This window comes from Lepidochelys olivacea, assembly GCF_965140295.1.
Source record: "Lepidochelys olivacea isolate rLepOli2 genome assembly, chromosome: 26".
Taxonomy (NCBI): Eukaryota; Metazoa; Chordata; order Testudines; family Cheloniidae; genus Lepidochelys; species Lepidochelys olivacea.
Genome location: NC_140436.1, coordinates 6,042,858 through 6,148,769, shown reverse-complemented (window position 1 = coordinate 6,148,769; position 105,912 = coordinate 6,042,858). Strand labels below are relative to the sequence as shown.

Sequence of the window (105,912 nt, the reverse complement as noted above, 5' to 3'; positions counted from 1 at the left end):
AGACTGACCAAGGAAGTATTATCTTCTCAGTTTTACAGATTAGGAGCAGAGAGATTACGTGATTTCTCTAAGGTCACACAGGAAGTCTGTGTTAGGGCAGGGAACTGAAGCCAGATCGTCTGAATCACATCCAATTGCAAGACAGTCCTTGACCCTAAACCTTGCTTGCTTCCATTTTTTTCAGGTGTGGTTTCTAAAACAAGGGGATTCTAATTTTAACACCAATTAACTTTCCTAACTGATGCTTCCAGCTCAGAATACTCTCTCTCCATTCAAGGCACAAGTGAGATCCAGCTCTTGTTATTTAAAAAAAATTGAAAAACCAATTAAACGCTCTCACGATATTTTAAACTCTCTCTGAGTTGTTTGTGGGGAGTGAAATGTCTAGGGATATTTATCTCTCTTAATTTCTCTCTTGCATTAGGCTGCGCCGCATGCCAGGTTCCCGCGATGTTTCCTTCCCCTGTATGTTAAGAACAGTTTTTCTGATTTCTGTCATGCAGGGAAAATTGCGATAGATTTGAAAAGCAGCGCATATTCCCAAGAGAAGAGCTGATACAGATGATTTGTACTTATGAGAAGAGATGTGGTGGTGGGTTTGTTTGTTCCCCCCTTTACTCAATGAATTCTTCCATTTTGTGTAATTTCTCAGAATAAGAAGTTCTACAAGAAATAGGTTTTCCTTGTTAATGACAGTTAAGTGTACACAGTTAAACACAGGCTATCAGATCTAAAAGCTCTGCCAAAACCTGGCGGCAGTCACTACCCTCTCTCCTTGCTGGGGGTTTGTTTGTCTGACATCTGAAAGGAGTCACAGTTGAAACACAGTCTTGTAATTAATGCACTGGACTAGGATTCGGGAGGGCTCCGTTCAGTTCCCAGCTCATGGTCACAGACTCTCTGTGTGACCTTGGACCAGTCACTTAATCTCACTGGCTGAGATTTTCAAAGCTGCCTAAGGGGATTTGAACAGGCCTGTTCACATTAATTTTAATGGGAACTGGCCATCCAGATCCCTTTGAAAACCTCAGCTTCTCCCTCTGTAAAATGGGGATAATAATACCTCTCCTCCACTCTTTGTCTTCTCTGTATGGTCAGGAGCTCTTTGAGGCAGGAGCTGTCATGTGCTTTGCATTTAAACAGTCCCTAGCACAATGGGGCTTTGATCTCAGGTGGGCCTCTGGGCACTATTGAAATTCAAATAATAAGTTGTTGCTGTGAATAAACGTGAGGGTTTGGGCTGCAGAACTTCCAGTTCCAAGTAGCACAAGTGAGTGCTTCTGGGGCCGCATGGCCCTGTGTTGACTCAGCAGTTCATGCACCTGATCTCCCTGCTCCAGCAGTGCAAGGGCGTTTACAGCCTGACCTAAATTTCCCCTGTGGCAACAACAAGAGACAGGGCTCAGGGCCAGATCCTGATCTTCCACTCCAGCAGAGGGATCGGCTGTATCCAAGCCTCCTATTTCTGTCTTGCTACGTGGAAGAGGAAATATCCCACCAATTTACCCTGATCCCAGCAGTGAGGGGCGTTGTCCTTCTCTGGGATCTTACCTTTTTTATCCTTCTGAATTAAAGCACTCAGTCTGCATTGGACTGAGTCACTGGGAGCAGAGGGAGCTCAGCACCTGGCAGGATTGGACCCTGACGAATTGGCCATAGCAGAGGGCCAGTCACGGGATGGAACAAAATCAATAATCCCAGGTCAGATTCAAATGTGGCATGAGACCAGAGTTGCAGCCGTTTACACCGGGTCTGAATTTATCCCGGTGTGCAGTTGTGCTTGTTCTGCAGCTCAAGACCCAGTTCTGCAATCCAGCATCCAGGTTGGTAGGGGGCATTTCTGGGTGTTTCTTGTTTTGCCTCTCCACCGCCTTGGTGCCAGTTTGAAGAGCTGCTATTCTCAGCTCACTGCCACTGCACGAAAAATTAAACTCCATCTGCTCCTCCCGAAAGAATGAGGAAAGAAACAGACTCCTCCACATGCTAAACTGCACTAGTTGCCATGTAGGGCTTTGCTACGGAAACTCAGGTGAGTTGCATACGGTAAATGGACTACAAATCCCCAAGGCCAGCTGGTTGTGCCAGGCGGTCTCCAGCTGACCAGTTTGGAAGAGCAGAGCCAATTTAGACACCCTCACACCTGGGCATGGCACATCCAGGTCACGTTAGCAGAGGGAAGTTTTTTTGGTAGATGACTTCATGGACACAAATTCCATAATAAGGATAACACTGGTGCATGGAAACTTCAAGCACGCTTAGGAGATGCTCTGCTATTTCAGGCTCATTTCTAGCAGCAAGAGGAGAGATTCCTGCCCTCTCCAGCCTGTTTTCCTGCCAGTGGTATAATCAGAGCCCACGGATAATTGAGGCCTTTTTTGGCTTTCCCTTAAAACATGCTGTCTCGTTTTGTTGTGTCTGTGCAAGCAAAACAACTGACGTAGGCAACTTCCAGCCAAAGCAGGAGGAAAGGTGATGTGGGTGCACTCTCCCTGCTGGGGTGATGGTCTCTGCAGAGACTGTCCTGGGTTGAGCTTCTGCCATGCTGTATGGAAGGACCCCTCCCCTCTCCAGCCCTCCCCATGTCTCATGATGGGACATAGAAGAGGTTCTCCTAAACACCAGTAACAAGACTAGAAGTGCAGATGTGTCCCAGATAAGATTTCCAATCTTAGAATCATAGAAGATCAGGGTTGGAAGAGACCTCAGGAGGTCATCTAATCCAACCCCCTGCTCAAAGCAGGACCAACCCCAACTAAATCATCCCAGACAGGGCTTTGTCAAGCTAGGCCCTAAAAACCTCTAAGGATAGAGATTCCACCACCTCCCTAGGTAACCCGTTCCAGTGTTTCACCACTTCCTAGTGAAATAGTTTTTCCTAATATCCAACCTAGATCTCCCACAGTGAAATTTGAGACCACTGCTCCTTGTTCTGTCATCTGCCACCACTGAGAACAGCTGAGCTCCATCCTCTTTGGAACCCCCACTTCAGGTAGTTGAAGGCTGCTATCAAATCCTCCCTCGCTCTTCTCTTCTGCAGACTAAATAAGCCTAGTTCCCTCAGCCTCTCCTCATAAGTCATGTGCCCCTGATCAGCGCTGGTCCTCTTCCCGGCAGCCCTGTTGAAATAACTTGGAGCTTATAATTCTGGAGAAAAGTCGTGGGGACACTGATCCCACGAACCCCACCTCTGGAGTGTCTAGATTCACAGGTTGTGTCTGTTCCTTCCATAAGGTGGCCCCTGAGTTGTACCTACCAATGGACAACGTGTCTAGTCACCTTCTGGCACTGGGGGGACTGCACATATCATGAGATTTGCTTCCTCCTGAGGAGGAAGAAGGGCTCAAGCTCTGGAGAGAAAGACAATCACAGGATGAAGGCGGTATTTGGGTTCACCAGGATGTTAGCAGGGAGGCTGGAAGGAGGCAGCCGGCTCTCAGCAAGGCTGCCAAGCCAATGAAGTTCCATGTTCTGAAGGGCTCATGGGGCAATTTGTCTCCATAATAAATTGGATTTTCTCCATTATGCCGTGGGAACGGAATCAGCAACTTACTCACCAGTGGGACCCACCTGGAAGCACAACTCCCATGGTCACCCCCCAGTCCCACCTCTTACACAGCAGGTGCTGGAGCCTTTGTCATCTGCATCCTGATGTTTGGGTACTCCCAGGTTTGCAACATTCAGCTGGTGCCCGTTAAAAGACTTGATATTCTCCCGGAGCCCTTTTTAATTGGTTTCAATGAGCTCGGTAATTAGTTTAATTATCTTCTGTTATTGTGCGGTGCCTTGAGATGCCAGTCAAGTCTGTGAGTGCAACGTGTCAGATGTGGGGGTATTACAAAACCCCTGGGAGGAACCCAAATACCTACCATCCCATGCCAGGAGCACCAAGAGCAGGAGCCCTTTTGCATGGCGCAAGATTTGCAAAGGGCGTCTACCTCCAAGACCTGCTCAGCGTGGCTCCGACCAGTTTGGCCCTTCTGGCTCAACAGGCAGACATGTCTCCTGCGAACCAGGAGAGTGTAGTGACAATTTCAGCTGAGGAACTATGCAGATGGCACATGTAACCTATGCAGCTGGCAGATGAGGTACCATAGAAGGCACTCTGACAATGTATTTAAATTCGGCTCCAGCATTACTCCCCCTGCTGGCAAACACAGCCCCAAGCCTGTTCGGTGCTGGAGATCACCGCTTATATTCTTCTGTTAAGACAAACTGGTGGGTCTCTAGTATTAGCCAGCTCCTAAGTGCCAAGTCATCAACGTGTTTTGTAGAGGCTACTGCTGACGTATGGGGAGTTGGATGGCTCCAGAAAGGAATAAGGGAATACAGAGCTCTACGTTGCTAGTTCACCTTCAACCTAGGCCGATGCTGCTCAATCATAGAATCATAGAGTATCAGGGTTGGAAGGGACCTCAGGAGGTCATCTAGTCCAACCCCCTGCTCAAAGCAGGACCGATCCTCAACTAAATCATCCCAGCCAGGGCTTTGTCAAGCCTGACGTTAAAAACTTCTAAGGAAGGAGATTCCACCACCTCCCTAGGTAGCCCATTCCAGTGCTTCACCACCCTCCTAGTGAAAAAGTTTTTCCTAATATCCAACCTAAACCTCTCCCACTGCAACTTGAGACCATTACTCCTCGTTCTGTCATCTGCCACCACTGAGAACAGTCTAGATCCATCCTCTATGGAATCCCCTTTCAGGTAGTTGAAAGCGGCTATCAAATCCCCCCTCATTCTTCTCTTCCGCAGACTAAACAATCCCAGTTCCCTCAGCCTCTCCTCATAAGTCATGTGTTCCTAATCATTTTTGTTGCCCTCCGCTGGACTCTTTCCAATTCTTTCACATCCTTCTTGTAGTGTGGGGCCCCAAACTGGACACGGTACTCCAGATGAGGCCTCACCAATGTCGAATAGAGGGGAACGATCCTGTCCCTCAATCTGCTGGCAATGCCCCTACTTGTACATCCCAAAATACCCTTGGCCTTCTTGGCAACAAGGGCACACTGTTGACTCATAGCCAGCTTCTCGTCCACTGTAACCCCTAGGTCCTTTTCTGCAGAACTGCTGCCTAGCCATTCGGTCCCTAGTCTGTAGCGGTGCATGGGATTCTTCCATCCTAAGTGCAGGACTCTGCACTTGTTCTTGTTGAACCTCATCAGATTTCTTTTGGCCCAATCCTCTAATTTGTCTAGGTCCCTCTGTATCCTATCCCTACCCTCCAGCGTATCTACCTCTCCTCCCAGTTTAGTGTCAAAGCTGTTACCATCTGACTGCTGTTTGGCGGCCTCTCCGAAATGAGTGCAGTGGGTCTCAAGTTTAGAGAGGAAATATGGTTTTGTGATTAAGGCACTGGACTGGGACTAAGGAAATCTACATTCAGTTCCTGTCTCTGCCACTGACTGTATGGCCTTGGGTTTGATGCTTAGTCTCTCTCAGTTTCCCATCTGTAAAGTGGGGATAATAATACTCCCCACCCAGAGTGTGCGCTTCAGGGCATGGACTCTCTCACACATGGGCGTACAACACCTGGCATGATGGGGTCCATAGGTGCGACCATAATACACACAATAATCACGGTAGTCTAGTTCCAGGAGGAAGGCGTCACCAAAATCACCCCTGCAACTAGTGCGAGTTGGCTCCTTCTGTTGGCTGTTTCCACAAAGATGGAATGGATGGTGGAGATTGAACACCCCGTCTCCCTTTCAAGGTGGGGCCTCCTGGGGCAGGGGTGGGGCATGCCCAAGGAGCAGCGAGCTAAGCGAGGCACCCCTGTTTTGCCCATCACCAGACAGTTGCCAATCCAGAATCCTTCTCCCGCCCTTGCTTTATACAGAGAGATGAATAGGTGCCAAACTATGGACCAGATCCTCAGCTGGTGCATATGGGCGTAGCTCTGTCAAAGCCCCCGAACTGTGTCGATTTATACCAGCTGAGGATCTGACCCCCATGTGTCCAAAGACTCACCCCAAACCTTTAAAAAGCCTTTGGTGGTTTCCTCTCTCTGGTGGGGGGGGGGGAGAAAAATAATGCAGAGTAATTTTCCCTGAAGATGTTCATGCACGTTCTCTCTCTCTCTCTCTCTCTCTTCTTCATCATGCTTGGAATCCTGCTAATAAGTCAGAAAGGAGGAGGAGGGGGAGAAAGAAAGAAGCTCTGCTGAGCTTTAAGCCTGGTATCTCCACACACAAAAATCCTGTGACTAATGCTCCCAGTTGGCAAAAAGGCAGTGTAATCAAAACATATATATATATATATATTTTTTAGTCCTTAAAGTTAGTCATTCTGCAAGCAGGAATCCAAACAGGCAGACATGAAATGGAAGCCACAGTGCCCGAGAGCCTCTTTTGCAATAGGCAAAGCACTTAGCTAGGAACGCTTTGGCATTGTCCTGGACGCTTGTGGCTTTTAAATGGGGAAAGGAGCAGCATCCGGGGAGTGGCTGGCTCAGGGGGAGTGATGGAGGGAGGCTGTGCAACATGCAGCATTTCACTGCCAGGTTCCTTGACCCAGGTCACTCGTCACTAAAAGTTCTAATGGAACATTGGCAGCTCCCGTGAAAATTTGGTAGGGTCCAAGTCGAGTTCCAAGAAGGCAGATATGCCGCCACTGAGCGGTCCCTCTGTTGGCAGCCTCACCAGAGAGACCATGGACTGTATGGGCTGCAGATAATGAATTCTCCCCTGATCCTGTAGGTCCAGCATGAGCAACAAGGGTGCAAGCTACGCTGCCCGTGTGCCGTTTCTGGAGAGGCCTCCTCTGGAGTGGAATTCAGTCTTCATTGCCCATTCAATCCAAGAGCTGTCTCTGTTCTGCACTCGGGGTCTGTGGGTGAGGTGAAAAGCCTAGAAACTCACCCCCTCATGTTGCCACCCAGCCTTCCCCGCCCCCCAGCTTCTCTCATCACCTTCTGAAATGCCAGGGCCTTCTGTGACCTCTGTTGAGCTCACTTTTGGAGATGCCCTTTTATCTGCTCCTAAAGCAAAGGCATCTCGGTCCTCCACCACCCACAACTCCAAGTATCTCCTAGCCATAGGACATGGAAAGATTCCCCCAGGCAAAGGTGTAGTTGGTAAGAATGACCATAGTCATCACTCTGGAGCACCACCATTTTACCCTGGGACTGTTAGTAGTAAGGGTCCATCCCTCCTCAAAGGTTCTCGTTATACTGATCCAAAAGGTTACCTGTGCTGCCAGTCCCTCTCGCCACCTAAAAAAACACAGGAGCCTTTGTTCTCCAGCCCTGTCCCACCCTGAGGATACAGACAGGAGTCTGCATGGTCCTGACGTGATGTTCTAATTCCCCATGTGCTTGGCAGACAAGTGACTGACTCAAAGCCTTTTCCTCGCATCCTACTGGCACAGCAGGGCACCTGCCTGCACTTGACAATCGCCCTGTTCATGTCTGGAACTGAGCAGAGGCTGCGGCTGCTGCCACCTTGACTGGCACTCTGGTCAGTGGCCTCTCCCTCCCTGTGCCCCTTTCAAAATAGGGATCTGGGGCCACGCTGCAGGGAAGTTTAAACCCTGTGCCTCAAACTGGAGCGAGACGGGACTCCCAGGAGAAGCGTGCAATTGGCCTGGATGATGAAATTGGGTGGGGGAGAGGTAAGCATCTAGGACTGCAGAGAGGAGTATGTCTGGCAGCCAGGTGCAGCAGCAGCAGCAATCGGGGCGGGGAGCTTGTATACAAGTCCTGGGGTGTGAAGCTGAGCGTGTTGTAATCCAGTGCACACCTGTCTTCCCCTTATTTAAAGTGCGTGACAACCTTCTGCAGTGGTGGCTCCAAATGTCGCACTAGTTCTTTGGAAGGCTGCAGCATTTGTGCCCATTACAGTAGCACGCCCCATTCTTATAAGGATGTACGAGGCAGGGACTTTGTATTTTTTCATATCCATAAAGTGTCATGCATACCTTTGGGGCTGCACGTGTAACAGGGCAAAGGGGCAGGATGCGGATACAACACCTGCCTGGGAGGCAGGAAAATAGGGTCTGTTCTCTGCCCTGTTAACTGACTAGCAGAGGGACAACAATCCAGTGGTTAGGGTATTTACCCAGGAAACTCAAATTCAGTTCCCTGCTTTGGCATGGACTTCCTGTGTGACCTTGGCCAAGTCACTAAGGGCCAGATATTCAAAGGTATTTAGGTGCCTAAAGATGCCGATAGGTGTCTTGTGGGATTTTCAAAAGAGCCTAAGAAGATTAGGTACCTAACTCCCCCTCGGCGCTTGTCTACATCTTTAGGCACATAAATACCCTTGAAAACCCTGGCTCTTTATCTCTCAGTTCCACATCTGTACAATGGGGATAACAGCACTTCCCTACTTCATGGAGGTGGTGAGAGGATAAATGCATTAAGGATCATGAGGTACTCAGGTACTACAGCAGTGGAGGCCAGATAAGGACCTAATGAGAGAGGGCAGGACATATAACCTTACCGGGTACGTCTACAGTAGAATAAAAGACTCGCAGTATGGCACGGCTGACCCAGGTCAGTTGACTCAGGCTCACGGGGCTCAGGCTACAGAGATAAAAATTACCGTGTAGACGTTGGGGCTTTGGTTCTGGGACTCCCGCACAGGAATCACTTTAAGTCACTTTGATTAAAATTTTCCAAATAATCTGTTATATATGGGTGCCTCCTTTTTTTGATGCCTGATGTGAGCCACTTGGAACCTGATTTTCAGAGGACCTGAAAACTTGCAGCTCCCACGGACTTCAGCTGGAGCTGTGGTAGCTCAGCGCCTCTGAAAATCATGCCTGATGGCATAGGTCCTGAAAAATATTTAGATGCCTAATTTCCATTGATATCAATGAGCATTAAGTGCCTAAATATATCTGAGGATTTGGGCCTAGATAATTCTGATCAGCCACTCAAAAGGCATCCAAAATCAGAGGGCACAATTTGGCACATCTAAACAGTTTGGTCTAACTCTTCTTGCTTCAGTTTCTGTATCTGTAAAATGGGGCCATTTACCCCTGGAAGCTTGTGAGGGGTAATTTTTAAAGGTTTGTAAATGCTTTGAAGATTATAAGTGCTAAGCCATATGGTTCCCTATTCAGTTCCCATGTGCTTCATCAATTTCATTGATTATTGAGTGCAGCTGGACCTTTCCTGACATTGCAAAACTCATAACACAGTTGTTCCCTCAAGGGCTTTTTAAAATAGTATGCAATTTATTTTCCTTCTTAGTCACTGGCCTCCATCTTACGTTACATTTAATGTACCTTGTTCGTATCAGTTCCTTGCCATGGTCCTGTCTCTCAAGTTTGTTTTTCTTGTGGATCCTGGCATTATTACTTGTTAACATTTTTTGTGTGTTGTACCAGCTTTCCGGCAGTCTGGAATAAATACACCAAGACTCAGAATTAAAGGGAAGAACTGGAAGCCTTACTCAATCCATCTAACCTGGCTGGATGCCTACATTGAAATGACTAAACTAGAGTTGCTAACCTGTCCCAACGTGTACTGGGCCTTATGTAAATGCTGGGATGGCTTCCTCAGGGGCTGTGTCGAATAATAAATAAATCATGCTTTAAATGAGAAGCTAGCTTCAAAGTTGTCCACGGAGAGACAAGTCATTCCGTCCACTGGAGCAATACCTCTTTAGCCCACTGCCATAGTCATACGTAACTGCTGCAACGCAGCCCCCAGTAGCACATCCACTGTGCAGCAAAAGAGCCCGATTTTTGGACAAAGGCCAGTTGGGCAAATTCTGCCTCCCAGGAAGAGCGCTGTGGGATGCGCACGCGGCACATAGGGCCTGGGCCAGGAAGCCGTCCACTTTGTGAAAGCCAGTCAGCCACATGGGTGTCAATTTATCTGCCGCGGAAGGCTTCCCGGGCTAAGCTGCAGCCATTGCTGGGAGCGGAGTTTGAAGTTCTAGGGCAGGAGTAGGCAACCGACGGCACGGCGGCGCACAAGCTGATTCTCAGTGGCACTCACCGGTCCCGGGGGGCTCTGCATTTTAATTTAATTTTAAATGGAGCTTCTTGGACATTTCAAAACCCTTATTTACTTTGCCTACAACAGTAGTTGAGTTATATATTACAGACTGATAGAAAGCAACCTTCTAAAAACGTTAAAATGTGTGACTGGCACGGGAAACCTTAAACTAAGCGTGAATACATGAGGACTCGGCGCCCGCTTCTGCAAGGTTGCCGACCCCTGTCCCCGGGGGCTGTTCCCCAAAGCCAGGCCCTGGAGCGGCTCGGGGGAGGGCTGCTGGGGGGTCACTGCAATGGGCGGCTCTGGAGCGCCCCAGGGAGCCGGGGGATGGCAGGGCAGAGCAGCGCAGGGCGGCCGCAGGCCAAGCCTTTGCCTTGTACACCGGGCGCAGCCCCTCCCCAGCGCAGCCCAGCGATGTCATGGCGCTGGACGGTGACATCACGGCTCCACGTGGTGACATCACAATGCTGCACTGTGACATCACGACACAGCCTCCGACGCTGCGGCTCGGCCTGCCCGGGACGCAGCGTGAGAACTTCCAGGTGTCTCCGCCCCCCAGGCCGTGCGTGACGTCACGCCGTCGAGCGTGCCGACTGCCTCGCTTCCGGAGGGGGCGGGGCCAAAGGACAAGCGCTTCCGGGAGAAAGCCGGGGCCGGAGGGGACCATGAGCTGGTGAGTGCAGCCCCGGGAGACGCTGGGGGCTGGTCCCGCTCCCGGCCCGTCTCCTCCGCGCTGGGTCTCTGCGGCCCCCCGGACCCGCCCGGGGCGCCCCGTCCCTCCCCCCGCCCGGTGCTCCGGGCCCTTCCCCTCCCCCCCTTCTCTCCCCCCCCCCCGGTGCTCCGGGCCCTTCCCTCCCCCCCTTCTCCCCCCCCCCGGTGCTCCGGGCCCTTCCCTCCCCCCCTTCTCCCCCCCCCCCCGGTGCTCCGGGCCCTTCCCTCCCCCCCTTCTCCCCCCCCCCCCCCGGTGCTCCGGGCCCTTCCCTCCCCCCCTTCTCCCCCCCCCCCGGTGCTCCGGGCCCTTCCCTCCCCCCCTTCTCCTCCCCCTCCGGTGCTCCGGGCCCTTCCCTCCCCCCCTTCTCCTCCCCCTCCGGTGCTCCGGGCCCTTCCCTCCCCCCTTCTCCTCCCCCTCCGGTGCTCCGGGCCCTTCCCTCCCCCCCTTCTCCTCCCCCCCCGGTGCTCCGGGCCCTTCCCTCCCCCCCTTCTCCTCCCCCCCCGGTGCTCCGGGCCCTTCCCTCCCCCCCTTCTCCTCCCCCTCCGGTGCTCCGGGCCCTTCCCTTCTCCCCTTCTCCCCCCCCCCCGGTGCTCCGGGCCCTTCCCTCCCCCCCTTCTCTCCCCCCCCCCGGTGCTCCGGGCCCTTCCCTCCCCCCCTTCTCTCCCCCCCCCCCGGTGCTCCGGGCCCTTCCCTCCCCCCCTTCTCTCCCCCCCCCCCCGGTGCTCCGGGCCCTTCCCTCCCCCCCTTCTCTCCCCCCCCCCCGGTGCTCCGGGCCCTTCCCTCCCCCCCTTCTCCCCCCCCCCCCCGGTGCTCCGGGCCCTTCCCTCCCCCCCTTCTCCCCCCCCCCCCCGGTGCTCCGGGCCCTTCCCTCCCCCCCTTCTCCCCCCCCCCCCCGGTGCTCCGGGCCCTTCCCTCCCCCCCTTCTCCCCCCCCCCCCCGGTGCTCCGGGCCCTTCCCTCCCCCCCTTCTCCCCCCCCCCCCCCCGGTGCTCCGGGCCCTTCCCTCCCCCCCTTCTCCCCCCCCCCCCCCGGTGCTCCGGGCCCTTCCCTCCCCCCCTTCTCCCCCCCCCCCCGGTGCTCCGGGCCCTTCCCTCCCCCCCTTCTCCCCCCCCCCCCGGTGCTCCGGGCCCTTCCCTCCCCCCCTTCTCCCCCCCCCCGGTGCTCCGGGCCCTTCCCTCCCCCCCTTCTCCCCCCCCCCCCGGTGCTCCGGGCCCTTCCCTCCCCCCCTTCTCCCCCCCCCCCCGGTGCTCCGGGCCCTTCCCTCCCCCCCTTCTCCCCCCCCCCCGGTGCTCCGGGCCCTTCCCTCCCCCCCTTCTCCCCCCCCCCCCCGGTGCTCCGGGCCCTTCCCTCCCCCCCTTCTCCCACCCCCCCCCCCCGGTGCTCCGGGCCCTTCCCTTCTCCCACCCCCCCCCCCCGGTGCTCCGGGCCCTTCCCTTCTCCCACCCCCCCCCCCCCGGTGCTCCGGGCCCTTCCCTTCTCCCACCCCCCCCCCCCGGTGCTCCGGGCCCTTCCCTTCTCCCACCCCCCCCCCCCCGGTGCTCCGGGCCCTTCCCTTCTCCCACCCCCCCCCCCCCGGTGCTCCGGGCCCTTCCCTTCTCCCACCCCCCCCCCCCGGTGCTCCGGGCCCTTCCCTTCTCCCACCCCCCCCCCCCCGGTGCTCCGGGCCCTTCCCTTCTCCCACCCCCCCCCCCCCGGTGCTCCGGGCCCTTCCCTTCTCCCACCCCCCCCCCCCGGTGCTCCGGGCCCTTCCCTTCTCCCACCCCCCCCCCCCCGGTGCTCCGGGCCCTTCCCTTCTCCCACCCCCCCCCCCCCCGGTGCTCCGGGCCCTTCCCTTCTCCCACCCCCCCCCCCCCCGGTGCTCCGGGCCCTTCCCTTCTCCCACCCCCCCCCCCCCCCGGTGCTCCGGGCCCTTCCCTTCTCCCACCCCCCCCCCCCGGTGCTCCGGGCCCTTCCCTTCTCCCACCCCCCCCCCCCCCGGTGCTCCGGGCCCTTCCCTTCTCCCACCCCCCCCCCCCCCCCCGGTGCTCCGGGCCCTTCCCTTCTCCCACCCCCCCCCCCCCCGGTGCTCCGGGCCCTTCCCTTCTCCCACCCCCCCCCCCCGGTGCTCCGGGCCCTTCCCTTCTCCCACCCCCCCCCCCCGGTGCTCCGGGCCCTTCCCTTCTCCCCTTGCATCCGCTACTGACCTGCTGTCCGCGCCCCACTCGTGTCTACCCCCCCACAGCTCCCGCACCCGTCTCCCTTGTAGTAAAGTGCTGTGATGTCAAGTTTGTTACCGTCGGGGGGCCGGGAAGCTGCCTCGCCTACCGTCCTGTGTGACCCAGTGTATGTGGGGTGGTTGTTTACTTCTCGCCACCTGTGTTTGTTACTCCCTTTGGAGAGTGAAAGTGGCCTGGTTATTTTCACTTTCTTTTAGTCCCTTTCACTCTCAGCGCTCCCCCACCCCCCGCCCAGCACCAGGCTGCTGCAGACAGGGCAAGGGTCTGAGAATCCAACAGCCTGAGTTCCTAGTTCGGCTGCTCTCCGCTCTGGTGTGAGAGTTGCTTCCCTTCTGCACATTAATTCCCCCTGATAGAAAACGGGACTGATACTTGGCTCCCCCTTTAAAAAGTTAGTCTTTAAGGTGCCACAAGTCCTCCTTTTCTTTTTGCGGATACAGCCTAACACGGCTGCTACTCTGCAACTTGGCTCCCCTTGGTGAAGCAGCTCTTGGTCTGTGGAAGAGAAACAAGTTTTAGGGGCTTAATGGTCTGATCCAACACATCTTGAAGTCCATGGAAAGGCACCTATAGACTTCAAAGGGTTTTGGGTCTGGTCCCAAATTCTTATTTATATACTGTACTTGCATAACAATGTCTGTAATGTAAACACAGCAGAGGAAGGCTTACATCAAAACAAAACTTTTTTGCTAGTTTTTTAAATGCCCGAAACAGTCTATTAATAGGTTTTATGAAACCTGCTTTGGGTTTAGAACTATCTGAAGTCACTTTAACTTGTATCTTGCCTCTCAAGTGGATTTCAATATGTTTGTGTTACAGACATTATTTGCACCTCATAATGTCAATATCAAAATAGTAACAATACAGTCTGGGGGATAGGGTTTTGTATGTACTCTGCGTGTGATCTAGCAATGCTGTCCAGTTTCCTCGTGGGAAGGCTTCCTGCCTTTGTAACAGGCCTGGCAGCATACCTCATCTTAGCTTGGGAATGTTAAGCATTGTTATTTATGAATGTTTGTGCGTTAAAGTAAATGTGTTAGATACTTCATCGAACAATTTGGAAGATACGGTCTCTGACCTAAAGAATATGTACTTACTAACAGGTTTCAGAGTAACAGCCGTGTTAGTCTGTATTCGCAAAAAGAAAAGGAGTACTTGTGGCACCTTAGAGACTAACCAATTTATTTGAGCATGAGCTTTCGTGAGCTACAGCTCACTTCATCGGATGCATACCGTGGAAACTGTATGTATGTGGAAACTGCAGTTTCCACGGTATGCATCCGATGAAGTGAGCTGTAGCACACGAAAGCTCATGCTCAAATAAATTGGTTAGTCTCTAAGGTGCCACAAGTACTCCTTTTCTTTTTGTACTTACTAAGAAGCTCCAAGAAGGATCAGGCCATTATTGTGCTATACAGATGCATGCATAGTTATCTTTCCAGCCCCAAAGAGCTTATTATCTAAGGCCCCGTCACTGACTTCAGAGGCTCTACTAATGTGTAAAGTTAACCATGTGTAAATGTTTGTGGGTTTGGGGCCTAATGTTAGATAGACTCATAAATATTAAGGTCAGAAGGAACCATTATGATCATCTAGTCTGACCTCCTGCACAATGCAGGCCACAGAATCTCACCCACCCACTCCTGCAATAAACCTCTCACCTATGTCTGTGCTATTGAAGTCCTCAAATCGTGGTTTAAAGACTTCAAGGTGCAGAGAATCCTCCAGCAAGTGACCCATGCCCCATGCTGCAGAGGACAGAGAAAAAACCCCAGGGCCTCTTCCAATCTGCCCTGGAGGAAAATTCCTTCCCGACCCCAAATATGGCGATCAGCTGAATCCTGAGCATGTGGGCAACATTTACCAACCAGATACCCAGGAAAGAAGTCTCTGTAGTAACTCAGATCCCATCCCATCACAGGCCATGGGCCTATTTACCATGAATAGTTAAAGATCAATTAATGCCATAGATGGGACAGTAGCAAACAGAAGGGAGGGATGGATTGAGTAAGGACCAGAGTTCAGCAATGTGCATATATGCTTAGGGCATCCTGCCCAAAAATGAGATTGGTTTTCGCAAAAGTAGGATAGTACTCACTTAACGTCTTATTATTTACCCAGACACACACCCTTCCCTTCCTTCTGGTTCCCCCCCTCTTAATCATCTCTCCCTTCTCTCTGACTGCATCCTCCTCCTTACCTACCCTCCTTGCCTATTGCAAATATGATTATAAAATAAATGTACTCTTTTGCTTTATCTGTGCTTCTGTTATTAATGAAAATGGATCTGTGATCAGATACTTGAAACACTAATGCAGCCCTTCACACTCATGGTTTCAAATGACTGTACGCTTTATTTGCAATAAATTAAAATAACTGATTATTCTCTTTAAGATTATTGGTATTTATCTATCTGAGGCATTTCAAATGTTTGTTGTAATGTTCAAAATCATTTGATGGAGACATTTAAACCAAGCCTTGTCATGTACGCGCATCATCAGTATACATGCATACCTGCTTTAATTACTCAGCTATCCAGAATGATTTTCTAAATATAAGTTACTTGTCCGGCTACAAAACTCGATTTCCTGCTTTGTAACAGATCAATGTGCAGCATTTCTGCTTAGATTCTTCTGACCTCCATTTCCCCGCATAAAGTTTTGCTTAGAAACCCTTGTTGGGTTTTGTAATTATTCTTGTTCACTGATTCCTGCTCAAATGGTCTCAGTTTACAAGTCAAATATTTGATTTTTTTTTTCCTAGCTGCTAGCACCGCAAATTCAAGTTGTGAGTTGAAAAATCCAGCAGTGTTCTCTCTGCCTCCTACTGTCACCATAAGTACTAAAGATTCTAGGATCAGAAGTTTGCTGACAACTTTTGTTGTAAGAGACTCCAGCTCACTCTGCTGTGTTTATATTGGCTCTTCGAGGACCACAGGAGAAACTTTTCTGTATCCATAAAGTCAGCAGATCTGCCTTGAAGACAAATGGCATGGATAGATTAACAGAATCATCTTCTTGATTATACTGCCCTATAGATGGCTAGCAGGCTATGTAAGGAATACGTACTTTATAGTCCAGGTAGCCTAATCAGTGTATTTTTAGTCCTGACTCATGCATCACTTTATTGTGATAAATTATACATAGAAATACCTATTGCTGCACTTAATTTTAAAATAATCAATTCATTTCACCCTGTATCAATCTTACTACTCAAATTGCACAACACAGAATCACTCCACCTGCGCTTTCAGTGACACCGCTGCATCGTCTGTGTTCTATGCTATAAATGGCTGCATCCTAAAAGCAAACATTTATAAATCTGCCTAAAGTTAAGGGGACTGTGTCACATTAAAAGTCATATTACTTAAAATGTCCTTAACTTTGATTGTTAAAAATGGAAGGAGAGTAAAAGCCTCCTGTGGTTTTTTTTTTATCCATTTATGCACTTCTTCTTTTTTAGTTCTGTTCAGCCTGGGCAATAATAGATAGTTTCACTTGGAGATTCTCATGCATTCACACAATGATGGGTTGCTTGGTTTGTAAATATTGTTGAAGGGCCTTTAACTCCAAACAAAAAACTTTAAAAAAATTCCTCTGTGTGTGTTTGTCAGATTTGCTAAAAACTCTGTACAAGACTCCTAAAACATTATGGGACAGATCACATCCACAGTTCTTGTCGTGTGTGCTGGTCATTTAATTAAAAATATTTTCACTGCCCTAAGCAATTTTTCAATCGTGTTAGTCACGCAGAGCCAAAATAGTTAGAGGTAGATGTATGCTGATGTAAGAAGAAAGAGAGAATTTAGCTTGATTCTGAGATCCCAGATTGAGTTTGCAGGGCTGGCAGATAGACAAATAATCTTTAGTCTTTGTCTGTAAACGCGCTTTTAAATGTGGCCGTGGTCAGAAAAATAACTGAAAATAGCACCTGGCTCAGCAGATTTACTCTCTGTATACTGAGAATCAGTTTTTGCTACATTTTACACCTGTTAGCACTGCAGAGCTAATAAAACCAGATGGCTGAGATATCGTAAATATCGTTATTAATGAAATACAGTACAGGGCTTTAAATGCTGCCAAATTACAGCTTTGTAACTCCTTTGAAGACAATACGATACCACAGGTGTAACTGAAGGGAAAATTTGGCATACAGAATCTATCAGTGGTGAGAAATGAGCCAGAAAGAACTCAGCTTGACCCTCAGATCTCTGGTGAGTCTGTAGAGCTGACGGTTAGGAACGAAACATTCAAACTGAGCCAGTCCAGTCTGATCAGAAATAACTGACAGTAAACAGAGAATTTTATCATGTCATTGTTATGCTTTTCAGAGCATAACTGCATGTTAACCTCCTATCTACACTAAGGATTTGCCTTCACTACAAAGTTAACATGAGTTATAACCAGGGAGCCTAGAAATCCATTTGCCATGGAAAAATGCAGAAGTTGTGTTCTTAGAGAGAATCTTTAGTTTTTACATTTTGTGAGAAAATAAAACCATATACAGTAGAACCCTGACTGTCCAATCTAATTAGGAATGGGACCAGCTTGGATAATCAAAAATTCAGATAATCAGGGAAATGGGCAGGGCAGGGCTTGGGATGTCAGCCCCAGGCAACGGTGCTCGGGCTGTCAGCTTAAAAATTGTAAATATATCAATAAAACATTGTGTCAACTGATACCTATATATATTGTGGCTAGAGAAACTAAAGGTCAGCGTTTCCTTTAAATAGCGAAAAAAGTGGATTTTTATGGGTTTTTTAATCAGAGGATTTGGGTTTTTTTATCACAGAAAACTAGGATCCCTGGTTATAACTCAGGTCACGTCCCCACACAAAAACAGTTAGGTGCACTTACACTTCAGCATAAACCCAAGGTTCAGACTTAGGCTCAAGCCTAACCTCCTTCCATCTATACCCAAATCATTCTAACCCAGGGTCCCAGGACCCCACAAGGGTGAAGGGTTCAAGCCTGAGTCAAACTGGGAGTCCGGGACCCAGGGTTCAAGCCCTATTACTTTGCAGTGTAGATGCAGCCCCACTGGACCCAGGCTCTGGGAGTTGGCCAAAAGTCTCCCACGTTCCCACAGGCTGGCTTTCTTGGACCTTTGGACAGTCAAGTTTAGTGGACAGTCAGATTTTCCCAAACTGCACAACAAAAAGCTAGAGCAGCCACATGGCGGGAGGGCACTGGGAAAGCTGGGATATGATTGATTGCACTCAGGTCTGCGAAATGCAGTGTAGATGCTTGAACCCCAGTTTTGGGACCAGGTTAGAAAATTCCTAATGGAGGATTGACAATCAGTGTAGGTGCTCAAACCCAGGGTCTGCTGACTCACATTCCACTAGCTCTGGGCTTACATTGCAGTGTGGACGTACCCCTAGACTGAGCATGATGGTGCTTTTCACTTGAGTCCACTGGCCTGTCAGGTGGTACAAGCTAAAGTTCAGATTAGCACAAGTCATCAGCTATTAACGCGGCCACTCGTGTAGTGTGGACTCAGGCTAGAGCCACTCGAGTGTCGCTGGTCCTTTCCCACAGCCCCATTCCTTTGCCCAGAAAGGACAGATGAGTTCTCCTGTAATTCCCTGAGAAGGAATGCCTGGAGCAGTTCAGTTTACTGCAGTTTGGAACCATGGGATATGCCCCCAGAAATCCTAGCACAACACACAAGTGAGAGCAGCGTCAGTGTGGACACAGCAGCATGAGGATTATTGTGTGGTGTGGCCGTTCTCACCCAAACTAGGGTAACTCAACAGAAGTCACCTGCGCTAATACTGCAGTGAAGACAGACACTCAGGATGGAGCCATCCGGGAAAGCCATGGTAGAGCATAGCTTAAACATGGTTCCCGCTGAGCCATGTGATTGGGAGATGAATTTTTCATCTTTTGCTGGGATAGGAATGAGGGGTCATTGTCAAGGGTGGGGTTACTCAACTGAAATCTGTGATTCCCCTTTCTTCCTCCACAACAGATCAGCGTCAGTCTTTGCGCGTGTTGTGGCCCCATTTCCACATGAATGTGAGAGACCTGAACTCTGAGGAGGTTAGTCTGTGTATAACGCAGACAATCGCTCTCAGTTCGGTTGTCAATGGCTGGCAGGCCATGCCAACTGTAATAGTCGCTAATTCATGCAGATATGGCCAATGTGAAGTCGTGCTGCCGCTTATTGAATGAATTGTGTCATTCACTTAGGTCTGGAATTCAGTACGTCTTCGGAGGGGAAAGGGTCTTACTGACGTGCAGCCTCTGATGTAGGAAGATTCCTGAGGTCACACTTGGACCATTTAGGCTGCGGTGATTGTGAACGAGCCAGGCAGTAGCAAATTCTTCTGTAGAACAACATGCATATCAGAGGGGATCTATTGTCTAGGGGATTGTGCCCTGCTTCCCAAATGTCAGGGTAAAAAATGTCTAACATTTATATCACTTCGCTTGCTGGGAGTTCTGCATAAAGAGAGGATGAGCCTTGTTCCAAACATGCAAGACTGAGAGTTTTCTTTGTTTAGCCGATATATCACTATTTGTTTAGTTTGAGCGTGCTGCCTCTCTCCAACAATGGCCTTCATCAGATGCATGTCCGCAGCGTGGAATGTACTGTTTCGAAGGTTAGCGGGAGGTTTACCCGAGTGATTAGGGAAAGGGACTGAGTCATGGTGCTACAAAGTTTTATTTCTGGCTCTATCACTGTCTCAGTGTGTGGCTTTGAGGAAGGTCGCCTAGTCTTTCTTCCTCAGTTTCCCCATCTGTAAAATGGAGATAATAGTTGCCTTGCATAGGTATTGTGAGGCTTAATTAATGTTTATAAAGCACACTGGAATCCTTGGGATCAAATGCGGAAATTGAGACCCAGAGAGGATGTGACTTGCCAGAGACCTCATAACTAATCTGTGACAGAAGCAGGAATCAAACCCAGATCTCCTGACTTCCACACCTGGTTATGACTAGATGATGTTTTCTCTACCATGTTTTAGGGCCAACTTTAATTAGAGCAGAATTAGGCTTGTTTGGGGAGCGATATTTTATGTAGGTAGTTTTGAAACTTGATCCTTCTGTGACCCACATTGGCATCATTAAGATTTTGTGTCTTGCTTGGATTATATTCTCCTACATGAGCTGCCCCAGAGACTGCGTTGAGAAGTTGTAGCTTGGTTTTTGGTGCCCTTTGGAGTGAGTATTTGTGGTGTAGCAGGTATTTAGTGGCTCTGTCGCCGCAGCATTGATAGGCAGTTAAGCACTTTTTCTGCAGATTTACAGGTGAGGAATGGAAGACAGCAAGTTGCTGTGTGTGGCTAGGTGGCAACACACTTTGAGACCAGGAGGTCTCCACTCAAGTTCCAAACCAGGATCTGGATTTCCTCTCCTGTGCTGATATTTCAGGGCCATACTCAGGTGGGGGCTGTATGGCTAGAGGTATTGGCCCTCAGATGACATATTAAAGTGAGCTCTATTCCTGTGGCTGTCACGGGTGAAATTTAAAGATCCCAGGTCACTTTGGGGGAAAGAGTAGAAAATACAGAACTGATCTTCTGACCTCCATTCTCTAAAAGCAAACGTGAATGACTTGGGCTATACTGGGACCATTACTGGGGGCCAGTGGTTTCTGTTTTTTTCTCTTCAGTTACAATGCAAGCATCTATTTATAATCTAAAGGGTACTTGTAGTTATGGAAGAAAATACTTAAAACCTTGGTCTGTTGTATCTCAAAAGCAGGTTTTCAAGCTACATTTCACCTCCTCCAGTAGTTTTCTAGTTCCAGCGTACTAACTAGACTAAACACCTAGCATTAATTTAAAGTTAGGAGTTGAACTGTAGAGTCCTGTGACATTTAACTCCCCAAACCCTTACCAGGTTTTGATCTAACAAGACTTCCATGTTAATCCATTTTCCAAATGATTTCGGTGTGTAAAGGCTGATGATTAGCTCATGTAGCGCAATAAATCACAGTTGTGTAGATCACTGAACCCTGTCTACTCCAGAGGTCCTGGGAGGAAGTATACTTGGGAACAGGTGGGAAATGACAGGCATGTTCAGGTTCCAGCATAAACATTTATTATTTATTAACATTATTAATATTACAGCCACGCCCCAAGTCCTGATCAGTATCACGACCCTATCTTCCTAGGTGCTGTGCAAACACATGCAAAGAGACAGTTCCTGCCCCAAAGAGCTTTATTTCTAGCTTCTTACAGTCTAGGGATACTTCAGTTACAGTTAAGAAGGTACTTTTTAGACTAAGTCTCCATTTTCAATGGGTTATAACTGCTAACTTGCCTACCTTCCCCACAAAATACCTTGTATGCTGACATTTTTTAAACTTGGTCTCAACCCGCAATTCTTCTTTGTCACCTTTTTGGAGTGAACTTAGTTCTATAGGGAACCTAGTGCAGGCCTGACAGCTCTGGAGAATGCAGTCTTCTGTCTCTGCAAGAGAAGCGCTGTTACCTCTGCACTAGAAGGCCCATTTCTAGGGATGAGAGGGGAGCTGATTCTCCGTGTCCCATGCACTGAGGGCTTTTCTGCCAAATGCCACTTTTCATGATGGAATTTAAACAGAATTTTCTTATAATGATAGCAGGCTAGCACCTGTTTGATCATTGAGTTCTAGAGAAAAGCAAACAAGGGTATTTTCTAAAGCCCAGATCATGGTCTCATTGGTGTATATGGCAGAGCTCCCAGTGAAACCAGCATTTGACCCTTAGTATCTGATAAAATTTGATCAAAAAAAGCTCTTGGATACCAAAGTGGTGAGCAAGGTACAAATAGCTACATAGATAATTACTTCCTACATATACCTAGATACTTGATTTTATAGCACAGATGGTCACATGCACTACAGAAGTACTCATGTTTAAACACCATAGTGAAATGTAGTTACCTGTGTTATAATGTAGCCCCTGATCCTGCAAATTAGTCTGTGTGAGTTGAACCCCTGAGCCATTGGAATCCATGGTGGTCCACACAGGCTCAGGGGTCCCCTCCACGTGCACCAGCTTGCAGGATCAGAGCCATAATTTTTTCTTACCTGTGTGTACAGAAAAAACTATGTGAGCACCCTCTTTTAACTCTAACATGGTTATCACATGATTTGGTGGTGGTGGTGGTCCATACGGGTGACTAAAAAACAATCTTATAACAGAGTTAAGCCACAACCATCTTTCACAACCACGCTTAAAATGGTTATTTTTGTAGCATAGTCAGGGCCTAAAACAGCCTTGCAAAATTCTGTTCGCCCACGCACCTGGCGTGAGTAATTCTCTTTTGATGGGTGAGTAAAATATCATTAGCTTTTTCATTATCATCTTGGAGCGGGTGGGAGAGTAACTTCTGACATTATTATTGCATTTGTTGAGCACTAACACTGGCCTTGGCTCTGCAGAAGACACAAGGGATAAAGACAGTCCATGCCCCAAAGAGCTTACAGTCTGTGGGCTTACTTCTTACTGAACTCAGTGGAAGCAGGTTTGGAACAAAAAGGACTAAATACTTAAGGATTATAGTTTGAGGCAACATAAATTGCGTGGTTACATTATGAGTTTTTTCTTTGTTATAGGGGCTCACAGTGAGACCAGTTTTGTTGGTTTGTGCCCTGTAGCTTTGTCGGGGCGGAGTGAAACCCAGGGTTAAGTCTGTATATTTTTCAGTTGATTTCAGAGGTGTCCAATACTCTAAGCCAAATTCTGTGCTGCTGCATGCCCCAGGCAATCCCACTGACCTCCCAATGGAGCTTCATGGGCAGAAGTCAACACAGAATTTGGCGCAGTATCTCTCTTAACATAAGCTGTTTGTGATCCATTTGAATAATTTTTTCCTTTCGCATTAGTGTTCTGTTTGGAGTGGTTGCTATGAGTTCTTATAAAGAAGGGGGAGTGGGGTGGGACGGTGCATGCGGTTTCCATGGACACCGTGTAGTACAGCAAGACATCCAGAGTGATGTGATATATTAATTCCAACTGTGTCTTGTGTTCATGCATCTCTCACCTGTGAGGGCTGGGGCTGGAATTCCCCCCTGCTCCTTGGACACTTGCTGGTGCATTGTATACGGTCATAGGGGTTTTTTTTAAGGCTGTGACAGTCTCGGACTCCTGATTCAGCTATCTGAGACGTGGATGTTCGGTAGTTGTATAGGTTTTTCACTAAGGCATTGTACAGCACCAAGCACACTGTCAGCATGCAGTGAATAATTTCTCTTATGCCCTGATCCTATGAGGTGTTGCCCACTTCTTGCAAGGACACATCTATATTAGCAGAATTGTTACCCATATTTCATCAGCTGCCTAAGGTTGCTAGTGTAGAAGGGGCTTGGGCATTTTTACTATTATGTCAGGAAAAGGTGCACAGAACAGCACTGAATCATACTGTGCGAGAAGCACCTACCCCCCGTCTTCACTAGTGCGTCCACTGTTGCTACAAACATTGTAGCTGCCCCACTGCTGCTAATGCAGACAAGGTCCCAGATGGTGTGTGGTGGGAGTGGGAATCGAGGGTTTTCAGCACTTTGCTGAGAAAGTTCCCGTCACCTAATTAAGGTGAACTTAACGCAGCGTTGGGTTTTTTGATGAAAAATCAAATTTTTCCTTGGAAAGCGGATGCTTTTCATGAAAAATGTTGTTGAGTTGGAAACCCAATTTTTGGTTGAAAACCAGTTTCAACAGAAATTTTTCAGTGAGCCCTAGTCTGACCCCTTCTAGTTATTTGAGAGCCCGTGGCACTTTCTGCAGGAGTCTGAGTGTAAACCCTGAGGTCCTGACCATGTACATTGTGGGTAAATACATTGTGCCCCCTCCAACTTCCCCTCCACTTTCAGTTGCATACAGCTTTTTCCTTACTTCCTGTCCTAAACCATCATTGGAGATTGCTGTGCAATGTTGAACAGCAGCTGTTCATATCCCCAGAAGCAGCTGCATTTCAGTGGTGGCTGAAAATATTCATGTGTTTTCCCTATCTACCTGGGAGAGGTCTTAGGAAGCCTGATTAGTGTTTTGCGGTCCTCAAGTGGAGGGTGTTACCATGTGTTTTGTTGCAGTCTATGCTTATTTCCATTTAAATTCCTGAGATTGATAGCCCTCCTCCATTTTTTCTGGTCTTTGTCTGATGAGGGAGCAAGAGTGTCCAAGATTTGTCAGGAAACTGAGCGTTTTGCTGCGGGGTGGGGAACGTTATTATACAGGAGAATATATAAAACCACAACTGCAGCCCTAGATTAGAAATCACATGGTCTGATCCAGTCGGACGATCCCCTCTGCATCTTACTTTCAGAGGGGACTACAGAAAATCTGTAAATCTTGCAAATCTCATTGGGCTGTATTCCCCATTGCCTGGTGGGTTTATCAGCAACTCTCCCGTGCATGCGGAGGAGAATTAGAGCACGTCTACATGTACAGCGCTGCAGTGACGCAGCTGCGTCAGTGCACATCTGGTGAAGACGCTCTATTCCAACAGGAGAGCGCTCTCCTGTCAGCATAACAACACCACCTCTGCGAGTGGCAGAAGCTATGTTAGTGGGAGAAGCTGTCCCGCCGACATAGCACTGTCCACACCGGTGCTTATGCCAGTGTAATTTATAAAAAGAAAAGGAGTACTTGTGGCACCTTAGAGACTAACCAATTTATTAGAGCATAAGCTTTCACTCAGAGGGGTGATTTATTCACATCCCTGAGCAACGTGAGTTCTACCGACATAGACTGTAGAGTAGACACAGCCTTAGACCCTTTGGTGTGTGACTTTGAGCTTGTACATGGAGAAGTATACTACATTGCTGGGGAAATTTCAGAGAAAATTAGCCACACCTTCCCCTCCCAGGGGTTCCTCAACTTCCCTGATGGGATGCTTTCAGGATTCTCTCCACCCACCTACACTTTTTTCTTACTTTAAGCACCCAGCCCCTCTCTTCAGTACTTCACTCCCCTCCATTGAGGAAGACTAGGTGGAGCCTCCCTTCTGAAATCGGTGTTCCCAAACGAGCCAGATTGGCTCCGCTGAACGACTCACAATGTCCCGATGGGGGCTGCGTGCGCTGCCTTTGCCGCAGTCCCCCGCCAGCCAAGAGAATGAGGCCTGGAATCTTCATGGCATTACCGTTACTGTGGCTTGCTGAGTTAAATGGCTGTATCTGACCAGAGAGCTCTTCAGAGTGGGAAAGCTCCGACTGACTCAGCGTGCCCACACTGTTTATGAACATGATTTCAAGGGATTTCACACCCCAAACACAACCCCAGCTTTCTCTCGCTCAGCAGAAATAATAGAACCGAAACACACGCAAGTCCAGGTTTCTCCTCTAGGCTGTGTGGAAACGTGCTCAGGTTTTCAGGGTAGCATTTGCGGCTCTGGCACACCAGGAGGAGGCTCTGTAACACATAGTAAAAGATGTGGAGCCGTATGTCAACCTGATCTATTTCTGATATGCTCATCGCTGTGGTATCCAGGCGGACTAATAATACCTGGAGTTCTTCATCTTACAGCGCACTCTGACAGCTGCTAATTTGTGCATCCCCCCTGTATCAGGTAATAATATTATCCCCATTTCACAGACGGGAAAACTGAGACACACAGTAGTGAAATGATTGGCCCAAGGCATCACAGCAATAGAATGTCCGAACTGGGATTAGAACCCGGGAGGAGTTATTGGTTCTCGGGCTTGTGCTCAGATTGTTGGAGCACATCTCTTTCTGCTGCCAGCAGCTTCTTGCAACTGCATTTCAAAGCTGCGGGTGTGTCAATTTATTTTAAAATCTCAGCTAAGATCAGTGGTTCTGATCGTCTTACTACTTCATTGCTTTATTCTTTCTGTTCTTCTTTCTTGTGTTGCTTTTTTACTGAGCCATATTAAAGCAGGAAAATTGTCTCAAAATATAAAATAGCATTTTAAAAAAAATAGTTATATGAACAGGGTTTTTTAAAAAGGTTTTACTGAGACAGACATAATTACCAACTGGCATCATGGTGCTGATAGAGATATTTGCTGTTTCAAAGTGTATTTGTAGCTTTGTTGAACATCCTGTTGACTTTCTTTTGCTGTGAAAGAAAATAGTCTTCGTTTCTTCCTTGTACGCCGAACTTTTTGGATGTGAAAACCTTTTCCTTCCCAACTGAGATGGAGTTGAAATATCTTGTAGCTCACATCCCGCACTGCCCTTCATTGCATAAATGTAATGAGTAGTTTAAAGAAAAGTGAGCCATCTGAAACAGGATGGGCTGATCCCATTATCCATTAATTGACCTGAGCTTCTTGTTTTATCCTAGTTCGGCTCGAGAAGAAACGCAAGTGCTAAAGCAGACTATGTCAGCTCAGGTTAAAGGTAGGAGGAAGGAGAGAGACAATTTAAGCTCAACCAGGCTACTCAGGTGCTGTAGAAGACCTGAAATACTCCCTTGGTCTGAGGCCGGATTCCTCCATCCCCTTCCGTCTTGCAATTAGTTGTTACATAAACTACCAGTTGCCTGCACCCTCAGCTGCTGGTCTTGGTTGACTTAGAACACTAGGATCCAGGCCTTCTAGTATGACTTGTTATTTCATCTGGTCAGTTTCCAGTGTCCCTGTTTTACTAGAGTTTATTTAGTTGTGTCATGCTCTTTAATGAAGACTGACAGTTGGGTTTGTCCCCGTGCCCCACACATTTTCCAGAGCGGCTGCCTTTTCTTCGGAAGCCCCCATACTTCATGAGAGTGCAAAGCTGTATTGGGTAAAGAAGTCTGATTAAGTAAATGGTGAAAAGTCATGTTTTAGTAATACAAGGCAAGCAAGACAATGTCTGTTATTGGACCAACTTCTGTTGGTGGAAGGTGCAAGCTTTCGAGCTCCGCTGAGCTCTCCTTCAGCTTTGGGGAAAGGAGCTCGAAATCTTGTACCTTCCACCTCCAGAAGTTGGTCCAATAAAAGATATTACCTAACTAGGGTTGCCAGCCCTCCAGGAATTAAAGATTCATCTTTAATTAAAGATAATGTCATGTGATGAATCTCCAGGAATTCATCCAACCAAAGTTGGCAACTCTGTACCTAAGCCACTTTGTCTCTCTCGTATCCTGGGATCAGCATAGCTCCAAAACCGCTGCAACCAAATGTTTAGAGACTCACACAACTCCAAAGCTATCTTCACTGATGCTCCTTGCGTTTTGCAGCCAGCCACTCTGTCTGTTGCAGATTAATTTTCTGGAGGCATCTCTGTTTGAATGGTCCTCTCTGGCTGGTGGTGGTTCAGAGCCTTTGTAAGGGGCCTGTATTTAAATTCTGTGTTTGTTTCTTTGTTAACTAAGATTAATCATTAGCAACATAGAAACAATTATCCCTAATCGTGCACAGTGTTAACTGTTCTTTGGCTGGGACTGTAAAGTTTCTGGGGCAGGGACCATGTCCCTCTCTCTCTCTTCTGTAATGCACCGTGCGATTCATGGTGCAACATGAATAGTAAATAATGCATTAAAATGGGGTGCCATTGGTGGAATTTCCCCCACCTCCTCTTATCGATACAACACCACTCACCATAATATCTCTATTTAAATGCCACATCTCTACTCATGGCCTTTAAGTGCTTAGGGCAGGGGACTGGGAATAAGGATTCCTGAGTTCTGTTCCTGTCTGCCATTGATTCACTTTGTGACCTTTGGTAAATCACTTCATTTCTCTGTGCATCAGTGTCCTCCATCTGTAAAACAGAGATAAAGATTCAGCTTGTAAGCACTCAGAGATTCTCTGTTATAACGTCATGTAGAAGGGCAAAGTCTTTAAAGGTGCATGTTTGCTAGCTGATTACTTCAGCATAGTGTCAGTGATGCATGGGACCTCAGGGTGCCACTCTAGTAGCTGCATGTTGTATATTTCACAGGAGATCAAATGATTACGCTTTTTGACTTATACATGCTTCTTTCACTTACTGCCAGCAATCTCCATCTTCCAGTGTTACGTTTCTATAGGAACTCCCAGCAGTGCCTGCTGCAAGATATTATCAGCCAGTCTCAGGCTGGGCACAGCAGGTCCAAATTCAGCCACGGTGCTGCATCTGTTTACACCAGAAGCTGTATTTGGTCCTAGTTTTCCTCTTCTCCATGCCACTGCTCCCCCTCAGTTCTCCAGTTTTGTTCCTGGCCTCTACCTGAGGGCAGTTACTGATGCAGATTTCTAATGATCCCATCAGAATACCTTTTACACTGTCACAGATTCACAGATGACTAGCTCTAATGAAAGATAGCACCTGGTTATACTGACTCCAATAGTATGACCAGTGCCCAGAGGGTAATAAGGGAGTTGCCCCATTTTTATTGACTTTTTACCCGTGTCGAAAAAAGAAAAATCTTTAATTTCCTATTCCTTCCTGTAAGGCACCACAAGTAGTTATTGACAGTTTAATTATATGCTAGACAATTGTTTGTTTATAGAAGAAGTGTGATTCATGGTTGCTGTGACTGCCAGTGGAACTGGAAGGGGTTAATAGCCTAAAATTACATCAGCCATGCTGGAGAACAATAAACAGGAAGTACTCCAGAAATTAAATTTAAACATTTGTGACTAATGTTGACTTTTACTCCTTGGTCAGTTCAGGAGGTATGGATTGCAGTCTAGGTTATTACTGGTTACTAATTATACCATTGGTTTGACTATGGTTGGCCGAAATGAAGCAAAGGGGGAATTGGGTCATTGGATGATCTTGTTTTTGCTGTCATTCCCATATTAAGTGTTGTCTCATATGGTATGGTGTTTGTGGAGTGGTGCCTGCAGAGAGAAGTCTCTAACTGGTAGTTTAATCTTAAAAGTTAGTTGTTGTATATAAGAGATTTTACAAAACCGATAGGATAATAAAAATGTTTTCAGGGTTAAAAATAATCACTGGAAATCAATGTAGTTGTTTGAATTAAAACTTTCCTCAACAACCTTTGCAACCCTGCATGGGAACCTGTAAGTGAAACTGATTAGACACCGTAGTGAAACTGACTAACCATTTTCACTCTGCAATACTGACAAAAATGAACCGGTTAAGAGACTCAATAATATAAACTAAATTAGATTTTTAAAATCAATTTTAGTAAAAAATGTGAGAAATGTGCTGCTATTTGCACAGGACCATTAGGGGACTTCTGCACCTTCTGTTTTGCATCTGGTACAGAACATTGTTTGAGACAAGATACCATACTAGATGAACCATTGGTCTGTTCTAGTTTGGAAATTCCTGGATAAGGCTATTCCTATTTTTAAAAGACATAACGGAATTTTCCCCTTAGCTACATCAGCAGAATATGCTGTAAACTGGGTTTAGTATAAACTGGGAGCGTTATGGACCATGAATTTTAACCAGACAACATAAATTAGTCTAATACATTGAAAGCAATGGCTGAATTATTGTGTTTTTATTACTTTGGTTATCAAGGGGGGAAAGAAACTTAATTATTTTCATTGCTTTATGATTATGACTACAACAATCTGACCAAGCCAAAAATGGATACGTAGTGAGCACTCTCACCTTCCAACTAGCTTATGTGAGGGGGGCGGGGGGGAATAGCTCATCCAGCTTGTACTCACAACCATATTAAGGTTTTTACGAATGAAGGCTGTTCAGCTGGCAGGTGAGCCATCCCTGCAGCTGTGGTAAGAAAAATCCTTTGAAGCAGGTCAAAACTCCAGACTCTTGGGTGGTGGTTTTTGAGGGTCGTTCTCCCCCTGCCCCATTTAAGGTTCTCTTTGTAAATATTTGTAGTGTTTGATTCCTTCCTTCCCACCCCCACCTCCCCTTTCAGATTTTTTTTGAAATTTTGCACAACCTTCAGACCCTTGTTCTGCCAAGGAGTGCCTTGGACATCTAGAGCCCTTAGTTGTATTAATAGGACACTGGAGGAAAAAGGGGGATTTCGCTGCTGGAGACCCAGCTGGCACTGCTGTTTGGGAAGATCACAGATGCCGGAGCTGAAGCCGACTCCAAAGGGAGATATACTTTATCTTGAATGTTGTACCAGGATCTGGGATGTTATTCCACTGAAGCTTGCATCCAAAAATCCTTCTCTACGAAAGAGCTTGGGGAACATGTTTTTTGACATTGTCGCATGTGAGGCCAGCTATTCTTGTTCGCTTACATATTCCTTATCTCTCCCTCCTTCCTTTTCCAGGATTCCGTTCAAGATTGGGCAGCCCAAGAAACAGATTGTACCCAAGACAGTGAGTAAACCAATTCCCCCTTTTTAGATCCAGTCTGTGATCATGTGGCTGATGAGTCAAGCCAGCACTTTGACTCGTCCCATTTTTGTGTGTGTATGTGCGAGGGGAATGTGAGTGAGCAGAACCTGTTGCTGTGTTTGACCATCACATCCTTGTGCTGTGGGTGAGGGGGAGTCCCAGCTACATGCAGTATTTTGGTCTCAGGATCTGTTTGTTAAGGGAGGGGGCTCTTTCGTTCTGGCACGGTTTTCCTAGGAGATGACTGAACATGCTTCCTTCCTTCCTTCTTTCAGCAATGGCTTGTTTGTTCATCCTTTCTGAGCAGATGGAGGAGGGGGAGTGGTTCAGATCGCTGAATATAACTGTTTCCAAAGGAAAGCTTATCAGAGGAGGCTGAGATGCTTAGTACTCAGGCATGAATTAATTTGTACTGCACAGCATTTGCTTTAAAAGAAAATTTAAAAAGCATTTTGTATTCTGATGAATTTGAAAGTCCTTTCCCAAGTGCTGTTTCTTGCAGCTGGCTGTGGTATTTTCCCTGCCTAAGCAGATGGTCCTTGTCCTGTGAAAGCTGTAGTGCTCACAGTAGCAATCCCTGAATTAACCTGCGTACCTGCTTTAAAAGAAGCGTCCTGATCGCTAGTGTGACAGAGACATTGGCTTTATAATTATAACTGCATTGGTGAACTAATCCCCTGTACAGACTAACATTCCTGATCCTTCCTCTGTGGGACACCCACCACTGCTAATTCCTTCGGTTGCGTGGGTTACTTGTATTAAGGTGCCAAAGATACTTTTTGTGGCATGAAGTTTCCCCTTGAGACGGAGGGTTTACTCTGCCACTTCCCAATATTGATGAACTGTAATCTTTTATTTAAAGGATGGTGTCGTTCTGTGGTGCTGCAGAACGGCAGCTTTCTGCTTCAAACTGGCAGTGCAAAATTTAAGCAAGGGACCTTCTTAAAGAACGGCAATGTTGAAACCCTAATCAGGGCTTTTGACTCCTTTTCACTCTTCTGTGGTCTTCCCAAGTTCTAGTGATCCAGACATCATGTGTTGAATGCTGCTCTCTGCAAAGAAATACAACCCCCAGCCTCAGGCAAATCCACTGGATCCCTGTTTATTTCAAGATCCAGTTCAAAATTACCCTTTTTTTGGTTTGTAAATCCCTCGTTGACTTTCTCTATCGGATCGCAGAGATGCTGACTCCCTCACTTCCTTACTTGCTCCATCCACCTATCTAGCACTGGTTTCTTCTCTGCTGGCGCAAGGGCCTTCTTCTCTGCGTCTCCTAATGGCTTGAACAGTGTTTTTGGACATTTCCTCCCCATCTGATTTTTGTGTCTCATATGAGTACATATTTTCTTTGTCTGCACCTGTTAATTTCCCTTTCCCTGTGCCATAACGTATTGTTTAACTATGTAAAGTGTTTCAGGATGCAGTTTGCCTGAAAGTCCTTATACGACATAAACCTGTATCACTGCCCATAGTGCCACACACCAAGGTCTCCACCGTCACCTCTGAAGCTAGCCCTCCTAATGGTAGAGCAGGAGCTCGGATTGAATGAGAGTTAATATTTGAACCTTCCAGATCTCTCTCTGCTCTCAGTTTGCAGTGGATTCTGCCCTAACACTCTTCCCTCCTGGTATGCCTTGTGCCTGGCATTTTGGATGGTGGCAGTATGGGGATGTCTGTTAGCTCCCTGGGTCTTGTCTTTCAATGTGGAGATACAGTATATCATAGGCAAATACAAGAGATCACTCTCCAGTTCCTTCCTGAGCTTTTGTAGCCATTTTCCTCTTGCCTATCCAGTTACAGGGATTTCTCCAGCACATCCACAAATAGAGATAAACTGGCAGTTATGGGCTGTAATTTCTGAAATAAAAACCTTTTGTCAAGTTCAGCGTGTCCAAGGGGCAAAGTTTCATCCAGGACTGTTACTGGTTCCAAGCCTTTTCCCCTTCCCCCTGCTCTTCATCTGTCCCTCCGCTTCCCAAATTCAGCAGAAGTGCTGAGAGTTTAAATGTTGATGACATGGTAACCTGGAGAGAGTTGGAAATTTTTACCTGGCCTCCACTATGCCATCTTGTTAATTGTAACAATACTCTTGGGACAGATGTGTGCCAAACAGGAAGCATGGAGCAATGTAACTGCACAGGGTAAGTGTAGAGTACAGTCCTTCAAAGAACAAGTCCTTAGAACAAACGACAGGAAACTACCAATCTCCCTTGAGAACCTGACCTTCAGATTTATACTCCTCTTAGTTTCAGGGTATGGAAGTGATGCTTTGTAGCTCATCTAGTTAGCTTAGACCTCCGAGTTTACCTCCCCCTTGCAGGCTGAGACATTCCATCTGTGCGGGCTTTTGTGAACAGCAGTACAATCTGCTTTAGCTCTCCATTTTATTCCAGATGTTGGCCTCTGGAGGCTGCTGCAGGAAGTGGGAAGGTGTGGCATCTCCAGGGCTCCATCCAGAGCTCATCAGAAGGGAAGCGGTTATGGAGAGGCTCTCCCACTCACAAGATTGTACCACAAAAAAAAAAAAAAAAGAAAGAAAGAAAGTCAGTTGTCAGAATTTAGCAGTTGGCTCCCACCAGAGCATGCTAGTTGCAACATGGGGAGAGAGACAGAGTCATTCTGACATGGCAGGCTTCGCTCACCAAAGCTTTTGTGATTACAAGGCTCTAGTACGAGCAGAAGCACTGGAAACTGGGCTGCAGTAGGAATTAGTCACGACTCCTTGTGCCCACTCGCTGTTGATCCTTTGAAGAAGGGCAAAGTGTCAGCCACAGTTTAGCTCTTCAGGTAGAAGGAAACCCCTGTAGGAAATACCAGCTGGTGAACTGAAGTGATCTCCTGCCCCCTCAGGCATGGCACTACTTTGTTTCCACCTAAACCTGGGCAAATCCAATTCCAGACGGAATAATCTCCCCCCCCCCCGCCCCCTTCCCCTGAAAAGAGCATCTGGCACTGAGCTCGTACAGAGGCGAGGAGATTGGGTGGGAGGATCTAATATACAGAGAGGACCTGCTGTCAGGGGAACGATAGAGGACATAATAACGCAGCCCAATTAAACTAATGCCCAGCGATAGGACTTAAACCTGTTAGAATTATATCTGTGTGCAGAATGTTTATTGTTTAAATCCACTACGCAGTGGAAGCCTCTTATTGTGGAGACAGTCCCCTCCACCCCCAGGACAACTTCACTCTAAGCACAAGGTTACACTGTTCAAGCTGCAGTGCGGCCCCAGCTAACGGAAGTTCGTCTGTGTCACCCTGGGGTTGTACCAGACTCTTCAGTGGGGACTGGGTCATCTGAGTTGGAAGGTGGCTGAAAAGAATGGCTGCTTGTGCCTCTCCACAGTGAGCACAGCCTCCCATCACTGCCAGGCAAAGCAAGGGAAGCCAGTCAGCTCATTTTCTCTCTTGGAAGAGGGGGATCCAGAGCATAGCCTCCCCCAGTAACCTTGGGTGAGTTGGTCAGGGGTTCCCCCGCCCTCAGTCTGCTCAGTTTTGGGGTGTATCCTTCCCCCACTGCGGTGCTGGTTGACCTTAAGGGAGTTGGATGGGCAGGATTGAGTGTGTGTGTTCCAGAGCTCACAAACCTGGGTTGCAGACTTCGGAGTCTGTTCGACCCTGCTCCCTTGTTTAGCCAAAGATTTTGGTGTCCCCTGAGACCTTTGGGATAACTGAGCTTCATTATAACAAGAATTCCATCACAGCAAGTTTGCCATATTTAGTTTCCACTGTGCACGACTAACCTTTTAAATCTCTAATACGGGAGTAACAGCATTGGTGGGATGAAATTAATGGGCCTGGTGAATTAGGTGACTGCGTCTATTACACTCTCCCTTCCACCCCCTCTCATTAAAGCTGCGGTGGGGTGAATCCCCTCCCTCTATTCTGAAGCTGCATGTGATGCTCTTTGGGGAATGGCATATGAGCAGCATTGATTTTGTGCACTGCTTATCCACCCATAGCCTTACTTAGAAGATGGGTAGGTATGGCTTGCTGGTTTGCGAAGTCCACAGAATCCTAGTCATGGGTGTACAGGCTCGTATTCCAGCTTCACTTCATTTCAGGATTATTTTGGCTCAAGGTACTCGACTGTCAGACACAAAGGGGTTATTGTGTCTTGTGCTAATTGTTCTGCTGCACCCAATTTATGCACACAACTTGCATTGTCTAGGTGGGATCTTTGTTGTATTTGATGGGATGGCACATACCCAGCAGAAGTTTGTGGTTATAATAACATTTTTGGCTTAACTACACAGGTTTTTCTCTTCCCTCTTGTTGCCAAATCCCATTAAGGGAGTCTGAGTCCAATGGAATGACGCCATGTGGAAATCAAATAGCACCCTTCCTCCAAGAGAGTAAGAAGGCTCTACACAGTACTGCCTTCCCATCCTCTTGTGGTGCTCATCGGTCTTGCATCATTTCCTCTCTACCACATTGCTGATTACGACCCCCCCTTTGAGTTACAAAGATTCTATCGTGGCTGGAAAGCCCAAAGTTTGACCCCTTCTTGGATCTGTTACAAACTCAATGTAATTCACTGGGGAGTTTTAAAGAGCACTTCAGTTAAAAGTCCTAGGTCTGCACTCGGGAGCAATCTTACAATAACTAACCAATGTTCATGGAGCAAAAAGCATTTCATTAAGGAAAACAGATTTTGGTTTCAAGCTTTTGGTTTCCAGAAGTGAGTGAGGTGGATTGGAGGGAGGAATTATTTGACTGTGGAAACTTACCTAGCTGGTTTCATTTCTTCAGAGTACCTCTAGTACTTGTTATTTTTAATTTGTTAACTCTATGAGTAGCTTTTTGCTTTACATGTCAGATGCCTATGGCCACTAAGTTTCCAGGCTGGTGAAATCTAAGTGAGAGCTGAAACGAGGGTGACCAGATACCAAGTGTGAAAAATCAGGACCCGGGGTGGGGGGGTAATAGGTCCCTATATAAGAAAAAGCCCCGAATATTGGGACTGTTCCTATACAATCGGGACATTTGGTCACCCGAGCCAAAACTGCTGGGTTCTATGCATAACGTGCTTGGTGTTCCGTTCCCTTGCAGCCCACTGCATTTGTCTCTTTCAGCCACCTGTTGTATCTTTACATAACCCCGGATTGTGAGCATTCTGGGGCAGGGGACTTATTTGTGTCGCATGATGGTCCATGAGCCTCGATTGGAGTCTCTGGGTGCTACTGTAATAGAAATAATAATTAATAGTAGCTAGCAGAGGCACATGGGTGTGCAGAATGCAGTGACTGGTAGCCAACTGTTACTGTGGGGGTGAAGCAAGAATAAGGCTTGGGCAGCTGTCTCTATAAATGTCACTGGGGATGTGAGTAGGGAGGGGTGTTTGATGTGCTGCCTTGTGAAGAAGAGGATTCAGTCCCTGATATGCAGAGCGCACACAAGACGACTAGGCAGGGAACCCAAGAAAGATAGGACAGGATGAGAGTTTGAGGGACACGTGTACTCCACATAGAAAAGTAACTTCTGTGTGAGAGTTGTGGCCTCCCTCATATCAAATAGACTGAGAGATACCTTTGTTTCACCCCGAGGCACTGCAGGTAGAGGGGAGAATTGAAGGGGTAAATCAGCAAATGTCAGGAACTGCTCTGCATCTTTACATTCCATTTCATCCCGAGCCACCCCACCCCTTGCAACTAAGCCTAGGAAGAACTGATCGCTGACCAAATGAAAGGGAAATTCTTCTGAATAGTATATCCGCAATGGGATGGAGCTTCATGCTGAGAACAGGGGGAATAATACCATCAGCCGTCAAAGGATTCAAGCCTGAGTCATGCCGGCCCCCTTTGGTTTGCAACCAGGACAGTTCACATAAACATATAAATAGAATGCAATAGTCTGGGGTTATTTTTACAGCCGGAACAACCATAGAAACATAGGGTGATTTTACTATGTGCTGGTTACCTGACCTGAAGCCACCAGCTGTCGTGGATTTTTGCAGAGCTGTGAACCAGGCATTGGCTATGCAAGCTGCCCCCTCATTGATCCACCCTGTCCTGGAGGGACCAATTTTAGCAGTGAGAAAGGGAGATCAGTCTCTGTGGAGCTTTTCGGTCTACAGAGACAGCCAGCGTGGGTGCCGGCAGTAGTGGTCTCTGTTGGTCTGGACACGTGTCCCCTTGGAATTTGACTGAAGCTCACCAAACTCGCTATCCACCAAACAGCCATCAGATTGCAGTGAGTCTGTCACTACTGACTTTGGGTGGATTTGAACCTGCAAACTAAGAAGATATTTAAGAAAGAGGGATTGCAAAAACTGAGGGTGACATTTACACCTGTAGGTCTCCACTTTAAAACGTTGGCCTTAGAGCAATTGGAATTGAAAACCAAGGGGGAATTTTATTAAATGTTGTTGTTTCTTTAGCTATATTTTGCTGCTGTGAGTCTCAGTCTCGAATGCCTGGAGCAGCATGGAGTGCATTTTAAAAAAAAATACTCTGGTTCATTCTAGTCTTGGCTGAGCGCAACACTTCACTGCTTGTTTAATAGCGTGGCAGCTTAACCACAAAAAAGAACCCAGTTTTGATCCCATGACAACAAAAGTACATGTTTACTCTTGGCTGGTCAGTTGAAATCCATGTGCTTTATTTGGTTGATAAGATGTGGAACGAATGTGGAAAGTATGTGTTAAAACAGTCCACCTGGAATGAGAGCACCGTGGAGTATCGTATCTCATCAGAGGTTTTCTGTCAGGCAGCAGGTTGGAATAGGAAGTAATTGATGTCATATTCGGAGAATACGTCTCTGCTTGGGTGATTTTTTTTTTTTTTTTACTTGTATACTCTTTGGGGCAGTTACTCTGTCTTCATCTCTTTGGAAAGTGCCCAGCACACTGAGAATATTACTGTAATTAAAATAATAAAATTGTTTTCTCGTCACCCCATGATTTGGTGGATTTCTGTGTAATAGGGTCATGTATTAGAATCTGGCGGGGGCATGGAGACCCAGTGATATCTTGAGGTTTAGAAAGGGGCCTTTGGTTACCTGAGCTGATGGAGACAGAGGGTATGGTGCAGAGAACGTATAGTTTCATAGGAAGTGATCAGAAAAGAAGTGCTAAAATACAAAATTTCCAGTCCTTTGGGACAACCACAGTAGTTAATCTAAGAACTCAGCTGTAGCAGCCAGTAGCCACTGCTGCCCCTTCAGTTGTGCAGTCTCTTGTGGAGCTTGAACTGCTTCAAAGCCAGTTTCAGGTCTAAGGCTTGGAGCAGTCCGGATTCTGTGGTGGATTAGAACCTATGGATTAGAATGGGAGTTGGGAGGAGTGCTGGGGCACATCACAGAGGCAAATCAGAAGGGGAAAGGAGGAGGAAGCCCAGAATACCTGTTACTGAAGCCTGAAGAACCAATATTAGTGACCTAGAAATCCAAAACAGTTGCATGCAGAGAAGATAGATACTTAATAATTTGCAAAGGGGAGTGTGGAGTGCTTTAAATTTGATGTCGGAAGAGAGAGAGGCATGCCCCCAATCTCATTCTCCATTACCATGGGTGAACGTGTGCACACAGTGTTTCTGGACCCCCGAGCAGAAACATTTCTCACATGACATGCTCCTCTTCTGAAACACTGAGCAGGGCTGTGTAAAGCGGATGCATGTGTGTTCATGTGTCTTTATACCTGCTCAGCTGCCACCTTTGTGTGCTTTTGGAACGGCTCCATTTATTTTGTCAGTTTCCAGTTCATGTGCCATAGCATGTCCTCAGAATGAACTGACATAGCGGGTGGCAATGCTCTAAAATGGTGTGGTCTGTCTAGTAACAGAAACCCCTGGTGTTGCTTCTACTTTTGGGAGAAGCTAAAGCACCCACTTACTTGGGTCCATTGGGTATTTCTTGAAGACAAATTTCACTACACAGAATACACTACACTCATATCACCACCTTTCGACAGTTCCCCGGGTGCCTTAGAATGAAACTCAGAACTTGAGAATGTTGCTGGTGTAGGAAGACTCATGATGTTTCCTGATCTGAAATCCCAGTGATCGGTTTGCAACTAAATTAGGAGGAACCACCGAAAGTCAAAAGTTTTGTTTTGTTGTTTAATACTCCAAATACTTTGAAGGTTTTAGGCCTCAGATCTTATTTGGATCTTATGTAGTTTACAAGCTAAACAAGCTCTGAATTTAGATTGTTATATCAGCAGGGCAGGAACCTTGGGTAAAATTTTCAAAAGCATCCAGGTGATTTAGAAGTCCAGTGAGACTTAGCCCATGTCTATGCTACGGGCACTACAGTGGCACACTGCAGCTGTGCTACTGAAGCACTGTATTTTAGATGCTTCCTACATCAATGGAAAGGGTTTTTCCATGTGTATAAATAACCCACTTTCCCGAGCGGCAGCAGCTGGGTTGACAGCAGAATTCTGTTGACCTAGCCATGTCTACACCAGGGACTAGATCTGCTTAACAACAGCTCTCAAAGGTGTGAATTTTTACCACCCATGAGTGATGTAACTAGGTTGATCTAAATTTTAAGTACCGACTAGGCCTTAGGGCTCCTAAGTGCCTACATCTCTTTTAAAAATGGGGCTTAGGTGCTTTTGAAAATGTTACCTGTTGTCCTCATGTTTGTTTTCTAAAGTGCCTAGCATGCTGTTGACACTATGTAAATAGCAATAGCTTGACATGTATCTGTTGATACTTGCAGATCAAGTTCGTACTTTCCGTTGGGAGGACAGGGGGTTGGGTGGATTTTTTTGAACTGTGCTCTCATGCATTTGAGCTGACGTGGTTTCTCTTTCTCGTTCCCCCAGGTGGAGAAAGACTTTGAAAGGGAATATGGGAAACTTCAGCAGTAAGTGTTAACCAGTTTGGAGATGACCATGGATCTGCTTTTCACACAACTCAGTCTCGTTCCATCTTTCCTTGTGTTGCTTGCCTAATGCTCTGTTAGCAGCTTGTTGTTCTCCCGCTTAGTGCATTGTAATTTCGAGGTGGTTTAGATCAGTGTTTCTCAGTCAGTGGGTCGCAACCCGTAGTGGGGTCATGAGGTATTGACAGTTTTATTACAATTCTAAAGCACAGAAAATAAAATTTCCAGAATATCTTCAAGGAGTCCAAAACCATCCAAGTTTGTAAGATCTAATGTTGTAGTTGTTGTAACTGTTATATTGTATGGACCTATATCTGATACGTTTTTACTCTTACTTTTATAGTTAACATAAGGGTCATCTGGAGATGTGGGAGGTCACTTGAAATTAGTTATATGGTCAAACAGCATTATACATAATAGAAACGTGTCCAGTTGCCTTTTAACTACCAGCTGGCCCGTTGGCATAGTTCTCATGTATATGTTTGTTTATTTTTTAAAGATTCAGAAGTTAGTCTTACTCTTTCCTATTTCAGGCTGGAAGATCAGACCAAGAAACTGCAGAAGGACATGAAGAAGAGCACAGATGCAGATGTGGGTATGTAAGAATGTGGTTCACAGATTGGGAATCAGGGCATTGAAAGAGTAAGTGACTTTCTCAGGGTCCCAAGAAGCCTGTGACAGAGCTGGAGACTCAACCCAGGTCGCTTGCGTTCCAGTTCAATCCCTTAACTACAAGACAGTCCTCTTGGGGGCTCCTAAATATTAATTACCCAGAGTCATATTGTGAGTCCATTGTCTGAGCCAAGAATAGAACCTCATTCTCCTGAACCCTAGCTTGCTGTGTGGCCTTGGCCAAGTCTCTTCATCTCTCTGTGGCTCAGTTTCTGCCTTTGAAAATTTGGGATAATTCTTATTTGTATTAGGGTAGCGCCTAAAGGGCCCAGCTGAGAACGAGGCCCCCTTGGGTTGGTCACTGTATCCTCACTTAGCGAGAGACATTGTAAAGCACTGTGTAAGTGCTAAGTGTTTGTATTTCATTAACTTTGCCAACTTAATGGCTCACCTGTAAGAGTAAGAGTAACCCTGCAAGTTCTGCCTTATAGTTGGCTTGGTTTGGCTGCAGTGGGCTACGTAGGAAGCAATAAACAAGTAGTCTCTTCATGTCACTGCCCCAGCTGTTTGCTTCTGCAAGTTCAGAGAGTGACATCTGCTGTGCAGGTGTGCGTCCCTCCTGCACATGGGGTCCTGCCTACTCACTTAGCAGTTTCTCCAATAGGAACCCAATCTGACCGCATCACACAATACAGGGTTTTAACAAACATGGGTAAGATGAAAAGACTAGACAATCTGAAGGAAGAGACACTGGGGGAAGTGGAGATTAGTGATTTCCAGTTACTGAAGCGAGCTGAGCAGCCTTCTGGAACATGCAGAAAAGAGCTGTTTTAAACAGAGATGGCTTTTTTGCAGCACAGAGTTTGGAGCAGTCTCTATTTTTATTGGCCCACTGGGCGTTGGAGCCAAGGCAAATTACATGAATAGGCAGGTGAGGGCTGGTCCAATCTCCACAAGCACCTCATGGTGACTTGATTTATGAAGAGAGAGGTATGCTGAAAAGAACCCACATTTTGCTGCCTGCCAGCAGGAGGGCAGGGGGATACATAGCTACATACACAGCACCATCATAGACATGAACAACAAATGCTGCAAGAAAAAACTCCTTCCAAGGTGAAAGCTTCTCTCCCTGGGACATTGTTCATTATCAGGGCTCCTCTGGCAAGTTTTTCCTTGTAAAGGATTCCCCTCCCTTCCCTTTCAGTGGGTGTTTTTATATGGAGCATTTCAAGCCCCAGAGGAGCTGTGGGAGGACTCTCCTTTTCCGTTCTGCTTCATGGCAGAGTTGTAAATTAGCCCAGGCCCTGGCCAGATCCGGTATGAGCTGATTTCTCATTTAAAGGCATGAAATCCTGAATAAGGGGAGAATTTTAAACTGGGTGCCAGTGAATAGAGAGTGTCCCAGACCACAGAGAACGGAGGACAAATGCGTGAACAGGCATTCGGGACCTCTGGAGGCTTCCCTCGCCCTGCAATATCTGAGTAACAGAGAGATGAAGAGATAACTGTAGTTAGCTAATGTGTAGTTTCCATGTCCAGCAGAAGTCTGGCAGTGCATCAGCTCTGCTGCTATTCTTCCTCGTGTCTTATTTCTTCCATTGTTTCTGAGCGTCGAGGGGGTTGATCGTTCAGTCGGACTGTAAACATTCGCTAGCACGTTTGATCTAATCATCCCTGGATCGAGCCTCCATGTTCTGCCAACAATAGATACGCACTCTGAAATAAGCGGACGCTTTCTCAGGTGCATAAGTTTTCCTGGGAGACTTGGATGCTGCCTTGCCAGCTTTAGCAGCATGGCTGGGAAAGGTGATCCAAACCTCAATAAGAATTATTTGCAACACTTGCTGTGCTGTGGTTAAGGGTCACTCAGCATTTCCATCACTTGTTCCCTTAATTATAAAATGGTAGCTTTATCTTGCTTTGAATAACCAGCGATAACCGAAGGTCACTTTTTCTAATATTAATAATACTCAGCACTTTATATTTGCAAAGTACTGTGCAAACATTTAACCAATTCCTCCTCCAAGCCTCCTCCTCCTTCCCCCTGTTGTACAGATGGAGACACGGTGGCACAGAGAGGAGAGAAATGACTTGCGCAAAGTCACACAGCAAATCAATGGCAGAGTAGGGACTAGAACCCAGGAATCTTGATTCCCAGCCTCTGAGAATCTGTCTGACCATTGCCTGCCATCACTCACTATCCTAACTGTATTAAGTCCCAGCTGCCTGCATTTTGGGGGCACATAGTAATTTCTCTTCCCCCTAAAGAGTTCTACGGTTTTTAGCCCAGTCCTATTTTGGTACAAATTCTTCCTCAGATGTGGTCTCACATGAGGTTTCTGTCCCATCTGCCTAAAGGTTTAAATGTTTAAACCCTTAATGTTTGAATATAGTCAGACACAGTAGCTTTGTTATTCCATAGTGAGTGTCTCACTCTGGACTGAGCTGAATTCTGAGCTTTCTGTATAATTGTGTATAACCTTTAAATCAGAGCATTTAATCTCTTGAAATTGTGATCTTAAGCCCCATTATTGAGGATGACTTTAATTCAGACATTAAAAGTTTGTACAGCGATAGTCTTGAAAAAGCTCCTCTGAGCTACTGTACAAAAGACTCCGGCCTTCAGATCCTTAACTGAAATAACTTACAGCAACATTACTGGGAAAAGAGACAGAGATTTCTGGATAGCTACACTATTTTTACTTACATATTGGCTCTTCCGTTTTATTCATCTTCCTACGTTATATTCCAGTTATTTTACTCTGAATGTCGTTCAGCCTATTGCCATACAAACTCTTCATTGGTCTCGCATCTTATCCTTCTACAGTGGTGTGTGTGGGGATGACCCACTGCAGGGTCTTTGTCCTGAATTTTCTTCGTTGAAAAATGAGGCCAGTTGATCGGATAGAAAAGAAGAGATGCTTGTAAATCTGAAAGAGAGCAAAAGGGGCTTGATTAAATGAAATTTGCATCTGAATTCAGTGGTGGTCCCGGGGGTCCCTTCTAGCCTTAAATTCTGTGACTCTCCAGTGGCCAAGTGGCCAGTTCACAACTGCCAAAGCAGCTGGCCCTCTTGTTGGCAGTCTCAGCAGAGAGGTCTTTGCCTGTGGAGGGGTGGAAATGGTTCCCTCTGGAAGAAAACTCAGGCTCATTGGTGACAAGCTTGCACTACTACTGCTCACGCTGTACCTGTTTTGCAGGCGAATAAAGATCTTCCTTCTCCAACCCTGTCAGTCTGGCCCCTTTCCCCCAGCACTAAATCCACTTAAAGTACGTATCTTTGTAAAGCTTTTTTGGAAGACTTAATGGACTGTACTTTTTCTCATTGTGGAGGAGCTACGATGAGACAGAGCAATGCTTTATAGTCTGTTTAAAAAAAGGCAGACGTATAAAAAAAAGTCAAAAAAGCCATGTACATTACTTTTAAAAGAAAGTTATGCTTTTGTTAGTCTGGTATTATTTCTGGCAGCATCACATCTTGCATTTAAATGGTCCACACTTAAGCTGTATAAAAACTATTCTCTCTGTGTTTACATGAAAAAATCAGTACCTCTCTCTTTATCTTCTCTCTTAGCCTCCAACTTGTGTCCCTGGAAAGTTTAGGTGCCGAACTCACTGCCTTAATGGCTGAAGATTTAGGTTTGTGTCCCAGACCGTATTTTGTAGAACTGCGATAATGAATTAATTCCAGCAAAGCTGGATTATTTTCAAGTGCCTGTCCTGTTATGCAACTCTGTGTCACTGACAGACCTTCTCTTCTTCTTTTGCATGCTCTTGGGTCTCATCGTACTGCAGCCATGTCGAAATCAGCCGTGAAAATCTCTTCAGACCTGTTGTCCAACCCGCTCTGTGAGCAAGACCCCAATTTCCTAGCGATGGTAACAGCCCTGGACACTGCCATGAAGAGAATGGACTCTTTCAACCAAGAGAAGGTGAGTGTGGGTTTTACTGAAGTGGGGAGGAGGCGGGGATGGGAACTTGTGCTCTCTGTGTGTGTGTCTGCTCCATATAGGTGAACTCTCCTCTACCCCTTCCATTTCTTCTCTCACCCTAGCAGGGCCCCCAGATTAATTTATCATATCCTGGGACACTTCAGATGAGAGGAGATACATGTGCCTCCACCTGGAGTCAATCAGGGCTAGTCCTTCAACCAGGGTCTCAAACACACAGCAGCCCGTGGAGTTATTTGCTGCAGCCCACCAAGCTCCCCCGCAAGTATTTCCTGGGGCCACCACGCTCCCCTTCCCCACCGCCCCACCTCCCACCCAGCGCACCGCGTCCCTGCTCCTCTGCCTACCTCCAGGCGCTTCCTGTGGCCAAACGGCTGTTTGGCGGCACTTAGCGCTTTCCAGGAGGGAGGGGGGAGGAGCGGGGAGTTGTGCGCTCAGGGGAGGAGGCGGAGAAGAGGTGGGGCAGGGGTGAGGATTTGGGGAAGGGGTTGGAATTGGGGCAGGGAGGGGGCGGAGTTGGGGTGGGACGAGGCGGGACAGGGGCGGGGCCTCATGGAAGGGGTGGAGTGGGGGCAGCGGGAAGGGGGTCAGTGATGCAGCCCTCGGGCCAACGTACTCGTCCTCATGTGGCCCTCGTGATCATTTGAGTTTGAGATCCCTGCCTTAAACTGACTAGAGAGAGTTCTACAGCGTAACATGAGGTGCTTTCTTTCATGCCCACTCCACTGTGGACCCAGAGTGCTGCCCTCACAGCACTTCCCGTCTTTGCTGGTTTGGGAGCACAGGACCAGAGCACAGGAGGTTGTGGGGTGAGGATTTGATGAAGATGATGACGTTGTTGTTCATTTGTACTCTGGTAGCACCTCGAGGCCTGAGCCCTGGTGTGGAAGACGCTGCACAAATGTATAACTTAGTTCAAAGCGGCTTCTTCAACAACATTTGTTTGTCACTCTCTTTTCTTCCAATAGGTGAACCAGATCCAAAAGACGGTGATAGAGCCCTTGAAAAAGTGAGTAGCAGCATTTTCCTGAGAACTTAACTGCACTTAACTGTGTTTCACAGAACACCTGAAGTTATGAAAAACTTGAAAGCACTTAAAACATCCAGCCTGTCTCCACCTATGCTGTCGGTTACTTGCTACATTTTTCTGGGCTTGAAGGAGGACAATGGACAAGTCAGTGTCATTTGATTTCTAATCCATTTCAGTCTCTGGTCCTTAGGAAGTTGCAATGCAGTCTAAAGAAGCATGCATCTGAAGAAGTGGGTATTCACCCACAAAAGTTTATGCGCCAATCAGCAGAATCACGTGCTCTCAGTAGCCATGTCCCTGAGAGACGTGCATCATTTAAAGGGACAGTGTCGGGTTTAAAATCATAGTCCTTCCAAAATCAAATAATCTGTCACAGCCTCCATACAAGAAGGTATCATCCCTATTTTACAGTGAGAAAACTGAGGCACAGGGAGGTTAAATGATTTGACCAGGTCCAGGCTGTTAGCCTGTGGCACAGCTGGAAAAAGAGCCCAAATCTCTTTGTTCCTGACTTTGTACTTCAATCTGCCAAATGCACTTAACTGTGTTTCACAGAACACCTGAAGTTATGAAAAACTTGAAAGCACTTAAAACATCCAGCCTGTCTCCACCTATGCTGTCGGTTACTTGCTACATTTTTCTGGGCTTGAAGGAGGACAATGGACAAGTCAGTGTCATTTGATTTCTAATCCATTTCAGTCTCTGGTCCTTAGGAAGTTGCAATGCAGTCTAAAGAAGCATGCATCTGAAGAAGTGGGTATTCACCCACAAAAGTTTATGCGCCTATACGTCTGTTAGTCCGTAAGGTGCCACAGGACTCTTTGCCGCTTTCACAGATCCAGACTGACACGGCTGCCCCTCGAATATAATACAGTCTAATGCATTGCTGCTGGTTTGGGGCTGCAGATGCTAGAGGTGAACGTTTCCTTTGTAAATGTAAAAAAGGGAATTTTCAGAAATATTTTGTTCCTCTTAATTTTAGTGAAAGGCATTTTTTCAAAACATAAATTTTGGGCCAGGTTTGACCCGCCAGTGTCCCTGAACTTTATTCAAGAAGAAGCTAGGAAGTAAAGACCTTACAAATAAATATTGATGGCATGACGTATCACAGACAGATAAAAGCCTTGAGGGAACTGAATCTGTGAAGCTCTGCGAAAGCATCCCATCGAGCCTTAGCAGGGCAGGTGGATTTCCATGGGGATTTTGGCATTGAGTCAGTGTTTGGTGCTCACCATGGAGGCAGAGGTCTAATAATGAATTCATTGGCATAGAAGCCACCCACTGACTTATTTTCTGTAGACAGTTTCCTTTGTAGGGGGGGGAAGGATCCCAGGAGGATCAGACCATGAGTCACCTGACCCTCTGCTGCCAGGCGTGGGGGTTGAATTTGGTGTGGTTTCTTTCCATGAGCTGTAGAGCTTACATGAAAAAGCTGGGCTCCCTAGGAGTTGTTTGCTTTTCTCAGACCTGATCCTGTACCCACTAAAGTCAATGCCAGAACTTCCATTGGCTTCAGTCAGTCCAAGATGAGATGCTGAAAGCACTAGTCTGCAGTCACGTTTACTTGACATTTTGGTGCCTTTACACTGAGAATACCACTGCCCCTGTTGCAGGATCACGGCATTCCTGCCACACTTTGCTAACGGCAAGAAGTTACCATGTGTCTTACAGTGTGTCATAACCCACTGATGCATCGTCTCTGTAGGGATCTTGTCATCCATGGAACTCTTAAATGTTCATTTCTGTGCAAGTCCCACCAGCGCTGGCAGGAGTTGTAAGTGAGACTATATCCCTAAAAGTTAAAAGGAGAATTTCATTTAGTGCAGCAAAATGTCTTCAGAAGTCCCTCGATTCTTTATTTTGTTACAAGAACGGAAAGAGAGAGAGAGAGAGAGAGAAAGGAAAATCATTTGACTTTAATAAGACAGTAAGTGATGCAAATTGCTGAATAACAATTTTAGTTTACATTTGACATCTGGGGTTTTGGTGGTGGTTGTTTTTTTGCTTGTTGTTGTTTAATCCCAAGTCTGAGGGTAAACCAACATATACCACTCAGTGCATAGAGTTGCCCTGGATTTTTATTGTGGGGGGACATGGTGACTTGAGTTTTGCTTTTGTGGTTTACACTATAACCAAATATCCTTGATTATTAAAAAAAAACAAACCTTCTATGGTGGAATTGTGTTGCTTATTAGGTAGATAGTCCTCAGCATGAAAGATACAGCAACTTTGTGTTCTGGCATTCTATTAAAACCATCTCATTTAATTGTCAAGAAATAGATCTTAGCGTAAACTAGCCAGGTGGGGTTTCCATGGGACTGTCTTTTTTATATCTGTGCACAGCCCCCAGCACAGTGGGGTTCCGATCTGGGGCTGGGGCTCCTAGGCGCTCCAGTACTGCAAATCATAAATAATCATGTATGCACACAAGGAAGATCCCTTCCATCCCATCTTGAGTTCTGGGGTAGCCATCTTTCAGGCTAAGTAGATTCAGGCCAAGTCCTTATTTGGGTGCAAGAGGTCTAGAGAAATCCCAGAATCGCACTGAAAACAGTGTTGGTGATTCAGCTGACGTTCTTCCTTTCGCCCCCAGGGTCGTGGTGCTGAGCTCTGTGTGGTGATGAGATGTAAAACGCAATTCCTGACCACTTGGCATTAAAGCACTTTTGTAGGATTGACGGTGGTTTACCCCAGTGTCCTGACTACATATTCCAGCTCTGGTGATTTTTTTTGTCTCCTTCAGTTTCCCTGGTACTTGGATGTGACATTTTTCATTTCCTGCCCTTGTCCGTTGAGCACTGTTACAGTGCATTCTAAAACGGCTCCTGTTTCATGACTGTGGCGGCTGCATTTCAGGGGTGACCAGGAATGACTCGTCTCCTCTCCCTATCTCTAAGTATGCACAAGTGCAAGTACGTGCATATGTAAGATAAAGAGCCTTGGGAGTTCATTTGGCTAATAATGAGATGCACTATGGAAATGCAGACTTGCATCCTCTTCTTGGCCTGCTTGCTGAGAACTCCAGTAACATTTCTGGGATAAAACTAAAGATTAATTAAAGCTGCCTGGAGGATCCTCTTCTCGTTTCAGTTCAGTATTGTTTCCCCTGGTAGAGCCCATTCTCCCCGGCCTCTCCCAAACTCGCTTTGACCTAGAAACAGGCTTTGATTCAACAGCTGTGCTTTATTACTTCTTCACTGGTGGTCTTCTATAGTTTATTAGCCAAAGACACAGATAAGTAGAAAGAAGGCATTATATTAACGGTAATATATTGTAATCAGAGGCACATGTGTCATAAAATCTCCATTCTGTAGTCCAGCGATATGAGGTTTCTATCAGCTACATTAAGAGTAACCATCTCAAGGGGTGATTCTATCATCCAGATCTCCCTGCTTATGGCAAAGTTGGGATCATGCAGTCTTCTCTTCCTTTTGAAACTGTAACAAACTCATAGCTGGAAATCACTCCTTTAATTTCACTGAGTTAGCAAAGCTCTAGCTAGAATATGACATGGTTTAAGGTGTGGGTTGGGCAAAGAGATCGGATGGCTGGAGAGGTCAGGGCTTCACTTGGGAGCTGCTTGTGTAAATTCACACCAGATCAGCTCAGTGAAAAAACAGATGCTTTTTACTGCACTCTGTAGCTTCCAGTTCGTCAGCCTGGCTGGGCTCCTCTTGTCCCTTGGGTGAGGGCTGAAGTGCGTTGGCTGGACTTGGGGTTGCTGATGGACTGTGTACTTTCATGTTGATATTACATCCTATGTGTCAGTATTTAGGGCAGGAAACAGTTTAAATAAGCCATGCGGTTTGAAGATTCATTGACTTTAATGTCTTTCGCGTTTGGAGCTGTGGGTTCCGATCTGACGTTAATTGCAAGGGGATCTTGATTTAACAGACTGATGATTTGAACCACCCTGTTTGTCAAGCTACCTGCGTGTAGCCCAAGCTTAATGAGGGCTTCCCTCAGAGCCTAAATTCCCAATCTGTCAAACTCGCCCTTATCTTAGCACAAATATTCCCTATCCCTGACATCAGTCTACTTGTCTGTTTGTCTTAGACTGTGGGCTCTTTGGGGCAGCGGCCTTCCCTTTCCTGTATGTCTGACAGGTGCCCCTCATGTTGTAGGTGCAACTGCAAGTAAATAACAATAATAATTGCTGTTACCCAGGTGGTTTGGAGAATCAGGATTCTGCTGTCATAGTGAATGGGTCAGCCATGTGGTTTGTACCACACTGGTGTGAAGGGATCCAGAGATCCCATACCAGCAGTGGCTATAAACAGCTTCTATTGCTGTGCAGTTTGTTTCCCAGATGATAGAAAAAGTGTTTTCAAATGGTCAAAGGGAGCTGCATCCAGCCTTCCTTGGCAGGGAAAAGAACGTCACCCAAATACTGAGTAGAATGAGGGGATCCCGGTGAACTCTCCTCCAAAACAGTTGCTGGGGCATGCGCTTACTAGTCTTGCATGAGTTATATGGTGGCCAGAATATGAAGGAGCTTGGCACAGTCGGCTCTCTGCCCTGAGACTCGAGAAAAGCTGCAGTTCAGGACTAAAGGGCTGTTAGAATCTGTACTGGTCCCAGGACTGCGGTGAATTGGCAGAGCTAGGGATGAGGGCAGGACTAGAGTAATAGAAAAGGCTGCAGGTCAGGATTGGGCTGTGTGGGCCCCTGGGCTGGAATAGCAGGGGGGCTGCCAGGTAGGAGGGAGGTGCATTCCCAGAGCCGTGTAGGGAGGGGCCAGAACTAGAATATCAGGGAGTAAGGCAGGCCACGACTAAGGTGCTTTGGCAAAGGGGGTGCAGGTGATGCTACCTCCATGTGTGGCCAGTTTGTGCTTGGTCTTAATGTCAGAAGAACTCAAATTCCCATAAGTGGAATGCCTCCCACTGCAGATTGATGTATAAACTAAATTACATCGGCATGCAAGTGAGTCCCTTGACCGGTTTCCATAAGGGCTGAAAAAACGGGAGTGAGCGTCTAAAATCCCTGCGGCCTATCCTTAGCGCAGGGGTCCACCGTCTGGAGGAATTGCGCCATCAGAGCAAAGCCCATGCCTCTCCTGATCAGCTGGCCTGAGTCCCCGCAAATAGCAGCTGCACTGCTTCATCTCTGCCTCCCGAGCTTGCCTGCACACATGCTGTGTGATCTCCTTTTCCCCCTGTGACCACATAAAACCCTGCCGTTAGTGTACAGCCTCAATCTGCACTTCCTTCTCTGACAGTGAAAGCAGATAACCAGCCGTAAGGGTCCCCTGGGGGTGCTGGGGACCGGAAACAGGAAAAGCCGCTTTCATGTCCTTACAGGCCTCTAATGAGGATTTCATACACAAAGCAAGCCACATGGCTGCCTCGCCCCCCGGTGCATCCTCCCTCATCTCGGGGCTCTTAGCCTTAATCCTCAGCTCTCTCCAGTTTGAACTGTCGTCTTATTTTTCTGTTGCATTTTGCTGTAGTCGGAAGGGATGGTTTTAATTTCCCATTCCTGGTGGGTGGATGGGCCCACAACGGACGTGTGGGCACAGAGTGTGGAATGACAGGCATTCCTGAACATAGCCCAAGTGCTTTGGCCTAGCTCTGAGCCATCCCTCCCTCGGTCTTTCAACTTCCTTCCCGTTTTTTTCTTACTCCCAGGTTTTTCCTTCTCCTTTCCATGCTTAGTTACTGTTTTCTCTCCTCCTGATTCCTGTCCTTCCTTTCCCTTGTAACCTTCTTTTCTTCCTCATTCCCCTTTCCTTTCCCCAACGCCTTCAGATTGCCCATTGAGGATCAGTGAGGATCGTTCTTTTTTTATTGCAGGCCATCAGCATGCTCGATGCTGTGCAAACATAAAAACATCCCACCAGGTTCGGATCTCAGCTATCACTGGTGTCAATCCTGGATCTCGCCACTGACCTCCGTCGGGTGACTCTGAATTTACACTGAGAGCAGAATTGGGCCCCCTCTCCCCAGATCTCTTACAATCTGCATCAGACACAGACAGTAGCATTGAGATACACATGCTGTGCAGCTTGAGGATGCAGTGTGAGAGTGCTGCAGATCACTCTGAAGGTTCATCACTAAAATGCTTTTCAGGAGGGAGTGTGTTTTAAGGAGGGATTTGAATAAAGAGGAGGAGGTCGTTTGTTGTAGAAGATAATGACAATACTTAGCACTTACACAGCACTTTGCATTTTCAAAGCACTGAACCAATGTTAATCCCCACAACCTGCCTGCGACAGGAGAAATAGGCAGAGAAGAGCTGTGACTTGCCAAAGGCCACTCAGCAAGTCAGTGAAAGAGCTAGGAATAGAACCAAGGTGTCTTGTTTTCCCCTGTCTCACGCTTCATCTAGTAGCCTGTACTGTCTCCGAGAAGGTATAAGCGTCCGCATGGACATGGGAAGGGGAGACGGAGAAAGAGGAGGCATTTAGGAGGGAGAAGGCAGATTGCTAGCTGGCCTTGGTGCTGATGATCATCTGAATGGTTATAACTTGCTGAGAGATCGACAGAGGGAACAGACTTTGGCCCTCTCTACTACTCGTCTGCTGTCTTGAGCTTCGAGATAACCGCTTGCTTCTTCCCGTGTGTCCTGTGAACATCCCTTTTCCCCTTGCAGCGGATCCGCTCTGCACACACGATTCCTTCCAGCCATCAAGACACCGCCCAGCTGATGTGCACCTGTATGCATACAGGCCAGCACAGTCTCCTCCCCTCCTATTAGCGCTTTAACTCCAGGCGTGCAGAGCCCTGGCGCTAACGGATATCTGTTGCAGTCCCCATGTCACAACCAGAGAGGGAGAGAAGTCTGCAATTTTCAAGTAACAGACTTGTCAGCTAGGTTGACTAGCTAATGAATCCGGCAGTGGTGGGAATTCTGATGGTGCTTTTATCTTCCGTGGTAGTGTCTCTCAATCCCCATCCTTTAATTATGGGAAGCTGACGGGAGGCTACAGCATAGAAATGAAGTGGCAACATTATTTATAATTCAGAGAATCTTCTAAAGTCTGGATTTTTTTTCTGAGGCTAAAATGTCATCCTAAAAGGAGTTTCACTGGTACATTTTTCCCCCAGAGGTAGGGCGACTATTATTTGTATTTTCTTTTAGTTATTCCTATCTATCTACCCTCACCTATTCTTTTCAGGAATCCCCCACAACCACATTTCCTAAGAGGTGACAGAAAGCAATGGCAGCTTACTCTATAAGCAGGATTCTGCAGCCCTGGGAAGCCGGGGTGAGCTAGAGACTTCTCTAAAATCTCAGCTGAGTCTCCCCTCTGCTACCTGTTTTCAGCAACATACCCACCGAAGTGAGACCCACTTAGTCGGCTTCATTATTTCACCAAGTTTTTTTTTAAATGGCTCATGCTAGAATCCTTGGGGTTTTTTTAAGTGTTTGTGGCTGTCAAAACATCTTTCCCCTGTACAGTGACATGTGTATGTGGAGAAATAATGGTATTGGATTTATGACGAGTACGGAACACGTCTACAATAGTTGTCATCTGTTGATCTCAAAGCACTTTGCAAAGTAGGTATCGTGAGTCTCGTAGAGGTGGGAAACTGAGGCAGAGAGAGGTTATGGGACTTACTCGAAGCCCATAATGATTCAGTAGCAAAGCTGGGAACAAAACTCAGGTCTCCTGGCTCACTGTCCTGTGCCTTACCCCACTGCAATAACAAGAGCCATATCTTTCATCTGTGCTTCATACCACCCAGGCATTTGGCTTGAGAGCCTGCTTCCACATGCAGTTCACTCCAGTAAAGAAGGAGAAAAATTAGGGACAACCTTAATTGGGAGGGAAAATACGTAGCATGTGCCATACCTTTCAGTGTAAGTCTAGAAGTCCTGTCGTAATGAGAGAATTTCCATAGGAATGTTCCATCTAGAGCCAACAGGATCTGATGGCAGGAGAATTGTTTCCTCAACCCGATCCAGCCCCAGCCCAGTGAAGGCGCATGTTGCCTTTTTTACCTGATTACCCTTGCAATATAAAATTAAACCATGTGCCTCGCTACCTACCTGTGAGAATGCACAGAGCAGTAAGGGCTGTTCCTGCGAGGTCCTGAGCAATCACAACTTGATCGTGTCTGTGGGTGCTCAGAACTCCTCAGGATCAGACCTGAAATGAGAGAACTCCTAACAACGGAGACAATGCGGTGGCATCCCAGGATATCCTCAGACACTATGACAAACTTCCAAAAACTATCATTTCTGTTAATAGTTTACTGATGATTATTAATGCACTATGGAAAAATTCAGCTGTCGTGTAAGTGGGTGCAGATCTCATTGATCCTCAGTTTGCTGGATAGCCTTTCATAAAAAAGCTCTCAGGGTCTGATTTAAGCCCATAACACCTACCCCGGGAAACTGAAAGTTAACGCTGAAACGTCAGCATTGAGTAAGATATTTTAAACCTCAGGGGCGTGGAGCATCAAACCACGGCATCCCAGCTTTAACCCTGGACATCCTTGGTTTTGAGGGCTCATCCCTTTCCATGTTGTTTGAATATAGAGTTCTGTTCTTTTGATTCGGGAGCTTGAATCTGCAGTTTGTCATGATTGTCTGGAGCTGGCATGATGCACTATGATGATGGCAGCTTGCGGAGTCCAATAACCCCAGCACCCCAAAATACAGTATATAATAACCCATGCACTAAAAGTCCTGATGAGACAGAAGTTGCCGTGCCTACAGAGTAGCTGCCTCTTCAGTCTCTGTGCTGGAGCTATTTTATTAAAGCACTCTGAAGCATGATGCCCCTCCATTGTGGGCGACAGAATCTAACTTTGTTAAATCCAAGATATCCAGCGCAAAAATTTAAGCCACCTTGTTTTAAAAACAGATCTACCTTCAAGCAAATGGCAACATTGTCGCAGGTCCTTGTCTGAGATCTCGCACGCCACGTTTCAGAGCCAAATGAGTATTTTCTGCTTTAGTGGGTTCATCGGATGTGAATGGTTACATGCTAATTAGTTGATGTCTTGTGCAGTGCTTTCAAGGTGTAAAGTGCTATCCTAGTACTAAGCCCAATGGGTCGTGGTGGAGAGAGCCCTTGTTAAACACACATCTTTGAGCATTATCCATAAACCATGTTGAGGAGCCTACTGAAAGGGTAATGTGTAATGCTGTCATAACTCTGTACATTTTCAAAGTATGTTTCTGACATGAATCCTCCAAACTCCACCCAGGAGTCATTCCAACATGACAGGTGAGGAAAGTAAGGCACAGATATTCTTATAGGTGGTAGCAATATTTATATTGTGGTAGCACCCAAAGGCTTCCGATGGGACTGAGGCCCCATTGTGCCGACAATGTAAAGACCCCAACAGCCAGAGAATAGGGATGCAACTTACACGGCAATTGAATATGATGTAGAATTGGCTCAGCTGTGTTAGTTGCATGGATTATAGTTGAGGGTGGAGGTAGGGAGGAAAAGGAAAGAAAGCGAGGAGGAGCGACAATCACAGCTTGTCACCTGCCTAGCCATGACCAACCGGCTGGGTTTTGCAGGCATCATGGCAGAGAGGAGTCTTGAAGGATAAGTGAATTACCTGAGGCCACAGAAAGAGTCAGTATCAGTGATGCGCTTAGAACTTGAGAGCGTCTGGACTCCAGCCCTCTGCTCACACCACTAGCCTCTGTTGCTTTTCTAGAGAAATGCTGCAAATTGATGGCTGTGCTCTGTAAAGTCCTTTGTCACTGACAAGTGACTGCATTCCATCTCCTGGCCGTCCGTTCCGAGCTCACCATGTATTCGGTTCATAGCGTGCACATATCTTGGGTGTATGTAAGCAGCGATGCCACAGAAGAGTGAGTGGTTATGTCAAGGCTGTTTTCCTCTTTAAGACAATGACTGCCTTAAACGTGGTCAGGGTATTTAAAAAAAAGCCACAAGTGTGTGCATGTGAACACAGTGCTGGGGCCAAATGCTACTGGAGACTGAAGGCTTCTGTCTAGCCACATACAAGTACAGCAAAAGGCAGCTGGAGTGTGAGCTTTCCCCACGGCAGTGCTTCAGTGTGGACCTGGGGAGAGGGGAATTCCATCCCCCGGCCCAGTCAGTCCTGGCATTTCTGCTGAGACTACCAAGCGGGAGGCAATCAGTGGCAATGTGGGCTTTGCGCTGTAGACCCGTCTGCTGGCAACGTGACTGGGACCCACCCAACTAATAGCACAGAGGCCACCCCTGAGCCATCGGATGGTCACAACTTTCAATAACATCTGGCCTGGTCGGGAGTTGAAGTTGTGACTCGGAGCTGAAAGGCTCCCATGGTCCGTTACCATCCTCCTGCGCCATCTGGCCCTTGCCTCCTTCAGGATCCTAAAATAAATTAAATTGTAATATCCCAATAAAAACAGGGGTCACTGTACTGATTGTCTGATTCCTTTTCATCTCGAATTCATTTTAAATAGCGACCATGTAATTTGAGTGAAGCTACTGCAGAATTTGCAGGCTGGTGCACCAAAAAGCCACCGAATTCATGGCCATCCTGCCACAGAGTACACGGGGCCTTTAATATGGGAAGGGCATGACGGTTTATACATTCCCTCTGTGCAGATCTCTTGTGTTCATTCAGATTCCTATTTATCCAGCCCTTTTAATACATGTGTTTCTTGACTTATCTACATAGCAGCTAAATATTTAAATATTTCCCCCATGCCCACGAAATGCAGGGCCTCTGCAGCCAGTCCCAGTGGGAGCCACTCTGTTAGCTGATACGACATTTAAATATAATGGCAAACCCTGTGTGAAACTGACTATAAAAAGCAATCTCAGAGTAGCAGCATCTGATCTGCATGTGACCAGCTGGATGGAAGAGTGACCTTGGGCTCGCTGATGACTTTTTCAGGTTGCACAGGGCGATGCAAGGTTATTAATGCCCCAGCCCCATTTCCTTAATGAGATAAAGGGATGGTGGATGCAAAGAATCACCAATAAAAGGCACAGTTGCCTTTGGTGTTTGCAGGGCAGGATAACGTAAGGCCCGAGGGTCTGTCCTTATGGGTGGTCTCTGTAGGCTGCTGTTCTGATTAGCGGTTGTCTTGCTGGTGACATTGTGGGCACTTGTGAGCCCTGGAACAGCGGCTTTGCAGTGACTGTGGTTTGTGATAGTCTGTGTCACCCCGTGGACTCTTGGGCAGAGTGGGAAGCGTAATCAGGTGGGCACATAGTTAGATATGAAAGGCGCACTGCGTCCCCTGCACTAACCCACTATACATCTATGTCTATTTTTGAGTTATACCTAGCGATCGGGATCATGGTAACACCAGCTGGTATTTCGCCGTCTGAGCAGGGAATATTAAACACTAATGGTCCTTGTATCCTGTGCCCCAACGCTTCTGGACTTTGTCTTTTTTAGACTGTAAGTGCTTCAGAGCAAGGCCTTTGTCTCCCTATGTGTTTGCTCAGCACGTAGCACATATTGAGTGCAGCCCCGGTAAAAATAAATAATATTAAACATGCACAGAGCGAAGTGGTCAGTGCTGCAAAGCAAGCCTGGCTTCTGTTTCCACGGCTGAATCCTTCGACATAGTTCATGTATCTAAATATATCAAACACAATTAAATTCATAAATTGGGATTTTCCTTTTTGCTCTGTTACCCCTTGTTGATCATAGGTATTTCAGTACAGGTGGGTATAAAATGTGCTCACCTGTAAGAAAGACATAACAGAAGGATAAATGTTGCAGTACTATTGAAGCTGTTTTCATGACGGATTTGTTGGTTTTAGCCTGTAAAACTGACCATATAGTTCATGAACAGCAAGTTATCCAGGGCACTGTGGAGGTACAGTGGCCAGTTTCATAGGAGCAAGTTCTCTGATAGGCAGTCATTTGTGTGCATGATTGAAGTCCACTGACAGTTAGTGAGGAGGGAGGGTGGTTTCATTTTTACCACAAAGCTTCATTTCAGTTCTGTAAACCAGCTTAATATGGTCACCTGTGGGTCTTTCCTCCATCTCCTAGTTGGCTGCCTCTTCTGTCACTTTCAGCAATATACTCTGCTGGTTTCATACTTAAATATTCATTCAGACATTTCTTAATTCACAAAACATTGGTGCTAATATGAATATTCCTGTCGCCTGCATAATTGTTGGCACCTGGCTCCATGGCTATGGGCGGTATGGATTTTGATAGCATAGTCCTACTACCCCTTCAGTCTGGGGCACAGAGCTCCCATCCTGGGTGTGCTGCTGGTGGGACTTACAGTGACTAAGGCTCTTGCTTAGCAGCACTTCCGGACAGTCTGTGACAAGAGGAGAGGGACGGGGGCAGGGTGGGGCGACTTCAGCTTTCTACCCAGGTTGTAGTTAGCCTTTGCATAGTGCTTTTCACCGTCAGATTGCTTTACAAAACACGGCTTTTGGGGACCCATCAGCAGTTTTCAATGCCTCAAACTTGGAACCTGTTGGGTGTTTGTGTGTGTGTCTACATTATAAAAACCCATTTTGTGCTATTGCTTCAGAGAGATTTCATCAAGTGTAGCCTAAAACCGGAGATCTGAATTATTACCCTTATCTTACAGATGGGGAAAGCTGAGACGGGGCAGTTGTGACTTGTCAGAGGGAATGAGTGTTAGAGCCAGGATTACAACAGTGACTCCCAGACTAATAACCCTCACTGCCTCTCTCCAATGGTGAAAGCAGCCAAGGGGACAGATGAAAAGCAAGGGATGTCTCCGAGTGTAGGAGGAGATCTCCTTAACTCTGCTGTCAGCTGACCCAAAGGTGGCTGATATTAGATTACATGTGGACTGGCACTGATGAGCAGAAGTAAGAGAGGTTTTTGGGCACGGGCATAGTTTGGGGAGGGACAGGGGAGTGTTGCCGCCCCCCCCCAAAAAACCTACAAGCGTTGGGCAGGCACGAAATTCCTCCTCCCCCCAAATGCACAACCACATTGGCCTGACTGGAGCTGACCCCCTAAATATAGAAGTCAAATGACACCTATGGTTTTGGGTAGAGTGAGGGCTATAAGTGGAAGGAGGTGAGGAAGGAGAAAGGTGACAGTGATCCAAAGATGAAGCAACTCCATAAGGCTTAGGCACAGCCTGGCAGTGCCAATGATTCTATTTATTTCCCCTTACTTGGCCTAGGTGAGGGAGCAGAAGTGAGCCTTCAGGAGGGATTTAAATGGTGCAAGTGACATGGCTTGGCCAACAGACTCAGGGAGGGGGGGTGCCAAATATAAGGGGGAGCATGGAGGGAGGTGAGGAGTCAGCTGTGGGAGGAGGATCCCGAGATCGGTATCATTGGTAAAAGCAGGAGGGAATATGAAAGGCGAGAAAGTGCAAGTGGTAGGCAGGGGCTGTGTGAGATAAAACCTTGACAGCAAGATGTGTGATTTTGCTCTTCAGTACATTGTTGATCCAGCCAAGTGCCTCACACAGAGGACGTGTCATGGTGAAGCAATGGGCTAGAGAGATGGTTGTGGCAGTAACATTTTGGATGGACTGTAGAGGAGGTCAGGTTCACAAAATACTTAGAATTTGATCGGTTATATGTGAGAGGTAAACCCGGTTCTAACTTTGCACAGAACAAATGTGGTAACGATAAGAGAGACGGTGCACTGCATTAGCTGGAACTCAGTGTTAAAGAGACATTGATAAGGTAAATTCAGAGTTAAACGCTCCCTTGCCTTATATGAATACTGTAGATTATTAATCCTGAAAAATGTTCACAGTCTCATTTACTTCCTCTCACTGCTATTTCCTTATGTTTTGCAACTCACTTGGTCAGGACAGTGAAACTAGACAGGCTAGTTTCACAGCAAGTCACCGTCCCTTTTTAATTCTCAGGCACTAACACAAGATTGTTGTCATTGGGTTCATAACTATGCAGGACAATATTTAAAGAGCCACCATCCACTTAAAACTTTCCCATCTGTCTGAACGTTGTTGTTTGAAGCTGGTGTTGTTGCAAATAACACCTCGGGTGATTAGAAATTAATAAGATGAGTGGGGGAATAGTATTTTTCTCTCCTCTGTCAGTTTGTGTGCTTTATGCGTAGAACAGGACTTGTGTAGGGGTCAGTTTCTTTATTTCCCCCCTTGTGTAGACAGCCAGCTTCCCACGGTGTTGTGTGGCTCTGTAACACAGCAGGAACAGGAGAGAAAAAATATTTTAAAAAATACAAAAATGTGACTGTAAAATCACCAGTCTCCGCAGGAGGGCTCGGAGACAAGTGTGGGGCCTCTTAACTACTTCTAATGAGGTGTGTGAAATGGACTAGATTTTAAATAGTTGGTGTATCTTTAAATAAAAAAACCCAAAACCCTGACATGGGAACATAAGACTGGAAAGGGCATTCTTGGATCCACTTCCTTGTTACTGCAGGCAACTGCCTAATTTATATGAACAAAATAAATGTGATTGCAGAGCCATTGGCCGTTATCTTTGAAAACTCATGGTGATCGGGGGAGGTCCCGGAAGACTGGAAAAAGGCTAATGTAGTGCCCATCTTTAAAAAGGGGAAGGAGGAGGATCCGGGGAACTACAGGCCAGTCAGCCTCACCTCAGTCCTTGGAAAAATCATGGAGCAGGTCCTCAAGAAATTAATTCTGAAGCACTTAGAGGAGAGGAAAGTGATCAGGAACAGTCAGCATGGATTTACCAAGGGCAAGTCATGCTTGACTAATCTAATTGCCTTCTATGACGAGATAACTGGCTCTGTGGATGAGGGGAAAGCAGCGGACATGTTATTCCTTGACTTTAGCAAAGCTTTTGACACGGTCTCCCACAGTATTCTTGCCAGCAAGTTAAAGAAGTACGGGCTGGATGAATGGACGATAAGGTGGACAGAAAGCTGGCTAGATTGTCGGGCTCAACGGGTAGCGAACAATGGCTCCGTGTCTAGTTGGCAGTCGGTATCAAGAGGAGTGCCCCAAGAGTCGGTCCTGGGGCCAGTGGTGTTCAATACCTTCATTAATGAGCTGGAGGATGGTGTGGATTGCACCCTCAGCAAGTTTGCAGGTGACACTAAACTGGGAGGAGAAGTAGATACGCTGGAGGGTAGGGATAGGATACAGAGGGACCTAGACAAATTAGAGGATTGGGCCAAAAGAAATCTGATGAGGTTCAACAAGGACAAGTGCACAATCCTGCACTTAGGACGGAAGAATCCCATGCACCGCTAGAGACTAGGGACCGAATGACTCGGCAGCAGTTCTGCAGAAAAGGACCTAGGGGTTACAGTGGACGAGAAGCTGGATATGAGTCAACAGTGTGCCCTTGTTGCCAAGAAGGCCAATGGCATTTTGGGATGTATAGGTAGGGGCATTGCCAGCAGATTGAGGGACGTGATCGTTCCCCTCTATTCGACATTGGTGAGGCCTCATCTGGAGTACCGTGTCCAGTTTGGGGCCCCACGCTACAAGAAGGATGTGAAAGAATTGGAAAACGTCCAGTGGAGGGCAACAAAAATGATTAGGGGACTGGAACACATGACTTATGAGGAGAGGCTGAGGGAACTGGGATTGTTTAGTCTGCGGAAGAGAAGAATGAGGGGGGATTTGATAACTGCTTTCAACTACCTGAAAGGGGGTTCCACAGAGGATGGAGCTAGACTGTTCTCAGTGGTGGCAGATGACAGTGGATATTAGGAAAAACCTTTTCACTAGGAGGGTGGTGAAGCACTGGAATGCGTCACCTAGGGAGGTGGTGGAATCTCCTTCCTTAGAAGTTTTTAAGGTCAGGCTTGACAAAGCCCTGGCTGGGATAATTTAGTTGGGGATTGGTCCTGCTTTGAGCAGGGGGTTGGACTAGATGACCTCTTGAGGTCCCTTCCAACCCTGATATTCTATGAACTTTCCCTTTTAGTAGCACCCTCCACCCATGATGCATCTGCTTGAAGCTCCAAGAGGATAAATATGGCATTTTACAAACACTAGTTAGCTCAGTCTCACAATGCCCATGGAAGTTTATAATAAATACATTTCTATTTGGACTAGGTTTGGTTTCACTCCTTGTTTTGATTAACAGATTCTAAATTCTGGATCTAAACTAACTTGACCGTGTCCCTCTCTGAAAGGGAAAGTAATTAAAGAGTAAGATCAGCCCAGTAAAAGGAGTGGTGTGTCTTTAAATCCCCACAGTGCAGGGTTCATGTTAGCGAAAGGACTCAGAGGGATGAGAGGGTGTTGGGAGTGTGGATTGCATCACGCTCACTCTAGTGGGAAATGCCACGAAAGCTGCCGGGAATATCTTTTTCACAACCAATGTTTTGGTGAGTATTGAGCACCTAGACAACCCCCGTTGTTCTTCCATGCTCTGTGCAGGAAGTGGGATAGGTGTGAGCAAATTATTCACCTTAGGAAATAGCAAAATGGAGCTCTTCCACATGCAAAAAGAGGTGATCGGGGTTTCTTTCTGTTTCATCAATTGCAGCCTAATCCTGCAAGATGTTTCACTCCCGTGGTATCACTGGAGATGCTCAGTGCCTCACAGGATTGTGCCCTGAGTGCTAGCCAGCACAAGTCAGGAGAGAGAAAAGAATGCTTTCTGCATTCCCTCTGTTTTCTTTCCTGTTCCTCTTTTTGTCTTGGCAACCCTCCTCCTTCTCAGTCATGAACTAGTGCTTGTGTCCCAGGAAGACTGGCTAATGATCCCAAGCCCTGGTTTAAGAGCAACATGTGGCTCATATAATCTTTCCAAGCAGTGGAGAAACTGCAAGGCAGTGCCAGGGCCACTGGGATCCCTCAGGACTAGCTCCTTTGTGGTCCCAGGCCTTTGTTCATGCTTTTCTCTTCCCCCAGGGAAATGCTGAGGGCTGTCTCTGCCTCCCTTAGTCTTAGGGCTCTCCCTTCTTGGGCTGAGTTAATAGCAGTCTCTTGGCTAAGGAGAGCCCAGTTTCCAGTCGACGAGAGAAGGGACAGCTACGTGTTGCAGGGCCAGCAGCTCTTATCTTTCTCCTTCCCCTATATCTTTCATAGCGTCATAGAAATTAGTTTGTACCCACTCCAGCGGCCAGAGCAAAAATGTTCCATCCTGGCATTTTTCCCTGTCTAATTTTAAATATCCTGAGCTCTGGGGCTTCCACCCCATTCCTAGGGAGGCTATGCCAGACCTTGTAGCTTTCCCTGTTAAGAAATGCTTACTGATATTCAGCCTACATTTCCATTTGTCCAATACTGTTCCCTTACTTCTAGTCAGACCCCCTTGCAACTCCCCATAGAATTCCTCTCCCCACTTAATATCTGCATCTTTCAGATGTTTGCAGGCTGTTAATGTGAAATACATTTTCGACGTAAAGGCATAGGACCCATGATGCATCTGCTGGAAGCTCCAAAAGGATAAATATGGTCTGTAGTGTAATCTCGTGTCTTGTTGCATGGAAAGACTCGTGCCGATTATGGACCTGATTCGATTCCTATTAAAGTCATTGGGGGTTGGATCGGGCCTTAAGAGCACTTGTCCTACCCCTGCCTCTGCCCTACCAGTAATCTGAGGACAGGTGCTAACGCCCACTCCTAGTATCATTCAGAATTCTGCCTGAGCACCTTGCATTAACACGCTCTTAGCTGGGAGTTTGGCCAAGCAGATATGTCCCTAAGATGAGTCCAGCTAGGCCACAGCATTCACGGGGGGTTTATTCTTTGAACCCCTGCAGGTTCAGCAGCGTGTTCCCCAGTCTGAACATGGCAGTGAAGAGACGTGAGCAGACTCTGCAAGACTACAAGCGGCTGCAGTCCAAGGTGGAAAAATACGAAGAAAAGGAGAAGACCGGCCCCATCCTTGCCAAGCTACACCAGGTACAGAGCTGGGAGACGGGTGCTTACTGCTGGGGTTGAAAAGCTCTGGAGAGAATGTTAGGGCACCCCTTGTGTGCAGGCTTGCATGCAGGGTGGCACAGTACAATTTCCCTGGCGTATGTGGGCATAGCGTGATGAAATTAAGACAGAGACAATCTAGGCATCGAAGATCTATTAAGCTATGGAATAGACTCGCAAGGGAAATGATCGGAACGCCATTGCTTGGGACATTTAAAACTAGACCTGGGAAATCCCTTGGAAACGTACACTTGGGTACAACCCTACCTCAGCAGGGAAATGGACTGAATGATCTTTTGTCCTTCAGTATCATTTATTCAGTGTTTTGGGGCAAGGTGCCGTTATTTTTTCAAAATTAAATTGACATGCGCAATGCTGGGTAAATCTAGGTAAATTAAGAGCACTCAGTCTAAGACCAAACAGAACGTCCTCTCCAAACTAAAGCCCACAAGAACTGGAGATAACTGTAAGAGCACGTTAGGAGACAGCACTCCCCCGAACTTCAGAATTTGCCTAAACAGCTATAAAAAAACAATCATAAAATTCTACACCTTTGCCACCTGGTACAAAGCTTAGGTCTCACAAAATTGCAATAGCTGGTTAACATGAACCGTCACCAAATTCTTACGTCTTTCTGAAATTCGAGCAAAATTGTTGGGGTTTAGGTTTTGTTTTTCTTCACCAGCATTCCCAGCCAAATCTGTCATTGCTACAAAACATTCGCTTGAAACCTCTAAGGAATAGTCGCCTTCATCAGAGTCAAAGAACACACCGTTTTGATCACTTTCCCCGCCAAATTAAGTATTGTGTTAAAGAACAGCCCTATCAGCATTAACAAAAGAGAATTCAGACTTCATAGTAAGCAGCTTATGCTGCTCAGCCTCAGTGACTAAAGCTATGGCTGGAAAAATGGGAGTTCTTTTGTCCTGGTGATTAAGTCGGTTTTATTTTTTGCCTAATGAACTTCTGGTGTGATCTAATTTTTTCCCCATGAAAATCTGAAATAAATAATCAAAAGTCTGAGCTTGGACACCTGGGATAGCCAGAGCTGCTGCTGCTGGGGAGGACCAGAAGCCAGGCTATTCAAGAGAGAGATCCAGATATTTGGTAGGGAGTTAGCATACCCTCATAAGGTATTTCCATCCGGCCTGAAATATACATTGGGCCTTTTATTAACGGTAGCTGGACCGGTGTCAGACAATGCATTTGCCCCTTTCGAGCCTGGTGTCATTTTAAGACCTTACTAGCCGGAAGTCATGCCTGCTCCATATCTCTAGCGTGCTTTCCCAACAAAGGCCCCGGAACCTGTCTTAACACCAATCTGTCCATAGGATTAGATACTGCCAGAGCAGGACCAGCATGTGGAATCTCACTGCTAGCCCCCACCCCCGCCCTTTGGAATTGCACCAGGATTAAGTGGCAGACTTGAACTTGTCTAATGTTTCAGCACCCACCCCCTCCCTGCCCTTTTCCACCCCTTCTCAGAGACATTTCCCTTTCTCCCCACGCTTCTGTTTAAAGATCGCCAATAGGACTCTCCAAACTGAAGGTCACAGGCAAAGTGCAAAGACAGGAGAGGGCACAAGGTTAGGGAGAAAACCCCGAGGGCAGACCAAAGACCATCAGAGTCTCGGCATCAGCCCAGCGGCGCTAGCAGGTCCGACAGCCAAGCTTTAGCTCAACTTGGCGTCTCCCCTACTCACCTTTACTTCCAGCAGCATAGCAAAGTTGCTTTGCTGGCCAAGTGAGGCCTCCTCTCTGAATATGGGGTCATGGCACCGGCATGGGCCCCCAATATGGCGTGTGCTGTAGGGTCCTTCAGAACTTTTCAGTTATCCCAGCGAGAGAGATCTGCCAATGTCCAAGTGAGGTGCTTGCTAACATTGTCCTAGAGCTGCTAGTCAGAGGATCTTGTGTCGCATTCTGGGTTTGCTCTGTAGAGCTCTGTTTGGTTTCGGACGAGGGCCCCGGCGTATAGCGTTCATTTCTCTTTGTGAGGCAGGAGAAGGAACTATTTTATTAGGTCTCCCAGCAGGTCATCTGTACCTTGCTGCTCACAGAAAAGCAACTTTGATGCATATTTATAGTACAACATAGAGGAGACTGGCTAAGGAAAGCTCTTAATGTTTGGTGCATGTGGCAGATACAAGGAGCTTGCCACAGTGGTGTTAGAGTCCTTACTGCCTTTGAGTGACCTACCTGTGAATCTCTTTATGAATGTTCCCTTATCGAGATTCATACCTTGGTTTGTTTTGGGAAAGGGGATTTTTAAGGCAGCTGAGCAACCCCCTCTCTCGTTTCCCAGGCCCGTGAGGAGCTGAGGCCGGTGAAGGAGGACTTTGAAGCCAAAAACAAGCAGCTTCTGGAGGAGATGCCCAAGTTCTACAGCAGCCGCATCAACTACTTCGAGCCCAGCTTTGAATCACTGATCCGTGCTCAGGTGAGACCCATAGTGAAACCTGCCCCTGCGCTGGCTGCCCTCATGTCAACGTCCATTAGCTTGTGCTTCTCTCTGGAGCGGAGACTCTTTCAGACGTTATTTCGGTGAACGGTTGATCTCACCAGCATAGTGATCTGGTTCTATGGTGGTTGAATGCCGTGCAGGAAGAACAGCATGAGTGAACTTTGCGCCCTTTCTGCCTCAAAGCGTTGCCCAGATCTGGTGCTTCGCTTCAGCAGAAGGACCTGAGCAAAACATTCGTGATGTTTATTTAGGGCCCCATCCTACAATCCCCCTCAAGTCAATGAGCAAAGCCCCCCCAAAACAGGTGAGATTGTGGGGCTGGGTGGCTCTTTGATCTGAATACCTGGGCCCTTGAGCCGAGGGGAGGCAACACAAGTGGAATGTTGTAGGTACTTCCTGGCATTTGAACTTGTGATTTTTTGGCGTCCCAGAGAAGCACTGGACCACGGTGCCAGTCTCTATGAACTTGGGCCTCTGCATATCCAAAAGCCACTTGCCCACAGACTGATTCACCTGCGATATGGCACTGATCACCCTCCGTTAGGCGTCTGGGACGCTGACATGTGGAGAGGGCTTTTTCCATTCCTGTTTGGAGGGCAGTGAGGTGTCAGTCCTTGGCCCTTCCCAGACACATCTGACAAGGGAGGTGACTTGCCCAAGGCAATGTAATTGTAATGAGTCAGTGCTGAGCCAGGAATCCTGACTCAGGCTGGCGAGAGCGTCCCTGTGCCGATCCTCACTGACTGGCAAAGGCGTATTCCAGGTTATTTATCTTTGCAGGGTTTCAAGTTACTCAGTGGAATTTCTATTTTAGTTCTAGAGAGCGGGGGGGGGGCCCTGCCATCGTTTGTTAAGGTCAGAGTAGATATTCAGCTAATGCTTAAAACCCAGTCTCTCTGCACCAGTGGGCACATGCACCCACTTCAGGGAGGCTTTAAATGCTAGTCTGCTCTCTCCCTCTCCTCCTTGCAGTCGCAATGTTCAGTAAGGTAAGCTTCATTACTAGGGCATCGCTTGATCCTCTAGTTAGAGTGTGGAGCCCCCTAGTGGATGCTGTTTAACATTGTACCCTGCCTCTTGCAGATAATAAAGTAAAGCTTGATCCAACACAGCAGTCCCCCTGGTGCCATACTGAGCCACTGCAGGGAGGGGGTGGTCAGTCCTGACTCAGTACCACCCACTGAAGTATGTCTCCCTATGGGAGTCAGCTGACTGGAGACCACAAACCCCCCCTCCCCTCCCCCCTTTGGGTGGGCTGAGGTTAACTGGCCAGTAAGCAGCCATTGTTAGCAGCCATTGTTAAAATGTAAGGCTGATACCATCTCTCCCCAGGTTGTGTACTACACTGAAATGCACAAGATCTTCAGAGACCTGACAGAGCAGATTGATGAGCCAGGCCTTACAGATGAGCAGAGGGAGAAAGAGAATGAAGCCAAGCTGAGTGAGCTGCGGGCCCTGTCCATTGTGGCTGATGACTGACCACCCTACCTATGCTGGGGGAGCCTCTTGTCCGCTCCAGCTTACTCCTGTTGAGCAAAGACAGGACAAGCACCAGAACTTTTCCTGTAGCACACAACTATTTATTCAGGATTTTAAAAAAAAGTCATCTCAGTAGGAAAACAAGAGACAAGACAAAATATAGCCACAGACAAGTGAAGAAAAAGGAGGGGGGTTTCAACCTTTCCCATTAAATACAAGTTGTTACCACATTTGTTGTCTAAAGCACCACCTCAATACTAAGTGCAGATGGCAGACCTTCATTTGGAGCTCACAGCCATCACTTACCAGACACCTTTGTAGACAATTAGCAATTCCTACCTCAAAAGTTTGATGATGGGTCAGAGTGGAGCTGTCGCATGTGCTGCAGTCCAACACTGTTAGGCTCCCCCATAATGGGAACCCAGCTCAAGTCTCCTGCCTCAGGCAGTGAAAGGGTTCTTGGTTCCTTCCTCAGCATGTAAGCCCCTCACTCACTGACCTTGCCATTTTTAGTCTAGGCTCATGACAGGGCACAGACTCGGCACACTATAATAGCTTCAGGGGATCCACAGGTGTCAGTTGCTAGATGCTGGTTCTTCCTCCTTCTTCTCTAAGCAGTTATTAGTCTGGAAGAGAGAAAGAAGGCATGAGCAGCAGGATGCCTCCCCCCCATCATCACAGTACTTCACTTCTGCCCATGCAAAGGTGTTAGCTGAGAGAAGAGATACTAACTACCATGTCTCACTCTTGCGGGGGGGGGGGGGGGGGTGTGGAGAGAGTCTGATACCTTCTCAATGATCCGCTGGATCTCCAGCTGCAGGGGAACGAGGCGCTTTTTGTTCTCCTGCAGCAGCCTTTGGAAGTGGGATTTCTGCCTCTCTGCTGATTTCACCTGCTCCTCCATATCAGCCAGCTGCTTCTGTACATCCTGCAGCTCAGCAGCCAGCACCTTGTTTGAGGACTCTGTCGCTGAGAACCTGGTCTGGGCATCCTCTGTGGGCAGAGAACAAATTCAACCCTGTTTCCCCCCCCCCGGGTGGGCCCTGACCTACTCTAGCACCCCCACCCCAGCAGTGCACTCTGGCTCACCCAGCTTGACCTCCAGAGTGTGGATTTTGCTCTCCAGGTACAGGCGGCTACTCTCAGTCTGCTCTGCTTTCTCCAGCAGCTTTCCCAAGTTGAGGACGGTCCCGCTGTGGGAGATCAGATCCCCATGCTCCACCACTGCCTTGGGCTGGGCAGAACCCTCAGCCACAGAGTTTGAGGCAGGCAGCAAAGCAAGGTTTCCTGAAACAAGAGCAACTGACTTAGGGCGGGGGGATTTCCCCCACCAGGCACCTATTGCCACGGCCCCTGTAGCCAATACTTACCCAAGAGCCCCTCCTCCGGGATGGGGTCAGAGCTGTCCTGGCGACTGTAGTGCAGGCTCCGATACTGACACACGTACTGAGTCACCAGTCTGTTCACAAGACGCTTCGCCTGTCAACAGCACACGCTGCCAGTTAGTGCCAACTTCCTTCACAATGGAGCATTCCTCCCCTCCCCTCCCCCCCAGCTGGTACGCACCTGCTCCCTGCAAAGATGTAGCCCCAGCGTCATGAGGATCTTCTCCAGGTCTCTTCTGTGCAGGTAGCCACAGAAATTCAAATCGAAGTAGATAAAGGCCAAGAGGGCATCCAGGGGCAGCACAGCACTTGGGTCCAGCTCCTTGGGCTGCTGAGGAACAAGGCACATACCTACATAGCTAGGGACCTGCACTGAAACCCAAGCTCATGACAGCCCTGTTCTCCCCCAGCCCTGTGGCTTACTGACCAGGTCATGGAGCGCTGAGAACTCCATCTCTGACTGGTTGGAAGCAATGGATCGCACCTCTGCATCTTCTAACTTGACACCTACAGGGGATACAAGCAAGGCAAGTTGTCTGCACAGCCCAACTGGAGGAACTGGACGCACGTGCCACCCACGCCGTGCGCCCGCCAGACCTACCAAAGTCCTCCTCCTCCTCGTCTCGCAGCAGCAGCAGGTCATCCTCTAGGCTCAGCATGCACAGCTCATCAGTTGAGTCTTTGGGCTCCACTTTGGCCTTCTCATCCTCTTGGGGATCTTCACTGCATGCTGGCTTCTGCTCTGCCTCCTCCTGATGGGTCTGCGCACAGGCAGGAAAGAGAGAGAGAGTCAGCACTTCGCTGTAGTCTCAGCTGAGGGCCCCATGGGCATGGGGACACACCTGCCCAGGCTCCTGCTCACTGGCTGCCTCCTCCTCCTGCACTTTCTCATGCTCAGCTGGCTTCTCTGACTCCAGGTTCTTTGCTTCTGTCATCTCTTCCTTCTCGGGCAGAGCCAGCAGCGCCTTGTAAAGCCTGTAGCCAAAATCCCGCTGCAGCATCTCCTGGAAGAGCTCTGCCATCACCGCCACCTTGGGGAGGGAGAAGGACAGAAAGAATTCTAAGTGCAGCACTCTACAGAACTGGTCCGCTCACCCACAGTAGAACAGGGAACCACACACCAGCTTGGCCTGGTGCCTGCCCCCAGGGAGAGGTGAGCCTACCTCAAATGAAAGCTTTTCCCTCTGTCTCCTGTACTCCAGCAGGGTGCAGAGCGAGAGGTTGGAGCAGCTCGGCTGCCCACCTTGCATTGCTGGTTTCGGGTGAGCAACGATGGCAGGTTCAAGTGGGGGAGTTGGAGCTTCTGGTTCAGCAGCATCTGTGGCATTTACTTCCTGTGCATTGGCCTCCATTTCCTGGTCAGGGGCTGCTTCTGGTATCTCCACATCCTTTTTGAAAGCATTACAGAGAGATCTTGACAAGACTGAATGATAAGACCTTTACTACCATTGCTCTTGGCTTTATGACAGCCCGCTCTCACCATCTCAGCTTTCTCCTCCTGCGAGGGGGATGGCAGAGGGGCCTTCTCGGCTTTCTGCTGGCACAGGGCCTCCCACTCCTCCAGAGACGGCATGCAGCTCCAGACATCCGGCAGGAAGATCACCGCCGTCTCCCTCTGCAATGGGTCTCCCCGACGCAGATACCTGAACTCTGCAAAACGGAACCTGGAGCAGGGGAGGGGAGGCTCAGCTTTTAGGAACAGGGAATAAAACCTATCACTGCTAGGGTCCATTCCCCCACCATGTTAAAGACAGAAGGTCTCCATCTTCCCTCGGCTGTTACTAACCAACCAAGTCACATGGGAGACTAGGTTTAAGCAAAGTAAAATCAGTTGCTACGGTTACCCAGTGCAGGAATTCTATATATAGCCATGATGTGATCAGCCAAACCAAAGTTCCAGCCCATATCTACATGGATCTGAGCACCCCATCCACCAACCCGGAGCAGGCACCCCAAAGTTCTATACAGCTATTCCATCCTGCCTGTTGAAGGGAATGAACAACACAGGAAAACTCATTTAGAGTGGTATATTTTTGGTCCGATTATCTCACCCATTGGTAATGGTGGTCACTTTGGCTGCAGCCCTGAACACTCACCACTTCGTGCAAGCGCTCAGGTCCAGGCCAGTCTGGGCCTTGGTGCAGCGAATGGCTGTGCGAACCAGAACCATGGGGTCAGAGTCTGGCTCGGGGCCATCTAGGGAAGGCGACCACTCCCCTCCAATCAGCACAGCTTCATCCTCTTTCCTCCCCAGCAGGAACTAGGGAAGGAGAAGAGAAGCCCAATTAGCCTCTGTAGAGGAGGGAATTCCTGCTCCCGACAGATTAACAGCAGCCTCACCTTTATTTGCTTTGTGGGGTGCTCTGGACTCTCCTTCTGCTCGCTGGGCTCTTCAATATATAATAAGCAATGGCGATACAACTCCTCTAGCCCTGGGGACGACAGCAGCATCACCTGGGGGAACAGCAACAGGGTCAGACGGGCACAGATACCCACTGCCCTATGTCACCCAGGGCAGGAAATCTCTCACCTTGGCACTGAATGCAGGATCCGCGTCCTCCGGCACAACGTCCTCCTCTGTCTTGGGCGGCGCCGCCTCCTCTGCAGGGTCAGCCACCAGGATGCGGCTGGGGTGCCTCAGGGTCAGCGGCTGGGCGAGCGGGAACGTGTCCAGCCAGCACAGGCGGACATCGTAGAACTCCCGGGGCAACTGGATGCTGCAGTAGCGTCTCAGGATTTCCATGGCATCGCAGAAGGGGCTGGAGCCAGGCAGAGAGAAACTCGGAGCTAGCAGCAGACACACACAGCCTCAGGCAGTGGAGCATTAGAAGCTAGCGATGGTAATGACTTTCAGTTGCTACCGGCTTCAAGGATATGGGGGAGAGCAGTAAGTTAGGGGCAGAGTGAAAGCTAGACTGCAATCAGAGCTATTGCATTAGCACCCGTGGGCTCTCACCTGTCCACAGCATAGCGTGCAAAGTAGACCCGGTACTGTGGCGGATCATGGCGTGGCTTTTTCACTCCCCACGGTTCGCCGCCTTTCTGTTTCCGCTTCTTCGAATCAAAGTCGTCCCTGTAACCAGCACAGTGTCCGTAAGTATAGTCATCTTCCAGCCCTAACAGGCGACCTCTCTCCTTCCTCCAAAACCCTCCCTTTGGAGCTTATAGGGGACACACTTTCCACAGTCCTTACCATCTGCCTGAGTCCTGCCTGCCCTTTGGGCCCCGACCAGGGTATCTCCCAAGGTGGCCCAGATGGAGCGAAGGGGATGACTGGAAGAGGCTCATGGCTGGGGAAACAAATAAACAGTCTTATTGCTAAGCCGCTCCAAAAGCCAATCCCTATCTGGACTAACTAAGGCTTGTTATTGCTACATTGGCTTCCCCCGCCCTCGCTCCAGGAGGTGCCATCCCAGGGCTCCCACAACCCATGTCTGGAGGCAATCGAATTGGTTGGTGCACATAAGCTTTCCTCTGGCTTCATGAAGATTGGGGCTTATTCCAGACTTCTTACCCATGCCACCAGGACCAAAAGTGTCCTTGCTAAGAGGAGAGACCAAAATGTCCACAGGACCCTTGCCACTAAGACAGATGGATCATCCCAGGAATCCCTGTAGCTCCAGTGCTCTAAGTCTCCCCCGCATTATACTCACGTTTCTGGGGAAACAGAGGAGGGATCCGGTGAGGCTGGAACAGCAGCTGAGGTTGGGCTCCCAGGATGCCTTGTTTCTGTCCTAAGGATGCCACATGCAGGAGAGGGGTGGGGGCCTTCAGGAGGGGCTACAGAATGAAAGGCATGCAATATTCAAGCCTAGAGCCTCACAACAAGGGCTCAACAGGAGATGGCCCTCAAAGGGAATGAGAGGGAGTTCACCTGGCAGGAAGCAGCAGTGGGAACACCAGGGCATAGCCTGGTTTAACCTTTCACTGACCAGGCTAGCTGCTGGGCCTAGCACAGCCGCAGGTAAACAAGCAGCCTGAGTAGGCTCACAGGGATTATCCTCACCCATAGCTAAGGTGCAGCCGCCTCAGAGATGGAATGTGGCAACTGCTACTGCTGCCAGATCAAGGCAAATGTTCTCTGAGCCTGGAAAGATCCTCCTTCAGCCCACACATGGAGAGAACTACCAGCGCTTTAACTGATACCTGATTGGACAATGTCTGGACTTTCATGGCATTCCAGGGCACCGATTGGCTTGGATTATAGACAGCTTTCACCAGCACCTTCTCACCAATCTGTGGTAACCGGCCCTTCACGACACTGTCGCAAAACACAGAGCAACAAGGCACTGCTGTTATCATTTCAGACCAGAACCCAGGCGTCCTGACTTCAGTCCCCCTCTGTTCTAACCCCTGAGCAATGCTCCCCTCCCGAAGGCCCTTGGAAACTCAGAAAGGAAAGAGCACTCTTGTCCTAAAGTGCTCCTAGAGCTCTTCCCCACTCTCACACACACAGAGCAGCCCTCGCCTTACCTCAATTGGAAGAAGACCTCTTCATCCACCACCCCAAAGTAGTCATGCAGGCTGGTGACAATGCCCGTGAAGACTCGCTGCTTCTCACCCACCTGCAAGGCAAAGGACAAGCGGGTTCATTATGGCATAGAGCACACAACTGCTGCCGCTACGCTCAGTCACCGCCTGCGCATGCACCCCACTACACACTGCAGTCAACAGACAATACATATTCATGCACACAGTCATTGTGCTCACATTCCATGTACAAGCACAAATCACCTCTCTCTCTGTCTCTCTCTCACACACACACAGCCAGCCTCAGCCCTGGGCAGCCCCTACTATCCCCAGGACCGAACAATACTGTAGTCAAGCAGCTACGAGGCCCTGCTCTCTCTCATGAATGCACAGCGCACAAGTCTTTCCAACCCAGTCTGCCGTGGCTCATCAGATAGTGCACTAGGAGCCCCACATCTTATGAGGGGAAAAGCTGACCAACTCAGAAGTGATTTAGGACTTGGAGGGTTAAAGAATACATTGGCATGGGGACAGAAACTCTAGGTTTCCTGAAGCAGCAAAGCAGCTGGGGTTGAGGGAAGGATTGTCCTCAACATACCTGCAGGTGCCGTGCATTCTGGATAAGATCTGCTGAGACCGGAGGGTTTAACAGGCCAGGTGGAGGTCCCAACAAGGAGGTCGGGTGTGTCCCTAGAAGGGAAACCAAAAGAAAAATTTAATCCCTAGAAAATTCTTAGAAGGTCAAAAACTAAGTGGAAGTACAAACTTCCATGCTCAGCAGGAAAGCGACACCTTATGGGATCAACTCAGATAGTAGTTCCAATCAGATCTACTCAATGGAAAGACTTTGGGCATTTCAGTGTCAACAATCAACTCGTCCAGCCCAGATTACAGGGGGGCAAGCAGGAGAATAACATCTGTTGTGTCCAGGTGTCCCAGTTTTCCTACTCCTTCTCACAAGAATTGCTTCAATGTCCATCTGTGCTCACCTATTTCCCATGAAACGGACATGATTCTTGCCTGTTTTGCCACAGCCCCAGGGTTAAACCTGGCTAATGTCTTCTTAGTGTCACCTTTCTGCTGCTTGGCAAAGCTATAAAAGCACAGGAGCAGTCTACCTGCAGACTCAGGAAGACAGTACCACAATTTTTCCATGCTTGGAAAGTTATTTGAACAGCCCAAAAGTGAAAGCTTAAATATTGCAGAAATATTCTGCTTCAGCCCCACTTTTATTATGTGCCTTGGGCCATGAAAATCAGGGCTTGGGTACCTGTATTTTTGAATGCTAGGTAATGTGTGTGATCAATTGACATTTAACACATTTCAAACCAATTAGAATATTAAAGAAGCTGCCATGTTCACTGTTTTCCGACACTCACAAAAATCATTAGTCTCAAAGTACTTCACACACCACAGAGAAATCTCTTCATCCGCCCACCTCTCTGGTGGAACTTGTTAAATTACCACCAACACACAGAATCCATGCAACAATTTAAGACGGGACCCAAAGCAGGCCAACTGTACCTGACTGGAACTGCAGAGGGGAGGGTCTTTAGAGAAGCCAAAGTTGATTTCCCCGCCCCCCACATACGTACACACATTATTATGCTGTGTACTACTTGGCTGTAGCCCTCCACCCCAAAGATAGCTGCATTTCAGTGCTGTTCTCTGTAGAGATTCTAAAATTTGAACCCTCACTAGACCTACAGCAACTCAGTGATATTCCAGGGAAGATTTACGCGTTCCGTAACTGTATTTAGCTAGTGAAGCAATGAGGTTTCCTTTGGGATGAAAGGCATGCTACATCTGAAATATATTAATATTACACTTATCGCTTTTAGTCGTGGCAAAAAGAAATGCAGGAATAACTGAGTTAATAATAATAGCATGATATTACGAATTTGCCCTTCAACCACGGCTCTGAAAAGCTTTACCAGTCCCCTGTGAAACCACCTTATTATCCATAAATAAAACGTGGATAACACTTCAGTGAGTCAGCGGCGGGGCCAGGAGTCCTGGCTCTCACTCGGATCAAACACTTGACGCCGGGTTCCCCAGGAAAAGGGGGCGACGCCTCAGCCCTCGGGGCCATTGGCAGGCAGGCTCCAGCCTGCAGAAACCGTCCCCAGGCGCCGGGCCAGCTGACCTGAGAACGGCCTCGCTCCCTGCGGGTTGCCAGCTCGCAGAGGCTTCTGGCGCTTGAACTGGGCCATTTTGGGTGGAGCGGGCTGCTCCTCTTCTCCAGGCGGCGGCGGCGGCTTCGCCTTGGGCTAGGAGAGGGAAGAGAGACAGACAAAGGCCGCATCAGCCACCGGCCGCCCTGGCCGGCGAGCGGCCCCCCGGGCACGAAGTCAGGAGCAGGGCGGAGCCCGGCCAGCCCCGGGAGAGCGGCTCCCCCCGGCCCCGAGCACCGCCCCGGCCAGCCCCGGCCCCTCTAGGCCCGGCCCGCTGCCCGCGCCCACCCCGGGGGTCCGAGGGGGATGGACGCTGCCCCCCTCACCCTCCAGATCAGGGGGGAGACGCTGCCGCCCCCCTCACACCCCGCGTAGCTGCGACGGGGGAAAAGCCACCGGGGCCGGAACCGGAACCAACCTGCGCGCGGGGGCGGAGCAGGAGAAGGGACAATAGGGACCCGGAAGCGCTTCACCGGAAGCCCGCTCCCGCCCAACCGGAAGGGAACGGAAAACCGCCGACACACAGCCTGCCGCCGCCGGAAGTGTTGCTGCCCGGAGCGGCAAACGGAGACACTAGCCGGAAGTGTGGCGGAGGGGGGGGGGGGTCAGGGAAAGCACCCCGCCGGATGTTCTTCGGGCGTGGGGGGAGTTGCCTGAGCCTGGGCAAAGGGATGCCAGCGTATAGCGTGACATCATAATATCCCAGTGACATCACAGTTATGCATCACTTTGTTAGATGACATCATAGTACCCCCCCCGTACAGTGACACTCGCTAGACAGCCCCCCTGCCCCATTGAGGCAATACTGCCCCCTGCAGGCAAGAGACCCGCAGCACCGGGGCCCCATCTCACCCCAGCAGGCGCACAAGGAGACTCCCCTCCTCCCGAAACCCCATCTCCCCCTCCCCCCTCGACTGGGCCAAGCCCCCCTGTACCCCTTGTGGCTAGGGAGGGAGGAGGGTGAACACAGCTGATGGACTCCAGCCAGAGTCATTTCCATCAGCCAGCCAGGGTCAGGACACAGGCCAGTGCTCCGCCAAGAGCAACCCCTCATGGGCATTATCAAAAGCGGTCGCCTCTCCCCCAAGGCTTGCATGCCAGAGCGCGGCGATGGTCCACGGCCGCTACTCGTAGTCGCTCGTGATAGGTTTTCTCTCACGAAGGCTTTACTGTAGATCTAATTCTAGAGGCCAGTAGGCCCTTAGGAATTTACTCCTTAAACTCTGGCTCTGGCCCAACTTCAGTCTTTCCCTTAGCTCTGGCAGATGGATCCTAGCACTATCCACCCCACAAAACTCACCCATTACATCTCCCAGTCTAAGTGAGCTTTAACAATCACAGTGCCTGTACATTACTCCCTGCCAGGCAAGGGGTGGTAGGTGAACTGTTCGGAATAGCCATTACCCCTGCATCTTAATCACACTAGGACCCTATGCAACCTGTTAATTGAAATCATTTATGCCTTATTTTAAGCAAGTATTTAATTCGCCCCAAATCCTTTCCCTGTGTAAACAGATAAACATTTCACCGTGCAGGAGGTTGAGCAATAAATGGAGTGCATCTCGAACAACAAATCTATTCCAGGGAGCTGCATGGAGGATTATAATGGAGACGTTACTGCCATCATGTGGTTAATTTTAAAACCTTCCCCACTTTTGTTCAGGATAGGTTCTCCCCTTTGCCCCTAGCCCAGTTCCTCAGTAGAAAGCATAACTGATAACAGCGCCACTTCTATCCAAATGCAGCACGTGCTCGCTAGCCAGGCTCCTTACAGATGTAGGCCTAGCTCACTTTGGAAGTGGCGGCTAAGCTTCATGCAGACGCAAGCCTTAGACAAGCCTGTCAGAGCAGCGAGTAGGCAGAGTTTTCACAACTGCATAGTACTGATTATTGAAAAACAGGGTAGAAAAATAGCTGCTCTTACACAGGGCCCAAATCCAACCAGGTCTTTGTCTCAAAAAAAACCAAAAATTAAAAAAAATTAAAAGAACCTTCCAACCCACTCTCCCTGCCACACACTCCCACCTCCCCATGGCTCATGCTGGGAGAATAGAATTCGTTAATTTCCCCACACATGACTTGGCTCAGCTACCTTACAGATCCCTGCACTTGAGGAAGCTGTGACCTTTCCTGGGGCCAGAAGAAGGTTAACCCCTCGTCTCTGCCCTGTCCATACATCCCAACAGACTCCTTAAATAGTAGGTCTGTCCACACACACAAGCAGCTGCTGTAGATATATATCATGTGAGCACAAGAACCAAATTCCATTTTCACCCTCTCCATTCTATCACTTCTCTGCTCTGCCTCTCAGCTACAGTTACTTTTGTACAGGTCAGTGGGTCAGGAGGCTTCATCATTCACTATACATATAATAATCAAACTATACATGTAAAATGATGGGGTCTAAACTAGCTGTTACCACTCAAGAGGAGTCCTTGTGGATAGTTCTCTGAAAACAACTGCTCAGTGCGCAGCAGCAGTCAAAAAAGCAAACAGAATGTTGGGAATCATGAAGAAAGGGATAGATAAGACAGAAAATATCATATCGCTTCTATATAAATCCATGGTACGCCCACATCCGGAATACTGCACGCAGATGTGGTTGCCCCATCTCAAAAAAGATATATTGGACTTGAAAAAGGTTCAGAAAAGGGAAACAAAAATGATTAGGGGTACGGAACAGCTTCCATATGAGGAGAGATTAATAAGACTGGGACTTTTCATCTTGGAAAAGAGACGGCTAAGGGGGGATATGATAGAGGTCTATAAAATCATGACTGGTGTGGAGAAAGTAAATAAAGTGTTATTTATTCCTCCTCAAAACACAAGAACTAGGGGCCACCAAATGAAAGCAATAGGCAGCGGGTTTAAAACAAACAAAAGGAAGTATTTTTTCACACAACACACAGTCAACCCGTGGAACTCATTGCCAGAGGATGTTCTGAAGGCCAAGACTATAACACGGTTAAAAAAAGAACTAGATAAGTTCATGGAGGGTAGGTCCATCAATGGCTATTAGCTAGGATGGGCAGGGATGGTGTTCCAAGCTTCTGTTTGCCAGAAGCTGGGAATGGGCTACAGGGGATGGATCGCTTGATGATTCCCTGTTCTGTTCATTCCCTCTGGGGCACCTGGCATTGGCCACTGTCGGAAGACAAGATATTGGGCTAGATGGACCTTTGGTCTGACCCAGTATGGCCGCTCTTATGTCTGAAAAGCACTGGTAAGTGCTCTATAAATGCTAAGTACCAGGACTTACAGGTATCAGTGATGCTAAAGGGGAGTGAGTAGGTGACAGAAGCAACAACAGGAACGTACAGGGCAGGAGGCAGTGCTGGGGATGACCCTACTCCAGGTACCCAACATCCTTGGATCCTGGACGATGTGGGCATTCAGCATTAAGAGCACGGTCACAGTTGCATCTTCTCTCAATTCCTCTGCAGTTCTGCTCCATGCACTAGTCTTCACCTCTGAAGAGATGCCTGAGTAATGTCCTCCATGCAGCCTGGCTCTTTAGCTCACCTCTGTTGGTGGGGAGAGGGTTACCTTTCCACTACGTGTTACTCCCTACTGCGCTACACTGCTGATTTGTCCCCAGTGCCGCTCCCACGCAGACTCCTCTGCAGCCAGAGCATGGCTAGATCACGAAGCCGTCATGAGGGTGACCCTGGGTGATCAATTCTCCCCTTACCCGAGAAGGGGGGCTGGCTCGGCCCGACTAGCAGCACGTGGTACTTCATGCTGCACTGGTCTCTCAGGCCGAGCTGTTATCGCCACAATATGGACAGGCCAGAGCGCGAGAGGGAAGGATCCTGGGACTCCTGCATGGGAGACAGATACCAACAAGCTGCCAGGACGGCGCACGTACTCCTGAGTCCTATCACGCAGAAAGGCCCTGCACGCACAGACTCCCCCCCATTGGCCAACTGACTGCCCAGTAGCATGGGAGCGTGAGAAGGATGCCCCCACCTCTCGCTTTACCGATCAGGATGCAAAACTCAGTGGGTATTTATTTTTGTTAAGTGTCTAAGAATCCATCAGCCTCCATAAGCACCTCTCTCCATCAGACCATATAAACACATTACATACAAATACACTGGTGCATTTACAAATTGACCAGGTGCTAGTAGTGGTCCACTAAGCAGTCAGAGGAGTTCGTTCACGTTCGACAATGCCGGGGATTTCTCACTGCTGTGCAGAGACCCCAGCACTGGAATCCTAGCCGACGCACAGGGGCTGAACAGAACGGGAGTTTGGATGGACATCCCCTTAGGAGGAAGGGAGACTTCCGGTTGCACACAGGTCAGCCCCGTAGTTCCGTTAAGGTCTGCGGGAGAGCGGCCCGGTGGTCAAGGCTCCTTGTTACCCACCGTTGAGACCCGGATACCAAGAGCAGCCTTGGAGCTGCCTGCAGTCACAGGAGGATGAAGGTGATGGGAGTGAGTCAGCGAGCAGCGCAGCGGGAGCGCCTCCTAGCATCTGCAGCAGCACGCTGCAAGCTAGGAAGTAGCAAGATTTCAGAACCAGCCTGCTAAAGACAAACATACCCGGGGGAGATGCTGGGCAAGAGAGTGAGAGTGTGTGTGTAAACAGACACCAGAGGCCTTCTGGGGCTCACCCAGCTTCCTTGAGGACCTGCCTCAATGGAGGAATGGGCATCCTAAGCATGCCCACCACGAGGGGTTAATAGGGAGAGCGTGCACCCCAGTGTTCAGATGTCTATGCAGGCTTGATCCACGGTTGCTTGGCTTCTACGTCACAGCTCCACAGGAACAGAAGCAGAGCAACACTTGCCCCTCGCCGCCCTCCTTTTTCCACAGAAGAGCCAGAAATCCCATCAACCTCATCGAAGCGGGCGAGACTGGGAAATCCAAACCAGCGTCGAGGGGGCAGGGGGATGAAGGGGACCCTTCATGGAGAGTGTATACTGCTCCCCCGTTCACGGCAGGGAAGCCTCAGCAGCTTTAAATCATTCCTGTCTCCAAGAGGCTCCCGCGGCCTCGGGGCACTCAGCGCACAGAGAGGGTTTTCGAGCGGTGTTTCTTCACCCCCAGGGCTGGCAGGAAGCTCCTCCTGGGGTGGGAACCGTGTTTCTCCAGTGAAGCTTCCAGACTGCCAGGGAAGAGCAGGGGGTGGAATACATCAGGCTGGGGACACCATACGCCCGTGCCAGGGCACGTGCTCCCCGTCAAATCCCACGTCAGTCAGCAAATTACACCCACGGCCCTGTGGATCCCAGCCCATCCATTGCCACCCAGTCACAAGCAGGAAGAGGCACGAGGCAGGGAGAAACAGCTATCCCCTTCTGTTCTCCCTCAGCCCCCATTGCAGAGAGACAGCTGCATTGCCCTTCCCAAGGCAGATGGTTTGGGAGGCACTGCACCACTAGGGGGCAGTGATTTCACTTCCTTTTCCCCCTGGACTCGGCTCACACCCAGTTACCCCAGACCACGAACGCCCCATGCATTGCTCCTTCTGCCAGGCAGCTGCTGCTGCTCCTGGGGTCCCAGTTGCTGGCACCTGCCCAGTACAGGGTTTCTGGAGGAGGAGGCAGCATATATAGGCCTCTCAGGAGGGGGCGCTCCTGGGGGGGAAAGGCACATGGGGCCTCCCATCCCTAGGTCCCGAGGTGCTGGTGCCCAAGGAGGGATCTCTCACCTGCTGATGGCTTGGTGGCCTGGGTGAAACAAGTTCTAGGGGCCACCCGCCCACAAGAAGGATGTAGGTAAATTGGAGAGGGTACGGAGAAGAGCCGAGAACAACTAAAGGATGAGAAAGCCTGCCTTCTAGCCTCGGACTCAGGGAGCTCCATGTATTTCGCTTAAAGAGCATGTGAAAGGGTGACGTGATCACAGTCTAAGTACCAACATGGGGAACAAATATTTAATACTGGGCTCTTGACATCCAGCAGAGGAAGTTGGAACTAGACAAATTCCGACCGAAAATCAGGGGTACATTTTTAACCTTGCGGGTAATTAACCGTTGGAACAACTAACCAAGGGCCGTGGTGGATTCTCCAGCACTGACACTTCTCCAATCAAGATGGGATTTTTTTTTAAAAGAGATTTTCTCTACAGATTATTCTGGTCTGAGCTAGGCCGGCGGTCAGACTGGTATCAGACTGGTCCCTTCTGGCCTTAGAATCTCTAAATTCTGATCACAGACAGGACAACCTGGGACCCTTGTTGGGATCCTCAGCAGAGAGGCCAAGGATCAAGTGGGCCATGGAGACTGCCCCCCACCTTGGGCTCCCTCCAGGATGGCTGAGCGGCACCAGGGGGAGCCTGCCCAGACTGTACCCATGCTGGGGTGAAGGCCTGCAGGGCTTTCCCAGCAGTCTGTTCACAAGGAGCAGCCTTCTCTTCCCCACTCAGTCTCTAGGCTGGGGCAGCCTTACCGACAGTGTCTGCTGTCGACGGCCAACTCCCCAAACGGGGAGGGCTCGCTGGCCCGGATGGATTTCCTGGTGATCCTGTTGATCAGCACTTTGACTTTCCCCCAGTGCGAGCGGTCGTTCTGAGAGGGAGAGAGACGGCAGCGGTGAGGGAAGGCAGGAGCGAGGGCAGTAGCTTCTCCTGCCATGTAGGGGCGAGCCAGAGTCCTGGCACCCAAACACCCAGTCCTTGTTCTCAGGGATAACTCTCCCTCGGGAGACGTGGACAGGGCAGAAAGAAGGGCTTTCCCTCTGGCAGGGGCAGAGGAACCCCAAACTCCTCTCCAGGGTAGAGCGGTGGGGATGGGGAACCAAGTGTCTCAGCTGCTGGCTGTCAGGAAGCACTTCCAAAAAGCCACTTCCCCTGCAGCTGCTGGAAGCAGGGGCGGGGCTGGGGGGTGTCTCAGGCTGGGCGGGCATTGCACAGCGCTACTCTCACCTGGGGAACAACTTAGCAGGCAGCACCCAGAGAGACAGAACATAAGGACGGCCATGCTGGGTCAGACCAAAGGTCCATCTAGCCCAGTGTCGTCTTCCGACAGTGGCCAGTGCGAGGTGCCCCAGAGGGAAGGAACAGAACAGGGAATCATCAAGTGATCCATCCCCTGTAGCCCATTCCCAGCCTCTGGCAAACAGAGTTAGACACACTGGGTAAGTGCTGGCCCAGCACAGGCAAAGAAGGGCACCAGAAGTAGATGCACGTACAGGGTCTTCTCAGCATCAGGAGGATTCACATGGAGTTCGTAGGGGATCCTTCTTTTCTCCCTCCTCTCCCACTGGTCCCTGCTCTACAGGGCATTAAACCTACCCTGGGTCTCATGTTTGGCGGTAGGGTATGGGCTCCCGAGTCCGGCTGATCCAGCAGGGTGGGTGAGCTGACGCAGTGCATTGCCGTCTTCCTGGAGCAGACCGGCTTGTTCTCTGCAGAGAAGAGACAGCATCGGCATTCATTATCCGCTGAGTTAAAGCAACCAGCCCAGATGCGACCCCACGGAGAGAACTCAGGCCATCTAGCACCAGGGCCAGTCCTGGGGTCATTACTCCCTGCTTGAATGGTCTCAGAGTTGCACACCCACCTGGGAAAAGCCTCAGTCATCATTCCTCAAGCTTAATTTCAGAGCCCAGGCCTTTTTAATGCCAGACACCCTGTGCTTGGCATTTGCCTGGGGGGATGGGAGACAGACAGACTTCCTGGTCAGGGATCTCGCTCTCCCCAGGCTAGTGGGGACAGCACACCCAGCCCCAAGGGGGCACGGGGCATGCTCTACAGGGAGAAAACTGGCTAGTGGGGAATCCGAGGGAGCTGCTGCCAGATCGGAAAGTTTGGGTGCGTGGGGGCATATTCACGGGAGGGAGGAGAAATTCTTAGCAGCAGCCTTTTCCCCTTCCCTAAGGAATGAGCCACCCCAGCGAGGACATTCGATTTGCACAGCATGGGTCTCATTAATTTTGGGGGTGCAGGGATAGGCAGGGTTCTTCCGCCCCACCCTCCTACTCTGGCACAAGTCAGGAGCTTCTAGCCGCCAGGACACGCAGGAGAAGGGATTGGGCCTTGGGGCTGCTATTCGAGCTGGGCTCACTCACCTGAGCTCCTGGTCAGGTCCTGGAGCACCCCGGTGTCTGAGACCGAGCGCGCCCTGAAGTGGTGGGGCCTCCAAGAGTCCAGAGGCAAATCCTCTTCCTGCATTTCCACCTCCGCCCTGCTCTCAGGTGCTGGGTCTGGCTCGGACAGTCCCCGCTCTTCTGGGGCTCTGCATGGCTTCTCCTCAGGGGGCACCGCCTGCTAGGGAGAGAGGATGCATGGAGTGAAACAAGCTACTGTGGGGACTGGGGTGGGGAGACCCCTAGTCATTCCCACCCTCATGGCGAGAGGAATCCCAGAGCCCAGGGAAGACCCACCTTCCCCTTCCACCTCCCCCAGCTCCTCAAGAGTATCTAAGGAAGCCCCACCATGGCTGGAGATCTAAGAGGACAGAGGACCCCCCCACACACACACCCCACCTTCCTCCAAGGGGATCACACTGCAAGGTGTATCCCCCAGAAAGGGGTGCTGCACCACTGGACAAGCAGCTGCATCCTCCCTTCCTCCTTCCTTAAGGAATGGAAAGACCTGGCCATTGCACTCCCACCCTGGTTCCTAGCCACACTCACCCCCTGTGCCCCCCGCACAGCCAGCCTTACGTTCTCAGCCTGCTGGCCCCACAGCTGGCTCTCCATCGCCTTCTGCTGCTGCTGGAGCTGCAGGTTGGCCTGCTGCAGTTGGGCAATCTTCTCCAGCATCAGGCAGACGTGCTCCAGGTAGCGCAGGCCCTGGCCCGGCAGGGTTAAAGAGGGGTCTCTCCGCACCTGGGGGATCACACCGCACAGAGCATCAGGCACGGACACGGAGCAGCGTGGGGGACAGGGCACGCCCTGCAGCTCTCAGTTACTCCAGCCAGGGCAGCACTTGTTGCTCCTCCCAAGTTTGTCAACGTCTTGCAAGGGGTCAAGGTGTCCAAAAACAAATGCAGTATCCTCGGGAGAGGTCCTTGGAGGGGCTATTCCCTACAGGGGGACCCATCCCAGGGGGAGCTCACTGGAAACACACAGCTGGGGACGATCTCCATGGTGGGACCCGGACAGGACAGATCAGATTCTTCCCAACAGGGGCTGTGTTCAGACTGCAATTACCCCCTGCATCAGTTCCTGGCTCCCAGATCCCACACTGGCCTCCCCAGGAACCGCACCAATGCGAATTACTTATGCAGCCACCTCCAGCCTCTCCCACCGTGTTAGCGTCAAGGTCTGTGCTGTGAACACGCCACGCCACACCCTTGAGGAGTGGGCCGAGGCAGAGTGAAGCTCCTAGCTAGAGAGGAGGCAGATTTCCTCCTCCCCCACATCCATCCTCTGTAGCCCCCCCGACTGCTGGCACTTCCCCAGCCCCACACGCTCTGGAGAGGAAGCTAGAGAGATAGCAGCAGCTTAAGGGGGTTAAACCAGATTATGAAACTAGGGCATCTCCAATTATGCCTGATGCAGGCTGGCTCCATCCCGCTGCTCACACAGGCAGAGTGAGTTGTTTGTTGGGTTTTTTTGTTTTGTTTTTTGGGGTGGTGGGGAATCAGATCTATGCCAAGGACAATCCAAGAGGAGGTGGGGCTCAGGGCTTATTCAGTTCTAAGAGCAAAAGCAAGGCGCCAAGCTGCAGGGGCTGGACTCTGCCAGCTCCATCGCTCCGGGACCTACAGGGACACCCAAGCCTTACACCTCCTCCCCGTTCCCAGCAGGGAGGCATGGAGCAGCAGACAGATGCACTGCACTGGGGAGGGACAGAGCCGTGGACAGACACATCGCAGCAGAGGACAGGTTGCGTTCAGAGGGTGGTTAAACACGTCACTGTGTAATTGGGGTTGGGGCCTTATGAAGGTTACATTCCCTCAGGTCACTGCCCTCCTTTGCTGGCTGGGGAGGTTGTGAACTTCCCTCACAGCAGTGCCCTGCCTGCTGCCACACCAGCTGGGAGTACAAGCCCCCTGTTATGCCGATGGGAAGCAGCAGCCCTTTCCCCACCCAACAGCCCTTCTCAGCCAGGCAATCCCATCTCAGGTCACTGGGTCCAGCACCTATCTGTCCGCATGGCACCTGTACCCTGCCATTGGCCTCTGGCCCTTGGACCAACCCCTGGAATCGATCCTGCAGCCCTGAGCTTTGGGGTCGCCAGGTGACAGGCCAGAGCTCCGGCCAGTGACCAACCCAGACAGGGAAGCCCAGACGACCCCCACAGATCCTATGCTTCGAGTCCAAAGGGTTGCGGGGAGACAATGGGCCTCTCCGTATCTACCCAGCCTCCTTGTGTCCCAACCCCCATGCCGGTCGCCCAGTCCCTGGAAGGCAACCACTGGTCCCAGACACTGGATAGTCTCAGCTGCTGGAAGTGGGGGGTCTCAGGCTGGGCAGGCATTGAATGGAGCCACTCCTGCATGGGGAACTACTTAGCAGGGGGCTGGAGAGCTGCCCCACAGAGCAAAGGGGAGAAGAGAATGGAGGAGTTCCGGCAGGAGGGCTGCTCCATCTGGCAATGCCGGATCTCGTCCGCTCGGCCTAGTGGTCTCCCGGCCCCTCGAAGCCCAAGGGTGGGTGGGTCTCATTGAGTGGCAGCTCTACACGGCTAAGGCTCCTGGCTCAGGAGAGGAAGGCCCTCGCCCACAGCATTCCTGCCCCTCTCCAGCTGCGATGGGCTGCCTGCCAAGCCGCTCTTCACATCACAACGCCCTACCTTGCCTGCTCACAGCAGAGGGAACTCCTTTCTGTGCACCCACAGAAATATTTTCCTCCCGTCCTCTCCTAAGCTCTTTGCTGATGGGCGATTCACTCTCCCCCACCACCTAGGGGACAGAGCCAGGGACTGGGAGTCCTAAGTTCCATTCCTCTTCTACAGACCTTGGGCATGTTGCTTTGGCTCTCTGGGCCTCAGTTTCCTCATCCATAGCAGAGTTACGGGATCTCCCAGGAGAGTTACGGGTTATCAAAAGCTATAAAGAGCTTCAGGCCAAGCATCGAAACTTCCTCTCTAGTGCTGCCGCAAGCTCCCGGCCCCACAGCCACCCCGACCTAGCCTGTAGGAGCTGCCCCTCACCCTGGCAGTCAGTGCAGGGGATGACCCCAACGTGCCACTGTCTATTAGCACATGCCGGGCGAGGGACTACAGCATCCACAGAGGGCTCTGTCCAGTGGGCAGGCCCCACAGACAACCTGGGACCTCTAAGGGGCAAAGGAGGATCCAACCCACCTGGAGGGAGTGAGAGGAGATGGGACCAGCCAGCCTCGTCCCACACCGCCACTAACCCAGCAGAGCCAGGCACAGATGTAAGGCCTAAGAGCTCTATCCCTCAGCTCACTAGCAATAGCCCTAACGAGCCATTGCAAGCATGCACCAAGCAAGTCACGCTGCATGGACCAGCACATGGCATCGGAATGAGTGCTCTGGAGAGGGACAGGTGCATCAGCAAAGCAGCTGGGGGGACAACAGGAGCAGACAGGATCCCAGCAAATTCCCTTTCAGTGACCCACAGGCTAGCGCTGCAGGGCCCTGCCATCCTGGGGGAGCTGGTACTGCCCCTATGCCAAAGAGAACCGAGGTCACGTGACCAGAGGGTACTGCATCTCAGGTCAGGAATCACCAGGACACTCTTACATCAGAGCCGGGTGAAACCTCATGACTACAGCTGGCCAAAACTTGATTTCTGGTGGAGCATGCAGGTTCAGCAACTCCGAGACAGCTCCCTGAATTGGGGTGTGTGGGGGCGGGGGTGGTGGTGATTTTTTGTGGGGTGGGAGAGGGGGCCGCAGGGAACACAACGGATGGGGAGACGGACCACAAAATTCCAAACCAACAAGTCAAAATGATTCAAATGAAAATTGTTTTGCTGTGTTGCTGAAGCCACGTGGGTCCCAGGACAGGGGAGACACCGGCAGGCAAGGTGGGGGAGCTAATATTTTTTATTGGACCAATTTCCGTTGGGGCAAGAGAGGAGCTTTCAAGCTTGAAGACGAGCTCTACAGAGGTCAGAACTTGTCTCTCTCACCAACAGAAGTTGGCCCAATAAAAGATGTTAACTCCCCCTCCTTGTCTCTTGATTCAAACCGACTTTTTTTCCCTGAAATTTCCTTCCATTTAGTTTCAAAAATAAAAAACCTTGACATCAAAACCAAACCTCCCTTTGACCCTATGTTTTTTCCAACTCTTCGAACTGCCAGCAAACTGGAAAGTCAGTTATTGGCTCAGTTCTACTGACAACCAGCCCAGCTTCTGCCCACGCCACTTGGAGCATCCCGGCTTAGTCATCACAGGAGCGGTGACGACACCGCAATCTAATCAGAGGCACTTACACGCGCTTGTGTCATGGGATGGAAATGTGGAGCGTTTCCCTATCTGAAACCGCCCCGCCCTCCCTGCGGCAAGATGGGCGAGGGAGGGGGGGTGACGGCCATCCCGTCTTCCCTGCCCCCAGTGCAGGGGAGAGAGCACGCGGGCTTCCTCGCAGCAGTGCCTGTGCCCAGACCATGTCGCCCAGGGCCCCAAGGAGCTGTTTTTCAGCTGCTGCTACCTTTACGCTAGGGCATCGGCATGAGGACGCCGCTCCATGCTGAGCCACGGCGTCTCTTAACCCTTCGGCCCCAGAGAGGAGGCCACACCTGCTGGAAGTCAGTCCAGTTGCAACAGATCTTGGGAAGGAGGGGGAAAGCTGTCCCTCTTCTCCACCCTGGCTAGCCCCTGTTGAACCACAAGGAAGCCCATTCCTGGCACTCACCTCCACTTCCTCCCCACAGGACTCAGTGCTCTGTTCCTCTAGGCTCCGGCGGCCGGAGAGGGCTTGGCTGTGCCCCTCTGCAGCCCCACCTTGACCGCTCAGCTCCTGCAAGCCGTAGGAAGCCAACAGCTCCAAGTCCACCAGGTTCAGGCTCTTCCGGCCGAGTGGCTTGGGAGAGCGGCTGGGCGCATGGAGCTTCCCGGAGCGCTGCATCACCTGGGCCAGCTTCTTGCTGACCGACAGGTTCCGGAGGTAGGCCCGCTCCCGGAGAGGCTCTGGCTCCTCTGGCCCCTCTGCTTCGGGGCAGCCCTCCTCTGGGTCGCTGGCAGCAGAGTCTGCGGTGGAGGGCTGGAAGCCATCAAGACAGTCCAGGGAGAAGCTGCTCTCTGAGCCCAGTGGGGTGGAGGGCGAGTTCTCGTTGCCGGCCATCTCCACCCCAGAGTCCTCAGACTCCGACTTGAGGAGCCGCCCGCTCTTCGGGAAGAGGCCCAGCTGCTGGGGGAGGTCAGGCTCCGTCGGTGACCCGGCCTGGTCCCATAAACCCAGCTCACCGCTCATTCTGCTGCCCCGCTGTGGCTCGGGAGCAGGATCCGTGCTCTTTCCAGAGGCTTCCTGCAGCTTGCGGTAGATGCTGGCCGAGGTTAGCACCACGCAGCTCTCCCAGGGCTTCTGTGCGCCATCTGCGAGGCAAGAGAGATGCATTGTCAGAGAGGCTGTCTCTCTCCCTCCTCCAGAGAACCGCAGCCCTGTCCTCTCCTTACCTGTGGCCATTTGAATATGGTACCTGCCCAGCCGGCAAGCCCTCCCCAACTCCAGCCTTCTTCCCTGCCCCATGCCTATCCCTTATTGCTCCATGTGCATACCAAGGAGAACAACCCAGCTCCTGGTGATTCAGGGGGGCGGGGCATTTCAGGGAGAAATGCTGCAGAGAGCATGGGGGGAAGGGGGCGGGAGAGTTCACCATGGAAGTTTGTGCAAAGGGTAAAGACAAGCACGTGCATCTGTGTAGTCCTTAGGACATCAGGGGCCAGCCACTGCAGTCCTCCTCCCCTCCCCTCCTTTTACGAGGTATATGTCAATCTAGCGCTCACTGAAAGCATCATTCTACCCAGAACCAGTCGGTCAGCCATGTGCAAGTCCCCCCCACCCCACGCTGCGAATCCTGACCCACAGCTTTGCCAGCGCCTCAGTCCTGGCCCACGGCTCCCCAGCTATTCCAGCCCGGTGCGCTCCCACGACTCTGCCGACGGACTCCAGCTCTGCCCTGCTCTTCCCACCTGGCTTTACTGAGACACCTCATCTTCCAGCTCTGGGTTCCCCGTTCCAGCTCTGCTGATGCACCCCAGGTACCGCCCCCCCACACTGTTAGTCCATTTCTGGGCCTCCCGCCCAGCTCCGCCAATGCACTTCCAGTCCCAGCCCTCTGCTGAATAATTTGGGACTGCTGGATATAGAGAAACACACCACTGTGAAGACACAAGGCTCCCCCTCCTCCATCCCCCACCCATCCCCCGGGTTTCCAGCCTCCCAGGGAAACCCAGGCGTAGGGACTGAATGCGCCACTCGGCCAAGCTGCCCTGCGTCACGCTCCTTTCCCCTGGCCTGGGAGCTCCAAGCTAGAGCACAACCCTCCATGAAGCTCTGGGAGGCGTGTGCATTAGGGGTAGAGGACACAGTAACTGTCTACAAATACCTGGGGGAGGTGACCGAGAGGCACAAGCGTTATCAGGAAACGCGGACCCTCTCCAAGAGGGATGGGAGCTGCTGGTGTTTGGGGCATTTGTGACTGGAGTGGACAGCAGGGACGGATCCTGCCCTGCCCCTGGCCGCAGAACACAGAGGTCTGATCTAGTTTCTGCAAGGGCAGCTCAGAGAGGGTCACTCGCCATCTCCCTGGAAGCTGAATCCATCTCTCTACACGGTGACCCCAGCCCTCCCCTGGCGGCTGGGTTAGGAACTGGGATCCTTTGACCTCAAGTTCTTACACCCCACGGGTGGATTCAATCTGCATTTTGCAGCCCATTGCCAAGCCTGCATCTGACAGCCCAGCGCATCCCAAGTCTCCCTGGAAACATCCCCTGGGGCCCGACCCAGATCCCAGGTCCTTTGTGCAACGCATTGCTGAGGTGCTTTGTAAACAGCTCCTTCCTGGCGCCAGGCCCAAACCGCATTCCTCGGCCCTGAGCGAGCCAGGGCTTCGCTGAAACCACCACTCTCACCACGTCACTCCATGAGCGGGTAAAGTGTGTCCCAGCCCGGGCAAGGGAGCTGGCACGAGGGCACAGGTAGTGCTTTCAGTTGGGCACCAGAGCCCTGCTGCGTGGAGGGATAACTTCCCAGCTCCACGCAGGTCTCCCTGCCCCACTCCTCACGCTCTCGGCAGGCACCAGGATTTAAGAGCCCTGTTTCTATACTTCCCTCACCACCAGCACACACACGTCATCCTCCCCACAGCTATTAGGGATACCGACTAGGGACAACATACCCCAGCCTGATCAGGGAAGCCAGAGGGAACAGACCCGCCAGCAACACAGAGCCCAGCACCATCCTGTGGAGGCCAGGAGGAAAGAACATAGGAACGGCCATACTGGGTCAGACCAAAGGTCCATCAAGCCAAGTATCCTCCTGTCCTCCGACAGTGGCCAATGGCAGGTGCCTCAAAGCGAACGAACAGACAGGTTATCATCAAGTGATCCATGCCCTGTCACCCAATCCCAGCTTCTGGCAAACAGAGGCTAGGGACACCATCCCTGCCCATCCTGGCTAATAGATTCATGGAGGATTGCTTCATCAATGGCTATCTAGCTCCCTTTTGAACCGTGTAATAGTATTGGCTTTCACAACACCCTCTGGCAAGGAGTTCCAGAGGTTGACAGTGTGCTGCGTGAAAAAAAATACTTTCTTGTGTTTGTTTTAAACCTGCTACCTATTAATTTCATTTGGTGTCCCCTTGTTCTTGTATTTATGAGAAGGAGTAAATAACATGTCCTTATTTACTTCCTCTACACCACTCATGATTTTATAGGCCTCGATCATATCCCCCCTTAGTCACCTCTTTTCCAAGCTAAAAACTCCCAGTCTTATTAATCTCTCCTCACACGGAAGCTGTTCCATACCCCTAATCATTTTGGTTGCCCTTTTCTGAACATTTTCCAATTCCAATATATCTTTTTTGAGATGGGGCGACCACATCTGCACGCAGTATTCAAGGTGTGGGTGTACCATGGATTTATATAGAGGCAATGATATTTTCTGTCTTAGCACGATTCACAGCAGCGTTAACAGGTTCCACAAGGAGGCAAATCCCGTCATCCCTGCCTGCGAGGGTAAGTCAGCCCGAAGCAGGGCTCTCAGGAAGGGAGGGATGCCCTCCCATAAGACCAACCCTGCCAGCCACTAAGGTCCCCGAATCTGGCCTCTGACTCATTCTCTCTCCAGCAAGGATGGAAAAGGGCCTTCCATTGGCTGACACAGCCCATGCCCCACACTGGGTTCAGCACAGCGCCATGCCTGACCCTTACCACGGCATGCGCGAATGTTTCTAGAAACCAACACCATCCCTCTCCACCTCTCTGGCATCCTGGGAACATTAGAGGCCAAAGACAGCTTACACTTATCTATGCAGCAGGGCTGGGCTCAGTTCCCCAATCTATGGATGCTGCATAGCCTGGGGAGGGCCCAGCAGTGAGATAGCTGGGTCAACTGCTTATCTATGTGAGACACAGGCAGGAATGCATCTGCCATCACCTTGCAATACCGGACATAATTGCACCCAGTGTAACCAGCAAGACTCACTCGGAGATTGCAATCCCACATCTCCTCCCATCGCAGGTGCCCAAAACCCCCAGTGTGAAAGTGTCAGGAAGTAGGGGGAGGGGCCCAGAAAGCAGATCCTCCAAGACAAGACAGACAAGCTTTCATTCCCACGCTGCCAGACAGGTGGATCTAGGCTTTGAGTCACAAGTGATAGCAGTTGCACATGCCCCCAGGTGCCACAAGGGAGGAAGCCCTCCAGATGGACTACGATCTAGCTATCCGTTAAGAAACCTTTCCACTGACCCCAAGCATGGGCCAATATGGTGGTTTAGGGCTCAAGAGTGGCTTTGGGGCAACCAACCAGCCACATGGATTTCAGATTTAAAAGTTTTATTAAAGCCAGTGTTAAAAAATGATACAGTACACAGGTTAAGTAAAGAGTGTCTGTACATCTGGGTGTAGTGCTTAGATTATCCACAAATACAACGTTTGTTTTTAAAGTCATAAGATACATACAGTGCATAATCAGCAATGACCAAATGTAGGTGAATAAATTTAAGAATACAGTTTAGATATTAGCAGCCAAGCATTCGGGTACATCACTCATGAAAAGTAAAACAGAGAGTTGGTTGTGGAAAGCAAATATAGCAATGAGTGAAGATTGTCCCTCAGCCATTGAGAATTGAAGGTAGGTTGTCCATTTAGAAAAAACAATCCACGAGGAAAGTATTTCAGTTACTTTCCCGACCGCGCTTCTACTAGGACACCAGTTTATTTCACGCACCTCTCCTTAACCACACACAACAGCCAGAGATGTTTTAACAAGCAAAGCTCCCCCAATTCCCTTATTTCAGCTCCTTCCTTAAGCAAAAGATTACTCTTACGATTCCTATGAACTAAGAACAAATCTTAAATCTGGACCGAGGAAGTGGAAAGACACAACCACACAGACACCAACATTTCAAACTTGAGCATCCACAAAGCTACAAAGTTAGATCAACAGTTCGGACCCTGAGTAAGTGACTGGATCTTCCAGAACTGGCAAGCTCCCTGCTTCCACTGCAGGTGCTCAGAACGTCTGAAAAATGGGTTAGATCACTCAGGGTTTGTCTACACATGAAAGCTAAACTGGACGAAGGAAGGGTATGAATTTAAATCTGATTAACTATTCTGGATTAGCTTCATGTATGGACAGATTTATGCCAAATTAACTCAATTCCGGATATATTGGAAATGGACAACACCCCATGTGGACAAGCCCTAAACATTGATTTAGATACCTAGCTTTATTGACACCTAAGTGTGAAACGTAGGAGCTGGCTGTGGTCAAGCGCATGTCATGGTATGGGTCGGGCATGGGCTGTGTCAGCCAACGGAAGGCCCTTTTCCATCCCTGCTGGAGAAAGAATGAGTCAGAGCCCAGATTCGGGGACCTCAGTGGCTGGCAGGGTTGGTCTTATGGGAGGGCATCTCTCCCTTCCGGAGAGCCCTGCGTTGGGCTGATTTATCCTCCCAGGCAGGGAAGACGGGATTTGTGTCTGGAGACCAAGATGTAGGGCCACGCCTGGACACACAGACTATCCAACACAACCACATCATCTATTGTTTGCCCCCCATTATGAGACAGCATCTCAGCTAGTGCTTTATGCATTTAATCATACAGCAACAATCCTACTGCAATAGTTTGCTTTGAAGATGCATCTGGCTGTGCCAGAGCTATGTATGAACCGTCACCAATAATTGACTCACAAGGTGGTGTGAGTCAGCTCAGCTAAGCGCATACCCATGTAAAAAAAGAGAGATACTAGAAAGGTTAAGTAACTTGCCCAAGGTCACGCACCAACTCATGAATTCCTGGACTCTGGCTTCATGCTCGGTCCACTAGACCACATTTGCCTCACACTCCAGGAAGTATCCTGACCAAAACAGAAGTGGCACAAGACCAAGATTTCATTCATACCATACATTGCAGAGTATCAATAGCCTATTGGTTTTAAGCAAGACAAGACAGATACCTAAACAGCACATGCTACCAAAAGGCAGATGCATGTAGGACTGGAAGGCAGATTAATGCCCAATCAGATAGGCAGCAGTTAAATCTGCAGCATTCCCCATTTCCTTTAAACAACAACTTTGCAATTAATGGCCAAAACACACCTTGCAGGGACATTTTTATACCAATTCCAGTAATTCCCAAATATTTCCATCAGCCCGCAGGGACTGTTAACTCCACCTCCAGTTTCAAGGTGGAATGTACACACACAAGGTAGTTTTACAAGGAAAGACCAGAGGGAACAGATTATAACAGATACATGGGGCCTCTTACCACCCTCCCAGTCTCGTGCGCACGTGTATTTAATGCTCATATTTAATGTTCATGCTAGTGCAGCCCTGCCAACTTCCTTATTCCCAGGACAGGCACAGCACCAGTAACCGGTGTGTAAGCCCTCTCCACATGTCCACGCTGCCAACATACCTCAGTGCTGACCAAGAGGAACCCCCTTCCAAGGGAGTTCAGCCTGCATGGACGGCCTGCTCAGTTCTTCGCCTTAGTCTGCGGCTGTGGCTACTGGTAGCTGAACTGGGGCTTTCGGTTACTATTGATCTGAGCTGGATTTGATCCCAGAAACCAGAGCTGAAAGTCTCCTTGTTCCATCACCAATCCCAAACCAGCTAGCCTCTTCCAACATGTAGCTGAGCCAGCTGTCCATGGCACACCTCCACTTGGACATAGGTGTGGCATGTACACAGCCCCCACTCACTGCTGGCTTCTCGCTGTGAATGGTTTTTGGTTCCCTCTCTCCTGCATCCTAACCCCATTCCCTGCACGGCTGTGTCTTTCCCACCCCTCTGAGGAGTCCCCTTCTCCAGTCTGGAAGAGGAAATGGGGTTCAAAATAATACAGGGGAAACAGGGCAGGGCTGAACTCAGAGCTAGGCTCAGAGGGGAGACTGACCGACACCCCCACCCCCTCATGTCAAACAGCAAGTCACTGGAAGAACCAGGAACACAACCCAAGAATCCTGGCTCCAAGACCCCTGCTGGAAACCCCACACCCAAAGACTGAGCCCCACTGGAATTGTTCTGGGACTCAATCACAGAGCAGAACAAGTGTTATTGCTCCTCATGGGACTCTGCTGTGATCTCCACTGGAGGGCAGCAGTCCTGGTGGGACAGACAAAGCCACAGACAGGGGCTGGTTTGAGTCTCCACTGCTCAGCCAGGTCCACACCAGCACACAGCCAAACTGGTTCAGAAAACCGGTTTCACCAGCAGGTTGGATAGTGGCTGCACTACAGACATGGCCATGTTTGACATCAGGTATCAAGAACAGCAGCCCAGTCAGTGCAAAGAGCAGGTACCCTCTCTGCTCCAGAGGTCCCCAGCTACGCTCCTTGTCCGTATGGCTGGCTGGCGGGGTCCCCAACATGCTTCTGTGTAACAGGGGATTCTGGTGTGGAAAAGGGAAGCATGAGAGTTGTGCACTCGCCCAATGGAGCCACACCTGCTGTGGGCTAAACCGCTGACCGGAGCCATGGTCAGGGCTGACCCTGGAGACCTGCAGCCCAGGAGGGAGTGAACCGCAGAAGGAAGCACGGTCTGTGTGCTGTAGCTACATCCATCCCCCCTCCAAGGGAGCTCCTGCAGAAAGGGCTGGCACCTACTGGCGTTCCGGAAGCCCCTTCCAGAAGGGCACGAGCCCAGGAGTCCCCTGTGCTGGGGAGGTCAGAAGTGAGGGAGCCCATCCCGGTGCAAGTTCGCTTCGCCCCTTCCCTCAAAGGGCGGGAGCTGCAGTGCGGAGCATTGGGCCTTGGGGCAGTTTGTTTGCCTGGGCTGGATCGCATAGAGCCCAAATGGCAAACAAATCCAAAGCCTACTAACACCTATTAGGGAGCAGGGAGCGCCCTAGGGTGCGTGTAGGCCCCACACAGAGCAGCGAGCTCCCCAGAAATGGGACACCCATCAAGGCACCCAGAGCAGGAACCTTCCCTAAGGCGCCCAGAAACAAGGGCCTGTCCTAGGGGCGACTTGGGCCAAGGGAAAGTCTGGGAAACAGGAACCGCAGCAGGGCGCAGGGAGCCCCCCACCCCACGGACCCAGGAGCAGACTCACTCCCTACCACCAGGGCGCATTTGGGCGTAGACACAAGGGGACACAGAGACCCCCTGCGAGGCGCGGGGAAGAAGAGAGCGCCCGGTGGAGAGGGGGAGGTCTGGGGGAGAACCGGGGCCGTTCTCGGCTGCAGGCAGGGGAAGCTCAGCGCCTGTCCGCGGCGCAGGAACGCCTAGGCCAGCTGCGCGCACGGACGGGAGAGCCCGGGGGGCGCAGAACCAGCCCCAGCCCCGGAGCGCAAAGGGAGCGGAGAGCCCAGGGCGTCCCCAGCCCTTCCGCGGCTACCACCCACAGCCACCCCTCCGGGGGCTCACCTCGGCTCCAGAGCGGCTCCACGGCGAAGACCCGCCGCCTCCTCAGCATCTCCCCGCAGCTCTGAGCGGACACCGGCTCCGGCTTGTCCCCTCGCGGGGCTTGTGCGCTTGGCACCGGCCAGGCACCAACCCTGCCCCGGGTGCGTGCCGCAGGCTCCGGGCGCTCGCTCTGCCTGATCCAGCCCGGCCCCCCTCGGTGGGCTCCTGGCCGCGGTCTGCGGGGAGGGGTCTGCCAGGGCTGGGTCACTCCCAGAGGACGGCTCCCCCCGCCGGAGGGGCGGAGAGAAGGGGGTGTGAAGGGGGGGGCGTGTTGATGAGCAGCGGGGGGGTTGGAAGGGGAGTGCGGAGAAAATCTCTAGCTCACGCCCTAGGCAAAGGCTCAGGAGGGAAGAGTCCTGCCCAGCCAGCCCTCGGTGTGCTTTGCTGCAACTCTTCCTTTGGTTTGTGAACGGGGAAATAAATCACTCGTCATAAAGCTGTCGAAACCTCTGGTGTCCCATCCCCTCTCCAGGAGAGGCAGAGGGAGCTAATCCCCCACGGGCACGGAGAGGGGGTGGTTTGTATAAAGCCCAGCTTAGGAGGGAGGGTACTACAGCCATCTGGGCCCGGATCCTCAAAGGCACCTAACTCACTGGCGGAGCTGCTGCCTTCCCCCAAAGCATGAAGCCCAACACCTAACCTGATGGGGCAACAGTCTGATCTAAAGGCCCACTCCTCCTGAGATGATGCCCTTTGCACCGATTTATGAGACGGGAAAACTGAGGCACAGAATGGGGAAGCAACTTGCCAAAGTGCAATTCAGTGGCAGAGTTAGGGAGAGAAGAACCCAGCTCACACTAACCCCTAGTCTACACTCCCAACAGAGGGCAGGGGCTGGAGTAACAGGGATAAGGAATGGAAAAACAAATTATTACACCTGTAAAAGGAAGAAAATCCCTTTCAGGGCTCAGGGCACCTGCTATTATTGAGAGAGACAGGAAGTCAGGCCTACCCACAGCTGCCCTCACACAGATAAATGGGGATTGGGAACCGAAATCCTTTTGATTAGATTAATCACCTTCATCCAGCACTTAAGAGGCCTAATCCTCCAACTAAAAATCAATGCACTTGTAAGGAGAAATTAACTGCATGCACACGTAGCCCCTCCTGTGTCCTAACCAAAGGCTGGGTATTTCCCCGCAGGGCTACTACTGCTCAGAAAATATCTGCATCTCAAGACGTGTGGTAACATCCTGTTCCCCTCAACCAGCCACCTGCCTGGTTGCGTCTCACTCCACAGGCTCCTCTCATTAAATGACCCACCCACACAAAATTACTGGAAGGTTTCTGTCATCCCCTGAAAAATTTGGCTCATGGAGGTTCTCAGTCTCTCTCTAAGAACAGGGAAAGCAGCCAGCCAGGTTCCTAATCCACTCCCTAGAGAAGATTAACAGTGCAGGGCATTTAACCCCCGTCATGCCAACAGCTGTGCCTGGTTGGGGGCTGGCCCCCAGGCCCAGGGAAGAAGGGAATGTGGCACTGGGGTGAAAAAGGAGATCAGCTAACGGGGGAGACCCAGGAGGGCAGAGACCCTTGGGTAATGCCCACTGCTGCAAAAAGGAACCAGTTGATGCCACAAGGACAGATGACGGTTGGAAAGGCCTCCACAGTTAAAGAGAACACCCTGCCCCGCCATCATCCAGTTTCCCCCTCCTCTTCTGAAGGCTGGGCAGCTTGTCCAGTGCAAGGAGGAGGCAGTATCGCAGGGCTCTGGACAAGCAGGTTCTGGAGGTGACAGCAACCTGGTGCCTTGCACCAGGCTCATGCCAGGGTCTCTCTCGCACTGCATAAGGCATTGATGGGGGTGTTGGCCAGCTGTGCAGCCAGGCTCACAGCTCTGTGGTGGAACTGATATCCTCCGCAGGCAGCAGAACGAAGAAGAAGGAGCGGGAACTAGCTCACTGAGGATCGTCACGCTCGCCCTGTGGCACTGGGTGTCAGGGCAGGCCAAGAGGAAAGTGCATAGCCTGGAGCACAAGCACCCGCAGGCATGGTTTGGAAGGGAGGTGACTGGCTGGATGTCATTCAGCCAGCCCAGGCAATGCACTGGCAGGAGGTGAGGAGTGCAGCTCAGGGCCGGCCCCTGCTGAGTGCAGATATGGGGTCACTAGGGCGTTTAATTCCTTCTAGGCAGCAGTTTAGACCGTGCCCTGGACAAGGAAGGAGCTCCAGTCCTAACCAGCAGCTAAAGCAGGGAACTCCACTTGGCATCTGCCCAGGGTACGCTGCTATTTCAGAGCTGGCGCTCACCTGCAGCCATCAAGGAATAATGAAACAAAACACTGAGGAGCAGTAAGGTTAGAGCAAAGGAACTAGGAGTCAGACCTCCTAGCTGGGAGTATGGGCCAATGCTTAGCGCTGGGGAGTCTAGAAGGCAGGGTTCCCCAGGACTTCATTCCTCAGGGTAGTGGCTAAGGGAGCAAGCTCCCTTTGTGCTCGGCGCTGCACGAACAGAACAAAAAGACAACCACTGCCCTGAAGAGATGACAAGCCAACTATTCCTATAACTATCTGTCAGTCTCTAAGGTGCCACAAGTCCTCCTTTTCTTTTTGTGAATACAGACTAGCACGGCTGCTACTCTGAAACCTATTCCTACCCTGCCACTGATTTGTTTTGCAACCTCAGTCAAGTCATATGGCTCCACCTTGCCTCAGTTTCCCCATCTCTCCAGTGCAGGGCTGAGGCATCTGGAAGGGCAGCAGTGTATGGAGGATGCTTGCCCTGCCCCAGCCTGTGCAGCATCTATTTTACGGAGCGGCAGGTTTCATGCGGCAGGGCTGCCGCTCCAGGGTTGAACTCATTGTAACCCCTGAGAAAATAGCCAGGTACAACAATTCCCTTGGAAAACAGATGACTATTTTATTTGTGTGTTTATATCTACACACACACACACTTTGCAGGATGCTGCAGACACTCGGAAGGAGGGGGCATTCATTGTGCACATGGACAAGGTGAGACGAGCCATCAGCTACAATAATACAATTCACACAGCCAGATTTCTCAACTGTTCTCTGTCGGACTCTCAGCATTTACATTCAAATCCAGGACAGTGTCTGGTTTTTTGCACCCTAATAGACAGCCCAGCCCAGCCCTGCCAATATGGGCTGGTGGGATCAGGAGACAGATTGGAAAACAAGGAGGAGAAGATGCGAATTTCCTTGATGGAGTGTTAATGTGGAAGCCTAATTAAAGCTCACAGACCTATCAAGAGTGTTAACCATTTCACTTCATAGTCGGTGAAAGGGGCGTGGCCAGGTGTGCAGAGCGGGCCTAGGCTCCTGGAGGCCTGGGTTCTATTTCTAACTCTCCCAGATCTAGCGTATAAAGCAGGGATCTGGAAAGCAGAATTCCTTGGTTCTATTGCTGGGCCTAGGAGGGAATGTGATCAAGTGGTTAGAGCAAGGGTGAAGTAGCAATCAGGAGTCCTGGATTCTGTACCCCCCTTTCTGAAATTGACTCGAGCTGGGTCCTGGAGCAACTCACTTCCCTTTGTGCCTGTTTCCCAATCTGTTCTTTGGGGAGAATACCTGCCTTCCTCACAGGGGGTTTTCAAGGCTTACCTCATTGGTCTGTAAAGTGCTCTGAGATCCAGCTGGCAGGGGCTTAGGGGGCAGAGACCTATAGGGTGTATGCCCGCCCAGGCTTGTGTGTGTATATTTTATATATATGAACATACATATGTGTGTGCAGGGAACATGGATGTACATGCATATTTGCAGGCATGTCTCCAGGTATGCATGTTGCGTGTGTGCTCTTAGGCCTGTGGGGGCCCTGGGTGTTGACATGTGCCTGCCCAGATGCGTATGTACATGTGTTCTCGGCTGTATAAGGTCATGCATTTGAGCATGTATGCAGGCAGGCATGCAAACGCTTCTGCATGCCGGTAGGTGCGGGCGCCTGGTGATGTGTGTATGTGCTGATGTGCAGGTACGTGCAGGGGAGGGCAGGTGAAGAGGCGAGGGAACAAAAGGCCCCTCAGCTAATCCCTCCCAAGGCCTGCTGCACTCAGAGGTAATTAGGTGTCAAAAGGTAAATAGCTGCTTAGCTTCCTGCTGGTTCCTGGGTGGTGACTGCTTGGGGCAAACAGTGTGTGCTTGTGGCGAGTTGAGCAGACACTAGAGTCTGGCTCATTGCTTCTGGGGGCCTTGTGGAGATGGTCCAAGGGGGTGATGAGATTTCATCCAACGCCTTGAACTAGATCCTGGCCAGTTCCTAAGATGCACCACAAACAAACCCCTGCAGTCATGAGTCAGGGCTCAGTGCTGGGGGCGGGTGTAGACAAACAGAGCAGGCTGCCTATGCAGATGCAAACAAGGGGCAGTTATTGGGGTGAAGAGATGTTTAATTCATTAGGGGCATTGTTTCCTGTCTTAGGTGTATCTAGCCACGGGCCTGGCCACTCCACCCTGCTTTCTCTTGTCCAAGGCTGTGCACTGAAGTGGGGGGATGCTGTCCCTCAGGAGCAGAGACAAGAGCCAGACCCAGGCATGCACAGATACGGGCCCACCACCCAAAAAAGCCATCATGGGGTAGGGATGTAGGCCAACCCTGGCAGGCATCGCACAGGTGCCCAGGGCTCCCCACAGGCACAGTCCCTGCCTACTGCCTTTGTTGCCCAGCAAGCTCCCAGCGCTAAAGGAAGTAGCCCCCCACTCTGCTCCTAGGGCAGGGAAACACATCCAGTCCTGGCTATCCCCAGCTGCCCCAAGCACCTGTGTCCCTGACTCCCCCCAGGAGCCAAAGAAAAGTGAAAAAGGAGGAAGGGACACAGGACACTATCTCTTTGCCAACTGCAAGAGACGCAGGGCCCTCACCCCTTCTGCAGCAATGGGGCTTGGACAGGGGCCCCTGTGCCCTACAGCCTCAGTAAACAGAAGGGGACCATGAAGTAGCCCCCACAATCCTCTTGCTTGAGACCAAGGAGCAACGGCCTCCCCCCCATGCAGCACCCAGGAAACCACGACCTGCACGCAGGTCTTACTGCGTCTCCCAGCCCGCATTCCTCAGCATTGGTCCTGCTAGCCCTTCACGCTGTGGCCCACCTCTCCCCCCAAGCAGCACAGCCGGGCCATGGAGCCCCTCCAAGGCAGCCTCCCTGCTCTAGTTCCCTCAGGCCAGGCCAGGAGTCCAGCAGCCCTGGCCTTGCTGTCCACACCAGTCACGGGGGAAGGGGCCTGCAGGCGGCCTCTCCAGTGGCCGTAGCCACGAGGACGCCAAGGTCCATGGCTCCGTGTGATGCTGCCCCGAGCTCCTGTGAGACTCTGGGGGCTTGTTTCTCTTGCCCGCCATGGAGCCCTTCCCCTTAGCCCAGCAGTGCAGCCTCAGCAGGGAGGGAGCGATCAGGGCGCCATTAAGAAGCTGTCAAGACGGAGGGGCCGGTTCCTCCAGCCACCGAGTGCCATAGAACGTGGGGTTCAAGGTGGGGAGGCCCAAGGTGGTGCAGAGCTGTTGCTTCCTGCCCGCCCATAGGTCAGAGAAGCTGCAAGCAGATGGGGAGCTGTGCTGGCATCCCACTCGAGGCACGAGGCAAGAATCCACTAGCCCCTGGCTCCCCCTCCAAGGCTGACTGGCATGTAATCAGCTGCCTCCCCACCACATCCATTTAGGGTGTGAGGCAGGGACCCATGGGCCCCTCCCTTTGTGGGGCACAGGAGAGGAGCCAGCCTGCCACTCATGGGCAAGACCAAGACCCATGGACCCAGCTAGAGGTGCCAGACAGGGGTCAGCCACCCCCTCACTTTTTCTCCTTTGGGGAAAAGGAAACAAGCCAGGAAGGGCCTAGAATGTATCCAGTGCCCCTCAGCACCTAGGGGAGCCCCCGTGTGCATCAGGGCCCACGCCCTCCCGGGGCCTGCGGAGAACGCAGGGGTGGGAGCAGCTGCTGAAGGAAGCCCTGCCTGAGCCTCCTGTTCCGTCAGTCCCTTCAGGGAGGGAGACAGAGATAAGGGAGATAAAGGGACTTAGGCGAACGTGCGGGAATTCACCTGCCCCCCTCCTCCTGCCACTGCTGACAAGCTGGAATCAGCCCTCAGCAGCAGCAGGAGCTTAGGCAGGGATCTGCGAGGGCAAGGGGAGCACGTATACCAAAGGGACAGAGTTCAGGTGGGATTGCAGACAGGGCTGGGCTGCAAACACAAAGGGCTGGCCTCTTCTACCTGGTTCACAGGACCAGCCCCTCGCACGTACCTAGCGCAGCACCTGTTGTCCACGGATTCACCCCTCACACCAGGGCCCAGGCCCCCCTTCCCCTTTCACAGACTGCAAGCAACCCAAAAGAGACAGCACCCCCGGGCTGGAAACTGAACCCAGGAGTCCCAGCAAGGACGATGCCCACCACTTCTCTACATCCCACTCCCTACCCAGCGCCAGGACCGGAATCCAGGAAGCTCTATGCTCTAACTCCTAGACCCCACTCCCTCCCTGATTTATTTGAGTTTGGTTGGGGTTCTTTAGGGACAAGTCTTGCCTCTCTGAAAGAGCAGAGTAACCCAGCCCCAGGCCAGGCCATCGTTGAGATAACTCAGTGGTAGAACCTGTGTTCAAGCAAAAGTGAAAAAAACCTCCCACCTAGAGACCTTGGAGTAGGAGGGCCTGGAAGGCTTGCATGGGCGCTGAAGTGTTTGCACCTTATTTGCCAGGCCCTGCTGGGGGGAAGTGCACACCCCGGAGTCCTGCCTGGCATGGGCAGGGCACTGCTCTGGGGAAGCTCGCAGCTCTGAGGACCCAGCAGATGTGCTGAAGGGCCCTCAGAGGAAGAAAGACACAACGGCTGGTGCTGCAATAGAACGCCAGCAAACAGGAGGCATTTTAGGATGCACGGGAGTGTGCATCGCCACACGGGTCAATGGCACAGTGACAGACTCACTTCTAATCCAGCAGGGGATAAAGAGCAGCTTTCTGCAGCTGGAGGGGGGCTGGAGACCAGGTGTAACAACTGCCAGAGCACCCAAGGGCTGGAGAACAGGCAACCTGCCCAGACCCTCTCCTGACAGACTGGGCTGTCACAAGGGACGGAAATGGGTCCTTTCATTCCCACTGCCACGAGCCATCATCTTTCCACTGCAGAGCCCAACCAATGTGTCTCCTGGCCAGCCAACCTTGCAGCCGTGGCCCACTGCCTGCCACTCCACGGTAAGTGTTCTAACAGGCCACGGTTGCTTAAACCCCACCCCAAACCCGGATGGCAGGTGGGGACAGCAGGGCCCAGCAGAAGTTGGGAAAAGGGAGCCCAGAGTATTCATCACACAGGGCTCAAGGGCCGTATGGTACCAGCCCCTGAACACAAGCCTGGCCATGCATTCCCAGGGTCATAAGGGCCACACATAGGGTTGCCAACTTTGACTGGAGCTATTCTGGGAGATTTCCCGCCCGCCTGCACGACATGTCATTTTCTTAAAATATCCTATTCAAATCTCCGGGATGGCTTTCAATAGTCACCGGGAGATCAATGCCACTTCCGGGAGACTCCAGGCCAATCCTGAAGGGTTGGCAACCCTCTAGCCACACACATACAGCACCGATTTTCTACAGCCTTTCATGGGGTGCATTGTGCATCTCCGGGGCATATTGGTGTCCACCCCACAGGGCATGTTGGGCTTTACGATCACATTGCTGCCGCCCACCACCAGCGCATCACTGCAGGGCCTGCTGCATTTCCATCAGGCCTTCAGGACATCCCCTTCCTCCCTCTGGGGCATCATTTGGTGGGTACCACGGCACTGAAGTCCCTCAGTGGCACTCTGAGCTGAAATGTGAACAGGCAGAGGGATGGGGGTGCAAGGGCCTTGCCCGGATCCCCTATGTGCTACCCAGTCATCACCAGCACGCCAAGCCCAGGGGAGATGATGGGCCCCTCCCCCAGGGAGAGAGGGGTCCTGGGCCTTGCTGCTGGGAAAGCATCCTGCTGGGAGCAGTCACGCCCTGGCCAGGACTGGAGGCCTTGTCCATGCGGCTCCCATTCCAGCCAGGAGCCTCCCCCCACCCCGGCTCCGCACTCCTAATCTATGCACAGGACTCTCTGCTGAAACCAGCAAGACAGCAGGGGGGCCCAGTGAAACCCAGGGGGAGCGGGCTGCTGCACAAGGCCCTGCAGAGAAGCAGCAAATCCCCAGTAGTACCCCCAGCACACCTCTGTGCAAAGCCAAAGAGCACTGGGCTTGGAGAGCAGCCGATAAAGAGCCCGTCTGGCCCTCCTTCAGGGGAACAAAGGCCTCCACTGACAGCTAGCAATAAAGCACTGACACTTCCCATTAACACTTCCCAACAGAGAACAAGGGGGCAGCGGGCAGGGCCTGGGGCTCATCCCCCCCACAGGAGGCCGCATGAAAAGCCTGTGAGGATTACCCAGGTGCAGCAGTTGAGCTGCCTTGTTAGCGGCATCAAGGGGTCTTCAGCATCCATCTCACACCTGCACTGGCTGGAGATCCCCCACCCTGGGCAGCAACAAAGAGGGCTTTGGTTAAAGCAGTGGTTCTCAAACTTTTTTTTTTTTTTTTACTGGTGACCCCTTTCACATAGCAAGTCTCTGAGTGCGACCCCCCCCCCTTATAAATTAAAAACACTTTTTAATATATTTAACACCATTATAAATGTGGGAGGCAAAGCGGGGTTTGGGGTGGAGGCTGACAGCTTGCGACCCCCCCATGTAATAACCTCATTACCCCCAGTTTGAGAACCCTGGGTTAAAGGGCTGGTGTATGGCCATCTAACGCTAACATGTCTCCACGGTCTGTTTAGTCCTCAGCTCCAACAGGCTGCCACCAAGGGGTGGGGGAAGACAGTCATCCTCCTAGCTTTAGTGATGGGGAAACTGAGGCACGGAGCTTAAGTGCCCTGTCCAAAGCTATGAGTGTTAGGGCAGGGAACAGAACTGAGGAGTCCTGGCTCGCAGCCCACTACGCCTCGCTTTCTCTCTACCCAAAGCGATGGTAGTACACATAGAGATAGGAGGACCCAGCCCCGCTATTCTAACCACTAGATCCCATTCCCTCCCAGCACCAGAACAGAACCCAGGAGGCCCAGTGCCCTGCTGTTCTCTGCCCTGGAGTCACTCCAGTCCCAGGGAAAATGAGCGCGCTGCCAATTTCTGCCACGGACTAAGCCAGGGGAGTCCCCTGCAGCTCCCGGGGAACCCTAGCACACGTTGGGGTGCAACATGGGCAAAGAACCCTGCACCTTCCCCACTGCTGCTTCTTGCAGCCCTGACCGCGCTGTACACACAGGCTGCATTCCAGAGCAGGCTCTTTCTGCGGTGACTTCATGACAGGAATGCAGCTTCAAACAGGAAGCGAGGAGGCGCCAGGAATGCTGCTCCTGGCCTTTGGCACAGTGTTTTGTTTGTGCTTCTTAAATGGCTGGATTCTCCCCCTTCCCCCCCCACAACTTGACCTCTTGGGGATCAGTGACCCGCCCCCACCTCCTTTCCAATTCAGTCCCCACCCCACAGGCATTCCAGCCACCGCGACACCCTGCACCCGAGAAACGGGACGCAGCTAGGAGCCTGGGCAGAGCAGCGACTGCAGGACGCTGCACACGTCCAACAGACTCAAGCCACAATCATCCCATCCCATGTGGCCCAGACGCAGGACAGGGGCCCAGGACTCCTGGGCTCTTGTTCCCAGCTCCCGTCCACGGAGATGGACAAGAGGCCTAACAGAGGGGCGGCAGGAGCTCCAGAGCTTTAAACCCAGCTCTGCCAGCCATTCCCTCTGCATCCTCAGGCACGTCACCTCCCCTCCCCAGTGATGCTACGCACCTACTGCGCAGAGGGTGGAGAGGCTGGGACAGAGGAGAGTCCCATGAGGCCACTTCCTCTCCCTGCACCCCCCTCCCCACTCACATTAGCATTTCCAGAGTGCTACTTACCCCTCACTGGGAAGCAGGGCGAGGTGATGCCAGGCCTGGGCTCTGGGTAGGAAGGTCTCTGCTGGCTGAGCAAGCTCAACCGTCCCCCCGGCTGATTTCAGGCCGAGTTATAGGCTCCTCAGCTGCTTCCAAGTCACTCGTCCCTAGAGCAGTTTGCAGACGCTGTTTGAAACGCGCAGGTGGAAGCGACAGCTGGGCTGCTCCCCCAGGGCCAGTGGGTATTGCCCAATTGCTTCCGTCCCCCTGGCAGAGCGGGGCTGGGCACCCCAGCCCCCCTACAGGGCAATGCTCCTTCAGATCACCTGGGCAAGGGTCTCATCTCTGTGGACTGAGAAGGGGAGGGCTGGTTCTGCAGGTGCCCCCACAGGTACCAAACCAGGCAGGGGGCCAGCATTCAAGGCTACGTGCTCCACGAGGGTCTGCACGTATCTGTAGGGTGGTTGCCCATGACCACCCCATGACCCTTTCTGCACCCTGTCCTGAGGGTGCCCTGGTATAGCAGGATAATAATGCCCCAGGGAACACCAGACATGGGCACACTGGTACCTGTGGCCTCTCCTCCAGCAGCTGGGCTGGAGCACAGGTCCTGCACTGGCCTGCCTGCCTCCTCCTCCTGTGCATCTGGCAGCCACTGGCCTGGGGCTCGCCCCAGGGTCAGAACACACCCAGCCCCATGGGACTGGACAGCCTTTGAGCCCCGCTTGCTAGCGCTGTTCTGCATCTCAGCGCAGGGCCCCCGTCAGGTAACCACCACCTGGGCAGGGAGGGAAGCTTGCCTGCCCCTTCCCCAGCCATGCCCTTTGCCAGAGGAGCCCACAGATTTTGCAAGAGCAAAGCTCCATGGGTCAACCCTGCTCTAACCAGCTCCCTCCTCTGCACATGCACCCAACTGCCTGCTGCGAGGGGACCTGCCAGGCCAGGGCACAGCTGCCTCAGAC

The 105,912-nt window shown here is 50.2% G+C and overlaps 3 protein-coding genes across 10 annotated transcripts; 1 reads left to right on the top strand and 2 right to left on the bottom strand.

The window, feature by feature from the left end:
• The first annotated feature begins 10,395 nt into the window (after window positions 1–10,395).
• Window positions 10,396–66,362, top strand: BIN3 (bridging integrator 3). 2 transcript variants are annotated; one of them, XM_084615324.1, is made up of 9 exons: window positions 10,396–10,618; window positions 29,963–30,011; window positions 38,800–38,840; window positions 39,392–39,453; window positions 43,266–43,402; window positions 44,389–44,429; window positions 62,030–62,171; window positions 64,495–64,629; window positions 65,986–66,362. In XM_084615324.1, exons 1-9 carry the CDS (start codon window positions 10,410–10,412, stop codon window positions 66,130–66,132), a joined length of 963 nt encoding a protein of 320 aa, XP_084471450.1. In that variant the 5' UTR covers window positions 10,396–10,409; the 3' UTR covers window positions 66,133–66,362. The 2 variants fall into 2 exon arrangements, with proteins under 2 accessions (XP_084471450.1, XP_084471451.1); XM_084615325.1 differs by lacking the exons at window positions 10,396–10,618; window positions 29,963–30,011; window positions 38,800–38,840; window positions 39,392–39,453 and adding an exon at window positions 43,045–43,109.
• On the bottom strand, window positions 66,212–74,598 carry CCAR2 (cell cycle and apoptosis regulator 2). Of its 4 annotated transcripts, none has more exons than XM_084615303.1 (21): window positions 74,580–74,598; window positions 74,134–74,257; window positions 72,586–72,677; window positions 71,991–72,082; window positions 71,664–71,778; window positions 71,171–71,297; window positions 70,711–70,807; window positions 70,474–70,590; window positions 70,048–70,276; window positions 69,858–69,971; window positions 69,614–69,777; window positions 68,998–69,181; window positions 68,681–68,905; window positions 68,360–68,548; window positions 68,119–68,278; window positions 67,945–68,024; window positions 67,699–67,848; window positions 67,503–67,611; window positions 67,222–67,419; window positions 66,920–67,125; window positions 66,212–66,758 (listed from the first exon to the last, which is right to left on the bottom strand). In XM_084615303.1, exons 2-21 carry the CDS (start codon window positions 74,198–74,200, stop codon window positions 66,708–66,710), a joined length of 2,766 nt encoding a protein of 921 aa, XP_084471429.1. In that variant the 5' UTR covers window positions 74,201–74,257; window positions 74,580–74,598; the 3' UTR covers window positions 66,212–66,707. The 4 variants fall into 4 exon arrangements, with proteins under 4 accessions (XP_084471429.1, XP_084471428.1, XP_084471430.1 ...); XM_084615302.1 differs by lacking the exon at window positions 74,580–74,598 and adding an exon at window positions 74,488–74,578; XM_084615304.1 differs by lacking the exon at window positions 74,580–74,598 and adding an exon at window positions 74,488–74,578 and having other exon boundaries at window positions 67,699–67,845.
• Window positions 74,599–76,947: 2,349 nt separating this feature from the next.
• On the bottom strand, window positions 76,948–95,320 carry LOC311513510 (uncharacterized protein C8orf58 homolog). Of its 4 annotated transcripts, XM_084615399.1 has the most exons (8): window positions 95,071–95,319; window positions 92,484–92,559; window positions 86,888–87,567; window positions 82,776–82,940; window positions 82,179–82,377; window positions 81,403–81,515; window positions 80,559–80,677; window positions 76,949–79,273 (listed from the first exon to the last, which is right to left on the bottom strand). In XM_084615399.1, exons 3-8 carry the CDS (start codon window positions 87,443–87,445, stop codon window positions 79,171–79,173), a joined length of 1,257 nt encoding a protein of 418 aa, XP_084471525.1. In that variant the 5' UTR covers window positions 87,446–87,567; window positions 92,484–92,559; window positions 95,071–95,319; the 3' UTR covers window positions 76,949–79,170. The 4 variants fall into 4 exon arrangements, with proteins under 4 accessions (XP_084471524.1, XP_084471525.1, XP_084471522.1 ...); XM_084615398.1 differs by lacking the exon at window positions 92,484–92,559 and having other exon boundaries at window positions 76,948–77,982; window positions 95,071–95,320; XM_084615396.1 differs by lacking the exon at window positions 92,484–92,559 and having other exon boundaries at window positions 95,071–95,320.
• Between the last annotated feature and the right edge of the window lie 10,592 nt (window positions 95,321–105,912).

Bases quoted from the DNA above. Each gene is read 5' to 3' on its own strand.
- CCAR2 (XM_084615303.1), bottom strand. From the start codon at position 74,200: ATGGCCCAGTTCAAGCGCCAGAAGCCTCTGCGAGCTGGCAACCCGCAG. The intron at 69,182-69,613 runs GTGAGTGTTCAG...CCCCTGCTCCAG, and splicing joins CTGAGCGCTTGCACGAAGTG to GTTCCGTTTTGCAGAGTTCA. The intron at 68,279-68,359 runs GTGTGTCCCCAT...GCCTGTGCGCAG, and splicing joins GTGAGCAGGAGCCTGGGCAG to ACCCATCAGGAGGAGGCAGA.
- BIN3 (XM_084615324.1), top strand. From the start codon at position 10,410: ATGCTGCACTGTGACATCACGACACAGCCTCCGACGCTGCGGCTCGGC. The intron at 10,619-29,962 runs GTGAGTGCAGCC...TTCCTTTTCCAG, and splicing joins CCGGAGGGGACCATGAGCTG to GATTCCGTTCAAGATTGGGC. The intron at 62,172-64,494 runs GTACAGAGCTGG...CTCGTTTCCCAG, and splicing joins TCCTTGCCAAGCTACACCAG to GCCCGTGAGGAGCTGAGGCC.
- LOC311513510 (XM_084615396.1), bottom strand. From the start codon at position 95,119: ATGCTGAGGAGGCGGCGGGTCTTCGCCGTGGAGCCGCTCTGGAGCCGA. The intron at 82,378-82,775 runs GTAAGGCTGGCT...CTCTCTCCCTAG, and splicing joins GGGGCCAGCAGGCTGAGAAC to CAGGCGGTGCCCCCTGAGGA. The intron at 81,516-82,178 runs GTGAGTGAGCCC...TCTTCTCTGCAG, and splicing joins GGACCTGACCAGGAGCTCAG to AGAACAAGCCGGTCTGCTCC.